Raw genomic sequence first — 111,658 nt, 5'->3', positions numbered from 1 at the left:
TGAGAAAAGTGTTGCGTAACAGTTGCCTTTTGTAGACCTAGTGTGGCCCGCCAAACGGCTGTGATCTTGCTCTGCGGCCCACATGCTGAGTTGAGTTTGAGACCCCTGCACTAGAACTTTAGAGGGCCATAAGATATTTTTCAAGACTCAGGTTTATGTGTGTGCCACTTAACCCACTAAAATGGAATTAAATAGTGAAATTTTCTTATATCCATTTAATCCCTGAAATTTAGCACAGTTCTTAGTACAGAGTAAGCATTAATAGAAGTTGGTAGAAGGAATGAACAAATAAGTGAATTAAGATCAGTTGTTTACGTGGTCTCTCCAAACAATGAGCACAGCAGAAAAACCCCAACAAAACAAAACAAAAAACCCACGAAACTACGAGCACATCAAATATAAGGAATATGTTTTATTCACGTTTTTGTCTCCAGCACCTAGCATAGTATCCAACACAAAATGAATGGTTTCTAAGTAGCTATTTAGTCAGCCAAGAGATAAATACTTGGTTTACTTAGTTAACCCAAGAGATAAATACTTGGTTTACTTTAAAAATTCAAAGAAGTAAAAAACCCACTATTTTTATGTTAACTTGTACCAAAAATTGTTGAATAGATTTAGGAATTGGGATGTAAAACATAGATATTACTACCGTGGGATTGACAAGTCAGATCACCTTAGTCCCCTAGAGTGATCAAAGCTAACTCGACCCAGTGAATGAGAATCTAGCCTACCTGAAGATCTGTACCTTCTAACAATTTGCACCCCCAGGACAACACAGTCGTGGCAGGCTATAGTCACATCTGCAAGCCTGTTTGGGAAATTCTAATGTGGCCACCATGGAACATAAAGTCCTTGGGTGGAGACTTCACTTGAAGCACAAATGGGGATGCTGAATGACCAATCTCTGTATCACTACATCTGCTTCAAGAAAGGCACACCAGACTCCCTTCCAAAGTACATCACTTCATTGCACCATCATGGAAGGAATGGAAGAGCAGGATGGGGTGGGCTGGCTGAAGTCACATCTTGGGGAAGCTGGCCAGGTTGGCAATGCCACAAGCGTTGTTCTTATTCCGAGCCATGAGGATATAGCCTTTGTTTCCCCAATTTTCTCCCCAGCTGTGGGATCAACCAAGAAAAATACTCAGTACACTCAGTCTTTTAAGACACTAAGTATTATGCTAAGAACTAATGGTATACAAAATGAGTAAGACAGTTTTTACCTTTAAAGAGTTTAAAGTCAAGAAATGGATAGAGTAATACTACAGATCTCAAAGGTAGGAGAGATTGTTTCTGATCAAGAGGGTCACAAAAGACATAATGTAAGAGATGGCATTTGAGCTGAGCCTAAATGCTGGCTAGAGCTGGGACCTGAGGAAATGGGATGCCAGTGGAGGAGTGTGAAATAAGTCACAGGGTCAGGGGAGCATGGAACATGTGTTAAGATCTTGTAACTGAGCCTGATCAGGAGGTGGCACAGTGGATAGAGTGTCAGACGGGGAAGCGGAGGACCCAGGTTCAAGACCCCGAGGTCGCCAGCATGAGCACAGACTCATCTGGTTTGAGCAAAGCTCACCAGCTTGGACCCAAGGTCGCTGGCTCGAGCAAGGGGTCACTTGGTCTGCTGAAGGCCCGAGGTCAAGGCACATATGAGAAAGCAGACAATGAACAACTAAGGTGTTGCAATGAAAAACTGATGATTGATGCTTCTCATCTCTCTCCATTTCTGTCTGTCCCTATCTATCCCTTTCTGACTGTCTCTGTAAAAAAAAAAAAAAAAAAAAAAAAAAAAGATCTTGTAACTGAAAAATAGGGTGCCTGACGGTGTAATGAAAGGTATGTCTGGTAAGATAGATAAGAGATCAGGCTAAGTTACTTTTACTGCCAGGCTAAAGACTGGACTCTGTGGCCCATCACTGTGGGGGAGACCTAAAAGTTTCTCACTGGGAGGTCATATGATCTGAATTCTTTTTCTTTTTCTTTTTTTTTTTACAGGGACACAGAGAGAGTCAGAGAGGGATAGATAGGGACAGACAGACAGGAACGGAGAGAGATGAGAAGCATCAATCATCAGTTTTTTGTTGTGACACCTTAGTTGTTCATTAATTGCTTTCTCATATGTGTAACCCCTTACTCAAGCCAGCAACCTTGGGTCTAAGCCGGTGAGCTTTTTTTTTTGCTCAAGCCAGATGAGCCCGCGCTCAAGCTGGCGACCTCGGGGTCTCAAACCTGGGTCCTTCGCATCCCAGTCCAACACTATTCACTGCACCACCGCCTGGTCAGTGATCTGAATATTTTTTAAGAAGAGTGACCTTGAAAACATCAGTTCTTCTGTATGTCTATCCTACGTGGATCTAGAAGGACAAAAAGCTGCACAGGGGGTCTTAAACCTTTACATTTTCCTTACTGCTTACAGACAGACCGATGAGGGGAAACTTCATATGAAATTGTTCACAATGGAGGAAAAATACCTGTCATTCCAAAAGGTCCTGCTGATCTTGGTGCTTTCTATTCTGTTGCTCTTTCTTAGGGGACTGTGAAGTCACTGAAGGCAGACAACCTGCTCACTTGTGACTAAGCACTTTACACATGAGCAGCTGCCCAAACACACACTGAGTACTAGTGTCTGGCCATGAAATGTTCGAATAGCCTCTGATTAGGAAGGTAGAGCCAAAAAGTCCAAGACAACTTTCTCTTGATTTGAGAGAAAGGAGTATTAGGAAGCAGGAGTGTTAAGAGGGTGACTGACTGACACACAGTGCTCCCATCATTACCTGTTTTTAATTATCCAGTGCTTCTTTCCCTTCTGGATCCCATATCCCACTGCCAGAACTGCGTGGTTCAGGTTATCACTATTACAATTTTCATCATAATACACACCTAGGAAACAATCAAGCAATGTGAAGCTTTCTGCAATCCCAGGAGCATCCTGTGGCCTCTCCAACCCTAGACGACCCTCTGTAGAATCCTGTCCCAGATAGCAGGGCTTACATCAGAAATGCTCTGAGCTGTGGCCAGTTAGTTTCTCTCTGGCAGACTGAATATGGAACCTAAATACTGAAAATGCTAAGTGCTCTCTGAGAAGCTGCTACACCCACATCGAAGAAACAGCTGTGCTCTACAGTAACAGCTCCTTACCTTTGCTGTAAAACTGAAAGGAGGTCAGGCTGGCATCAATGGCCACAGCAATGGGTCCCACTCGGGCCACTGCCCTCTTCAGGGCTTTCTCGTTCCCCTCAGGGATCTCTTTGTACCCTCTGCACTTAGCTGCCTTGCCTGTTGGGTTGTACATACAACTTTCATCCTGGAAAAAGACAAGGCTGAACTAGGACTAGGACAAAACAATAGGCAATGAATTGATGGGTGAGAAACTCTACCGGTGTTTATAATGATGTGCCATCAGTGAAGTGACGAGCAGTAACCGTCCCTACCCTAGAGAGGGTCTGTTCTATCCTCACCATTATAGACCACTGTAAAAAAGAGTATGAACATGAATACCTTGTACTGTAAACAAAAATCAGTTTAGGGTGGTTTTGAAACTGTGAAAACAAACACTGTAAAACTTAAAAAGGAGAGAGAAAAAATATTTTTATTACCTCAGTGTAGAGAAAGATTTCTAAAATAAGATTTTGTTGAAAGCACAAATCATCTTCTGGCCCTACAGTGTATGTGAGCCTGGGAGGGCCACATAAACTCATTGATGAAGATGTGAGACTTCCAGTCAAGATGGTGGGATAGGTAAACACTGTGCTCGCCTCCTCTCATGATCACATCAAATTATAACTAAATTACGGAACAATTACCCTTGACAACTACCTGAAGATTAGATGAACAGAACTCCTATAACTAAGGATATAAAAAAGCCACATCAAGATTGAATGTCAACTGTAACTGAAAATCATTTTTTAAAAAAGATGTGAATCAGCCTGACCAGGCAGTGACTCAGTGGAGATAGTGCGTCATACTGGGACGCGGTGGACCCAGGTTCGAAACCCCTAGGTCGCCGGCTTGAGTGTGGGCTCATATGGTTTGAGCAAGGGGTCACTCACTCTGTTGTACCCCCCCCCCCCCAGTCATGGCACATATAAGAAAGCAATCAATGAACTAAGGTGCTGCAATGAAGACTTGATGCTTCTCATCTCTCTCCCTTCCTGTCTGTCCCTATCTGTCCCTCTCTCTGTCTGTCACAATCAATAAATCAATAAAAATAAAAAAGATGTGAATCAATGGGATTTCTTATACACTGAATGTGAGAATATAAGTTTTTCCAAGTACTTTGGTAAAACATTTGACATTACCTATCTAGTAAAGTTGAAGATGCACAAAACCTAAGACTTAAGACAATTCTGTTCCAAGCTATTATATTCTAATAAAGAATTCTTGCACATGTTTGTAGAAGACATGCCTGGCAATGTCTGCAGCAAAAACAGATCTAATAGATAAATGTTGGCTCTGCTACATAACTAGTAGTATGAATAAGAATTTGAGTAAGCTGTTCTACCTTAGTGCCAATTTCCTCACTTACAAAGTGAGGATACATCTACCTCAAGGCTGATAAGAGGATTAAACAAGAAAATGCACTAAGCACATGGCTTAGCACACAATAGTTACTATTTTCATTACTAAAACTTGCTCTCCCTTCTTCAAAGGCTTCTGTTGGGAAGGCCCTATATACAATACTATCTCTCCACCCATGTATATACAGTGTGTCCGTAAAGTCATCGTGTACTTTTGACCAGTCACAGGAAAGCAAAAAAGACAACAGAAATGTGAAATCTGGGACCTGGCCAGTTGGCTCAGCGGTAGAGCGTCGGCCTGGCGTGCGGGGGACCCGGGTTCGATTCCCGGCCAGGGCACATAGGAGAAGCGCCCATTTGCTTCTCCATCCCCCACCCCCTCCTTCCTCTCTGTCTCTCTCTTCCCCTCCTGCAGCCAAGACTCCATTGGAGCAAAGATGGCCCGGGCGCTGGGGATGGCTCCTTGGCCTCTGCCCCAGGCGCTAGAGTGGCTCTGGTCTCGGCAGAGCGACACCCCGGAGGGGCAGAGCATCGCCCCCTGGTGGGCAGAGCATCGCCCCTGGTGGGCATGCCAGGTGGATCCCGGTTGGGCGCATGCGGGAGTCTGTCTGACCGTCTCTCCGTTTCCAGCTTCAGAAAAATACAAAAAAAAAAAAAAAAAGTGAAATCTGCACCAAATAAAAGGAAAACCCTCGCAGTTTCTGTAGGATGATGTGGCAGCATGTGCGCATGTGCAGATGATGACATAACACCGTGTATAGAGCGTAGCAGCCCATGGCCATGCCAGTCGAGATGTGGACGGTACAGAGGAAAGTTCAGTGTGTCCTGTGGCTCGCTAAATTAGAATCCATGACCAAAGTGCAACATGAATATCAGCGCATTTATAACGAAGCGCCACCACACAGGAATAACATTACTCGGTGGGATAAGCAGTTGAAGGAAACCGGCAGTTTGGTGGAGAAACCCCGTTCTGGTAGGCCATCAGTCAGTGACGAGTCTGTAGAGGCTATACGGGATAGCTACCTAAGGAGCCCTAAAAAAATCTGTGCGTGAGCCCACATCGAACTGCACTGAATAGGTATGAAACTGGGAGAGTTTTCCTTTTATTTGGTGCAGATTTTACATTTCTATCATCTTTTGTTGCTTTCCTGTGACCAGTCAAAAGTGCACCATGACTTTATAGACACACTGTAGAAAGCCCTTGGATCTTCCTTTTAGATAAGGTCTCCTTCCTACTGCTAAAAGATCTTATAGGTGGAAGTGACTTGACCTCTAAAATTACAACAAATATATAGCAACTTGTTTCTTTTCTCATTTTATACAAGTTAGCATGTTGCTTAAATCTTTCAAAACCTATACTGAGATCATACAAAACAAAGCCACATGATTCATGAAATTCAATTTGTAATGGGAATAGAGAAGTTGAAGAGGCTTAAAGAGAACTCAGAGATCTTTGGAATAACTCATCTATTATTTTTCTTCAGGGCAGAGAGGCAGATATCATCTATGGTAGCCTAGATTGTGGGAATTTTATGGGCCTTCTGTGGATAATTATCCCATCCAGAAAACAAGAAAAGGCAAAAGAAAACATTTCTGGAACTGTTTCTAGCACAAAATATCATGCTGGGACAGGAGGAGCCATGACAGAGTCTCACCTGTCCCACGTACGGGTAGGCATCCTCAGAGTCAATGCCCCGGTTCTTCTGCACATACTGGAAGGCATTGGTCATGTAGCCCCCTCCACAGCCATCATTCTCAGACACACAATCCACCAGGTTCTGAGGACTCAGATTTAAGAGTTTACCAGTTTTCTTCTTGAGTTGGCCCTCCAGGGCACCCACAGAGCTAAAAGCCCAACAGGAACCACACTGACCCTGAGAGGCATAACAGAAAAACTGTCAGTCATGCTGTTCACACTTTTTGTTTCTTCCCTCTCCCTGCTTGATGAGATTCCATATACTTTATAATTTTCAGCACACATGTCCCCTTTGCTGTGAAGTCTTCCTATTTCTCTTCATTTAACATTTGTTGCATAGTCCTATTGTTACTGTTGCTATTAATAACTTTTGTTACTATTGTTCCATTAGCTGTAGGATAGCAGAGCAGAGTACTGGCTTTGAAACCACTTAAATTTGTGACCTTGAATAAGTTATAATAGATAAATGGCTACTCAGCCACCATCTTTCTTGAGAACAATGCAGGCCTGAAGGAGGAAGGACTTGCCTACTGTGTAATCCAGCTCACATCTCTCCTGTAGCTGGATACTGATAAGAGACAATTGTATTAGGGTGCAGACAATTTTGAAGAATGTGATGCCACTCCCAAATACAAACAGAAGAAGTTATCTTTCAGCAACCTTAACCCAAGGCCCTTTGATGAATCCATATAATGCCTATCCCATCCCTCCCTCCGGGTTTACACCCTTTGCTGGTCTCAGCCACCGGCACCCAGGTGTTTTTTAAAAAATTCCTATTGTCTTGTGATGGTAGCTGTTTATTTTCTTAAGATTTTTATTTATTCATTTTAGAGAGGAGAGACAGACAGAGAAGGGAAAGAGAAGGGGGAGGAGCAGGAAACATCAACTCCCATATGTGCCTTGACCAGGTAAGCCCAGAGTTTCGAACCAGAGACCTCAGTGTTCCATGAGGATGCCTTACCCACTGCGCCACTACAGGTCAGGCCCACCCAGGTGTTTTTAAAATAAACTTTCTTTTTGGAACATACTGGCCTCATGTTTTTGGTTTGCCCACGGTTTCTGCCTTTCAAGTTACTAAACCTCTCTGTGCCTCAGTTTCTTTGTCTGTGAAATATAGATAATAAAAAGTGCTAGTTATTAATAGTGTTTGTTAAGATTGGTTGTAGATTTTTCTTTCTTTTTCTTTTCACTTTTTAAGATTGAGGATTTCTTGGAGACACAGGTTATATCTTAATCATCTTGAAGCTCTATTGCCTAGCACATACCTGGTAGGTTCTAGGGGAAAAAAAAGTTTGTTCAATGAATATTAAATCAATTGTTCACCTGATCAATACAATCAACACTGTTAAGGTTGCTGATATTCTCATGTTGATAAGAATGTAAGGGCCTGACCTGTGGTGGCGCAGTAGATCAAGCACCGACCTGGAATGCTGAGGTAGACGGTTCAAAAACCCTGGGTTTGCCTGGTCAAGGCACATATGGGAGTTGATGCTTCCTGCTCCTCCCCTCTTCTCTCTCTCTCTCTCTCCCCCCTCTAAAATGAATAAAAATAATTTAAAAAAAGAATGTAAGATAGTAAAAACTTTTTTGGAAAGGGCCTAGCAATTTTAATTTTAGGATTTTGCATAAGTATTTGTATGTGGGTACAAAAATATATGCACAGGGTGCTTATAGCATCACTATTTGTAAAAAGGGAAACTCAGAAACAACCTAAATATACAAAAACAGGAGATGAGTTAAATGATAGAATGGGGAGAGGTAACCTTAATTAATCATCCTGCTTCCTATTGCCCTCCTATCTGAAGAACAAAGAAAGAGCAAAAGGAAGAGGTCATGCCAGCTTACACACCCATTCGCAGGAGACAGGAAGGTACCTGATTTTTGACAGAAGTAACATATCCCTTCTTTCGATAATCGATGGAGTCTGGAGCTCTGCCTTCCCAGTCTGGGATATAAAGGGTGTCATTACTGCGGGAATGAGATAGGGGCACTCTGAGTCCAGTCATTTTCTGAACCACCTCTTCACTGGTCTGGGACAAAGAAGAACGAGATCAGACATAAGCAGGGACTAAGGCAAACAGGGAAGGTAGGTCAGGAGCTGAGGCTTAACTCACCATGTCCCCCAAGTGGTTCATGGCCAGTTCATATGTATGGACACCAAGAGAGGCCTCAAGATTGTGGATGGAAATATGCTTCAGGTTTTTTTCCCAAATTAAACGCCGAGATATTTCATCCACCTAAACAAGAGCATAGTCAGTGCTGGCATAGACTGTGTCCTGTAGGCAGTTACATATGTCATCTTGTGGAGGATTTTAGGAGAAATGATAAAACTTACAATAATAAGGGAGTATAAAATCTAGTTGGGAAATGACTATGGGATTATTAAGAGCATGCAAAAAATATATAAACATATTCAAATAATAGAATGCAAAGATCTGAAGATATGTACAGAAAAGTTGCTTGGATTAACAGCATTAATCTGAGAACTTTTCCCAAAAGAAAATTATTAAGACAGCTATAAGGAAAAGGATAGGATTTGATGGAGGGTGACTTGAGGAGTAGGAATAAAAATTGTATGTAAACAGTTACGGAAGCAGGTAGGTTTGCATGGTTGGAGTGGTTAAATTATTTGGATAGAAGGGAGTCTGGAAGCTAGGACTGGAGGTCTCAGGTTTCAGCCTTCCCACAAACTCCTTTCCCTGTCCCCAGGTACCTTGCTGTTATACTGCTTCTTGAAGGTCTTCTTCCACAGCTCCCACTGGGTGTCCAGTATCTCCTCAGGGTACAGAGCAAAGATCACCATGGGCAGCAAAAGCAGAACCTTGAGCCCCCACATCCTGGGCAAGGGGATAAGTAGGGAGGAGTAAATTCCTGGAGCCATATTCCCAGACAGGTGGTTCTTAACCTACGGAGTCATATAGACTCCTTTGAAAAGCAAAAAAAAAATTGTGACCCTTTATATAACCGCTCTTGCCAGAAAAATGCAGGCATACACAATAATTCTGGGGAGTTAATGAACCTGAACTTAAGAACTTCTTCCTCTGGACTATGAGGCAAAAACAAACAAACAAACCCAAAAACCCCCCAAAAAACAAATCTAGGCTTTATGAAGTAGACAGACAAAGAACTGAATGTGAAGTCTGTATGATAAACCAGTGATAGGAAGCCTCTGGGTTTGGATAGGGTGCAGGTACATCTGTATTTTGACCTAGGGAGATTCAAAACACACACACACACACACACACACACACACACACACACACACACACACACACACACTACTTGCATTGACAACCTGAAACAGGATAGAAAAGGCATAATCAATCAGCATGGGTTCAGCAGCTGTCTCCTCCACCATCCCCAGCAGATTTGGAAGAGATAGACAAGGTAAGTAAACCACTCACAAAAATTAGGGAATATTTCATGGCTTCATATTCATTTTGAAATATCCCCTAATTTTTGTGAGCAGTATAGTTAAGTGCAGGGTGGGATGATGGTGGTTGGAGACTATACAAAGGAGAGATTTCCAACTAACTTTTGCATCCTGATCCTTTCCAGGCCTAAATTCTGATATTTTCCCAGACCTTGCCAGGAAAGGACAAGGGAAAAGTTAACTACTTCCTGTTCTCTAACTATGAGAGAATATTTTACTGTCTCCTTGGTCTTATGTACTTCTTCCTCCTTTCTCTTCCTGCTCCCTCCTCAAGCAGGAAACTGTCCTAATCTCAACCAGCTGCTGTGGGCAGGACCATTTTCTTTTTCTAACAACAAAAACCTCTGTGACTGCCTCACAGGACAAAAAACCTCAGACCGAAGTCTGTGAAAAGGTTAGACAGAAAATTAATGTTCTACGATCCTTAAATCCACAGCTTTTCAGAAGTTTGCTTTACCTTTAACCCTTGCAGCGGCTTAATTACATGTCCTCCATTTTAAGAACAATTTAGTCCGTAGCAAATCATACGGCTTGCATGATTTTTGAATTTAAGTCCATTCCTGTGTAATCTGAGCACACTGATGAATACAGCAGGACATTGAATGTGCTGGGTGCTAAGGGCTGTGAGATGTCTAAGTAGGATGTACAGAGCCACCACCTTCCTGCACCGCTCCATCTCCCACTAGAAGTTAACCCTTTGACTCTTTAAAGTGAGGGGTAGGTAAAGGATTCTTATTCATAGTTTCCACTCACAACCATGTATACATACAAATCACAGAAGGAATCCTAAAGATTTCCTGGCAGATTTTATTCAGCTAGGGAATATGCTAAGAAACGCCTCCTTGTTTTCATATGCAGCCTACAAAGTTCAGTTTAACCCCCAAGTCACTACATTCCGAAAACTGTAGAATTGGCAGGAATGAAATGCTTAAAGATCTAGGAAATTGAAAATGTTACCTGATGGTGGGCATCTGTTCTCTGGGCTCGTTTCCGCAGGGAAGTGTGGATAATGTGGGCAGATGACTAGGAGTGCTGGATTTATTCCATCAGAGTTGCGGAAGTCAGCTCCAGCTTTTGGCTGGAAAATTTGAATAGGGGAGGGAAGCGGGAATAGAAAGGCTGAAGAGAGGAATTAGGGAGGAGAGAAGGAGGCAGTGAATTTGCAGTTTCTGTATGCATGTGGAGTATGTGATCCAGAGTAGAAAGTTGCTTTTTATTTTTTTGAGATGGGAAAGGAGAGATAAGCATCAACTCATAGTTGTAGCACTATAGTTGTTTTTCATTAACTGCTCATACGGCAGGGGGGGGGGGGTGTAGGTGAGCCATGACCCCTTGCTCAAGCCAGAGACCTTTGGGCTCAAGCAAGCAACTCTGGAATCACATTGAAGATACCATGCTCAAGCCGGTGACCTCACACTCAAGCTGGCAAGCCTGTTCTCAAGCCCCCCAACCTTGGAGTTTAGAACCTGGGACCTCAGCATCCCAGGTCCACACTCTATCCATTGCGCCACCACCAGTCAGGCAGAGTTGCTTTTATATACATTGTCTTTGAGGGCAAACAAAAATAGACCTCAATACACAATACTCAGCTTAGGGCTAACCTTCTCTTTCGTGGATAGAAGGACAAGTCCTGGTCTATTATTATTATTTATAATATTGGGAGTATTATATGTTTTCCTGTTACTTAGCGCTCCAACTTTTAAACTTGTTTTTGAATTTGTCTGACACATCAGAGATGAGGGAATCAACACTAGAGGCTAGAAGAGTATATAAAGAAAGCCACAGGCTTCAAAATTATTTGTTTTATAAGCTTGTTTGCTAACTGTTGTCATTTCTTCCGTACAGCGGAATAGCTCTCCCAGCCTAACATAGTTTTGCTGAGGAAGGATATGCCCAGAAAGTCCAGATGAAACTGTTCTAAAAGTAACCTAAAACAGTATTCTTGGTAGTTTATGACAGCACATTAACCAATGCCATAGCACTGACAAACTCACATGAGACTTCTTGGTTGCTGAAACTCTGACGGTAGCATGCCTGATGCACAGTATGTCTCAGTTACTAAAATCCCCAACCCAGGTCCAGTCACACGAGCTTCTCCACACACTTCTCCCACTACCCAGGCATGTGATAGATCATGAGTCTAGTTCAGTCCTTACACCACACTCCCAAACTCCACATTCTTCTAGAAACAGATGTGGGGGAAGAGGAAGAGGTTTCTTGGAACAAAAAGGATAAAACAGCCCTAGATTCAGTTTCTGGCTGGCGTATGTAGAGACTCTCAAAAACACAGGTTTATGCCTATATGTTTTAAGATTTGCTAATGAACCTAGAGGGAAACCAGGCCCAGACCTGAATAGTTTAAATGTCCCTATCCCTCACTCCCTCTCTCTCAGAAGAGGGGGATGTAGTGGGGAAAGGAATCCAGACGTGTCCAACTGGTCTTAAGTCCCAATTCTCCCCTGCTCCCAAGGACATGGGCAACCCCCCAACCCCATCCCACCGTCAGATGTCCCTGCTGATTTCACTCAGAATGAGTCAGGATCAGGAGGACAACAAGGAATGCTCAGTGACTAGAGCACTGATTTCTTGTTTTTGAAATTACAGACACATTATGCTTTATGTTTGTATACTTGGAGCTAAGTCTATAGATTCAACTAGTACGAGTGTTTGTTGTTCCTGAGCTACAAAGGAATAATAAAGCCGCAATCAATATGACACAACACAAAGTTTACAAAAGGAAAAATACTTTGTTTTAAAATACTTGCTACATGTCATTTTTGCCACTGTAAGGCTCAGCAGATGCCAGCAGTACAGAAATAGCCAACAAGAAAAAAAAAATTAAAAATAAAACCCTGAAGGAAAAGCAGAAAAAAAACCCCAGAGCATCTTCTCCCTCCCCTCCCCTCCCCTCCCCAAAAGCCCTATAACTATACAATATTATAGTCCTGATCACATTTAAAACAGGCGATTATTAAAAAACAAGGATTTCACTGGAAACTCAACTTTTTGGTTTCTTAAATTGTGATAAATATATATGTGTGTCTGTGTATATATATGTATATATATGTGTGTGTGTGTGTGCATACACACACTCACACACACACACACACTGTATGTGTGCACATAGAATAAAAAAATAAACTGTCTCCTTTTCCACTCCGCTACCTGGCACCAGACTGGAGACAAGAGGGAGGGAAACCCTGTAATGACATTCTCTCAGCCTCTCCACGGCATCTGTGTTCCTCAATCCCCTATGGCTACATTTAAAATTTCATCTTATTAATTCAGTCTTGCACTTAAGAGACTGGCCTGAGCCAATTAAAAAAAAAAAAAAAAGGCTGCTACACATGACTGTTACCTGAGGAAGGCAGAGAGTGATAGTAGTAACCTGTCCCCACATTTATATGGCTATAGTTAATTACTAAGTGACCCTGGGGTGGGAGTCCAGGCCCATCTATCACATGGATTGATTACACTTGCACTATAAAGCAAAACCCAATCTGAAGACTGGAGTGAGAGCAAATTAGAAAAAACTATAGGCCCAGAAGAGACTGAAAACTCACTTTATTGCCAGATTGGATACTGTAAGAATGAGATGAAAGAGGCTACTTTGTAAGAAGCATTGGCATTTGGTTTAAACTCCACCAGTAAGAGTTATTACTGGGACTGCTAACCCAAGAAGTTGAGTTTCCATGCAGAAATAACCTCCACAGAGCACACATAGGGAGTTCTGACAGAAAAATGCAGCATTGCCCTTATGGCCAAGTACGGGGTTTTGGAGAGTGTGTGTCCTGCCAGCCTATTTTTGTCACGCTGCAGATTTTCCTTATAAGGCGAGAGCACCAAAAGCAGGAATGACCCAGCTTTTATCACTAAGTGTGTCTGATGAGAGACCAACCATACCAACAGAAGACTTATGTATTTGCTTTCAGTTGCATATTGGCTGGGCAACGATATAAGCGCAGCAAAGACATTTATTTAAATACCCTTTGGCTGCAATACTAAGTGGAAAATACCTGGAAGATTTAACTCCTTAGGACTCTTTGAAAAACACAGAGAAGACAAAGATAAAATCTGTGACACATTTTGCATAACTCCCTAATAGGAAGAAAGAAACAAATACAGAAAACTTGTACATACACACACACACACACACACACACACACTCTCTCTCTCTCTCTCTCTCTCTCTCTCTTTCTCTCTCACTTCCTCACTCACATTTTTTCCAAAGGAACTGCTCACAGGCAGTAGAAAGAACATATTCTCATTCCAAAAGCCCCATATAAACCTACCATGTTTCATGGTCCTCAAATATGAGGACATTTCTCCTCTCCCCACTTACTCAGAATTTCTTTCCAAAAACAAGCCAAAGTACAAGGCAAATTAGTGGACATCAGGTTCTCTGACTGGCCCTTTGACCCTAGCACAAATCATCTCTGTATAAATTTCTGGTCAGGAAACATAAGGAAAGGCATTTTAAACCTCACCCAGCCTCAATTTTTCAAAGGGTCCCCAAAGCCTTGAGGATTCGCTCCAGCTCGTCTATAAATGATGTCAGAGGCAAGAGGGCAGGGGAGCCAGAAGGGAAAGGAGATATACTGGGGTGAGGGAAGGGAATGGAGAGGAACTTTTTTCTGTTTATAAAAAAGATTTGTTTTCTAAAAACAAATGGTGATTCTTCTCCCCTACCCCTTTATCCTCACTCCAATAGTACTATTCTGAAAAGGAGGGAAACATAGTTAGATCAGGAAACTCTTCATTGTTGTAGTTGTTGCTCTGGTCTCCCAGCATGGACAGCATCTCCTAATAAGAGAAAAGTAAGTTTGGGTCACACACCTTGATCCCTTACATTTATCAAGCTCCCTTCTCAACATTCCCCTGAACCATCAACCCTGGTCCCTAAGAGTCTAGAGACTCTGCTGTGCTGAGTTCTCTGAATTTTCCTTAGTCCCAGCAACTGACTCCTTTAGATGACAACCATTTTTCCTTCTCTATCTATCTTCCCTCTACAGTTCCTATTTCCCTCTTTCCTAGTCCTCAGTATTTTCAAAAGGGGAAAAATCTGCATGCCACATTTCATACAACCTTCTATTGGTATATAATGGAATAGCTCTATCTCTTATCTTCTTTGTTTTCTACCAAAATCTGTTTTGCTTTCTTTCAAACCTTTTTTTCTTGACGGAGAGTCAGAGAGAGGGACAGATAGGGACAGACAGACAGGAACAGAGGGAAATGAGAAGCATAAATTCTTCGTTGAAGCTCCTTTCTCTTATGTGCCTTGACCGGGGGGCTACAGCAGAGAAAGGGACCCTTTGCTCAAGCCAACGACCTTGGGCTTCAAGCCAGCAACCCTCGCTCAAACTGGTGAGTCCACACTCAAGTTGGATGAGCCCGTGCTCTAGCCAGCGACATTGAGGTTTCAAACCTGGGTCCTCTGTCCCAGTCCGATGCTGTATCCAATGTGCCATCACCTGGTCAGGCTTTTTGTTTTGTTTTGTTTTATTTATTTATTTTTTTACAGAGACAGAGAGAGAGTCAGAGAGAGGGATAGATAGAGTCAGACAGGAACGAAGAGAGATGAGAAGCATCAATCATCAGTTTTTCGTTGCGACACCTTAGTTGTTCATTGATTGCTCTCTCATATGTGCCTTGACCGTGGGCCTTCAGCAGACCAAGTAACCCCTTGCTCGAGCCAGCGACATTAGGTTCAAGCTAGTGAGCTTTTGCTCAAACCAGATGAGCCGCACTCAAGCTGGTGACCTCAGGGTCTCGAACCTGGGTCCTCCGCATCCTAGTCCAACGCTCTATCCACTGCGCCACCGCCTGGTCAGACCAGGCTTTTTTTTTTAATGTGAGAGGAGGGGAGATAGTGAGTCAGACTTCCCGCATGTGCCCCAACCAGGATCCACCCAGCAACCCCCATCTAGAGTTAATGCTCATGTACCAAGCTATTTTTAGCACCTGAGGCTAATGCACTCCAATGGAGCTATCCTCAGTGCCCAGACTCAACCAGTCAAGCCACTGGCTGAAGGAGAGGAAGAGGGAGAGAAGGGGAGAGGAAGGGGAAGAGAAGCAGATGGTCACTTCTCATGTGTGCCCTGACTGGGGATCAAACCCAGGATGTCTGCATGCTAGGCTGATGCTCTATCTACTGAGAAAACTGGCCAGGGCTCAACCTGTTCTTTTTTTTTTTTTTGTATTTTTCTGAAGCTGGAAACGGGGAGAGACAGTCAGACAGACTCCCACATGCGCCCAACCGGGATCCACCCGGCACGCCCACCAGGGGCGATGCTCTGCCCACCAGGGGGCGATGCTCTGCCGCTCTGGGGCGTCGCTCTTTTGCGACCAGAGCCACTCTAGCGCCTGGGGCAGAGGCCAAGGAGCCATCCCCAGCGCCCGGGCCATCTCTGCTCCAATGGAGCCTTAGCTGCGGGAGGGGAAAAGAGAGACAGAGAGGAAGGGGGGGGGTGTGGAGAAGCAAATGGGCGCTTCTCCTATGTGCCCTGGCCGGGAATCGAACCTGGGTCCCCCGCACGCCAGGCCGACGCTCTACCGCTGAGCCAACCGGCCAGGGCCTCAATCTGTTCTTTAAATTAGCTTTTCCTTTGTGTACACCATTTAGATTTGCAGTACCCTCAGGATGTACGTAAATAGACCTTTATAACTATAATCAGTATGTTTATACCCAAGCTTCTGTGAAATGCAGATGTATTCTCTTTGAATGGGCTACAATTACTTTCTTTGACAACTTTATATAATGCTACCATCACTATGGTCTGGTTAAAGGCTGTGCATCACACTAACTTCACAATCTTTCCAATTAATGACATGTAATCCCTACTTCTCCCCACTGTGTTCTTCCACACTCTGAATCCACACCTGCTTCCTTCTCTGGCTCTCCTGACACTAACTGTTTCCAGTCTCTGATTTGCTGAAGGCTTTTTGACCCTCTCACCTGGAAGACCTCAGGCTGGCCAGGTTGCTGTGCTGATGGCTGTTGAACATGTTGCTCATTAGAACTTGAACGGTGATGAGGCTGCTGGCCCTGCCACTGTGGCCAGACTCCCACACCCTCTGCTGTCCGTGTCTGGAATTGTCCTGCAGTCTGTCCAGTCTCAGAAGCTAGTGAGGAAGAATAAACTTCAATCTACTAATTTCACTGGAGAGGAAAACCTAGCAAATCTATGTGCAGATCATTAATTTTACCTAGAAACCGTCTGCCCTTCTCTCTGCCAATCAATGTTTCTTCTATTTTAAAACCCAACCCAAATTAATTTTTCTTGTCTAGGAAGCTGTTCTAAGAAGCCTTTGCTTATTTTTTATTAAATTGGATTATTATTAAATTCATAGTACTTTTACATGCTTTTTGTTATATGTGAAAATGTTTTTCATGTGCGTAGGTTTTAAATGTCAAATACTTTTGACATTTGCTTGCACTTCTCCATCATTTGCTCAGTACACAGCAAACCATTTTAACCAAGTCCTTATCTTCAGTGCTGTGACTTTTCTTTTACCCATCTTCTGATATGAACTTACCAAAGTTGGATCCACGACTAGAGAGAGCAGAGTAAGCAGCAGTGCCGGATGATGCAGTGGAAGCACCAGGGAGGGGCATGGAGCTAAAGGAGGACGGAGTCTGAAAGTTGCCCACACCAAATTGGGAAGAACGAGTCTTGGCGGTAGCCTGGGTGGCCACCTGCTGAAAGACAGAAGGAACAGAGAACAATAAATGGGCCCTGGCTGGTTGGCTCAATGGTAGAGCATAAGCCCGGTGTGTAGATGTCCTGGGTTCAATTCCCAGTCAGGACACACAGTAGAAGCGTCCATCTGCTTCTCCACCCCTCCCCTCTCACTTCTCTCTCTCTTCCTGTCTTACAGCCATGGCTGGATTGGAGCAAGCTGGCCCCTGGAGCTGAGGATATCTCCAAGGCCTCTGCCTCAGGCGCTATGAAGAGCTCAGTTGCTAAGCAACAGAGCAACACCCAAGATGGGCAGAGCATCACCCACTAGTGCACTTGCCAGGTAGATCCTGCTCGGGGCGCATGCGGGAGTCTATCTCTCTGACTCCCCTCCTCTCACTAAACAACAAAATAAAGAACAATAAATAGAACATTAATATTATTACACATACCACTCCTATGAGAGCCTCTATCAATCACTGGATTCTTTTGATCTAGTTCAGCACTTATTTCCTACTGTATATTTCTTCCATTAACTCCCAGTCTCACTTGACACTATTTTAGGCAGTTGTGAAAAACTGCAAAAAGTAAAGAACTATAGGATTCATAAAAGTATAGAGTTGTGAGAATAAAATGAAAATGATTTAAATAAAAGCGTTTTATAAATTGCAAGGTTATATAAAAACAGAGGCATTAATAATATAGTATATATAGAAAAAACACTTTGCATTATTTTATTTTTCAATCTGTATCACGTTCATTTGTTCCTAATGTTGTCTTTTTTTTTCTTTTTAGTAACATTTTCCTCACCATAATAGTAATGTATATGCACTGTGGAATATTTGCAAAGTGAATAAAAAGTTTTTTAAACTATTTGTAATTCTACCAACAAAAATCTATGGTGGAGCCCTGGCTGGGTCAGCGGATAGAGCATCATCCCGCACTCTGAGGTCACAGGTATGATCCTAGTCAGGGCATGTATGAGAAGGAATCAATGAGTGCACAACTAAATGGAACAATTAAGTGGAACAATAACTTGATGCTTCTTTCTCTTTCTCCCTCCCTCCATTCCACCCCCTCTCAAAACAATGTAAAAAATTTTTAGAAAGACCCAGGGTTGATCATTTCTTCCAATTTTTATTTTCCTATGCATTTTTTTATACAATTGAGATCATACTGCATATGACAATTCTGGAGCCAACTTTTGGTTTTGGCTTTTTAAGTTTAAAATATTACTGTTTATATTATTAATATGTAATAATACATAATGTATATTACATATTATATGTGTTATATGTAATACATTAATATAAGTATATATTAATATATAAAAGAATATTAGCTTTAGGCTTAACATGTTATATATATATACAAATATAGTATATAAGGTCTTTCCAATACCTGTTTTTGTAAATAGGCATCACTGTGTATAAATTCATAATTAATTTTCTCCTTTGTTCCTGCATTTTGTGGTCCTAACCAAAGTGGAAACCTCTTAGAATATACTCCGAAACAAATCTAAGCCTAACCAGGCGGTGGCGCAGTGGATAGATCGTCAGACGGGGACGCAGAGGACCCAGGTTCGAAACCCTAAGGTCGTCAGCTCGAGCGTGGGCTCGTCTAGTTTGCGCAAGGCTCATCAGCTTGGACCCAAGGTCACTGGCTCGAGCAAGGGGTTACTTTGTCTGCTGTAGCCCCCTGGTCAAGGCACATATGAGAAAGCAATCAATGAACAACTAAGGAGCCACAATGAAGAATTGATGCTTCTCATCTCTCTCCCTTCCTGTCTATATCTCCCTCTCTCTAACTTTGTCACACACACACAAAAAAATCTGAAAATCAAATCTATTCAAGATCTTCTATGTAATTCTGATTTAAACTGAGTATGTAAAAATCATAGACTCTGAGATTTTTGGATTATCCATGGTTTTCAATTATCTAGCTGCTCCCAACAAAGATAAAAATTGGACGCTAAGCCTGACTGGGCGGTGGCACAGTGGATAGAGCGTCGGACTGGGATGTGGAAGACCCAGGTTCGAGACCCTGAGGTCGCCAGCTTGAGTGCGGGCTCATCTGGTTTGAGCAAGGCTCACCAACTTGGACCCAAGGTCGCTGGCTCGAGCAAGGGGTTACTTGGTCTGCTGAAGCCCACGGTCAAGGCACATATGAGAAAGCAATCAATGAACAATTAAAGTGTTGCAACGCGCAATGAAAAACTAATGATTGATGCTTCTCATCTCTCCGTTCCTGTCTGTCTATCCCTCTCTCTGACTCTCTCTCTGACTCTGTTAAAAAAAAAAAAAAAATTGGACGCTAGGTAGTAGGGGTTGAGGAAAATATGCAATAACTTTACATATGGGAAATAGCCCAATAAAACAAACATAAAATGATCCACAGGGGACAGATGTGAAACTTTACCTGGGCAGAAAAGTCTGGCCGGGTACTAGTGGTCCACCTCGGGTTTCCTCCCTGGCTGGGGTTAGAGTGGCGGGAAATCTGGGCCAACATCTGCCCTGCAGAAGCTGATGGCTGGATAATAGTCACAGGAGGGGCTAGACCACTATTTCTAGGAGTGAACAAAGAGTTAAAGTGAAGGATTAAAAGGATGGCTTTATCACAGAATCTAGAACTTGCAGGACAATCTAGTGCTATCTTGATTCCCTTGACTTCCCTACAGTTAAGGAAAACTTGGTAACCGAATTTGGAAAACACCACCAGAAAGACTGACAGTCATATACTAATCAGGACACACAGAGATGGAACCTAGAACATGGCAATAAGACAGGTTCAAAGAAACGAGGAAGAAAAGCAGCTTGCCACACCCTAGGCCTTTTAAGGTTCTACTGCTTTGTCTGAAACAACCAGAGAAAGCTAGGGAAGAATAAAACTTGGACTTAGCAACTGAATCACTCAGTTGCCCTGAAAGCAGCACACATATGGGGCTCACCTGAAATTCTCTGCTGCCGGCCGGGGGGTAGGAGGGAATGTGTTGCCCTGGGAGAATAGCTGTTGGGTGGCAGGGACAGTGCTGGAGATGCCTTTAGTCTGATCTGTGGACCAAAAGGAGTGGGGAGAGGGCCAATCAAGGGGCTATAGTTCAGCAAGTTCCTCCTTACTCATGAGGTATTATGATTCAGTGGAATTATGTCGGAAGACTACTTACTGATGGGCAGCAGCAAGCCCATGAGTAAATGATCAAAATGAAAATTTAAATGGATAACGAGGAAGAAAAGTACCTGTACTGATGTTGGAATAGATTTCTGAAAACCGTGGATCCCTATCCTGGGCAAAAAGACCATCAGACTTATCAAGGGGCTTGCTGTGTTCTGGCCCTGTGTTTGTCACAGACTGAACAGAAACCTAGGAATACAATGATAAAAATAACCACAAAAGGTTTAACACGACAATTCAATAACTCTAAAATTCATGTAAAGATACATATACACTCTAACTGGCACTGACAGAGACTTCTTAAGGAAATGCTTACCATCCTCCTCAAAGAAGAAACACTGACCTGGGAATGATTGTAGCTCGCCAGTCCATCTCTTCCTGATACTACATCCAATTCTGTTTGCTGTTGCTGCTGCCTATATGTTAAGGCCAGTGAGGAGAGAAATAAAAAACATATTTTTTAAAAGAATCTGGGAAAAGGCTTTAGAAAACAAACAAACAATAGAAGTGATAGTGACTAGTCCTGGGCTAGTCACTGCTCAGTAAATGATTCTTCTATCATTCTCACCTGGGTGCCAACTGCCCTGAGCCCATCTCCAGGGGTAAATTAGTTGTGGGACCTAGTTGTGGCCTCTGGATTATGTTGGACAGTGAAGGCCGTGGTTCCTGGCTAGAGTTCCTAGGAAAATGGAGAGAGTAGGTAAAATAAAAAAAAGTATCTCCATTTGTACATAAAGCCGTATATATTCACCTGTAGGTGAGGTGATCAATAATAAATTATTCTTTCAAGTCCAATCCTAAAGGTAATCTATGATCTCAGATTCAACAATTCACACGATAGACAACATGGTACAAAGAGAAACTATATCTTATGGCACAAGGGTTCATCCTGTTTGGGTTCTATCTCTTCTTAGGTATTCAGTACCTAGTTGTATATGTGCGTGTATAGACATATATTGTGTTTTTAAAAGTGTAAGTAGGCCCTGGCCAAGTGGTTCAGTGGATTAAGCATCATCCTGGCACATTGACGTTGTGGGCTAAATCCCCAGTCAGGGCAACACATACAAGAAGCAATCAATAAGTGCACAACTAAACAGAACAGCTAAGTGGAATGAGTTGATCCTTCTCTTTCTTTGTTTCTCCCTCTCCCCTCTCCTTTGGAGCAAAGTTGGCCCAGGCACTGAGGATGGCTCCATGGCCTCCACCTCAAGCGCTAGAATGGATCTGGTTGCAACGAACCAATGCCCCAGATGGGCAAAACATCGCCCCCTAGTGGGATTTCCGGGATATCCCAGTCGGGTGCATGCAGTAGTCTGTCTCTCTGTCTACCTGCTTCTCACTTCAGAAAAATAAACACACACACACACACACACACACACACACACACACACACAAATCCCCACAAAACAATACTTGTTCTATTATATAAAGATGTAAAAACAAAAATCTACAATAACCATGACCATATGTACCTGAATCTTAAGTTAATAAAAATTTCTAACTCAACCGACTCTTTATATTAATTAGCAGAGAATTAAACTTTACAAGTCCTAAAACTTGAATTGGGACAATACAGACTCATGTTATCACAAGGGACTATTCATTCTACTAATTATTTATAAAATCAGACCAAGAGGTAGATTTGCCCCTGGCCAGTTGGCTCAGTGGATAGAGTGTCGGCCCAACATATAGACATCCTGGGTTTGATCCCTGGTCAGAGCACACATGAGAAGCGACCATCTGCTTCTCTTCCCTTCCCTCTCTCCCTTCTCTCTCTCTTCCCTTTTCACAGTCAATGGCTCAACTGGTCCAAGTGCTGACCTCAGGTCTGAGAATAGCTCAGTTAATTCAAGCATCAGCCCCAGATAGGGGTTGCCAAATAGATCCCAGTTGGAGCGTTTGCAGGAGTCTGTCTCACTATTTCCCGTTCTCTCGCTTAAAAAAAAAAAGTGTGTGTCTGACCAGGCAGTGGCGCAGTGTATAGAGCGTCAGACTGGGATGCAGAAGGACCCAGGTTCGAGACCCTGGGGTTGCCAGCTTGAGCATGGGCTCATCTGGTTTGAGCAAAAAGCTCACTAGAATGGACCCAAAGTCACTGGCTTGAGCGGGGGGTTGGTTACTCAGTCTGCTGAAAGCCTGCGGTCATGGCACATGAGAAAGCAATCAATGAACAACTATGGTGTCGCAACGAAAAACTGATTGATGCTTCTCATCTCTCTCCATTCCTGTCTGTCTGTTCCTATCTATTCCTCTGACTCTCTCTCTGTCCCTGTAAAAATATAATAAAAAAAATTTTTTTAAAGTGTAGATTCAAAGCCAATTCTACAGACCCATTAAATGGAAAAGAAGTAACTTGATACCCACTAGGATAAGTACAATAAAAATGACAGCTAAAACTGTAATCATCATACATTGCAGAAATGTAAAATAGTATAGCAGCTTTAGAAAATAGCTGGGCAGTTCCTTAAAAGATTATTCACAAAAAAACTAGTATACAAATGTTTGTAGCACCATTCTTAATAGCCAAAAAGTGGAAACAACTCAATGTCTGTCAACTGATGAATGAATAAAACAAAATATGGTATACCCATACAAAAGAATATTATTTGGCAATAAAGAAATGAAGTACAGATACATGCTATAACATGGATGACCCCTAGAATTTTATACTAGGTGAAAAAAGCCAGTCACAAAGGAACCATATATTGTATGATTCCGTTTATATCAGGGGTCTCAAACTCGTGGCCCGTGAGTTTGAGACCCCTGGTTTATATGAAATGTCTAGCTAAAATAAGCAAATTTACAGAGGCAGAGTAGATTAGTTGTTGTAGAGGGTTTGCGCGGTGGGGGGTGACTTAATGAATATAGGATTTCTTTTTGAGGGAATGAAATTAGGTTGTTTTACAACCCTGTGACATACTTTTAAAAAATGTACACTTTAACTGGTGAACCGTATGGTATGAGAAATCTATCTCAATAAAACTTTTTTTTTTTTTTATTAGTGAGAGAGACAGAGACAGACAGATAGGGACAGAAAGACAGGAAGGGAGAGAGGAGATGAGAAACATGAATTCTTTGTTGCGGCACCTTAGTTGTTCATTGATTGCTTTCTCATATGTGCCTTGACCCGGGGGTTACAGCAGAACGAGTAACCCCTTGCTCAAATCAGTGACCTTGGGCTTCAAGCCAGCAAACATGGGGTCATGTCTATGATCCATGCTCAAGCCAGCGACCCTGTGCTCAAACTGGTGAGTCCTTGCTCAAGCCAGATGAGCCCTCGCTAATGCTGGATGAGCCCACGCTCAATCTGGTGACCTTAGGGTTTTGAACCTAGGTCCTCTGCGTCCCAGTCCGATGCTCTATCCACTGCATCACCACCTTGTCAGGTTCAACAAAATCTCTTTTACAAAGCAGAGAAAGAAAGCTCAAACAGAAAGAAATCACGGAATATAGAGAGGACCAGAAAAAAGAGTAAATGGAACTATGTTCCAACTATGGTCCATTAGCCAAATCCAGTCCTTTGCCTGTTTTCGTAAATAAAAGTTTGTTGGAATATAGATAACTTTGTTCACTTTATTTGTCTAAGACTATTTGTATACTATATAATGGCAGAGCTGATTGTTGCAGTAAAAACCATATGCCCCACAAAGCCTTTAAAATATTTACTATCTGGCCTTTTATACAAGAGTCTACAGACATCACTAGGGAAAAATCCTGCCAGACTAGAGCAATAAACTGGTGTATAAAACAAAATCTATTCTAGAAAGCGTTGAACATAAAATTGAAATACAAACCCTTCACATCTTAGAACCTAGTTTCTAACCTATTGTTGTTAAAATCCTATTCTAGCTGGCTGAACTACCCAAATTGTAAAAAGTTGAGGATACATACTTCACATTGGTGTTGGTACAGATGATGTACTCAATTTCATCTGAGTAAGGATTCTGGAAAGTAAAGGAGCTGGTTCTCATCCAGAGCCATTCTCGGTTCTTAGACCGGAACCGGAACATGACAGACAGCACCTGGCCTTTTAATTTCACCACCTGAAAAAGTTTTCATGCTATCAGTGAGACCCACAAAAAAATTATCTTTAGAAAAATTAAAAAAGAAAATGCCCACTCTACAACCCTAAGATTCTTGTGTAATTGTCCATAAAGTGTAAGTCTCTTTCAATGTTACTAACAAAACATGAAGTGACCAAGCTATCTGACCTCCCTAGCCAAAGTAAAAAAGAAATAGCAGTTATTTCCATGAGAGAAAAGACCATGCTTCCCCACGTCTCTTGAAAAGACTCTTAAAGATAATGCTGATTTAGCTTTACAAGTCTATACTAGGAATTTATGTTTAATGACACTAAATATAGGTTACACGTTACTCCTTAATGCTAGCTCATCTCCAGACCTGAGAATTTCTGTTCTCACAGCACCCATGGATTGAGGGTCCTATAAATAAAACTAAATTGGCTTTAGTCTTATTTTGCTTTAGTTTTCTAAAGAAACTAATTTTAGATTAGCTTAGTTTCTAGTCTTCTGATACAATAGAAAATAATCTTTTGACCTCCCTCTCTAATGATAAAAAAATAATTAGCAGCTAACATTTATTTTATAGTTTCTATATATCAACCACTGAGCTTTGTGCTTTTACTTTTAAGAATATCAACATTTATTTAACATGGTAAGAAAAAGAAATATGATGTGAACTTTTGCATTTAAACAATAGTAAGTATCCTTTAAAAGTTAATGTATTCACTGAATAATATATCTATGTATATATTAAACAATGGACAAAATTACATTTATACACAAAGTAAGTACTGGGTTTGAAAACCTGCTTATTGCCATACATCTCTATTCCAATGAAGTATAAACCCAGTACTGCAAAATAACTACACTTCAAACTGTTTTGTTTTTTTTTAAAAAATAAGTGATAACATTTATGCTTAGGCTGACGAGTGTGGCAGTAATTACTGATATTACAAACACAGAAATAATAATACCAGGCCCTGGCCGGTTGGCACAGCAGTAGAGCGTCAGCCTAGCGTGCGGGGGACCTGGGTTCGATTCCCGGCCAGGGCACATAGGAGAAGCGCCCATTTGCTTTTCCACCCCCCCCCCTTCCTCTCTGTCTTTCTCTTCCCCTCCCGCAGCCAAGGCTCCATTGGAGCAAAGATGGCCCGGGCGCTGGGGATGGCTCCTTGGCCTCTGCCCCAGGGGCTAGAGTGGCTCTGGTTGCGGCAGAGTAACGCCCCGGAGGGGCAGAGCATCGCCCCCTGGTGGGCGTGCCGGGTGGATCCCGGTCGGGCGCATGCGGGAGTCTGTCTGTCTCTCCCTGTTTCCAGCTTCAGAAAAATACAAAAAAAAAAAAAAAAAAAAGAAATAATAATACCAGAAAATAAGACATACTTCACTTAGCAATAATAAAATGGTATGTTTTATATACATGTCTAAAACTTTTACAAATCAGGTGTAAAACAAAGCACTAAAGTAACCAAAATGGGAGAAAAAAACAACAACAAGCTTTATTGGAAATATTAACTAAATTATTGTACTGAAACGAAATATAAATCTATCTAGACTTAAGAAACATGAAAATCTGCCTGACCAGGCGGTGGCACAGTGGATAGAGCGTCAGACTGGGAAGTGGAGGACCCAGGCTCGAGACCCCGAGATCACCAGTTTGAGTGCGGGCTCATCTGGTTTGAGCAAAAGCTCACCAGCTTGGACCCAAGGTCTCTGGCTCAAGCAAGGGGGTTACTTGGTCTGCTGAAGGCCCGCAGTCAAGGCACATATGCAAAAGCAATCAATGAACAACTAAGGCAGGGGTCTCAAACTCAACTCAGCATGTGGGCCGCAGAGCAAGATCACAGCCGTTTGGCGGGGCACACTAGGTCTACAAAAGGCAACTGTTACACAACACTTTTCTCACTGCAGTTGAAAACAAAAAAAAATCAGTACAACAAGCACAATCGTACATGCAGTTTACTCAGTGTCACAAAACGACCAGAAACTGTAGTTCGCATCACAACTGCTGTCAACTAAGCTAATATCTAGCTAGGATGCTAGAGAAATGAAAAATACAAGTAGGCCCCTAGGCTTACTTAATTTTATCCAAAATATTTTGAACTTCATGGATTAGTCTGTGGGCCGCACAAAATTGTTCGGCGGGCCGCGAGTTTGAGACCCCTGAACTATGGTGTCACAACGAAAAACTAATGATTGATGCTTCTCATCTCTCTCTGTTCCTGTCTGTCAGTCCCTATCTGTCCCTCTCATTGACTCTCTGTCTCTGTAAACAAACAAACAAACAAAAAACCCATGAAAATCTGGAAAGCAACAACTAACTAAGCAGCTGTAGATCACACATTAAAAAGCATCTTTACTGCCTGACCAGGCGGTGGTGCAGTGGATGAGCTTTAAACAGGGACCTGGAGGACACAGGTTCAAGACGCCAGGGTCACCAGCCTGAGCGCAGTCTCATCTGGTTTGAGCAAGCTCACCAGCTTGAGTCCAAGGTTGTGGGCTTTAGCAAGGGGTTACTTGGTCTGCTGGAGCCCCCCACCCTGGTCAAGGCACATATGAGAAAGCAATCAATGAACAACTAAGGTGCCGGAACGAAGAATTAATGCTTCTCTCTCTCTCTTCCAGTCTGACTGCCTCTATCTGTCCCTTCTTTGTCTCTGTCTCACACACACACAAAAAAGCATCTTTACTTATGTACTCTAAATTCATAGCAACTGAGGTCAGAATAATAACCTTGAGATTACGGATTGTACATATGGGCCATTAAAGCTGTTTTAAAATAAACATTTTCCGTGATAAAATGGCACTCAACAGCCAAAACCATCAGAATTTTAAATGTCATGGATTTAAAATATACTATATAGTATCTTCCCACACTGCTGAAGGCTCATGGCCTTAGTGCTGAATGGTTTCCACAGAAGTCAGAACAGTTTCTCTGAGACTACACATACATGAAACATGCTGCTCCTGTGAGCTGCACCTGAGCAGGTGGGACTGGAGACACTGAGGACTCAGGAGACAGATTTTTACTGCCATTGTCTTATTTACTCTAGAAATTGGGCTATGTGCTTTATTGTATTATCTTATTTAATCTTCCCAAAAACTCTCTGAATTTAAGTACCATTATTTTACCCATTGTATCAATGAAAATACTATTGAGGCAAAAAGAGGAAACTTAGTCTAACAGAAAGTAAGAGCTGCTACCTAATTTACCAAATATTTTCAGGACATAGGCCCTAAAAATTATAATTAAAGAGTCAGCTTAGCCTGACCAGGCGGCTGCGCAGTGGATTGAGCGTCGGACTGGGATGTGGATGACCAAGGTTCGAGACCCCGAGGTCGCCAGCTTGAGCGTGGGCTCATCTGGTTTGAGCAAAAGCTCACTAGCTTGACCCAAGGTCGCTGGCTTGAACAAGGGGTCACTCGGTCTGCTGAAGGCCTGCGGTCAAGGCACATATGAGAAAGCAATCAATGAACAACTAAGGTGTTGCAGTGAAAAACTAATAATTGATGCTTCTCAACTCTCTCCGTTCCTGTCTGTCTGTCCCTATCTGTCCTCCCTCTCTCTGCTCTCTCTCTGTCTTTGTAAAAAAAAAAAAAAAAAGAGAGAGAGAATCAGCTTAGCTTGGCCTGTGGTGGCGCAGTAGATAGAGCGTCAACCTGGAACCTAAGGTCGGTGGTTTGAAACTCTGGATTTTCCCAGTCAAGGCACATACAATATGCAAGTAATGAATAACTGAAGTGAAGCAACTATGAGTTTATACTTCTCACTCCCCTCTGCCATAAAATCAATAAGTAAAATCTTTAAAAATAAAGGTCAGCTAACAATTAAGATAAACTCTCATTTATCTATATAAGAACTATAAAAATAAATTTTTCTACTACTATCCCCAGTTCAGTAAAGCCTAGAATATTTTAAATACTTTAAAGGCAGTCCCTTGCATGCAGTTACTTAGATTCAAGACAGTGGGTAACCAAAGCCAAACAAAAATATCTTGGACATTATTCAGTTTCAAAGTACTGGTCCTTTTCTGTTCCATAAAAATGCAGAGTAAGTACTAAAAAACGTACAACTTAGTGCCTGCCAGAGTACTCGATTAATTAGTAGTCAATAAGTATATATTTTGGCCCTGTCTGGTTGGCTGAGTGATACAGCATCGGCCCGGTGTTGTGGATGTCCCAGGTGTGATTCCCGGTCAGGGCACACAGGAGAAGCAACCATCTGCTTCTCCACCCTTTCCCCTCTCCCCTATCTCTCTCTCCCTTCTCCTCCTGCTGCCATGGTTTGGTTGGAGCAAGATGGCCCCGGGTGCTAAGGATGGCTCCATGGCCTCGCCTCAAGTGTTAAAATAGCTCGGCTGCCGAGCAATGGTGCCAAATGGGCAGAGCATCACCCCATAGGGGGCTTGCCCAGTAGATCCTGGTCATGACACATATGGGGGTCTGTCTCTCTTCCTCCCCACTTCTCACTTAAGGAAAAAAAGTAAGTATTTGTGGAATGAATTTGATAATAGTAGATAAAAATATTATTTAGACACAAACCAGGAAAAAAAGTTACCTGTTGGAAGCTGTCTCTTAGAAGCTGCTGGTCTTCAGGATGACAGAATTCTATAATATTCTTGCCTAAGAGTTCCTAAAAGGGAAAAGGAAGAATAAGATCAACACTTTTATGAGCATCTAACTTTCCTGGCCCATTTGCAGGAGACTTGGATTTTACTTCTCCTGTATTTATCCTAGCATTATAGGTAAGTGTGGAGAAAAAAAAAAAAAAAACAAAAGATGGAATCTGCTAAGCAACTAGCCTTTTAAAGCATTTTTTTAGAACACTGTGTGTTTATTTTAACTGTATTTTTTATAGATTTGAGGTTATAATTTATATATATAATTCAATCATTCTAAGTGTACAATTTGATGACCTACAGTAAATTTGCACAGCTGTGCAACATTAGCACAATCCAGTTTTAGAATATGTCTACTGCCCCCAAAACTTCCTTGCGGGAGTATATCACTGCTCCCAATGTTCTAGCCAAGAAGGCACTAATCTGCCTTCTGCTTCTTTAGTTTTGCCTCTTTTAAAAATTTCATATAAATGAAATCATACAATATGATGTCTTTTATATCTGGCTTCTTTCATTAACATGCTTTTGAAGTTCATCTATGCCACTGCATGCATCAATAATATATATTCCTTTTTATTGCTCAGCAGTATTCTAACATGGATATACTACACTTTGAATATCCGTTCACTAGTTAATGGATACTTAAACTGTTTCACTTTTTGGCTATTATGAATAATACAACTATGAATATGAGTGTATAAATCTTTGAGTGAACCAATGTTCCCATTTCTCTTAGGTAACTACCTAGGAGTGGAATTGCTAGGTTGTGGGGTGTTTACGTAACTTTTTAAGAAATTGCCAAAATATTTTCCCAAAATGGCTATACCCTGTTATCTGTCTGCTAACACTGTATTATGGTTCCAGTTTCTCCACATTCTTGCCAATATTTTAAAATTCTTTTTAATTAAATTTAAATTTTTAAATTGAGGTAAGATTGAGAATACTTCCTGATTATAGCTATTCTAGTGGGCATATACTGTATCTCATTGTGGTTTTTATTTGTATTTTCCTAATGATTAAGGATGATGAATATCTTTTTATGTGCCATTCATATTTCTTCTTTAATGAGATGTCTATTCAAATCTTGCTTTTACCCTTTCTTTACTGGCTGTCTTAATGAATTTTAACACTTCTTTTCTCAGACATACGATTTGAAATACTTTCTCCTAGTTTGTGGCTGGTCTTCTTACTTTCTTAATTATGTCCTTTCAAGAAGGAAAATTTTAATTTTTATGAAATCAAATTTATTTGTTTCAAAAAAAAAATTTGTTTCTTTTGTGAATCATTATTTTAGTGTCATATAAGAAATCTTAACTCAAGATCCAAAGATTTTCTCCTACTTCTAAAAGTTTTGTAAGTCTATTTTTCTTTCTGCATACATATATCCAATTGTCCCATCACTATTTGCTTCAAAGATTTCCTTTCCCCCACTGAATTCTCCTAGCATTTTTTGTTGAAAATTAGTTGACCAAGTGAGAATGAACTCTATTCTGGTCTATTGATCTATGTACCTATCCTTATACTAATACCACACTGAATCAGGAAGCATAAATCCTCCAACTTTGTTCTTGTTTATCAAGACTGCTTTTTACCTTCTTCACACAGCCACAGCTGGAACTTCCTCCTAGGCACTTTAGCTTTTTTTTGTTTGTTTGTTTGTTTTTTATTTTTTATTTTTTTTATTTTTTTTTTATTTTTATTTTTATTTTTATTTTTTACAGAGGCAGAGATAGACAGGGACAGACAGACAGGAACGGAGAGAGATGAGAAGCATCAATCATCAGTTTCTCGTTGCGCATTGCGACTTCTTAGTTGTTCATTGATTGCTTTCTCACATGTGCCTTGACCGTGGGCCTTCAGCAGACCGAGTAACCCCCTGCTGGAGCCAGCGACCTTGGGTCCAAGCTGGTGAGCTCTTTGCTCAAGCCAGATGAGCCCGCACTCAAGCTGGCGACCTCGGGGTCTCGAACCTGGGTCCTTCCGCATCCCAGTCCGAAGCTCTATCCACTGCGCCACCACCTGGTCAGGCTAGGCACTTTAGTTTTAAATGATTACATAATGACTTATTTCTCAATTCAGGTGTAGTTACTCAGTCTGCTGAATGAGAAATCTAAATAAAATCATAACTTGTGGGTTACTATTCAACTAGGTGATTAGATAAATTATGGAAAGCTGTCCATAACATTATTAACTAATTGAAATTAGCACTTCTGCATCAATAGCTGCATTAATATTATTAACAACAACAAAAAACATATTCATACCTGCTGTTCCCAGCTGGCTTCAGAAGCCATATTTTTTGAAACTGAATGAGAATAACATCAGTAAAAAGCTAAGACTATATTTAGCTACTGACAGTTCTGAGCTAAGGGCTGATATGTTTGGCTATCTCTGGAATCAACAAGATTGAACAATCTCAGTAAAGCCAAGAGAAAACAAGGAGCCGAAGTATCAGTGGTAGAACAGTTCCAGCTCCTCACCTGTGGTTGGTACCCCACTGTAGCCAAACAGCGGTGATCCACAAAAGTAAAGATTCCCTCAATGTTGTGTCGAGAGATAAACTCTGTTGGCTGACAAACATTACTCATGTCTGTACAGTTGGGAGAACTAGTTACCTGAAAATAAAGAGACAAAATGAGATAACATGACGTAATTGTTTACAGATGTATTTCCCACCAACTCATGGTCAATTACATAGACATGAGGCTCCCAGTTTTAGGAGTTTCAAAACTTTCACACTTTATCCAGGAAGAAAAAATGACAATCACAAGCACAGAGAGGGCATAAGGCCTAGCCCCACCTCTATACATGTACTCTTTACCAACTTTGTAAAGAAAAACAAAAACTCATTGAATCAAAATTCACCTACCTTCATTTAGCTAGGCTGTGTCCATTATTCAGATTGGAAAATTATACTCCCAAGTATCTATTTTTGTGAAAAGAACTAAAATAATTCTACTTCTCTCGTTAGTCATATAAAGATAAAATGGGAAAGAAATCTCTCTTCTTTTGTTATAGGCAAAAGAAATTAGTTAAAAATAGAAAATTCAGCACTGTAAAATTGAACATATGAAAATTAAGGGGAAAAGATCTCCCTCCCTCTCTCATCCTCTTTGGCTTCTGTTAAATTCAAGAGGAGCATCATTAACTATGGTTCTCCAAGTATGTTTTACAGAATTGTTCATCTGTATTCAGAGTATAAAAAAAAAAAAGAACAAGTCCTGAAGGAGATTTCTTCTCATTAAAAAGGGAGGATATAGCCTGACTGGTGGTAGCACAATGGATAGAGCATCAACCCAGTCTTGGGTTCAAAACCCCGAGGTCGCCAGCTTGAGCTCAGAATCATCAACATGATTCCAAGGTCATGTCATTGGCTTGAAGCCTAAGGTCGCTGGTTGAGTAAAGGGTCACCAGTTAGGCTGGAGCCCCCCAGTCAAGGCATGTATGAGAAGCAATCAATGAACAACTAAAGTGACACAACTATGAGTTGATGCTTCACAATCTCTCCCTTCCTCTCTATCTATGTAAAATATATATACACACACACACACACACACACACACACACGCACGTGCATATATATATATATATATATATATATATATATATATATCTAAAGGGAGGATACAGACATGGAAAATTCATACTTGCCTGCAGTCTGCCAATGGCCACTAGGCAAAACTTGCTTCCTTGGCCAGCCTCTGGGTCATCATCTGGAAGGGAGACACCTTCAGGAAGGTGGTGTTGAAGATTTAACATTGATCTTAAAACTCAAATGTCTTCAAAGTCTAATAGGTAAAAATTTTAAATGCATGTAGGGCCTGACCTATGGTGGTGCAGTGGATAGAGCGTTGACCTGGTACACTGAGGTCCCAGGTTTGAAACCCTGAGGTCATTGGCTTGAGCATGGGCTCATCCAGCTTGAGTGCGGGGTTGCTGGCTTGAGCGTGGGATTAGAGAAATTATCCAATTGTCATTGGCTTGAGTCCAAAGGTTGCTGGCTTGAAGCCCAAGGTAGCTGACTTGAACAAGGGGTCACTGGCTTGGTTTGTGCCTCCTCACCCCCCATCAAGGCATGTATGAGAAGCAATCAATGAACTAAAGTGAAGCAACTATGAGTTGATGCTTCTCATCTCTCTCCCTTCCTACCTATCTCTATCCCTCATATAAAATAAAGTAAAACAAAATAAAATGCATGTAGGTATGAAGAAGCTAGGCATAAAACAATAAAGAGTGCCAAAAGATAAAATAAAGGTACTCATAGATACATAAAAAAAACTGATGGTCATCAGAGGAAAGGGGCTAAAGGGATGAGCAAAAAGGATGTAGGAGATTAAGCGGTTTGATTCCTAGTTATAAAATAAATAAGTCACCGGGATATAATGTACAGCATAGGGAATATAGTTAATAATGTTATAATAACTATATATAGTGACAAGGTTACTAAACCTATTATGGTGATTACTTCATAAGGTATATAAATGTCCCACCATTGTGTTTTATACCTGAAACTAATATAATATGTCAACTACACTTTTATTTTTTTTCCTGAAGTGAGAAGCAGGGAAGCAGAGAGATAGATTCCCACATGCACCCGACCAGGATCCACCCGGCAAGCCCATTAGGGGGCGATGCTCTGCTCATCTGGGGCCTTGCTCTGTTGCAACCAGAGCCATTCTAGCACCTGAGCGTCCTCAGCGTCCAGGCCAACTTTGCTCCAATGGAGCCTTGGCTGCGGGAGGGGAAGAGAGAGAGAGAGAAGGGAAGGAGAAGGGGTGGAGAAGCAGATGGGTGCTTCTCCTGTGTGCCCTGGCCGGGAATTGAACCCATGACTTCCATGTGCTGGGCTGACGCTCTACAACTAAACCAACTGCCCAAGGCCAACTATACTTCAATTCTTTTTTTTTTTTTTTTTTTGTATTTTTCTGAAGCTGGAAACGGGGAGGCAGTCAGACTCCCGCATGCGCCCAACCGGGATCCACCATGCATGCCCACCAGGGGGCGATGCTCTACCCATCCGGGACGTCGCTCTGTTGTGACCAGAGCCAGTCTAGTGCCTGAGGCAAAGGCCATGGAGCCATCCCCAGCGCCTGGGCCATCCTTGCTCCAATGAAGCCTTGGCTGCAGGAGGGGAAGAGAGAGACAGAAAGGAAGGAGAGGGGAAGGGGTGGAGAAGCAGATGGGCGCTTCTCCTGTGTGCCCTGGCCAGGAATCGAATCCGGGACTTCCGCTAGGCTGACGCTCTACCACTGAGCCAACCAGCCAGGGCCTATACTTCAATTCTTAAAAAAAAGAATTGAAAAAATTTTTTTTAAATATTTAAGGAAACAAAGGTGCTTGATTAAAAAAATGTTTTTAAAGGTGGTTGAAGGCCCCAGAGAGTTAGCTCAGTCCATTAAGAGCATCGTCCTAAAAACAACAAAGTTGAGGGTACAATCCCCAGTCAAGGCACACACAGGAAGCAACCAAAAAATTAACAACTGAGTGGAACAACAAATGAATGCTTCCCTTCCCTCTTCTCTTCTCTCTCCCTTCCTCTGTATCTCTGAAAACCGATAAAAGTTAAGCCCTGGCTGGATAACTCTGGAGCATTGTCCCAGAGTACAGAGGTTGCCAGTTTGATTATCTGGTCAGGGCACATATAGAAGCCACTTGATGTTTCTGTCTCTCCTCCCTGCTTCTCTCTCAAAAAAGTAAAAATAAATAAAGGATACAGATAAACAACTATATAGAATTTACATATGTGCAAAATACTATTTTAAGTATTTATATATATAAATTTGTATATTTTATTCAAATTAATTGTAATAAACTACAGAATGTGGTCCCACCCAAAACATTCTAAAAAACTATGCTGGCCAAACCAAACACATATGCTGACAGCCATTTATTCTGTGACAAAGAATAACCGTCTTACCCAACCTGTGACTTTTTTGTATGTGTGTGACAGAGAGAGGGACAGATAGGGACAGAAAGACAAGAAGGGAGAGAGATGAAAAGCATCAATTCTTTGTTGCAGCATCTTAGTTGTTCACTGATTGCTTTCTCATATGTACTTTGACGGTGTTACAGCAGATCTTGGGCTTCATGCCAGCAACCTTTGGGCTGAAGCCAAAGACCACAGGGGTCATGTCTATGATCCCATGCTGAAGCCAGTGACCCCGCACTCAAGCTGGTGAGCCTGTGCTCAAGCTGGATGAGCCTGTACTTAAGCAGGTGACATCAGGGTTTTGAAACAGGGTCCTGTGTCCCAGTCTGGTGCTCTATCGGCTGTGCTGCTGACTGGTCAGGCCCAACCTGTTACTTTTAAAGTAAGCAAACAACCAAAAATAAAATTGAAACAAACAACAGTTATTTATGTCCTCTGAAAATAAGAGAACCCAATATTTCAATATTTTATGTAAAAAGGAAAGATGCATTTTCTCTCTCCTCTCTGCATAGTTATCTTCTTTTTACCAAGAAAAATAGAATTGCTACCTGGCCTGTGGTGGTGCAGTGATTAAAGCATCAACCTGGAATGCTGAGGTCACTGATTCTAAACCTGGGCTTGCCCTATCACATAGGTCAAGGCACATATGACAAGCAACAAGCAAGCAATGAACAACAAAAGTGAAGCAACTATGAGCTGATAGTTCTCACTCACTCCCTCTCTTCTCTCTGTAAAATCAATAAATAAAATCTTCAAAAAGAGGCCCTGGCCGGTTGGCTCAGCGGTAGAGCGTCGGCCTAGCGTGCGGAGGCCCCGGGTTCGATTCCCAGCCAGGGCACACAGGAGAAGCGCCCATTTGCTTCTCCACCCCTCCGCCGCGCTTTCCTCTCTGTCTCTCTCATCCCCTCCTGCAGCCAAGGCTCCATTGGAGCAAAGATGGCCCGGGCGCTGGGGATGGCTCTGTGGCCTCTGCCTCAGGCGCTAGAGTGGCTCTGGTCGCAACATGGCGACGCCCAGGATGGGCAGAGCATCGCCCCCTGGTGGGCAGAGCTTCGCCCCTGGTGGGCGTGCCGGGTGGATCCCGGTCGGGCGCATGCGGGAGTCTGTCTGACTGTCTCTCCCTGTTTCCAGCTTCAGAAAAATGAAAAAAAAAAAAATCTTCAAAAAGAAAAACAATTGCTTTGAAAGCAATAAAGAAGTATGAAAGACAATGTATACTTCATAAACAACATATAAACTTATACAGCATATAAAGTAAAATGTTCAAATGCCATGACTACTTAGTTAATTGTATTTAGCTACCATTTATTGGGTGCCAACAATATACCAGGAACTGGGCAGGTATTTTCCTTACTTTTAACTAATTGGCACAATAACCCTATACTGGATATATTAGCTCCAAATCACAGATGAGAAAATTGAGGTTCTGTGTTTTGTTTTGTTTTTACGAAGGTCAAGCAATTTACCCAAGGTTTTACTGCTAGTAAATAACAATGCCAGAATCAAACCCAGGTGTTTACAAATCCAAAGTTCGATCTCATACCGAAATATACCACCTTGCCTCCCCTTTTAGTTTCTGTCTCCCTATAACACCTACTTCCAAATCATAGCCATCCAACAGGGAAGTAATAAAGTTGCTAAAATTTGGCAATTCTGAAATGTCAATTTAAAAGGCTAGTCCCTACAACAAACCACCCTTCTCATGCTCCCTGTTTGACTTCAAATTCTAGTAAAGCTCATCTGTTTCACATCCTGATTTAAAGGTATGACAATGAATATATTCCTTTTCATTTTTATTTATTGATTTTAGAGAGAGCGAAAGGGAGAGTGAGAGGGATAGGAACACCAAGCTGTTCCTGTATGTGCCTTGACCAGGGATGGAACAAGCAAACTCTGCTTCGGGGCAATGTTCTAACCAACTGAGCTATCCAGCCAGGGTAAGAATATTCCTTTTGTAAGTTACTTCAATGAAGCCATTTCCTTCTTCTCCTTCAGTCTTCCTCCTACTTTAGAAAGCTTTCCCAAATTAACTGTATTCAAGGCCAACTTTTTTTACACACAAATACTTAGAACATAGGTATTCAGGATAATTATAAATTTGCACATTTAAAAACTACCGTATTTCCCCATGTATATAAGATGTTCCCATGTATAAGACGCACCTTAATTTTGGGGCCCAAAATTTGAAAAAAAAAAAGGTATTACATAAAGTTATTGAACTCAAGTTTTATTCATCATAAAATCCATACAACTCCTCATCACTGTCAAAATTTCCATCCATTAGCTTGTCCTCATCTGTGTCTGATGACGAATCACTATCTTCATATATTGCCTTGTCCATAGTTCCATCTATGGCATTTGAAATGCCACACTTTTTAAATGACTTGATAACAATCTCAATCTTGATATTATCCCAGGATCTTTTCACCCAGGTATAACAAGCACAAAGACAAGCATGAAAATGTGGGAAATGCAAGTTTAAAAAATCTGCAACCACTGTATACAAGACGCACCCAGTGTTTAGACCGGTGTTTCCCAACGTGGGGCCCACAGGGGGGCAATTCGATAGTTAAGGGGGGCAATTTGAAAATGGACTCGACACGACTTTAACTCTTTAGCCCCGGGCCATTTAAATGCAATGCTAGATATTGGTTCCAAATTTAACAAAAAATGCAATTCTTAAATAATTGCGGTAAATAATTATTAAGTATAATTTCGTTTGACGAGACCAAAATATCAACTGGGTGATTGGCGTCATCAAGTAAACTTCGTCCTGGGTTCACCGCGGAGCGGGCCGTCTGCCGCGGGGAACCCCGGACGTTTTAAAAACTCGCTAAACAACGCAGTTATTCTCACCTAATTGGCCCATCGCAACTTCTGTAGTGTTTCACATCATTCAGTTGGTGTTAATTTGAAAGAAGTGTCAGTCAAAACTGTTGTAAAAGCTCGTTGATTTAGTAAAAATACATATATATATTGTATAGATATAATTGGTAAGTATTTGATTTTATTTTTATCAATATTAAACTCTTTATTAAGTACTTCTTGCATCAGGGCTAGAAAGCACTAATATTTTATAAATATTATTGGGGCTATAATAGTGCATGCATGACAATTTTAATTTTAGAAGCATAACTTTCCAGAAAATTTTGTCAAATGGAAAAAATATAGATACCTTTTGATTTGCGGTGGTAGTGTAGTAAACGTGTTATATACATTTAAATAAATATGAATTATTAGTATACGTTTACTCTATGTCACATTGAATATATTTTAACACATATTTTAATATTAGTTTTTAATTGATCTTATTTTTATTTCTTATAGCCCATAGTAAAATGAGTGGTGCAAGCAATAAAAAAACTCATCAATATTCGGAGGAATATTTAAAATTTGGGTTCATACCCGCTGTTCACGATGAGCGGATTCCTTTTTGTCTTTTATGCCAGCAATGCTTGACCAACGAATCAATGAAACGAGGTCGTCTTGAGGCGCATTTGAAGGCAAAACATAGTGCTCATATTAATTCAGATTTGAGTTACTTTAAAACTTTAAAGAAAAATTTTGAAAAAAGAACAACATTAAAGTCTCTATTTACTGCTCATACTTCAACTAATAATTGTGTTCTTGAGGCTAGTTATCAAATTTCTTTATTCATCGCTAAAACTGGAGAAAATCACACTATAGGAGAGAATTTAATAAAACTGTCAGTATCAGCATTTCTTAAAACAGTTCTTGAAAAAGATGACAAAGATGTAAAAGCTATGCCACTCAGTAACAATACTGTTAGCAGAAGAATAGACGAAATAAGTGAGGATATTGAAAAACAACTTATTGAAAAGCTGAAAACAAGAAAATTCTCCTTGCAAATGGATGGATCAACTTTGAGAGACAGTGAGGCAGTATTGATAACTTACGTAAGATATATTGATAAAGGACATTTTGCTGAAGAAATGTTGTTCTGTAAAAGATTAGAAAGCACCACTACCTCCAAAAATATATATAATAAGCTAAAAAACTGCTTAGATGTCAATGATATACCAATGAAAAATATAACATCTTGTGCTGCAGATGGTGCTCCCAATATGATGGGCAAGAAAAATGGCTGCTTAAAATTGATGAAAGATGCAAATCCAGAAATGATTCTTGTGCATTGTGTTATTCATAGGGAAAACTTGGTAGCTAAAAACATCTCGCCTGTTCTGAATGAAGTATTACATACAGTAATAAAGTGTGTTAATGCTATTAAAGCTAGTGCCAAATGTGAGCGTCTTTTCAAGCTATTTTGTGAAGAACAAAATGAAGACCATGTGAGACTTTTACTTCATACTGAAGTAAGATGGCTATCTAAAGGAAACTGTTTGAAAAGATTTATGGAACTGTTTGATACTCTTAGTGATTTTTTAAGCGACAAACCTGAAATGAAGTATCTGTTAACAATAGATGGTAAAGCATTTGTGAGTTATTTAGCCGATATCTTTGAAAAACTAAATATATTAAATAAGCAACTCCAAGGAACAAATAAAACTCTTGTCGATGCAAAAGCAAAGATATTTGGTTTCATTACCAATATTGAGTTATGTCAGAAACATATTAACAACAAAAACTTTAAACAGTTTCATTGGCTCCAAAAATGTGAAGTAACTGATACCGCTTTACTTGTTATTGTCAATCATTTGAATATTCTATCGGCTGATTTAAAAGAAAGATTTTCTGATTTAAAACAAATTGATTTCCCAACATGGATGATGCAGCCAATGTTAGTGGATTTGTCTGATATATCAAATATGCAGTATCAAGAAGAACTCGCAGAATTGCAAAATGATGAGTCAGTTAAAGCTTTATTTAATATCAAAGGAGCGATGGCATGGCTTTGTGAGGAAACAGAAATCAAATACCCAAATTCAACCAAATGTGCAAGAAAACTATTGCTACCGTTTCCATCTTCATTTTTAGCTGAATGTGGATTTAGTGCTGTAAATGATTTACTGGTAAAAAAAAAGAAATTGGCTGGATATAACACAACGTGGAGACTTGAGACTAAAGCTAACCAAATTGGAACCTAATATAAAATCTCTGTGCAGCAAGCATCAAGCGCAAGGATCACACTAAATTAAAATAATAAATTAATATAGAAAAATCTGTATTAAAATTATTTGAATTTAAATTTCTGTTTTTCATTATATGTTTTGAAATTTTACTTACTGTGTTTTGTTAACAATTTCATAGTGATTTCTTCCTAGAACCTATCATTTATGTTTATTAAGTGAACAAATCAATTTTTTAATGTTAAAAATTATGTATGTTACATGGGGGGGACATAAAAATTTTAGAAAGGTTAAGGTGGGGCATGGCACAAAAAAGGTTGGGAAACACTGGTTTAGACCCTAAATTTTCAAACAAAAGGTGCTTCTTATACATGGGAAATATGGTACATTCTGTGACACAGCCAAGACAGTCATTTTCAAGTCTACGTAATCATCTCATCAACTATAATAAAGTCTATACATGAAGGAATGGAGTCTACTTTTCTTTCCTATTTTCTTAGTTTATACCAAAATACATTTCACATAGCAGGTACATGGTAAAAATGTGAGCTAAATTTCTTATACTCTGAGGAACTGCTGCACGAAGAGAGAAAACACTCTCCAACATTCCTACCTGCAGGGGGCCAGGCCTTGATATAGCCTGTGCAGTGGACCACCACGAAGTGAGGCTCCCCGTCCTTCATAGAGCCAAGTCCATTCCTGGAAGAATAACAGGTATGAGGAGAAAGCCCTGCCCAGTAATACTTAAAAAGATAAGACTGGCTTAGAATCTTTAACTTTAGGTTATTGGGTATTTAAAAAATAGGATAACTATATTTGGATCTTTCTCTTTCAAAAGTAACCATCATATTGTTGACCCTTGCCAAAGTAAAGCAATGTAAAGGTACTACAGTGGGAAGAATGTAGAGAAAGTGGTAGGGCAACTTCCTTTAACAGGATAATCAAAAGAAGCTGTAGAAATTCGGGAAAACACTACCAGAAAGAGAGTAACTGGGAAGTGAGGGATGATAAGATAACTGAAGAAGTAATGATCTCTACAGGTACCTGGCCATCAATGCTTAGGATCTCACCTGCATCTGTTTCTCACAAAGCTCAGTCTGTTCATGGAAACTGGGTCCACAGAGCTATTGCCACACCTGTTTCAATAAACAGATTAAAAGCAATTAAGCTGCACTAAAAAAAAATTTTCATCTGTTAAAACAGGCTCTGGATACAACCAGACACAAAAAATTGTTAACAATGCTCCCAACAAGAAAGATAAAGAAGTCAGGTTTGGTATTTCTAAAACTTGTAACTGTCTAGAACAGGGGTCTCAAACTCAACTCAGCATGTGGGCCGCAGAGCAAGATCACAGCCATTCGGCGGGCCACACTAGGTCTACAAAAGGCAACTGTTCCGCAACACTTTTCTCACTGCAGTTGAAAACAACAACAAAAAAATCAGTACAACAAGCACAATCGTACATGCAGTTTACTTAGTGTCACAAAACGACCAGAAACTGTAGTTCGCATCACAACTGCTGTTAACTAAGCTAATATCTAGCTAGGATGCTAGAGAAATGAAAAATACAAGTAGGCCCCTAGGCTTACTTAATTTTATCCAAAATATTTTGAACTTCGTGGACTAGTCTGCGGGCCGCACAAAATTGTTCGGTGGGCCGCGGCCGCGAGTTTGAGACCCCGGTCTAGAATGTTCTTCAAATACAGAGATTCTCTACATCTGGTAGTATACTTTTTCTGTAAAGGACCAGATAGTAAATACTTTCAGCTTTGTGGGCCATACAATCTGTTGTAACTAGTCAACTCTGCTATTATAGCATGAAAGCAACCATATACAATATTAAACAAATGGGCATAGCCTTCTCCCAATAAAGCTTTATTTGCCGACTCTGTACCGCAACCCAATCTATTTGCTTGCTGCACTGTTATTATTTATCGTGTTTCTGTCTTTCTATTAGCCATGTCCACATGTTGGTACACTCTCTCCCATCCTCTCTACTTTCCTTCTCTCTTTTCTATAAAATAATACATAAAACTTAGAATATGTGCAATGTACTATTCTAAGCATCTTTACATATATTTATTCATCTAATCCTCATAACAACTTTATGAGGCTGATATTAATTTAACTCCCAATATTATATGATAAAACACAAAGTAGTCATTTAATCTGCTCAGGATCTTAAAAGATAGTGGCAAACCCAATAGTCTGGCTCTGAAGCTACTTCAAACCAGAGCCACAATTCAATTCTGCAACTTTCCCAGGAAACCTTTCTTAACATCCTACTCATCACTTCTAATAAGCATACTCTCAGTACAAAATAGTCATTTCCATTATACAACCTGAAATTATTTTGTGACTTTTACCTATGTAGGAAGCCACTATCCTTTTCTTAGAGTCCTAAAATGTACAGTATAAAATGTATAAACACAAAATATTGAAAGACATAAGAAACTTCTACCCCAAAATGGTCAGAATACATTGATGTTATCTCATGTTGTACTGCAAAAAAAATACAGGTTTGGAGTCCAATTACTATGTTTTGTTTTGTTTTGTTTTTTTGCATTTTTCTGAAGCTGGAAACAGGGAGAGACAGTCAGACAGACTCCCGCATGCGCCCGACCGGGATCCACCCGGCACGCCCACCAGGGGGCGATGCTCTGCCCATCCTGGGCGTCGCCATGTTGCAACCAGAGCCACTCTAGCGCCCGGGCCATCTCTGCTCCAATGGAGCCTTGGCTGCGGGAGGGGAAGAGAGAGATAGAGAGGAAAGCGCGGCGGAGGGGTGGAGAAGCAAATGGGCACTTCTCCCATGTGCCCTGGCCGGGAATCGAACCCGGGTCCTCCGAACGCTAGGCCGACGCTCTACCGCTGAGCCAACCGGCCAGGGCCCAATTACTATGGATTAAAATAAAATTTTGTATCAGACATTATATAATCCTTGGAAGTTAATTTGAGTCTGTTTTTTTCTCAGCAAAATAGTAACCATGAATTCTACCCCGAAAGACAGTTGTGGAAAATGAGATGACAGACATAATACACCTAATATAATGTCTGGTACAGGAGGAGTTTAGTAAATGTGAGTTCCCTTATCAGACACTTTACTGTATGTTACAACCCATGTGGGTCTTGAGAGTTAAATTTAATCCAACTAGAATTAAGGGTTCAACTCCTCTGACCAGAAATCAAACCCTTAGCTCTTAATTTTTTCTATGTCAAATCACAATCTTCAGTTTGACACTTACCTCATGCGGCAAATAAAGGATCTCCTTGAGCCCATACACATCCTCATGGAAGACTGCTGACCTTCCTTTTTCACTGTTCCAGTCTTTAGATCAAGGATACGCCCTGAAGAAGAATTGAAAACAGCCTGGAATGCATTCTTGTAAATGGGGAAGAGGGGAGACACTGAAGACAATGAAAAATAAGGAACCTATTCATGCCCTGCTTATAACAGAACAGTTCAAGGAGTGGATGGATTTTGTTTCCAAGCCTAAAATACATCAATTCCCATCAATAAATCTTACTCTTAAGTTCAAAGGTAGCACCTTGTGCAAGAGAAGGTCAGAGTGGGAAATAGGGTTGGCAAGTAAGAAAGTTATATTCTTGGGTCTAATTATTTTTATATGTATGAGTGCACACACAGAGTAAATGTCACTGGTTTAAATACAATTTTATGCCCTGGCCAGGTAGATCAGTTGGTTACAGTGTCATCCCAACACCAAGGTTGCACGTTTGATCCCTGGTCAAAGCATAAACAAAAATCAACCAAAGAATGCATAAATACAACAAATCAATGTTTTTCTTTCTTTAAAAATCAATAAATAAACAAAAGACAATTTAATAAGCAATAGAAACATGTATCGGTCTCATGCCAAAATTTTTCCTTCATCATATATAAACCAATGGCAACTTTTGCAAAAAAGAACTAGAAAAATCAGAGGGGAAACTAAATACCAACATTAACATAACTACAATGGTCTTATTTTAATTACTAGTTTTGATCTGCTTTCACTTTAAAATTCTCTCCAGAGTGCTTAGAAGCAGATGTGACTTGTTTCCTTTAGCAAAATGCTGGCAAAGGACTAAATAGCATTAAAATGGGAGTAGAGGCAGGGAACCAAAAAAGACAGAAAAATAGTACAAATACAAAAATAAATACATAAATAAACCTGGCCCTGACTGGCTAGTTCAGTGGATAGAGTATTGGCCTAGTGTGTGGACATCCTGGGTACAATCCCCAGTCAGAGCACATATGAGAAGTGACCACCTACTTTTCTTCCCCTCCCTCTCCCCTTTCTCTCTCTCTTCCTCTATAGCAGCCAGTGGCTCAACTGGTTAGAGCATCAGCCTCAGGTGCTAAGGATAGCTTGTTTGGTCCAAGCGTTGGCTCTAGATGGGAGTTGCTGGGTGGATCCTGGTTGGGTGCACGCAGGAGTCTGTCTCTCTACCTTCCCTCCTCTCACTTAATAAATAAATAAATAAATAAACCTTATACACTGACTGGTAAGTCCCCTCTAAAATAAAAATCTATTATCATAGAACCAACTACAAAGCCAACCATAAGGGATTAGTCTGACCAGGGGGTGGCGCAATGGATAGAGCATCGGACTGGGACATGAAGGACCCAGGTTTGAAACACCAAGGTCACGAGCTTGAGCATGGGCTCATCTGGCTTGAGCATGGGGTTGCTAGATTGAGCGTTGGGTCATAGACATGACCCTGTGGTAACTGGATCGAACCCAAAAGTCGCTGGCATGAACCCAAGGTCACTGGCTTGAGCAAGGGGTCACTCACTCTGTTGAAACCCCTGGTCAAGGCACATATGAGAAAGCAATCAATGAACAACTAAGATGCCACACGAAGAATTGATGCTTCTCATCTCTCTCCCTTCCTGTCTGTCTGTCCATCCCTATCTGTTCCTTTCTCTGTCAAAAATTTAAAAATTTAAAAAAATAATAAAATAAAACAAATCCAAGCATAAGGGATTAGAAAAAGCAGCAGGTAATTACCCATACAAATGAGACAGAAATATAGATGATTTCTTTTAGAATAGAAAAAAAGTTTGTTATAGGTTTGGCTTTTACTGTATTATTTACTCTAATATTAAGATTAAAGTAAACTTTTAATGAGCATTGTAACTAATGAAACAGTTTCTAAGGATGAGCTAGCTACAAAGTATGTGTTCTGCACATGAATATAAAGAAGTGATTATGTTCATTAAAGGAGAAAATTCTAGAAGCCTTGCCAAATTTACATATATATAGTGAAAGAGAGGGAGAAGAAGAGACGGAGAGAGGAAAGAGAGGGAGAGAGAGGAGAGCGAGAGGGAGAAAGACAAACAGGGACAGACAGGGAGGGAGATGAGAAGCACCAATTCTTTTTTGTGGTACCTTAGTTGTTCAGTGATTACTTTCTCATATGTGCCTTGACCAGGGGGACTCCAGCCAAGCCAGTGACCCCTTGCTCAAGCCAGAGACCTTGGGCTCAAGCCAGCGACCATGGATGGGGTCATGTCTGTGATCCCACACTCAGGCCGATGAGCTCACACTCAAGCTGGATGAGCCAGTGCTCAAGCCAGTGACCTCACGGTTTCAAATCTGGGTCCTCTGCATCCCAGACTGATGCTCTCTTCATTGTGCCATCGCCTGGTCAGGTGAAGCCTTGCCAAATTTAATGAACAAATTTAAGAGCAAAAACACTTCTGTCTCAGAAAATAAAGAGAAAGGACTTTCATTCATTTTTCCATCCACATTATCTCATACCTGTCAAGGCGTTTTCTGAAGTGGAAAGCTGCTCACGCACCTTGTCTACATCATCTGGGTGCACCTGATCATAGAGTGTGTTACCAAACCATTCAGATTGTGGCTGATTCAAAACAGGAGTCACTGAATCAGAGACATAGACAACCCGGCCTGTCTCACATGAGACAATAAATAGAAAGCCATCTGCTGCCTCCAAGATCAAATGTTTCAGTTCCTGTCCAAGGAAGAGAAAAAAAAAGTAAATACTGAACTCTGAAAAAAAAAAAGTATTATTATTCATGGAGAGAATTAATACACCTCCACCATAAGTATCTCTCCATAAGCAACTGCAGGCTCCTGTCTGACCCACAGCCACAGCTTTTACCCTAAATGTCATTACCTTCACTGACAAGATGTATTTCTCCAATAGATATTTTCTCAATGTGTCTGTCACTATCCAACCCCATCCTCCTTACCTCAGGACTCAAAACTGGGCATGACTTAACTGCTAACAATAACTGAGTTCTTTATCTGACCCCTCTGGTCTCTTTTTAGGATCTTCCTCTACAAATATGCCTGTTTTCTCTCTCTTGCTCCTCAGATCTATTAACATGATCAACTTTTCTCAAGTCTACACAAATCGTCCCTCAACTTTGCCCAACTCATCTGTTTTTCAGTGCCAAGATTATATACCAAGAATAATATTATTCTTATAATATATTCTCTGGCTCTAGTCTCTTATCTTTCATTTCTCAACCCCACTGCAACCTTCACTCTAAAACACAGCACTCACATTTTTTTCGGAGGTTACTAATTGCTAAGTCAAATCATCCTAACTGCCCATTCAAAACCCCTTTCCTGGGTCTTTATCATTTTACCCATTCTGCAAAATCTGACGTTAACCATTCTATCCTATAAATTTTATTTTCTCCTAGCTTCTATGACATAGCATTCCAACGCTTTCTTCCTTATTAAGTGTCCCTTCTCTGCTTCAGGTTCCCTCTCCTTTGTTCAAGGCTTAAACATAGACTTGAATTTAGAATGTTCTATTGTAAGTTACCATAACCTCTCCTTGAGAAATCACATCCACACCTCCCTGCTATGAAATGATAACCAAATCTATATCTCTAAACTTGCCTTTTTTCTCTTGAGCTTTAAACAGACCTGAAGTTCTAGTATCTAGAACACTTTCAAACAGATACTCTATTTGCAACTCAATTTCAACATCTTAAAACATGTCGTCATTTCCTCTTCCAAAAAAGAGTCTTCTTTGCTCTTCTAGCATTTCTTAACGGTACTGTATCTCCTTTGTCTCTGGCTACATGTCTTAAAATCTATCTAATCTCTCTCATACTCAGTTTTATCTGTTCCATTTTCCAATACTAAGTCACTGTCCTAGTCATCTTATATCAAGACAAATTAAGTGGTCTCCCTGCTTTTACTCTCTCCAATCCATTCTTTTTTTTAAATAATTTTATTTATTTATTTTATTTATTTATTCATTTTAGAAAGGAGAGAGAGGGAGAGAAGAGAGAGAGAAGGGGGAGGAGCAGGAAGCATCAACTCCCATATGTGCCTTGACCAGGCAAGCCCAGGGTTTCGAACCGGCGACCTCAGCATTTCCAGGTCGACGCTTTATCCACTGCGCCACCACAGGTCAGGCTCCAATCCAATCTTAAAATGCTAGCACACCTACTAATACATTTTTGATGGCTTGCCACTGCCTAAAAGTTAAAATCTAAATTCTTTAACATAATACCTAAATATTCCATCATTACCTCTCAGCCTATCTTTCTGTCATCATCTCCCAAGGCATGTTGAAACTACTTGATTTTCTTTGAATATCTCAATCATTCTTACTAGGTTTTGTTTTTGCATTGGTTAAGTTATTCCCAAAATTTACACTATTCCCCTATTCTTTGTTTTCCACATTTGTACTTCTACAGGACTTACTACTGTACCTTGATTATATTATTATGATTTATTTACATGTGTGTTTCCATTAATGACAATCTCTTATTTTTTATGTTTCTCAGAGCACAAAGCACCTGGTTAGGCCACAAAAGGTGCATATCTGGAGTTTGTTGAACGAGTATCTGTATGAGTGCTATTAGAACAAACTGACTACTTTGATGCACATATATATAAAATCTGTACTATCTGTGCTTTCATATAGATCATACTATTTGTAAAATTCTTCTTGCTTTCTCCCAAATCAAATCCTTTGAAATAAGGATTTCAAATCCTTTGAATAAAAGAGTGGCATTAAAGGTTAATTTTTTTCTTCCTCATACTTTCTGGATTTTCCAAAAATTTCTGCAGTAACCCTGTGCTTTTCTTTTTTTATTTTTATTTATTCATTTTAGAGAGGAGAGAGAGAGGAGAGAGAAAAGGGGGAGGAGCTGGAAGCATCAACTCCTATAAGTGCCTTGACCAGGCAAGCCCAGGGTTTTGAACTGGCAACCTCAGCATTTCCAGGTCGACGTTTTATCCACTGCGCCACCACAGGTCAAGCAACTCTGTGCTTTTCTTTTCTTTTCTTTTTCTTGCATTTTTCTGAAGCTGGAAACGGGGAGGCAGTCAGACAGACTCCCGCATGTGCCCGACCGGGATCCACCCGGCACGCCCACCAGGAGGCGATGCTCTGCCCCTCTGGGGCATCACTCTGTTGCATCCACAGCCATTCTAGCACCTGAGGCAGGGGCCACAGAGCCATCCTCAGCACTCGGGCCAACTTTGCTCCAATGGAGCCTCGGCTGCGGGAGGGGAAGAGAGAGACAGAGAGGAAGGAGAGAGGGAGGGGTGGAGAAGCAGATGGACGCTTCTCCTGTGTGCTCTGGCCAGAAATCGAACCCGGGACTTCTGCATGCCAGGCCAACTCTCTACCAACCGGCCAAGGCCCTGTGCTTTTCTTAATCAAAACAGAATATGGCTTCCTTATTCTTAGAAGTCTTTGCTCCCTAGCCAGTTGCTTCAGTGGATAGTGGATAGAGCATTGGCCCAGTGTATGGACATCCTGGGTTTGATTCCCAGTCAGAGCACACAAGAGAAGCAACCATCTTCTTCTCTCCCCTTCTCTCTCCCCCTTCTGTTCCTCTTCTCCTCCCACAGCCAGTGTCTTGACTGGTTCAAACATTGGCCCAGGAACTGAGAATGGCTTGGTTGGTCCAAGTACATCAGCCGTAGGCACTAAAAATAGCTTGGTTGACTGGAGCATCGACCCCAGGCAGGGGTTGCTGGGAGGATCCTGGTGAGGACACAAGCAGGAGTTTGCCTATCTCCCCTCCTCTCACTTAAAAAAATTAAAAAAAAAGAAATGCCCTTAAAAATTTTAACTTACATGGGACTAGGTACAGTAGATATATACTGGAAGGATGGCTAAAGTAAATAGAATGACCAGGCCTAAGGGAGGACGGTCAGCAAAGACCTTTTTTTATGCACTCCCGACCGGGATCCACCCAGCAAATCCCCATCTGGGGCTTATGCTCAAATCAACCAAGCTATTTTTAGTGCCTGAAACTAACACTGGGACCAACTGAGCCATCCTCAGCTCCCAGCAGCCTATGCTTGAACCAATTGTGGCACTGGCTATGGGAGAAGAGGGACAGAAGGGCCTCGGAGGTGGGGGAGAGAAGCAAATGGTTGCTTCTCTTGTGTGCCTTGACCAGGAATCAAACCCAGGATGTCTATATGCTGAGCTGACACTCTATGTATTAAGCCAATAGGCCAGGGCCTTTAAGGCATCATTTGGTATGCATTTTCCTATTGTTTTTCAGTTATGTATATATTCTTCCACTCACACATGCATATTCAGACTGAGTTCACAAAAGTCTGGTAATGTTTTTGCCTCCTCAATTCTTTTCATAATGCATCAAATATAACAGTATTTCACTAAGCATTGACCACCACCTATTAGACTCCTTTTATCACTACAACTGGAAGCTGCCTCAGGAATAACAAATAAATTTCTTTCATCTTCTATAAACCTATGGCCAAGGAAGAGGACTGGTTCCACAGACACAGTCAGCTCTTCACCTGGTGATTCATTTGTTCTTCCTTCTACCTTACAGGCTGTATTTATGAGTAAAGTTCTAAAATACTCACAAGCTTGCTAAATAGTTTTCACATGTCTTCTCTACTTCTCACTTTTCCAATGCTAATAAATGGTATATCCAGGGATTAAAATTCACTTTTCCTATGGTCTGAATTTCTCCTTAAGAGCTGAATTCTTGTCCTTTAAACCAGTGGTTTTTAATCTTTTCATACTTGGAGACTGGTGAAAATAGGAGATTTATTTCAGGGGCCACTAAGTTAGATGTTACCCTGAGCATAAGTGAATTCAACTAAGGTCATTGGGTCTATAATCTTAACACACAGCAGGGTGGTTACTCTTTCGTGGACTGGCATGAAATTTCCGTGACCAGACCACTGACCAGCAGTTGAAAACCCCTGCTCTAAACAATCTACAGATTCAGCTCTACTATGACTCCCAGTATTCAGGATTATGGTCACCTACTCCAAAAAGATCAAAACTTTCAACAGACTCTAGATTCTCTCTGAGCTGTCCACCCCAGAGACCTGGTCAGTGAGGAAAGATGGCTTGTAGGAACCATCAGCGGACGTGTTGCCAGTTCCTCGCAAGGACTTCATGTGAGAAACTGCCATGCGTAAGATGGTTAGCTTGTCTGGTTTTCGAGCCAGGGCACTACAGGTGGGCACCATATCTGACAGTTCTGTGATGTAGGCTGTCATCTTGTTCCGTCGCCGTCGTTCAATTTCACTATGATTTTCCCTGTATAGAGAGAAAGAGAGGAGAAGTCCTATCCAAATGGTTACATCTGAACATTTGGAGGCAAGGAGAGTGATATGGATACCAAGTCAGCTGCTGAAGATATGTGGTATTTAGATTTAGGGATGCTGAAATCCCAAAAGTTAGAGTAAGTTTGGCCAATCTTCTCATGCAGAGCGAGCTAGAAACAGAAACTAACAAGGTGGACAGAGAGTAAGCAGGTATTAGCAATTCTCCTGGAAATTTCACCTTCTATGTAAGTTACCACTACTTCAGAACAAAAAATGTTTTAAGAAATGACAGTCTTAAAAAAAATGTTGCCCTGGCCGGTTGGCTCAGCGGTAGAGCGTCGGCCTAGCGTGCGGAGGACCCGGGTTCGATTCCCGGCCAGGGCACATAGGAGAAGCGCCCATTTGCTTCTCCACTCCTCCGCCGCGCTTTCCTGTCTGTCTCTCTCTTCCCCTCCCGCAGCCAAGGCTCCATTGGAGCAAAGATGGCCCGGGCACTGGGCATGGCTCTGTGGCCTCTGCCTCAGGCGCTAGAGTGGCTCTGGTCGCAACATGGCGACGCCCAGGATGGGCAGAGCATCGCCCCTGGTGGGCGTGCCGGGTGGATCCTGGTTGGGCGCATGCGGGAGTCTGTCTGACTGTCTCTCCCTGTTTCCAGCTTCAGAAAAATGAAAAAAAGAAAAAAAAAAATGTTGATTTTAGTCACTTAAGTTCCTGAAAGACAATAATCTAAGCTTGGCTGACTTCATGTTTACTAATTCAGCCATTTACAGGCTGAAAATTAAAAATGACCAATTTTTCCAACACAAAGATGTTGTTGCTCAATAGCTTCTACAAGAATTGATAGTATCAATACCATTGGTCTATAAAGTGTATGTTTTTAAACAACTGGTGAAAATATAAAATATTGTTTGTTAAGCTTCCCTCTTATTCTCAGTACTGGATGACAGAATTAAAAGATTTTGAAGTTTTATTTGTCCTACTAATGCACAAAGTCCTACCTTCTCTATCTTGGTGTGGTGCCAGTGCACGGAGCTCAAGAGATTGTAAGACATCATCTCCTAGAGTCCCTTATGGGGTCCCCAGTTTGGGACAAAGTGAATTGGAGAGTAGGAAAGGAGTAGGGAGGAGGATGAAAAGGCTGGAAACAGACATTTTGTATTCCATCAGGGTAAGTTGCTCACATCTCCAATACTAACATTCTCAAAATCAAAACAGAATATCATTTTAAAAATAATAATCCAGTACTTTCAAATTGGATTTTTTGAAAGTCCAATAGTTCTTGCTTTCCACACGGATGCCTCAAAGAGAACCAAACAACATGCTACATTTCTGCTACCTGGGCAGCTTCACTTTATCTTTTTATTTATTACTATTACTACAGAAAGATTCTATTTGAACAAAAGTTTTTTGTCAAAACAGAAAAAAATAAAACTAATCTAACATAAATCTCCTTTTTATGAGAAGAGCAAACTAAGGTCAAGCAGTTTAATTAAATGACCTTCACAACCAATGAACGCAATGCCAGTGCTCTTTCTCCCACACCAGGCCAAATCAGTTCTCTGAAGGGGAAAGAGTTAGTGGGAGGCATGAGTTAAAATGGCAGAATAAGCTTGTGACCCAGCTCAAAGAGGTAATGACAGATAAGAGGGGGGGAAAGTAGTAAAAACAGGTTTTGGGATCAATGAGCTATCTCCTACAGAATTGTCCCAAATCACAGAAAACAGAAAAACAGAGAAAAGGTCTTACCACAGAGATCCTTATATATGTAGTTTCTTTGTCTAAGAAACATAAAATTCTACTCTCAAACTTAAAGCACCTATCTTCCTAGTAACTGACAGATAAGTCCAGAAGGCTGATCTTTTAAATAGTCATATTAAAGCTGCTGAAACTTTTCTGGGAAACCACATAAGATTCAATCACCAAAATAACACCAGTATTGCTGAGACATAGTAATTTAGGCTGTGAGTCTACACAGAAAAATAAGGGTGAGCTTTCTAGAGAGGTATGAAGTAAAGGCTAAGGCCTAAAGGCCACAAACTAATTGCAAACACAGGCATATTTATTAATCTTCTGATAAAAGTATTTTCCTGCTAAAGCACCAACTGGCACAGTTGTATTGTCTCTAAAAGCTTTTTTGTTCTGTGCAACTTAGTGCTAAGACAAGGAGGAAAAGAGAAAACTAAAAGTAATTTCTTAAATTTCTATGTAAAGTTCCCTCAACTCACCACTCACTTTCTGATGGGGGAAGCCAAAGTTCCCACCACACATAAACTTCTTAAAAATCTTGTCTTCTCTTGCCACAGATATGGAAAAACACAGAGAAAGGGGAAGAAAAGAGCAGAGTAAGAAAAAGGATAGAAAAAGCAGTGTTATCTATTTCATCATGCTAAAAGATACTGTTCTCCTACCTGGCGAGTCTCTCTTTATCCGCAGAGCTCTGCTCATCATCCGACCTAAAAACAGAATTAATGAACTAAGCTAAAATTTAAATAAAAAGAAAGAAGAAAAGAGGGAACACCAGGAGGGAGAAAGAACAGGAAAGGAAAGGGAAAAGGAAATACATAGAACAAAATAGATTCAGAGAACAGAGTAAAAATGGAATTATGGACAGGAACCATGCCTGTTAACTCTACAAAGCCACCTGTTAGGATAGACAAAATGTACGGTAACTTACAAGACAAAGGTCAACACAAAAGGAAAGCTAATAGTATTACAAATTAATATAATCTGAACACAGAAAAGCATTTTGCCAATCAATCTCTATAGAAACCAAGGATATACAGATTGAACTAGAAACAAACAAGGGAATATCATTCTCACACACTGCTCTCAATCTGGGAAAAAAAGTGATATTCACAAATACAATCTCTCTGTAACACACAGGCATGCACACATGTACTCATAGACAGAATAATCAACCAGGTTTTACTGGAAAATTACGTAAGTCAAACTAAGAGCTAGGTTTCTGGTTTCTCCTATCATTGATTTTATCCTGAAGTAGTAAATTTCTGTTCAGTCACTCTACTGCTTCTCTGCAATAAAGCCACACACTACTGGGTCCCCAGTATCAACTCTCCCTTCTCTTGAGGGGTCTACAAAGGGTTACCACTAAGTTTCTCTGGAAAACTGAAATAGTGAAAGGATTGGTAGCAACTGAGGAAATACCAAGGTTTTGGTAGGCCAATGTATCAGTCATCATTTACATTTTAAATATATACATAAATAGATTAAGAAGCCTAAAATGTCTAAGGAAAATATGACATATTAATAGGCTATTAAAAATGACAAGCACAGCCTGACCTGTGGTGGCGCAGTGGATAAAGTGTCAACCTGGAAACACTGAGGTTCCCGGTTTGAAACCCTGGGCTTGTCCGGTCAAGGCACATATGGGAGTTGATGCTTTCTGCTCCCCCCCCCCTAAAATGAATAAATAAAATTTTTTAAAAAATGACAAGCACAATGACTATCAATATATGACAAACTTTCTATAAAACATCCAGCAGGGAAAAAAAAGACCCAAAATAACATATTAACTATGAGAACTTTTATGTATGTGAAAATTTACATATGCTAACAAGCAAAGAAAAGAGAATGGAGTGATATTATGTTGCTTAATTTCATGTTTGTCAGGTTATTATAGTTCCTTAACAAACTACAAATAATTTTGTAAAGCTAAGAAAATGCATACAATTTCAGCCTTTGAAAACTCTACTGAATTTCCAAGAAAGATATATGAGGTAAACTAGCTTAAAAAATATTATCTTAGAGGAATAAGTTGTATTGTTTAAAATAAAGTTAAAGTATCTAAAATCCCTGGCTTTGTCTAGGTAGCTCAGTTTATTACAGCATTGATCCAATATGCCAAGGTTGTGGATTCAACCTCTGGTCAGGGCACATACACGAATCAACCAATGAATGCATAAATGAGTGAAACAACAAATCAATGTTTCTCTCCCTCTCTTTCTTTCTCTCTCCCTTCTTCTTTCTCTCTAAAAATCACTAAATAAAGTCTGGCCGAGTAGCTTAATTGGTTTGAGTACTGTCCATTATGCCAAGGTTGCGGGTTTGATCCCTGGTCAGGACACATACAACAATCAACCAATGAATGCATTAATGGGTGGAACAACAAATTGATGTTTCTCTTTCCCCGCCTCTCTCTCTAAAAAAAAATTTTTTTTAATTTAGAAAAATCAAAATCAATAAATAAAATTTTTTAAAACCAAAAATATATATATATAAAATTCCTATTACTACTGCGCCATCCTACTACAATTCCATAATCCCTTATCCACTCTAATATCTCTGAATGAAATACATAAATATATAAATGTTCACTGTAAGGGCAAATAAGACTAAAATAGTTCAGATCAAGTTTTCATAGCTTTTTGGAATTTCAGTCCAGAGACTGCAAAACCCATACCACCACTACTATTAGGTGCCTGACTTTCTTTTTTTTATTTTTATTTATTTTTATTTTTTTTATTTTTATTTTTTCATTTTTCTGAAGCTGGAAACAGGGAGAGACAGTCAGACAGACTCCCGCATGCGCCCGACTGGGATCCACCCGGCACGCCCACCAAGGGCAACGCTCTGCCCACCAGGGGGCGATGCTCTGCCCATCCTGGGCGTCGCCATGTTGCGACCAGAGCCACTCTAGCGCCTGAGGCAGAGGCCACAGAGCCATCCCCAGCGCCCGGGCCATCTTTGCTCCAATGGAGCCTTGGCTGCGGGAGGGGAAGAGAGAGACAGAGAGGAAAGCGCGGCGGAGGGGTGGAGAAGCAAATGGGCGCTTCTCCTGTGTGCCCTGGCCGGGAATCGAACCCGGGTCCTCCGCACGCTAGGCCGACGCTCTACCGCTGAGCCAACCGGCCAGGGCGGTGCCTGACTTTCTAATGCAGCTTGAAAAACTGTTTCCCAAATATCTATGATGAACTGCTCATTTTAGAGATGGTTCACATCCTAAAGTATTCATAAGTATCTACTTTGATAAACAAATTATTCAAAAACCTCTTAAATTCACTCCTCTCCTATCGCCACTGTCTACACTCTACCTCTGGCCCTCATGATTTTATAGCTGTCTTATTACTTCAACAGCCTCCTAACTGCCTCCCTGACTTTAGTGCTTCTCTTTTGTCAACCCTATATATTACTATAGAAAATTCCTATATGAATTTTTTTTTCCTGTATTTTTCTGAAGCCGGAAACGGGGAGAGACAGCCAGCCAGACTCCCGCATGCGCCCGACTGGGATCCACCCGGCACGCCCACCAGGGGGCGATGCTCTGCCCCTCCGGGGCATTGCTCCGCTGCGACCAGAGCCACTCCAGCGCCTGGGGCAGAGGCCGAGGAGCCATCCCCAGCGCCCGGGCCATCTTTGCTCCAGTGGAGCCTCAGCTGCGGGAGGGGAAGAGAGAGACAGAGAGGAAGGAGAGGGGGAGGGGTGGAGAAGCAGGCGGGCGCTTCTCCTGTGTGCCCTGGCCGGGAATCGAACCCGGGACTTCTGCACGCCAGGCCAATGCTCTACCACTGAGCCAACTGGCCAGGGCCCCTATATGAATTTTATACAGTAGTATCCCCTCATTCAAAGCCTATCATGGTATCTTACTGCTTCAGAGAAGTTTTAAACTACTTAAACTGATATTTCCTAGCCCTCTATCTACAACAGTGGTCCTCAAAGTATGGTCCCCAGAAACCAGCAGCATTAGTAATAAATAAATACTATGTTCACAGTTAAGCACTAGATTTTGAATTACTCATTTTTCTGAGGTAGCTGTAAACTCAGTTTTTCAAAAAACAATTTACTATTTAATAATATACAGGGTGAACTTTCTAAAAATAAAACCCAATATCTGAGTTGAAAGGGATTTATTGTTGAGCCTGACTAGGTGGTAGCACAGTGAATAGAGTGTCGTCCAAGGATACTGAGGACCCAGGTTTGAAACCCTGAGGTCGCGGCTTAAGCGTGGGCACATTAGGCTTGAGTGCAGGATCACTAGCTTGAGCATGGGAGCACAGACTTGACCCCATGATCGCTGGCTTGAGCCCACAGGTTGCTGGTTTGAGCCCAAGGTCACCTGCTTGAACAAAGGTCCCGGGCTCAGCTGGAGCCTCCAGGTCAAGGCACATATGAAAAAGCTATCAATGAACAACTAAAGTGGCTCAAACATGGAGTTGATGCTTCTCAACTCTCTCTTTCCTGTCTGTCCCTCTCACTTTCACTCTATGTCTAAATAAATAAATAAATAAATAAATAAATAAATAAATAAAGATTTATGGTTTAATAAAAACCAAAGTATTTTTCATCCTGAGAAATAATTTAAACAAATTTATTTCAATCAAAAATCATTTCCACAAAAAACTGTTTCTGTTAACATTTTTAAAAGAATAAAACCATTTTATTTTGTAGATTTACTTAATATTAAATGCAACCAAGAAATACACATTGCTTGTGTTCCTGTGGACACCCAGAAAACACATAGCATAGCTACCTGTCATAAAAGTTTTACAAAACTTTGTATAAAATATACCATTAGTTTGGAGCCATAGTTTGAAACCATGTTACTTGAACATAAATGATCGTTATTATAACACTAAGTTCACCAGCTTTCAGAACAGAAAAGAGGCTGGACAGAGGAATTATTTCTCAATGATATCAAATTAAAACTCAGTATGCTTGAATTGCCTGGTCCTACAACACAGACCAAGATGTTATATTACCTGGCAAACCTTTCCTTATCATTAGACATCTGATCATCATCACACCTGAAGGAGAAAAAAAAAAATTAATCCAAAGCATTACACTTGTTATATCCATTTAACTCTGAAATGAAAACTAGAAAGGGTAAAAATATTCAACAGGAAATTAAAAAAGCCAATGGGAAAGCACCATAAATCCACAAATAAGAGCATCACACAGAACTTTAAAAACCCATTACAAATTTTCAAGTTTCTGATGTCTCCTTTATCTTTACTTATCAGACACTCAAAAAAAAAAAAAAAAAAAAAAAAAAGATGATCTCATGAGGCACAGTAGACTGTCTTGTTAACACAACTCCACGGTTAGGGATAGTTTAGGGTTTTTGTTTTGTTTTGTTTTGAATTATAGCAAAAAACACAACATAAAACTTATCATTCTGCCTGACCAGGCGGTGGCGCAGTGGATAGAATGTCGAACTGGGACGCGGAGGACCCAGGTTCAAGACCCAGAGGTTGCCAGCTTGAGCATGGGCTCATCTGGTTTGAGCAAAAGTTCACCAGCTTGGACCCAAGGTCGCTGGCTTGAGCAAGGGGTCACTCCGTCTGCTGTAGCCCCACGGTCAAGGCACATATGAGAAAGCAATAAATGAACAACTAAGGAGCCGCAATGAAGAACTGATGCTTCTCATCTCTCTCCCTTCCTGTCTGTCTGTCTCTTATCTGTCCCTCTCTCTGTCACAAAAAAACAAAAACAAAAAACTTACCATCTTAATCATTTTTAAGTGTACCATTCAGTAGTGCTAACTATACTCACTCTGTTGTGCAAGAGATCTCTAGAACTTTTACATCTCAAATCTGAAATTAACACTCACTGAACAGTATCTTTCCGTTCCAACTCCCCACACCACCACCAACCAGCTCCTGGCAACTATCATTTTACTTTGTTTTTCTGATTTTGATTCGTTTAGATATCTTGTATAAGTAGAATCATACAGCACAGCTGACCCTTGAACAAAGCAGGTTTGAACTGTGTGGGTCCAAATATAAATGGTTATGTGAATCCATGCAGTTGAAGCCTGAGCTGTTCAAGGGTCAACTGTATTTTCGACCCATGGTGGGAATCCACACATGCAGAGGGTTGACATATACTCAAATTTGATTGTGCCAGCAATCAGTGCCCCTGAGTTGTTCAAGGGTCAAGTGTATTAGTCTCTTTTTGTCTTATCTTGCTTATTTCACTTAGTATAATGTCCTCAATGTTCATACAAATGACAGGGTTTCCTTCTTTTTTAAGGCTGAATAATAGTCCATTGGGTATATACAGTATACCACATTTTCTTAATCTATTAATCTGTCCATGGGTATATGGTTGCTTCCACCTCTTGGCTATTGTGAAAAATGGGGCAAAGAACATGAGCATGCAAATATCTCTCCAAGATCCTGCTTTAAATTCTTCTGGATACATAACCAGCAGTGGGGCTGCTGGGTCATATGGTAATTGTTTTAAATTAAAAAAAAAATTATTGATTTTAGAGAAAGGTGAGAGAAAAAAAGGAGGGGAAGGAACAGGAAGAATCAACTTGTACTAGCTTCTTCTCATATGTACCTTGACTGGGAAAGCCTGGGGTTTCAAAACAGTGACCTCAGCATGTCAGGTAAATGCGTAATTCTCTTTGCCACCACAAGTCAGGCTGTTTTTAATTTTTTGAGGAACCTCTATATTGTTTTCTGTAGTGATTGCTCCATTTCACATTCCCAACAACAGTGCACAAGAGTTCCAGTTCCTCCACATCCTTGCCAACACTTGTCATTACTATTTTTATGGTGGCCATCCTAATGGGTATGTGGCAATATCTCATTGTAGTTTCAATCTGTATTTCTCCAGTGATTAATGGTATTGAACTTCTTTTCATATTCTGGCCATTTGTGTATCTTCTTTCAAGAAATGTCCATTCAAAAAACTTTGCCTGTTTTTTATTTTTAATTAAAAAATTTTTTTTCTGTTGATTTTAGAGAGAGACGAAGGGAGAGAGAAACACAGATTTGGTTCATTCTTATATGTGCCCTCACCAGGGATCAAACCCACAACTTCGGAGTATTGGGATAATGCTCTAAGCAACTGAGCTACCCAGCTAGAGCTCACCCATTTTTTAACCATTTATTTTGTTGTTGTTGTTGTTATTGAGTTATAGGAGTTCTTCATAAACAGGATGGAGCAAAAGTAGGTCTACAGTTGTTCATATAGAAAATATAATAATTAATAAATAAAATAATGCAAGAATAAACTGTTTAATATACTCTTAACCAGGGGTCCCCAAACTTTTTACACAGGGGGCCAGTTCACTGTCCCTCAGACCGTTGGAGGGCTGGACTATAAAAAAAAACTATGAACAAATCCCTATGCATACTGCACATATCTTAAAGTAAAAAAAAAAACCAGGAACAAATACAATATTTAAAATAAAGAACAAGTAAATTTAAATCAACAAACTGACCAGTATTTCAATGGGAACTATGGACCTGCTTTTGGCTAATGAGATGGTCAATGTGCTCCTCTCACTGACCACCAATGAAAGAGGTGCCCCTTCCGGAAGTGCGGCGGGGGCCGGATAAATGGCCTCAGGGGGCCGCATGTGGCCCGCGGGCCGTAGTTTGGGGACCCCTGCTCTTAACTATAAACCTACCTTTGCCCCACCCTGTACTATGGATATTAACTCTTTATTATATATGATTTGCAAATATTTTCTCCCATTTGTTTCATTTGATGTGTATAGATTTTGTTTTTTTTTCCTGTATTTTTCTGAAGCGGGAAACGGGGAGAGACAGACAGACTCCCGCATGCACCAGACCGGGATCCACCCGGCACGCCCACCAGGGGGCGATGCTCTGCCCCTCCGGGGCGTCGCTCTGTTGTGACCAGAGCCACTCTAGCACCTGGGGAAGAGGCCGAGGAGCCATCCCCAGCGTCCGGGCCATCCTTGCTCCAGTGGAGCCTTGGCTGCGGGAGGGGAAGAGAGAGACAGAGAGGAAGGAGAGGGGGAGGGGTGGAGAAGCAGATGGGCGCTTCTCCTGTGTGACCTGGCCGGGAATCGAACCCGGGACTTCTACACGCCAGGTGGACGCTCTACCACTGAGTCAACCGGCCAGGGCCTGATCTGTATAGTTTTTAAGAGATAATTTCAGATTACGATTTAAACAATGCACTTTATTTCTTTGATCAAAGAAACACAACTCATCCATTCATTCCAACAACTTCTACTTAATAAGCTGATAAAACTACTTGCTACTACAGAAACCATAAAAGAAGATAAAAATAATGCCCAAATTGAACACATAATACAGTGTAGAGATGATGTGTTGTAGAACTGTGCATCTGAAAACTTAAGAATTTTTTTTTTTTTTCTTTTTCTGAAGCTGGAAACGGGGAGAGACAGTCAGACAGACTCCCACATGCACCGGACCGGGATCCACCGGCACGCCCACCACGGGCGGTCGCTCTGCCGCGACCAAAGCCACTCTAGCGCCTGGGGCAGAGGCCAAGGAGCCATCCCCAGCGCCCGGGCCATCTTTGCTCCAATGGAGCCTTGGCTGTGAGAGGGGAAGAGAGAGACAGAGAGGAAGGAGGGGGGGGTGGAGAAGCAAATGGGCGCTTCTCCTATGTGCCCTGGCTGGGAATCGAACCTGGGTCCCCCGCACGCCAGACCGATGCTCTACCGCTGAGCCAACCGGCCAGGGCCTTAAGAATTTTGTTAACCAGTGTCACCCCAATAAATTCAATTAAAAAAGGAAAAAAAGATTAAAATGTTATTCTGAATGATTAAAACTTTCCTCCACTCATTGCCACATTATAAGCAAAGATCAACTTTGGGCAGAAAGTGCTTCTGGAAGATAGGGAAGTATCAAAAAATTTGCAGCTAAACTAGTTATAAAATTAAGAGCCAGAATTTTAGTTTCTTCACAGGCTAATAAATGACCTAAGAATTTTCAAACGTTTTGAAAATAACTAGAGAGTGGAAGTGGAATGATGGATATACATGGAGCTATAGTGGAATTATAAGTCAAAGAAAAATGGTCTGTTTCTAGGACACAAAATGTGCTATAAATCCTAATAAATGCTACAAACTCCTAATGAAAACAAGTAACCTACACTGAATCTCAAGAATGCATCTTCAGTATCCTTGCTCTTGAAGTGTGCTCAGTGAACCAGAAGCAGCAGTACTACCTAGAAATCTACTAGAATGCAGAACCTTGGGACCTTCCTCAGACTTCTCATCTGATCAAGAACCACAGGTAGCCTGACCAGGCGGTGGCGCAGTGGATAGAGCATCGGACTGGGATGCTGAGGACCCAGGTTCGAGACCCTGAGGTCACCAGCTTGAGCGTGGGCTCATCTGGTTTGAGCAAAAAGCCTACCAGATTGAACCCAAGGTCGCTGGGTCCAACAAGGGGTTACTCAGTCTGCTGAAGGCCTGCGGTCAAGGCACATATGAGAAAGCAATCAATGAACAGTTAAGGTGTTGCAACACGCAATGAAAAACTGATAATTGATGCTTCTCATCTCTCTCCGTTCCTGTCTGCTGTCTGTCCCTATCTATCCCTCTCTCTGACTTACTCTCTGTCTTTGTAAAGAAAAAAAGAACCACAGGTAATCCTGACTGGTGGTGTCATAGTAGACTGAGCATCAGCCCAGGACGCTGAGGTCCCCAGTTCAACACCCCAAGGTCACTGGATTGAGCACAGGATCACTGGGATGATCCCAAGGACACTGGCTATACCCCAAGGTTGCTGGCTTGAACAAGGGTCACTGATTCGGCTTGAGCCCCTCACTCCCAGTCAAAGCACTCATTCAACAACTAAAGTAAAGCAACTGTGAGTTAATACTTCTCATCTCTCTTTTCCCTCTTTCTTTTGCTAAAAGAAAAAAAGTAGAATGTACCAATGAGATTTAATGTTGATTTCTAGATAAAATGTACATAAGGCTTTCACTAAATGACCAGGAGAAAATTCCAATTGTTAAAAAACAAAAATGTATTAATGACCAAATTAAAAAAAAACTTTATGAGGCCCTGGCTGGTTGGCTCAGTGGTAGAGCGTCGGCCTGGCATGCAGGAGTCCCGGGTTCGATTCTCAGCCAGGGCACACAGGAGAAGCGCTCATTTGCTTCTCCACCCCCCTTTCCTCTCTGTCTCTCTCTTCCCCTCCTGCAGCCAAGGCTCCATTGGAGCAAAGTTGCCCCGGGCGCTGAGGATGGCTCCATGGCTTCTGCCTCAGGTGCTAGAATGGCCCTGGTTGCAATAGAGCAACGCCCCGGATGGGCAGAGCATCGCCCCCTGGTGGGCATGCCGAATGGATCCTGGTCGGGCGCATGCGGGAGTCTGTCTGACTCCCTCCCCGTTTTCAACTTCAGGAAAACAAAACAAAACAAAACAAAACAAAAAAAACTTTATGATAACTCTCTCAAGCATAATGACTTACTTGGTAAGATGAATTGTGAGACTTTTATTATGGCTGAGGAAAGGACAAATGTAACTTTTTAGATTTGCATATATAGCTGACCCTTGAACAAAGGAGTCAGAAGCACCAACCCCTATGAAGTCAAAATTCTGCATGTAACTTTTTTTCTTTTTGTGACAAAGATAGAGAGAGGGACAGATAGGAACACACACACATAGGAAAGGAGAGAGATGAGAAGTATCAATTCTTCTTTGCGGCACCTTAGTTGTTCATTGATAGCTTTCTCATGTGCCTTTTCTGGGGCTACAGCAGAGTGAGTGACTCCTTGCTCAAGTCAGCGACCTTGGGCTCAAGCTGGTGAGCCTTACTCAAACCAACCAGATGAGCCTTCGCTCAAGCGGGCGATCTCAAGGTTTTAAACCTGGGTCCTCCGTATCCCAGTCCAAGGCTCTATCCACTGCGTCACGGTCTGGTCAGGCTCTGCATGTAACTTTTTTTTTTTTTTTGTATTTTTCTGAAGCTGGAAACAAGGAGAGACAGTCAGACAGACTTCCGCATGCGCCCGACCAGGATCCACCCGGCACGCCCACCAGGGGTGTGCTCTGCCCACCAGGGGGCGATGCTCTGCCCATCTGGGGCGTCGCTCTGCCGCGACCAGAGCCACTCTAGCGCCTGGGGCAGAGGCCAAGGAGCCATCCCCAGTGCCCAGGCCATCTTTGCTCCAATGGAGCCTTGGCTGTGGGAGGGGAAGAAAGAGACAGAGAGGAAGGAGGGGGGTGGAGAAGCAAATGGGCGCTTTTCCTATGTGCCCTGGCCGGGAATCGAATCCGGGTCCCCCACACACCAGGCCGATGCTCTACCGCTGAGCCAACCGGCCAGGGTCTGCATGTAACTTTTGATTCCCCAGAAACTTAAGTCATCCCTTGATATCCACGTGAAACTGGTTCCAGGAATCTCCCATGGATACCAAAATCCACACATGCTCAAGTCCCTTACATAAAAGGGCATAGAGCAGGGATCGGGAACCTTTTTGGCTGAGAGAGTCATGAACGCCACATAATTTAAAATGTAATCCCATGAGAGCTATACAACCACCCATGTACGTTAGGCATTATCCAATAAAAATTTGATGCTGTCCCAGAGAACAACTGTGATTGGCTCCAGCCAACCGCAACCATGAACATGAGTGGTAGGAAATGAATGGATTGTAATACATGAGAATGTTTTATATTTTTAACATTATTATTTCTTTTATTAAAGATTTGTTTGCGAGCAAGATGCAACCATCAAAAGAGCCACATCTGGCTTGCGAGTCATAGGTTCCCGACCTCTGGCATAGAGCAATGTACCATCAGCCGTTCACATCCGTGGATTCAACACCATGGATGTAAAATTCTGTTTTGATCTATGGTTAGTTGAATCTGCATATGTGAAACCCAGGGATATGGATGGCCAAATCTGTATTTATTGAAAAACATCCACATATAAGTGGATCCACCCAATTTAGGTTTTTTGTTGTTTTTTTGTTTTGTTTTAGGGTTTTTATTTTTTTATTTTTCTGAAGTTGGAAATGGGGAGGCAGCCAGACTGACTCCCGCATGCGTCCCACTGGGATCCACCCACATGCCCACCAGGGGCCAATGCTCTGCCCATCTGGGGCCTTGCTCTGTTGCAACCAGAGCCATTCTAGCGCCTGAGGCAGAGGCCATAGAGCCACCCTCAGCGCCAGGGGCCAACTTTGCTCCAATAGAGCCCTGGCTGTGGGAGGAGAAGAGAGAGACAGAGAGGAAGGAGAGGGGGAGGGGTGGAGAAGCAGATGGGCTCAAACCATCCTGTGTGCCCTTGCTGGGAATCGAATCAGGGACTCCTGCACACCAGGCCGACACTCTACCACTGAGCCTACCAGCCAGGGCTGTTTTGTTTTTTAAGATTATATTTAATCATTTTAGAAAGGAGAGAGAGAAAGAGACAGGGGAGGAGCAGGAAGCATCAACTGTACCACCACAGGTCAGGCAAAATATATAAACATTTTTTTTTGGTTTTACTTATTCATTTTAGAGAGAAGAGAGAAAGAGAAGGGTGAAGGAGCAGAAGTATCAACTCCCACGTGTGCCTTGACTGGGCAATCACAAGGTTTTAAACCAGTAACCACAACATTACAGGTTGACACTTTATCCACTGTGCCACGAAAGGTCAGGTTAAACCCACACAGTTTCCAGGGGTCTCAAACTCGCGGCCCGCCGAACAATTTTGTGCGGCCCGCAGACTAATTCACGAAGTTCAAAATAGTTCACAATGGAGAAAAGAAGTTCGTGGATTAGTCTGCGGGCTGCACAAAATTGTTCGGCGGGCCGCGAGTTTGAGACCCCTGAATGTCAACTGTACTTTGTGACTACCAGATTTTGTAGAAATAAAGGCAATGACTCAAGGCTCGACAGAGTATACCTAATTGATAGGTATAAATAAATAAAACTAGTGGTTACCTCTAACCCAGTGGTCGGCAAACTCATTAGTCAACAGAGCCAAATATCAACAATACGACAACTGAATTTTCTTTTGAGAGCCAATTTTTTTTCCCCTGTATTTTTCTGAAGCTGGAAACGGGGAGAGACAGTCAGACAGACTCCCGCATGTGCCCGAACGGGATCCACCCGGCACGCCCACCAGGGGACGATGCTCTGCCCCTCCAGGGCGTCGCTCTGTTGCAACCAGAGCCACTCTAGTGCCTGGGGCAGAGGCCGAGGAGCCATCCCCAGCGCCCGGGCCATCTTTGCTCCAGTGGAGCCTCGGCTGCAGGAGGGGAAGAGAGAGACAGAGAGGAAGGAGAAGCAGATGGGCGCTTCTCCTGTGTGCCCTGGCTGGGAATCGAACCCGGGACTTCTGCACGCCAGGCTGATGCTCTACCACTGAGCCAACCAGCCAGGGCGAGAGTCAAATTTTTTAAACTTAAACTATATAGGTAGGTACACTGTTATTAACTTAATTAGGGTACTCCTACGCTGGCTACACTCAAGGGGCCACAGGGCCAAAGAGCTGCATGTGGCTCGCGAGCTGTAGTTTGCCGACCACTGCTCAACCCATTCATTTACAAAATACAATTGTATTAACAGTGTCTATCCCGCCTGGCCAGGCAGTGGCGCAGTGAATAGAGCATCGGACTGGGATGCAGACAACCCAGGTTCGAGACCCCAAGGTTGCCACCTTGAGCGCAGGCTCATCTGGTTTGAGTAAGACTCACCAGCTTGAGCCCAAGGTTGCTGGCTTGAACAAGGGGTTTTCAGCCTGCTGAAGGCCCACGGTGAAGGCACATATGAGAAATCAATCAATGAACAACTAAGGTGTCGCAACAAAAAACTGATGATTGATGCTTCTCATCTCTCTCCGTTCCTGTCTATCTGTCCCTATCTATCCCTCTCTCTCTCTCTCTCTGTTAAAAAAAAAAAAAGTGTCTATCCCAATTGGAGAAATTCCCAGTAGAACAGTTTGAAGAAGTATCTTTCCCAGAAATTAAAGCATCTTATTGACACTCAAGAGCTGCGGAATTATTTTCTCAAATATTTTGCAAAAAAAAGAGGGTTTTTAAAAATTTTTTTTTAAATTCAGTGAGAATTTAAAAAAATTCAGGGGAGGCAAAGACAGACTTTCCCCCATGCACCCTGACCAGGATCCACCCAGCAAGCCCACTAGGGAGCGATGCTCTGCCCATTTGAGGCATTGCTCCATTGCTCAGCAACTGAGCTCTTCCTAGGCCTGAGGTAGAGGCCAAGGAGCCATCCTCAGTGCCTGGGACCAACTCGCTCCAATCGAGCCATGGCTGCAGAAGGGTAAAAGAGTAAGAGAGAAGCAAGAAGGTGGAGAGGTGGAGAAGCAGATGTGCACTTCTCCTGTGTGCCCTAATCAGGAATCAAACCCGGGACATCCAGATGCTGGACTGACACTCTACCACTGAGCCAAACAGAAAGGGGAAAAAAAATTTTTTTTAAGTGAGTGGAGGGGTGATAGTGAGACAGATTCACTAATGCATCCCAACCAGGATCCTCCCAGCAACCCTGTCTGGGGCCAAGTACCAAGCTATTTTTAGCACCAGAGGTTGATGGACTCGGACCAATAAGCTATCCTTAGCACCTGGGGCCAGGCTTGAACCAATCAAGTCACTGACTGCAGGAGGGGAAGAAGGAGAAAAGGGGGAGAGAGTAGAGGACAAAAGCAGAGGGTCGCATATCCTATGTGCCCTGACCAAGAAACGAACCTAGGACATCAATATGCCAGGCCAATGCTCTAACTACTGAGTCACCAACTAGAACTCCAATTTAAAAAAAGATTTTACTTATTGATTTTAGAGAAAGGAGAGAAAGAGAAAGGGAGGGAGGAGTGGGAAACATCAGCTTATAGTACAACGGTTCTCAACCTGTAGGTCGCGACCCCGCCGGGTTTATAGTAGCTGCTTCTGGTATGTGCCTTGACTGGGAAAGCCCAGAGTTTTGAACCAGCGACCTCACCATTCCTGGTTGGTGCATTGTCCATTGTGCTACCATATGTCAGGCTCCAAATATTTCTTTATGGTGGCCAAGTCACAATCATTGTTTTCAAGAATATCTGAAGGGTTCACCAACTAGTCAGTACCTAGCAGTACAAGCCTTAATTTTAAACATTACTTAAAAAGAAAGAAATCTGAACAAGCAGCGGCACAGTGGATATAGCATTGGCCTGGGATGTTGAGGACCCAGGTTTGAAACCCTAAAGTCACTGGCTTGAGCACGGGCTCACCAGCTTGAGCGTGGGATCATAAATATGACCCCACGGTCTCTGGCTTGAGCTCAAAAGGTAGCTGGCTTGAGCTCAAAAGGTCACTGGCTTGAAGCCCAAGGTCGCTGGCTTGAGCAAACGGTCACTCACTCTGCTGCAGCCCCTCAGTCAAGGCACATATGAGAAAGCAAACAATGAACAACTAAGAAGCCGCAACAAAGAATTGATGCTTCTCATCTCTTTCCCTTCCTGTCTATCTCTCTCACAAAAAAAGAAAAAAGACTGACAAAATTTAGTATTATAAAACTAAACAATGGCAAGCAAAGACAAAAACTGAGGAGATTATGAACATATATGTATATTACTTTTTAAAACTCAGTTAATATCCTGACCAGGCGGTGGCGCAGTGGATAGAGCGTTGGACTGGGATGCGGAGGACCGGGGTTCGCGACCCTGAGGTCGCCAGCTTGGGTGCGGGCTCATCTGGTTTGAGCAAAAAGCCCACCAGCTTGAACCCAAGATCGCTGGCTCCAGCAAGGGGTTACATGGTCTGCTGAAGGCCCGCGGTCAAGGCACATATGAGAAAACAATCAATGAACAACTAAGGTGTTGCAATGCGCAATGAAAAACTAATGATTGATGCTTCTCATCTCTCTCCATTCCTGTCTGTCTATCCCTCTCTCTTACTCTCTCTCTCTGTAAAAAAACAAAAAACAAAAAAAAAACCTCAGTTAACTAATAAATCAAATCGGGGCACTGACATAATAAAATAACTTTTTTTTTTTTTGTATTTTTCTGAAGCTGGAAACGCGGAGAGACAGTCAGACAGACTCCCGCATGCGCCCAACCAGGATCCACCCGGCACGCCCACCAGGGGGCGATGCTCTGCCCCTCCGGGGCATCACTCTGCCGCGACCAGAGCCACTCTAGCGCCTGGGGCAGAGGCCAAGGAGCCATCCCCAGTGCCCAGGCCATCTTTGCTCCAATGGAGCCTTGGCTGCAGGAGGGGAAGAGAGAGACAGAGAGAAAGGAGGGGGTGGGGGTGGAGAAGCAAATGGGCGCTTCTCCTATGTGCCCTGGCCGGGAATCAAACCTGGGTCCCCCGCACGCCAGGCTGACGCTCTACCGCTGAGCCAACCGGCCAGGGCCCAATAAAATAACTTTTTAAAGAATATGTCTCCTGCCTGCCAGTGGTGGCGCAGTGGATAGTGTCAAGCTGGGAAGTGGACGTCCCAGGTTCAAAACCCTGAGGTCATCAGCTTAAGCACAGAGGCTTATCTGACTTGAGCACAGGCTGACTAGCTTGAGTGCGGGGACACCAGCTTGAATGTAGCATCATCAACATGATCCCATGATTGCTGGCTTGAGCTCAAAGGTCAGCGGGCTTCAAGCAAGGAGTCAATGGCTTAGCTAGGAAACCCCCAGTCAAAGCACGTTATGAGAAACAATCAATGAACAACTAAAGTGCTGCAACTATGAGTTGATGCTTTTCATCTCTCTCCCTTCCGTCTCTCTCTCGCTCTCAAAAAAAAAGGGGGGCATTAATTATTTCTCAAATGGTTGCTACTCTGTAATGCAGATACTACCTAGATAATACAGGAGTGGGGAAAAGTAGGTTTACAGATATGAGTCTGCAAAACAAAGGATTTATTCTTGTATTATTTATTTATTATTATATTATTTATTACTATTATTAACCTTTTGCCTACCCCTGTATTCTCAACTTTGGAAAGAAAAAAAAGCAGGTTGCAGTCAAGGTTATTTTCATTTCTGTGACTCTTATTGCTTTCCTTACTTAAAAACAAAGCCAAGTAATTGGTCTCTGCAAGAATAAATGTTTCCCATCTCTGAAAGAACTCCACTAATATATTGGAAAGTTATTTCAAGTGCTCCGAAAGAGTCACTACTCAAATATACAAATTCCAATTCCTGTTCTGTAGGAGAAGTCAATGGGTAACAGAGGAAGACTCACCAAAGAACCACACCTCCCCGTATCTACTCCCTAGTGTAGATAGGCCCCCTTCCACATTGACTCAGATTTAGAAATAGGACTTGCTTTGGCCAATGGAACATCAGCAAATCTCAATACAAAGCAGAGGCTTGATAAGCATTTATGGTACTTATCATAAGGTCTAATAAATCCTACAATCCAAAGGATAAGGACTTACCCTCTGGATTGTAGCCATTACCTTGTAAAGAAACCTGACCTGGCCTGGCTTCCTTAAGGATAAAAGACCACAAAGAAAGAGATAGCCAGCCATCTCAGCTGAATCTAGTTCCCAGCTGACCAGCTAGCTGAACACAGTCTTATAATGGAGTCTAAAAAAGATTAACAGAATAACTACCCACCTAGTCCACAGAATTCTAAGAAATAAGAAATTATTTTTAAGCCACTCACACAGCAATAGATAACTGATACAGATGGTCCTATAAATTCTCTGCCATCCTCTCAAAGAGGCCTTTCCTCTGCAGCTATTAACAGAATGCTTAAAAATTTTATGCAGTACAATATAATAGGAAAATTTAGTTTTAGGATGAAGCATTCTCCTTAAAAGCATTCACCTAAAGACAAAAATATCAAAAGTCAGAAAGATCATGAGTTAATTTTTAATATCAGAAATCTAGAGAAATTTTTAAAAAAATCTTACCTCAAAAATTTACTGTTTCCTTCTCCATCATCATCAAAATCCAACCTGAGGAAAGTCAATAACAAGTGTTAAGTGTACTGATAATACAGAACATTAAGACATTAAAGATGCTCAATTCACAAGCTACTTGAACACCCACCCAAACGGAAGGAAAGAGGAAGTAGGCAGAAGCCAAACTGGACAAAGAAGTCAGACAACCAAAAAAAACAGTACCTAGCCTGACCCATAGTTGCCCAGTGGACAGAGCATTAACCTGGAAGGCTGTGTGGTCATTGGGCAGAGCACAAACAAGAAGCAACAATGAGCCTGACCAGGCGGTGATGCAGTGGATAGAGTGTTAGACTAGGATATGGAAGGACCCAGGTTTGAGACCCTGAGGTCACCAGCTTCAGCATGGCCTCATCTGCTTTGAGCAAAAGCTCCCCAGCTTGTACCCAAGGTCACTGGCTTGAGCAAGGGGTCACTCGGTCTGCTGAAGGCCCGCGGTCAAGGCGCATATGAGTAGGTAATCAATGAACATCTAAAGTGCCGCAATGAAAAATTGATGATTGATGCTTCTTATCTCTTTCCATTCCTGTTTGTCCCTATCTATCCCTCTCTCTGTCTCTGTAAAAAAAAAAAAAAGCAACAATGAGTTGATGTTTCCCACACTTCCCCCTCCTTTCTCTCTCCCTTTTTTCTCAAATCAATAAATAAAATCTTTAAAAAATAATAAAATAAAAATAAAGAATTCCTACTGCAACCTTACATTTTGCCAGGGAAGCAGTCAACTTTTGCCAAAGTTTTACATCAGAGTATAACCTCTACAAGAGGAGTAGGGCTCAACTCAAATTTATAATATAATATAATATAATTAATATAATATAATATAATATAATATAATATAATATAATATAATTCAGGTCCATTTTTCATTTGTTTTTAAATTTTTTGTTGTTCTCTTTATTTGTTTCATTTCTATAATCTACCTTATTTATTTATTTATTTATTTATTTTTGTAGAGAGGGTAGGAGGGTAGAGAGAGAAAAAAAGGGGAGGGGAATGAGTGGGAAGTTACCAACTCAGAGTAGTTGCTTCTCAGATGTGCCTTGACTGGGCAAGCCCAGATTTTAACAGGGTTTTGAACCAGCAATCTCAACATTCTAGGTTGATGCTTTAGCTACTACACCACCACAGGTCAGACTCTGCAGTCTATTCTAAGCTGTGTTAGCAGCTTTCTGAAATATCTTTTAACACAGTAATATTGGTCCTGGCCGGTTGGCTCAGTGGTAGAGCGTCGGCCTGGCGTGCAGAAGTCCCGGGTTCGATTCCCAGCCAGGGCACACAGGAGAAGCACCCATTTGCTTCTCCACCCCTGCCCCTCTCCTTCCTCTCTGTTTCTCTCTTCCCCTCCCGCAGCCTGCTCCATTGGAGCAAAGTTGGCCCAGGTGCTGAGGATGGCTCTGTGGCCTCTGCCTCAGGTGCTAGAATGGCTCTGGTCACAACAGAGCAACGCCCCAGATGGGCAAAGCATCGCCCCCTGGTGGGCGTGCAGGGTGGATCCCCGTCGGGTGCATGCGGGAGTCTGACTGCCTCCTGGTTTCCAACTTCAGAAAAATTAAAAAAAATTTTTAAAAACCCAGTAATATTACATAAGAGATAGAAGACCTCAGAAAGTTGTTAAATGCTTTTTTCCTTCCTTTTTCTAATCATGTAACATAAGCCAAATTCAAAACATTGCTAGATGAGGTAAAAACAAGAGGCCTGCCTTCAAGGGACTCTTTGCATACAAAAATACAAATAACATATAAAACAAGAGAGAATGGGAAAGTGCTGTGTGAGGAACATACTCAATATACTTGTTATTCAATGAAAACAGAGGTGACTTTCATATCAGAGAATTGGGGAAGATTATAGGTAACAAGGTAAAGCAATCTCCCATTAATCTCTGTACTCTGTTAAACTTAAACATTACACACATTTACCACCTTAACCCAATGATCTTTCGGCATATATACTACATAGTATGACAACCTGATATTATGGGCCTCCAGATTGGTTACATATGTATACAGCATCAATCCTGAAAGTGTTTGTGCCTCTTCTTCCCTGTAGTCCCAGAATGCCTGTCAAAATCTACCCAATAACTACATTTCTAAAAACCTGTCCTAAAGAAATAACTTCAAATAGAGAAAAAAATTATGCACAAAGATATTTATTGTGCATTACATATAACAGCAAAACCTTTAATACAACTTAAATGTCCCAAAATAGGAATGAAGTACAGCCCTTTACGTAACTACTAAAAATTACATATACATTGCCTGCCTGGTGGTAGCACAGTGGACACTGAGGTCCCAGGTTCAAACTCCTGAGATGCTGGTTTGAGCACAGGTTCACCAGCTTGAATGAGGTCACCTGCTTGAGTGGGAGTCACCAACTTGAGCATGGGATTATTGACATGATCCTGTGGGGTCACTGGCTTGAAGCCCAAGGTCGCTGGCTTGAGCCCAAGGTCACTGGCTTAAACAAGTGGTCAATGGCTTAGCTGCAGCGCCCCCTCCATCAAGGAACATATGAGAAGCAATCAGTGAACACTAAAGTGCCACACTACAAGTTAATACTTCTCATCTCTCTCCCTGTCCGTCTCTCTTTCTATCGGGGAACAAAAAATTTTAAAAAGACCTACATATAAAGAATAAAGAAGCCTGACCAGGCGGTGGCACAGTGGATAGAGCATCAGACTGGGAGGCGGAGGAGCCAGCTTCAAAACTCCAAGGTCACCAACTTGAGCACAGGGTTGCTAGCTTGAGTGTGGGATCATAGAGGTGACTCCAAGGTCACTTGCTTGAGCAAGGAGTCACTTGCTTTGCTATAGCCGCCCCCCACATTCCTGGTCAAGGCACATATGAGAAAGCAATCAGTGAACCACTAAGGTGCCACAATGAAGAATTGATGCTTCTCATCTCTCTCCCTTCCTGCCTGTCTGTCCCTATCTGTCCTTCTCTCTGACTCTCTGTCAAAAAAAATAAAAAATAAAAAATAATTACATGAAAAAATTGATGAGTGACCTTGAGTAGTAGGATTATTACTATTTTATTCTTCTAATCTTTCTTTAAAAGAATGTGTATTGAGTCTTTTAATATATTTTCCTGATTACCAATACACATTCATTTTAGACAAAAAAACAGCCTGACCTGTGGTGGCGCAGTGGATCAAGCATCGACCTGGAATGCTGAGGTCGCTGGTTCAAAACCCTGGGCTTGCCCAGTCAAGGCACATATGGGAGTTGATGCTTCCTGCTCCCCCCCCCCCCATTCTCTCTCTATCTTTCTCTCTCTGTCTTTCTTCTCTAAAATGAATAAATAAATAAAAATAATAAAATAAAATAAAGACAAAAAACCAAAATCTCTCATAACCCAGATATTTGATAAGATTTTTTTCAGTGTTTTTGCTATGCATATGTTATACATATTTCTAATGAGTGGTACATATACTGTAACCTCCTCTCCAAATACACTGTGAACATTTTTCTTCTTAAGTGAGGGAGAAGAGAGAGTGAGACAGACTCCTGCATATACCCCAATCAGGGTACACCCAGCAACCCCCGTCTGGAACTGATGCTCCAATCAATCAGGCTATGCTCAGCACCTGAGACCAACGCTCAGACCAACCAAGCTAGCCTCAGAGCCCCAGCTCATGCTTGAACCAATCGGAGCCACTGGTTGTGGGAGGAGAAGAGGGAGAGAAGGGGAAAAGGGAAGGGGAGGGAAACAGATGGTCACTTCTCTTGTGTGGCCTGTCCAGGAATCGAATGCTGGCTGACGCTCCTTCCACTGAACCACCAACCAGGGCCATGAATATTTTTCTTTACTGATACATATCGTCACTTCTAATAGCTATACAGTATTCCATTTTTAAACATACTATAACTTAACCAAGCCTCTAATTATTTGCTATTATATATAACCATAACACTGTGTTTAAGAGTGGGAACTCTAGCTTGACTAGGCGGTGGCGCAGTGGATAGAGCGTCAGACTGGGATGCGGAGGACTCAGGTTCGAGACCCAGAGGTTGCCAGTTTGAGCACGGGCTCATCTGGCTTGAGCAAAAAGCTCGCCAGCTTGGAACCAAGGTCGCTGGCTCGAGCAAGGGGTTACTCGGTCTGCTGAAGGCCCGCGGTCAAGGAACATATGAGAAAGCAATCAATGAACAACTAAGGTGTTGCAACGAAAAACTAATGATTGATGCTTCTCATCTCTCTCTGTTCCTGTCTGTCCCTATCTATCCCTCTCTCTGACTCTCTCTCTGTCCCTGTAAAAAATACAAAAAACAAACAAACAAACAAACAAGAGTGGGAACTCTAGGCCTGACCTGTGGTGGCGCAGTGGATAAAGCATGGATCTGGAATACTGAGGTTGCCGGTTTGAATCCCTGCACTGGTCAAGGCACATATGGGAGCTGATGCTTCCTGCTCCTCCCCCTTTTTCCTCTCTCTCTCTCACTCTCTCTCTTCTCTAAAATGAATAAAAAATAAAAAGTTGATTAAAAAAAAAAAAAGAGTGGGGACTCTAGCCTGACCAGGCAGTGGCACAGTGGACAGAGCGTCAACCTGGGATGCAGAGGACCCAGGTTTGAAACCCTAAGGTTGCCAGCTTGAGTGTGGACTCACCAGCTTGAGCGTGGGGTTGCCGGCTTTAGTGTGGGACCATAGATATGACCTCATGGTCACAGGCTTGAAACCTAAAGGTCAATGGTTTGAGCTCAAGGTCACTGGCTCAGCTGAGTCCCCTGGTCAAGGTACGTATGAGAAAGCAGTACAAACAACTAAAGTGCCACAACTACGACTTGATGCTTCTCATCTCTCTTTCCCTTCCTGTCTGTCTGTCCCTACCTATTCCTCTTTCTCCCACTTAAAAAAAAAAAAAAGGGTTTATATCATAGATCTTCCACTAACTTTAGAAGCTTGGGTAAGTTACTTATTCACCCTATGCATCAGTAAGTTATAATGTGTGAAGCCCAGCCCTGGCCAGATGCTCAATAGATAGAATGTAGGTCAGGGCACAAAAGAGAAGCAAACATCTGCTTCTCTTCCCCGACTCCTTCTCTCCGTCTTCCCCTCCTGCAGCCAGTGGCTCAATTAGTTCAAGCACAGCCCCAGGCACTGAGGATAGTTTGGTTGGTTCAAGCATATCAGCCTCAGGCACTAAAAATAGCTTGGTTGATTGGAGCATTGGCCCTTAGATGGGAGTTGTCAGGTGGATCCCAGTTGGGGTGCATGCAGGCATCTGTCTACCTCCCTACCTCTCACTTGGAAAAGAAAAAAGAAAAAAAAGGGGGGAAAACCCTAGGAATTAGAGTTACTTAAGAGAAGTGTAAATAACCAGTTTAAGTGAGAGGGTTAAGAATAGCCAAGAGGGTTCAGCAACAAAATCAGGTTGGTTATTAGGGAGACATTTGTGACAATATATACCAAACTCACCCTGGTCGCCGCTTAAAAGGCCTCTGGACAACGGCTCCTCCACCTTGAATCCCAGGCCCAGGGTTTCCAGAGCCAATGGCTGGATCCAGTGATGGTATGTCTGATGTCATTTCTGTTAGTGAAAACCAAAAATACTCATTTTTAAAAGATGGTCTTTATTTATCACCATCGTCAAACTGGCCAGAAGAAAGGCTCAAGCTGTAGATAAAAATCACAGTAGTTTGCTAGAAAACACAAATGCTCATATCCCGATTGCTCTTCTTGAACTCTTAATACTGGTAAAAGATTTCCACATACTTCTGTTCCCCCACTTCAAAGGAGTTTGGCCCTGGCCGGTTAACTCAGTTGGTCAAGAGTGTTGTTCCTCAACAACAGGTTGCGGGTTGCATCCCCAGCCAGGGCACATACAGAATATCACCAAAGAATGCACGACTAAGTGGGGCAACAAATGAATGCTTCCCTTCCCCCACCCCTCTCTCTTTCTTATTCTGTTTCTCTAAAAATCAATAAAAATTAAGTTGTGGCCAGATAACTCGGTTGGAGTGTGAATGTCGCAGGTTCCATTCCCTGGTCGGGGCACATATAGGAGCAACTTAATGTTCCTGTTTCTCTCTCTTTCCCTGCCTCTCTCTCTCAAAAAAAAAAAAAAAAAAAAAGTTTGGAAGAGGCAGTACCATGTATATGCATTTGCAGTCTTCACTTAAAAAGAACTTGTAATAGTTACATAACATTTAATCTAAAACACACATACATACTGGTTTATACGTTGTACTCATGCAACAAATATATATAACTTAGCTCCTTTTACTTATTTAAAAAAATACAAAAATAAAAATCACCTAAACACCAATACTTGGAAAATTATATAGAGTAAAACTGTAAGACCCTTGTTATGGCTCCCTTTCCTGCCCCCTTATCCCTCCCCTCTCCTTCCAATTCAGTTTCATCCCATTTCATTCTTGAAAGAACCACTGTCAAGTTCATCTTACCTTATTTTCCCCTCAGATTATATATACCTAACTCTAATCAAAAACAGACCCATATTTTATTAACAAAAATGGAATCCTGGTCAGGGCACATACAAGAATCAAAATATGAATGCATAAATAACTTGAACAACAAATCAACATTTCTCTCTCCCTTCCTCTAACATCAATAAATGAATGAAAGTTTTTAAAAAACAGAATCCTGATCTGTAACTTGCTTTTGTCATTTAAATATACATCACCGATACCTATACACACAGTCACAAACATATAAACCTCATTCTTTTTTATGATTTCAATTATATAAACATAGTATGCTATTCTATTTGTAATTATAATTTTTTTTTATTTTTTTACTATTACACATAACACTCCAAGGTCATTTATGTACACAACTTTAAATTCTCTTTTGTTATTTTTAGATAGTTTCCTAGAGATGGAGTCATTGTCCAAGTATAAAGAGTTTTAAAATTTTGATGGATACTGCTAAATTACATTCCAAAAAGGCTGCTACAATTTATATTCTCACTAACAGAATAAGAGTATCTATTTCCCTCACCAGCACTAGATAGGTATACTTTTTAATTTTACCAAATCTGGCAGATAAAAATAGTACATTATTATATCTTAAACCCATATAATTTTATTTTATTAACCAATCTCACTCCAATAAATTCAAGTTTAAAAAGTACATTTGCCTGGCCCTGGCTGGTTGGCTCAGCAGTAGAGTGTTGGCCCAGCGTGTGGAAGTTCCAAGTTCAATTCCCGGCAAGGGCACACAGAAGAAGCACCCATCTGCTTCTCCACTTTTCCCTCTCTCCTTTCTATCTCTCTCTTCCCCTCCCGCAGCCAAGGCTCCATTGGAGCAAAGTTGGCCCGAGCACTGAGAATGGCTCCATGGCCTCTGCCTCAGGCGCTAGAATGGCTCCGACTGCAACAGAGCATCACCCTCTTAGTGGGCATGCCAGATGGATCATGGTCTGGCGCATGCAGGAGTCTGTCTGTCTGCTTTCCCCACCCCTTCTCACTTTGGAAAATAAATAAATAAATAAATAAAAGTACATTTGCCTGGCCTATGGTGGTGCAGTGGATTAAAGCGTCAACCTGGAATGTCTAAGTCACTAGTTTGAAACCTGGGCTTGCCCGGCCAAGGCACCTATGACAAGGCAGCAATGAACAACTAAAGTGAAGCAACTATGAGTTGATACTTCTCTCCCCTCCCTCTTCTCTCTATAAGGTCAATAAATAAAATCTTAGAAAAAAAAGAAAGTACATTATTTGGCCTGACCAGTGGTGCAGTGGATCAAGTGTCAACCCCAAAACACTGGGGTTACTGGATTCAAGCCCCGAGTTGGTGCTCTGAGAACAGGATCGTCAGAGCAGAGTCACTGGCTTGAGTGGGAGAATTGTCCACATGATCCCAAAGTTACCCACCTTGAGCCCAAAAGTCGCTAGTGTGAAAAGCCCAAGGTCACTGCCTTCAACAAGGGGCTACTGGTTCAGATCTGGTCAAGGAACATACAAGATGCAATCAATGCACAACTAAAGTGAAAGCAACTATAAGTTGATGCTTTTCACCCTCTTTCTCCCTTCCTATCTCTCACTCTCAAAAAAAAGTACATTGTTTGTTTTCATTTGCATTCTTTTTAAATCCATTAGTCATCTGAAATCAGTAAGTCGATTCTTCATAGCTTTAATGTTTTTATGCTGAATATGGACTTTTTCTAATACACTTATAAGACCTAGCCATATATAAAAGATACTGAATCCTATATCTATAAGTCTACACCCTGGCCAGTTGGCTCAGCGGTAGAGCGTCGGCCCGGCATGTGGAAGTCCCGGGTTCGATTCCCAGTCACAGCACACAGGAGAAGTGCCCATCTGCTTCTCCACCCTTTCCTCTCTCCTTTCTATCTCTCTCTTCCTCTCCTGCAGCCAAGGCTTCATTGGAGCAAAATTGGCCCGGGCGCTGAGGATGGCTCCATGGCCTTTGCCTCAGGTGCTAGAATGGCTCTGATTGCAGCAGAGCAACACCCCAAAGGGGCTGAGCATCGCCCCTGGTGGGCATGCCAGGTGGATCCCAGTCAGGCACATGCGGAGTCTGTCTGCCTGTCTCTCCACTTCTCACTTTGAAAAAAGACACACACACACACAACCCCCCCAAAAAAAATAAGTATACAAATTTTGCATGTTTTCCTAAATAATACCTGGATTTCTGTCTGCTTAGGAAAGCTCCTCAACCTCCAGATTATTTCTATATTTTCTTATACTTTCATTTTCACATTTAGTTTTTTTAATTTTTTTTTCTTCTTTTCCAAGTGAGAGAAGAGATAGAGATAGACTCTTATATGCACCCTGACCGGGATCCACTTGGCAACCCATGCTCTGCCCATTTAGGGCCAATCTCACAACTGAGCTATTTTTAGCACCTGAGGCAGAGGCTCCAGGGTGCCATCCTCAGTGCCTGGGGTTAATGCACTTGAACCAATCAAGCCATGGCTGAGGGAGGGGAACAAAGAGAGAGAAGGGGGAAAGGAAGGAGTGGAGAAGCAGATGGTCCCTTCTCCTGTATGCCCCAACCAGGAATCGAACCCAAGACATCCACATGCTAGGCTGACACTCTATCACTAAGCCAACTGGCCAAATCTGTTTAGATTTTTTAAGATTTTATTTATTGATTTTAGAGAGAGAGGAGGAATAGGAGAATAAGAAGTATCAGCTCATAGTTGCTTTACTTTAGTTGTTCACTGATTGCTTGTCGTATGTGCCTTCACCAGGTATGCCCAGGGCTTCAAATTGGCAACCTCACCATTCCAGGTCAATGCTTTATCCACTGTACCACCGCAAGCCATGCCACATTTAGATTTCTAATCCATCTGGAATTACTTTATGCCTCCCTTGCATAAAATAGGGCTCTATTTTCTTCCAAATGGATAATTAATCTAATATAATTTTCAGTCCATCATTTCCTCACTTACCTGAAGTGACTCCTTGTTAAACTTTAACTGTCTATTAGGTTACTGATATCTTTCTAGACTTTTTAAATTTACTACTTGATTTTAGCAAGAAAGGAAGGGAGTGACACAGAGAGAGATAGGAACAATCTGTTCCTGTATGTGCCCTGGCCAGGGATCAAACCAGCAACCTCTGTGCTTCGGGGCAATACTCTGTGCTTAGGGATGATGCTCCAACCAACCAAGTTATTCGACCAGGGCACTTTTATTCTATCTTAATATATTTTCCTGCTCCTGTGTCAATACTCAGCACTTTTGATTATAACAGCGTTACAGTACCTTTCTAATTTTATCAAATAAGAAAGTCCTGTTCCCCATTAATTTATTTTACAAAATTCTTATTAAATGTCATACACATATTTCTTTTTAAATTTTCTCTCTTTTTGTTATTTATTTATTTATTTATTTATTTTTTTTTTTACAGAGAAAGTGAGTCAGAGAGAGGGATAGACAGGGGCAGACAGACAGGAACGGAGACAGATGAGAAGCATCAATCATTAGTTTTTCATTGTACGTTGCAACACATTAGTTGTTCATTGATTGCTTTCTCATATGTGCCTTGACCGTGGGCCTTCAGCAGACGGAGTAACCCCTTGCTGGAGTCAGCGACCTTGGGTTCAAGCTGGTGGGATTTTGCTCAAACCAGATGAGCCCACACTCAAGCTGGCGACCTCGGGGTCTCGAACCTGGGTCCTCTACATCCCAGTCCGACACTCTATCCACTGCGCCACCGCCTGGTCAGGCCACATATTTCTTTTCCCTTGGTCCCTAGCTCATCTGCCTTCTCTTCACCTTTCTGAGTATTCTTATGTTTGTTTTATATAAAATATAAGTCTGAACATTATTAGAACTTTTGTTACAGTTACACAGGTCCCTGAGACTAATTTCTTTTCCTGTTTCTTTCCCAATTTTCTTTCTTTTCAGATGGGTAATTTCTAATGTCCTGTCCTCCATTTCACTAATTGTTTCCTTTGTCCCTCAATTCTGCTATTGAGCCCATCCACTTACTTCATTATTTTTTAGTTCTAAAATTTTTACTTGATTCCTTTATATATTTCCTATTTCTTTGTTGAGACTATTCCTTTAATGAGGCTTTCTATTTTTTCTTAGTTAAGTGCTTGTTAAAGCATTTTTATCATGGCTGCTTTTAAATTTTTTGTCTGATACTTCTAACATCTGCGTCATATCATTGTTGGTCTCTCTTGGTTAATTTTTATTTAATTTGAAGTCTTCCTGGTTCCTGGTATGAGTGATTTTTTTTAATTGACTAGATATTTTTGTGCTAATGCTATGTGATATTGGATCTTATTTAAAACTGTTTTAGCTGGCTTTAACTAATACACACTGGGGTGAGGACAGAATTCTAGGTTCTAAATTCATATACTCTTCCCTTAGGTTATAACCAGTGTTCTGAACTCTTCTTCTAGTGGATGGCTTCTCTCAATTTTGTTTAGTTCTTTTTCTGGAGTTTTGTTCTGTTCTTTCATTTGGGACATCTGTCTCATTTTGGCAGCCTCACTGTGTTTGTTTCTATGTATTAGGTAGAGCTGCTACGTCTCCCAGGCTTAGTAGAGTGACTAATATAGTAGCTGAACTATAGGATCCAGTGGCACAGCCTCCTTGTTCACTTGAGCAGGGCACTTCAGATGTTATCATCTCCCTATGGGGGCTGTGTGCACTGGATCCTCCTGTTGTAGCTGAGCCTCGATGCTGTTAGCAAACCAATGGAAGGTATTTACCCCCAGTCTGATCAACTGCAAGGACTGGCTGCCAACATTGGGGAGGGTTAACTGTGCAGGGGACCATGGAGCAGGACTTACTTCACCAGGGCTCTGGTGCCCACTAAGTCAATCCCTTGAGTGTGTCACCTGTGGAGGTGGCTGAGTGATGCTTCGACATGGTCTGAAGCTGTCCACCAGTTGCACTGGCTCTGGGGCATCCCAGGAGGTACATGCAACATCAGCTCTCACCTGTGTTCTGCACAGTGCTACCTGTCATGTGCTACAAAGTGATCTTTGGATGGGTGCTACCTTGTGTTGGGGTTGGAAGTGCCCAGGAGAGACCAAGCTGCAAACCAAGACCAACTGCTACCAGAGGCCACTCAGCGAGAAGTACAGGGCTTGCTAAGGCCGGATGCTGCTTGTTTGAGAGATTTTAGAAAGTCAAAGCAGTGGTAAGTCAACCTGGTCCCTACTGCCCACTAGTAGGCATTCCAACTTTCATGGTGGGCGGTAGCAGAGCAACCAAAGTATAAGTAAAAAGATAGACTTAACTATAGTAAGTTGTTTTATAAAAATTTATTCTGCCAAACTTAGCAAAAATCCAACATAAAGTACTTGGTAAGTAATTATTATTATATGCTTTAACTTGCTGTAACTCTGCTTTATAAATTTAATAAAGTAAAGTTACTTCCCTACTTTATAAATCACCATTACTGTGGAACCGGTGGGCGGTTAGAGATACGAAACTACTAACAGAGATACGAAAGTGGGCAGTAGGTAGCCAGACCAGGCGGTGGTGCAGTGGATAGAGCGCCGGACTGGGATGTGGAGGACCCAGGTTCAAGACCCCGAGGTTACCAGCTTGAGCGCAGGCTCATCTGGCTTGAGCAAAGCTCACCAGCTTGGACCCAAGGTCACTGGCTTGAGCAAGGGGTCACTGGGTCTGCTGTAGCCCCATGGTCAAGGCACATATGAGAAAACAATCAATGAACTAAGGTGTTGCAACAAAAAACTAATGATTGATGCTTCTCATCTTTCTCCGTTCCTGTCTGTCTGTCCCTATCTATCCCTCTCTCTGACTCTCACTCTGTCTGTTTAAAAAAAAAAAAAAAAAAGGTGGGCGGTAGGTATAAAAAGGTTGACTGCCCCTGGTCTAAAGCATGAGCCAGGACAGGCCATTCACTTGGAAAAGCCACTGGCAACAGCTTGGGTGGGCCAACAAATTAAAGGGGTGTGGTCTCAGGGAATCACCAGGGTGGGGCCCACAAGGTTAGTAGGGTTGATGGTTGATGGAGACTCAGATAAGGTGCCTGCCTGCAGGCTCTGTGGAGGAAGGGTTCAGAAAAAGAACATTTGGCCTCTGCCAGCACTTCTGTCTCGCAGAGAGCTGCCTATCCAGCTCTCTCACACTGATGCCAAGCAGTTTAGTTCCTCCCTGTATGGCCCTGGTGCCTTTAGAGCTGTGGCCCTAAATGCTGAAGCTCAGAGCAAGTAAGTCCAAGTAAGTCAGTACATGAGCCCTTTAAGAGGAACTGCCTGGGATTCCAGCAGCCCTCTGCCTCACTCAGATACAAACCCTGCTGATTTTTACAGCCAGAATTATGGGGGCTTCTCTTCCTGGCACTGGAACCCTGAGCTGGTAGGCCTGCTATGGGGCTGGACTCCCGACTCCTCAGGGGGGACCTTCACAACTGAGATATCTAAATCGATTTTTATCTGCCACACATGGGTGTGAGACCAGCCCATTCTTCTCAGCCCCTCTGTTGGGCAGATAAAATGTATTATGCTCACTTTGTTAAAGATGACTCTGCCCACGTGGAGGCCTTCACCCAGGTGATATTAATGTGTGTTGGGGGCAGGCTGTGGGCAGGCAGGATCATTATAGCCTGGGGCTTGGTTTTGGGATTAAGCCTTTCCCACCCTTTTTGATGTGGGGTGGTACAATCTAATCATGCCCCAGAGAAGTGACTTTGTATTAGAGACTTCCCTATTTTGTATATTGGATTAAAGGTTTTGAATCTACACTATAAAATGGGGACAGAACGGGTGCTTGCACTCTCGTTCCTGAGATTATTATTAGAAGAGGGAGCAGAGCAGAGAGCAGAGGGAGAGCAGAGGGAGGCCATGTGGAGGAGGCCAGGAGAAGCAGCCAAGATGGCGGAGTGTTGAGTGAGAAGCCAGTTTGTGCAGTTTGTGCAGGGAGAAGGAAGGAGATGGGGAACAGAGGTGAATAAGTCTGGTGAGCTAGAAACCTTTGATTCTAGGAAACTCGGATAAGTCAGTAGCGTTGTGAGCACTGAATGTGACTGGGTTTTGGAGCCCAGTGTGTGTTTTTACTTGCCCGTCGGGTGCAAGCTAGGATTAAAGGTGATGGCCCACCAGTTTGTGGCTCCGTTGTTTCTTTACCGACTGTCTGAATCCAATGCGAACCTGCATGGGCCGGGCAGCCGTGATGGTAGTCCTGGCTTCTGGCTTTACAACCTCCTACCAGTCTCGATGTGATTTCTTATATCCTTAGCTGTAGGACTTCTGTTCCTCTATAGCTAACAGTATACATAGTGGTGAAAGACAATGTTTTCTCTCTAAGATTGGAAACTAGGCAAGAATGTTAATTCCCATTACTCATACAAAATACTATGGTAAGTTCTAGCCAGTACAAAAAAAGTATAAAAAGGAACTAAAAGGCATATAGACCAAAAGAAAAGAAATAAAACTCCCCACTTGCAGACAATATGAGTATTTTTCTAGAAAATCCTAAGGTATCTACCAAAAAAAAAAAATCCTAGAATAATTCAGCCAAGTTGCAAGATACAAGATAAATATACAAAAATCAATTGTGTTATATATATGCAATTACTGCTCTGACATCAAAATTAAAATACAAAACAATTTATAATCATTAAAAATATATATATTTAAGTATATGGACAAAAAAGGGAATGCCTACATAGTGCCCTTATAAACTCAGAAACCTGAATAACCACATAGGATAGTCTGAAATTAAAAGTTTCTAACTAAAAGCAGTTCATGGTGGGTAATCATGTCCTAGGGAAGTATTTTTCTCCAACAAAGGTCAATGCTTACCTTAATCTAGCCTGTCTGTTGTCTTTTGCACCTACAATATTGCACCTGATAACATGAAGGTAATCTTCTTTCCTGCCCCCCCCAAGATAAGTGTCCCACCAAAGCAGGAACCCACAAATCCCCTCATTGTTATTGTTATCATGTTAATTAACTATGAACTAACTTATTCCTGCCTATATAAAAGAAGTTTCAGTATTTTATCCAATCCCAGAGATTCTCCCCCACTTTGCTTTCTCCCACACCTCTCTAATCTAGCACCAATCCAAACAATTTCATGTAACCCCCTTACATCTCTGTATAAAATAATTGGTAAAACCACCATTTTCTGGAGCACTTTCTCAATCCAGTGAAACTTTGCTTGCCAGAGACTGTCAACAGTTTGGCTCAAATAAACTCATAAAAAATTCTTATAGGTTTGGAAATTTCTTATGTTGACAACTATAAATCTAACAAACATGCACAGGATTTGTGTGCTAAAAACTAAACAACACTCTTGAAAGAAATAAAAGAAGATCTAAATAAATAGAGACACACCATGTTCATGGATTGGAAACATTTACTCAGCATAGTAGAGATGTCAATTCCCCTCAAATTGATATAACATGTTTAACACAATTTCTATCAAAATTCTACCATGATGCTTTTGTACATATAAACAAGATTATTCAAAAATTATATATGGAGAGGGACATAAGATAATGGAAAATGATTTGACTTTGAGTGATGGGCACAAAACATAATCAACAGTTCATAGAAATGAACTATAGAAATGTTTACCTTAAACCTATATACGCTTATTGATTAATTTCACCCCATTAAATTTAATTTCTAAATACAAAATAAATAAAAAATATAAACAAAAAATTTATGTGGAAAAGTAAAGGAGCTATAACAGCTAAAATAATTTTGACCAAAAAAGTGAAAGGAATAAGTCTACCCAATTTCAAGACTGTATATATACAGTAATCAAGACTGTGGTCTTGCCTGACCAGGTGGTGGCGCAGTGGATAGAGCGTCGAACTGGGATGTGGAAGGACCCAGGTTTGAGACCCCAAGGTCGCCAGCTTGAGCGCAGGCTCATCTGGTTTGAGCAAAAAGCTCACCAGCTTGGACCCAAGGTTGCTGGCTCGAGCAAGGGGTTACTCGGTCAGCTGAAGGTCCGCGGTCAAGGCATATATGAGAAAGCGATCAATGAAAAACTAAAGTGTTGCAAGGCGCAACGAAAAACTAATGATTGATGCTTCTCATCTCTCCATTCCTGTCTGTCTGTCCGTCCCTGTCTATCCCTCTCTCTGACTCTTTCTCTGCCTTTGTAAAAAAAAAAAAAATCATTAAAAAAAAAGACTGTGGTCTTGGCAGAGGGATTGACACACAGATCACTGAAACTGAGAAATAGACCACCACAAACATATCCAAATGATTTTTGACAAAAGTACAAAAGTAATTCAATGGAGGAATAGCATTCTCAATAAAAGGTACTAGAGCAACTGGAAATCTGTAGGCAAAATAATGAACTCAACCTAAACTTCACCCCTTAAGCATAAAGCAATCAAAATGAATCACGGAATTAAATGTAAATGTAAACCTATGTAACTTTTAGGAAAAAACATAGAAGAAAATTTTCAGGATATAGCACTAGGTAAAGAGTTCTTACACTTGGCACCGAAAACATGATCTATGAAAGAAAAAACTGATAAATTAAACTTCATTAAAATTAAAAACTTTTGTTCTATGAAAGACTGTCAGAGGATGAAAAGACAAGTGACAGAATGGGAGAAAACATTGTGACAAAGGACTTGTACCTAGAATATAAAAAGGAACTAAAACAGTAAAAAAAAAAAAAAAAAAAAGCAATGCCTGCCAGGCAGTGGTACAGTAGACAGAGCGTCAGACTAGGTTGCAGAAGACTCAGGTTCCAGTCCCTGAGGTCATGGGCACAGACTCACCAACTAGAGCACAGACTCACCAGCTTGAGTGCAGGGCCGCTGGTTTGAGCATGGAATCATAGACTTGACTCCATGGTCGCTGGCTTGAGCCTAAAGGTCACTGGTTTCAGCCCAAGGTCGCTGGCTTGAGCAAGGGATCACTCCGCTGGAGCCGCCCCCCACTCTTCGTCAAGGCACATATGAGAAAGAAATCAATGAACAACTAAGGTGTCACAACAAAGAACTGATGCTTTTCATCTCTCCCCCTTCCAGCCTATCTGTTCCTATCTGTCCCTGTCTCTGTCTCTCTCTCTGTCCCTGTCTCTCTCACTCAAAAAAAAAAAAAAAAAAAAAAAAAGGCAGTGTGAAGAGATATGCATCAAAGAATATTTACAAATGATATATAAGCATATGAAAAGATGTGCAACATCAATAGCCATGAGAAAAATGCAAATTAAAATACATGTGATACACTACATACCTATCAAAATGGCTAAAATTAATAAAATAAAAATACCAAATGCTGGGAATGATTCAGAAAAAGTAGATCACTTATATATTGTTGGTGAGAATATAATACAGCCACTCTGGAAAATATATAGTTGAATTTCTTTAAACATGTAACTGACATATGACCCAAACAAATGTTTATACACAAAAATTCAATAATTGTAGTGGGTTGAAATAGTGTAAAAATGCATGTCCAGATAGAATCTCAGAATGTGACCTCAGAAATAGGATCTCTGAAGATATACTTAAGATTAAGATCATAAGGATTAAGGTGGGCTCTAAATAATAAATTGCTATCTTTATAAGAGCAAGGAGAGGGACATCTGGATACAGAGACATGAAGATTAAGTGATGTTTTTACCAGGTAGAAAGAGAGTGCAATTCTCCCTTAGAGCCTCCAAAAGGAAACCTGTCAACATCATCATTTCAGATTTAGAGTCTCCAGAACTGTGAAAGAATAAAGTTCTGTTCTTTTAAGCCTTCCACTTTGTGGTAATTTGTAATAGCAGGCCAGGGAAATGAATACAATCATGATGTAGACTCTTTTAATATCCTCTGGATTTGCCTTACTAATATTAGCTCCTTCTAAATGGAGGAGTAACTTAATGTGATGTAAGGGTAGTATATAGTTAAGGCTATTCCTAGTGTACTGAACTCAAATTTTATTAAAATCACAATTTGACAGAAATTACAGAAAAACATTTTAGTCAGTCAACACAGTCTCCCAGGTTTACAGAAAAGCCACTACTTCTAAATATAACTACCTTTCCTGAAATAGGAGAGAGAATATAAAACTGAGTCATAGAAAACTTACGACTGAGGAAAATAGGAGTGATAATAAAATAATAAATAAAATGTTCAAAAATATATGTTGGTCATAGTAATTCATCATATTGGTAATCTGTCTAAAATATAAACCACTTTGGATATGGTTTTTGTTTTATCTATTATTCCTAAAATCTACCTCTAAATTATACTTACAATGAACTTCACATAACCACAAAACACAAAATCTCTTCTATGCATGTCTTTTATTATAACCCAAACATTTATAATTGCTTTTAATACTGGATAAAGAAGAGTACTCAAAAACCACCATTAAAAGGATCACAAAGCCAAATAATCAAAATAGTATGGTACTGGCATAAAGACAGATATATAGATCAATGGAATAGAGAGCCCAGAAATAAACCCTCACACATATGGTCAAAAGATTTTCAACAAGGGTGCCAAGACTATTAAATGGGAAAGGACAGTCTTTTCAACAAATGGTGCTAGGAAAACTGGATATCCTTATGCAAAAGATCGAAATTGAAGCCTTCCTTACCTTATATCATACACAAAAATTAACTCAAAATAAATCAAAGACCTAAATGTAGAGCTAAAACTATAAAACTCTTAGGAGAAAAATATAAGGGAAAAGCTTTATGACACTGGATTTAGAAATTTTCTGGATATATCAAAAGCACCATAAGTAAAAAAATAGATAAACTGGATGTCATCAAAATTAGAAACTTTGTGCACAAAAAAACACTATTAATAGAGTAAAAAGGCAAGCCAGAAAATGGGAGAAAATATTTGTGAATTATTTATTTCACATAAGGTTAATATCCAAAATATATAAAGAACTTAACAACAAAAACACAACCTCATTTAAAAATGGCTAAATAGTTCCCAGGTTTCCGCACCAAACAAACAACAAACAAACAAAAAGGCAAAGAACTTTAATAAACATTTTTACAAATAAAATAAACAGCCAATAGGCATGTGAAAAGATGCTCAACTTCACTAATGTTTAGGAAATGCAAATCAAAACTACAATCAGTTATCGCCTCATTCCCATCAGGATGGCCACCATTTAAAAAAAAAAAAAAAGTAAAAGAAGAAAAACAGTAAGTGTTCATGAGGACTTGGAGGAACTGGAACTCTTATACACTGTTGGTGGGAAGGTAAAATGGTACGGCCATTATGGAAAACAATATGATGATTCCTCAAAAACTTAAAACAGAATTATTATGTGACCCAGCAATTCTAATTCCAGGTAAATATACTCAAAGGAAGTGAAAGCAGGGTCTCAAAGAGACACTTGTACATTTTCACAGCAGCATTATTCACAAGTTAAGAGGTGGAAGCACCTAAGTCCTCACTGAGATGAATGTATAAAAAAGTGCGGCATACAACCAGTGGAATACTGTTCTATTCAGCCTTTAAGCAGGAAATTCTGCAATATGCTACAATATGAATTAACCTAGAAAATATTATGCTAAGTTAAATAAGCTAGTCGCAAATGGACAAATACCACATAAACAAGGTACCTAAATAGTGAAATCTCTGAGACAGAGTATAGAATGTAGATTGCAAGGGGCTGGAGGAATTAAGGAACACGAGTTGTTTAATGGGTACAGAGTTTTGGTTTTGCAAGACGAAAAAGGTCCTGGAGATGGGTGGTGCACAACAATGTGACTATACTGTCAATCAACTGTATACTTAAAAATGTTTGAAATGCCAAATTTTGTGTTATGTGTATTCTGTCACAAAAAAATGATTTATTTTTTTATTTTTTTAATTTTTGTATTTTTCTGAAGCTGGAAATGGGGAGAGACAGTCAGACAGACTCCCGCATGCGCCCGACCGGGATCCACCTGGCACGCCCACCAGGGGGCGACGTTCTGCCCACCAAGGGGCGATGCTCTGCCCCTCCAGGGCGTCGCTCTGTTGTGACCAGAGCCACTCTAGCGCCTGGGGCAAAGGCCAAGGAGCCATCCCCAGCGCCCGGGCCATCTTTGCTCCAATGGAGCCTCGGCTGCGGGAGGGGAAGAGAGAGACAGAGAGGAAGGAGAGGGGGAGGGGTGGAGAAGCAGATGGGCGCTTCTCCTGTGTGCCCTGGCCGGGAATCGAACCCGGGACTTCCACACACCAGGCCGATGCTCTACCACTGAGCCAACCGGCCAGGGCCAAATGTTTTAATATATTGTTTTTGAAGTGAATCTATATCATTAAATTAGAAATTAATCCACACTGATAGTGAAAAAATAAGCTACTTAAAAGTATACATAGTTAAATCCTTTTTAGAGTTATATGCATAACAAAAGTCTGGAATAATTTATTTACTATTTATTGCATGCCTACTATATGACAGGCACTTGCAGGACATAAAGATAAAGCAATAAATAAAACAGACAACTATCTTAACCCTTATGAGTTTTATACATTACTGGGAGAGAGAGATAAACAAGAGAAATAAAATATAAATTGGGTTGATAATATGAAACTGACATAGGTAAAAATGATTAATAATTGATAATTTCATACAATTAAATCTAATATTTTATTTGATAAAAAATGAACTAGGGGAAATTAAATCAGAAATGTATTAAGGTTTACAGGTAGGAGGGAAGATCTCACTGAAAAGTAACACTAAATACAGGAGGGATCAAAATGAGGTTAAGGAAATAAACCATGAAGGTATTTGAAAGAAATATATTCTAGAAAGAGAGCAAAGGCCAGGATGATAGCATGCCTGTTCAGTTCTGAAAATAGTATAGATAATATCCTGGCTGGAATGAAGTGAGCAAATGCTATACAATAAACCATTAACAGTGGTTATCCCTGGGGTAGCATTTAGAGAATTTTACATTTCATTTTGTTTATAACCAGAAATTGCATGGTCCCAATTTTTAAAAAAGAAAATGTATGTGTTCCTGCATGTGTGGCACACACTGAAAATCTGAGAGAATGGAGATTAAAATCTAAAATTAGATAAATCTGGATTCCCAATCCTAGGGTTATACCACTTAGCACTTGTATGAATTTAGGTAAATTACTTAATCTCTTTGGGCTTATTACAAACAGTACCTACCTTTGCATAAGATTACCATATTTCCCCATGTATAAGATGCTCCCATGTATAAAACACATCTTAATTTTGGGGCCCAAAATTTGAAAAAAAGGTATTACATAAAGATTATTGAACTCAAGTTTTATTCATCATAAAATTCACACAACTCCTCATCACAGTCAAAAACTCCCATCCATTAGCTTGTCCTCATCTGTGTCTGATGACAAATCACTGTCTTCATATATTGCCTCATTCTCGTTCCATCTATGACATGTGAAATGCCACACTTCTTAAATGACTTGATAATAATCTCAATCTTGATATTATCCCAGGATCTTTTCACCCAGGTACAAACTTCTCCTATAGTTGATTTTTTCACTCTTCCTGCCAATGTCAATTTGTCCCCAGAAGACTTCATCCATTGGTTCCATTCATCTCTCATGGCAGCTTTGAAAGGTTTGTTAATGCTGACATCAAGTGGTTGAAGCTGGGATATCAAGCCTTCAGGTATGATGGCAAGTTTTGTTTTCTGCTCTGCAGCAATCTTCTTTGTGTTTTTTGTTATGTGTGCCCTGAACTGATCAAGCATCAATAGGGCAGGTTTGCCTGCATAAGAGCCCACCTGGTCTCCTTCTCCAAATTTCCTCAAACCGGATCTTCATCCATCTTGATCCATCCAACCTTTGTCATGAACATGGACAATTACTCCTCGAGGAATGTCTTCTTTCAGCATTCTTTTGCATTTGAAAATCACCATAGGAGGCAGCTTGGTTGCATCAGCACAAGCTAGAACAACTGTATACAGTGGTTCCTTGAGATACGAACAGACCAACATACGAATTTTTTAAGATATGAGCTGCAACTCGGTCCATATATTTGTTCAAGGTCTGAGTGAAATTCTGAGATATGAGTCGTGATTCAGGAAGCTGCCACTAGTTGGTGTGTTGGCGCACGGGTCTAGTATCAGTTTGATATAGGAATTGACTGACTTACGAGCTCAGTTACAGAATGAATTAAATTCGTATCTCAAGGTACCACTGTAATGGCTTTTTTCATGTCCCCTTATCTTCATAGTTATAGTTCTCACCCCCTTCGTCTCAACAGTTCTGTTACTCGGGACATCAAATTGAAGGGGAACTTAGTCCATATTTGCAATCTGTCCCAATTCAAACTGATGTGTTTCCCAACATTTAATGACAAAACAATGGAATTCAAGGACCTTCTGCTCATACGTTTCAGGCATCTTTTGGACAATTCTGGTGCATGTACACATGCTTAGTCCATTCTGTTTCATGACCTGAAGCACCAGTTGTGTCCTCGTTTGAAATCAGTAACTTCTTTTTCATTAGCAATTCTTCTTGCCTCATGCTGAACCATCTTTGTGGACAGAGGAATTCTAATTGCCCTTTGCTCTTCAATGCGTCTCTTCAATTCCCTCTCTAAATCAGGCCACTTTGCTGACTTGCCTCTCATGGCCTTCTTCTGCCATGGTGTTTTCAGTAGGGTTTCTTCTTCCCGTAGCCAGTCTTGGATTGATTTCTCAGTTGGAGGAGGACCAGACTTACATTTAGCAGAATGATTTTCATTCACTTTTTCAAACTGGATCACTTTTAACTTGAATTCAGCACTGTACAAAAATCTGTTCTGAGCCATTTCTGGACAGAACGTGGCAAAACGTAACCTACTGTAATATACTGGTAACAAGTACAAAACAATGAGCGCAAACACAAGTGCGAAAAAGCAGGAAACACTAGTAAAAAATACTCTACAACCACTGTATAAGACGCACCCAGTTTTTAGACCCCAAAATTCTGGAAAATGGGTGTCTTATACATGGGGAAATACAGTGAATTAGATACTGCATGTGAAAAGTGCTTAGCATATTGCCTGATATACTTACTGTAAGACTCCCTAAATAGTTGTTTTATAAAGACATATCAAACACCACAATGGCTAATCCATGGTCCGCAAACCACGGCTCGCGAGCCACATGTGGCTCTTTGGCCCCTTGAGTGTGGCCAGCTTAGTAGTACTCTAAGTTAATAACAATGTATCTACCTATATAGTTTAAGTTTAAAAAATTTGGCTCTCAAAAGAAATTTCAATCATTGTGCTGTTGATATTTGGCTCTGCTGACTAATGAGTTTGCCGACAACTGGAACTGATTTTGCCATTATTTTTTTAAATTTTTTAAAATTTATTCATTTTCAGAGAGAGAATAAAGAGAAAGAGAGAGAAGAGGGGGAGGAGCAGGAAGCATCAATTTCCATATGTGCCTTGACCAGGGAAGCCCACGGTTTCAAACCAGTGATCTCAGCATTCCAGGTTGACGCTTTATCCACTGTGCCACTGCAGGTCAGGCTCTATCATTAATTTTTTAAAAAATTCTAGTTATTGATATTTCAGAAAGGGAAGAGAGAGAAAGAAAATGGTGGGGAGAGGAAAGGAAAACATCAGCTCATAATTGCTTTTTGCATGTGTCTTAACCGGGCAAGCCTAGGGTTTTGAATGGCAACCACAGCATTCCAGGTTAACACTTTATCCACCATGCCACCACAGGTCAGGTGACACTATTACTTTTTAATTACAAAAGTAAAATATTAAAATATAATATGGATAGACAGAAAATCAAATGTAGAAGTCTCTCAAAATATTCAAGCAATACAGAAGCTAACAACCAAATGTGGTAGTGCAGCGGATAGAACTGACCTAGAATACTGAGGTCACAGGTCCAAAACCCTGGGCTAGCCCAGTCAAGGCACATAAGACAAGCAACCAACGAACAGCTAGAGTGAAACAACTACTTCTCATTCTGCCCCCTTTCTGTAAAATCAATAAATAAAATCTTTAAAAACAAAAGTAAAACCCTTCACATACATACCCCAATCCTACTTCCCCCATGGGTACCTGCTGTAGACATTTTGATATGAATCTTTTCCATCTTTTTTTGTATAATACAGTGTGTCCGTGAAGTCATGGTGCACTTTTGACAGGTCACAGGAAAGCAACAAAAAACGATAGAGATGTGAAATCTGCACCAAATAAAAGGAAAACTCTCCCAGTTTCATACCTATTCAGTGCAGTTTGATGTGGGCTCACGCACAGATTTTTTAGGGCTCCTTAGGTAGCTATCCCGTATAACCTCTACAGACTCGTCACTGACTGATGACCTACCAGAACGGGGTTTCTCCACCAAACTGCCGGTTTCCTTCAACTGCTTATCCCACTGAGTAATGTTATTCCTGTGTAGTGGCGCTTTGTTATAAACGCGCCAATATTCACATTGCACTTTGGTCACGGATTCAAATTTAGAGAGCCACAGAACACACTGAACTTTCCTCTGTACCGTCCACATCTCGACTGGCATGGCCGTGGGCTGCTCCGCTGTATACACGGTGTTATGTCATCATCTGTGCATGCACACATGCTCCACATCATCCTACAGAAACTGGGAGGGTTTTCCTTTTATTTGGTGCAGATTTCACATTTCTATCATCTTTTGTTGCTTTCCTGTGACCCGTCAAAAGTGCACCATGACTTTACGGACACGCTATATTATAGGATTTTTGGTAATTTTTATATAGAAAAAGAATGAAATTGTATTATAGTTATTCTGAACATTTTATTTTTTTTATGTAACAACATTATCTTAGTCAATAACTAGAGTTGGCTCACTCTTTTTAATAGCTATATATACCACTCATAAAAATTATGGGATATTTCAAAATAAATATGAAATGATAAAAAAAGAAGCATTTGATTTGTGTGTGTGTGTGTGTGTGTGTGTGTGTGTGTGTATTTTTCTGAAGCTGGAAACGGGGAGAGACAGACAGACTCCCACATGCGCCCGACCGGGATCCACCCCGATGCTCTGCCCACCAGGGGGCAATGCTCTGCCCCTCCGGGGCGTCACTCTGCCGCGACCAGAGCCACTCTAGCGCCTGGGGCAGAGGCCAAGGAGCCATCCCCAGCGCCCGGGCCATCTTTGCTCCAATGGAGCCTTGGCTGCGGGAGGGGAAGAGAGAGACAGAGAGGAAGGGGGGGGGGGTGTGGAGAAGCAAATGGGCGCTTCTCCTATGTGCCCTGGCCGGGAATCGAACCCGGGTCCCCGCATGCCAGGCCGACGCTCTACCACTGAGCCAACCAGCCAGGGCGCATTTGATATTTTTTAATTAAACAAGAGCATCAGAAAAGCAAACGATAAGTAAAAGAAAGTTGTTTTATTATGCAAATGAGATGCAAAGCCAACTTTTACTTCATTGGTGAAATGCATTATACAAAAGACTGAAAGTACTGGAGTGTCTGCACGTTCCCTGAACCCCTAATTTTTGTGAGCAGTGTAGTACAGCATAGTACAAACACAAATACAGGGGTAGGCAAAAAGTAGGTGTACAGTTGTGGGTACATGAAACAGTTTACTCTTGTGTTATTTTTATATTATTTTTCATATGAATAACTGTAAACCTACTCCCCCCCACTAATGAAAATCAAACTATCATTATCATAAACAATGTTTCAATGAATATCCTTGTGTGTCCTTTATTCATAGGTGCCAGTAGTATTTCCATACTAACAAACTGCTGAATGACTGGCTGAGTCTAAGGGAGCACATTTAAAATTCTGCCCATTACCCTCCAAGAAGGTTATACCAATTAAGAGCCTCACCAATATCAAATTATCCATACCTACACCAGTACTGGGCTTTGACAATCATTTTTGTTATTGCCATTAACTTTTTGCATTTCACCCTATAAATTTTAAATCATTTTATATATAACTTTCCTAAGAAAAAGCAATATTTTCCCATAAAGGAGTTCATTCTTTCAGTAATAGGCTTACATAAAATCTAATAATTTTAGAGAAAGAAATGACTCTGTGTTACAGTAATGTTACAGTAATTAAATATATAGAAATATAGAAAAATATGAAAGATATATAGAAATAAGATATAATATTAAAAGCCATTAAGGCAAGTGAATAAGGCTAACCGTCTGAATAGGAATTAATCTCGTGTATACAGATATGATAGGCAGACTCTGCCTTTCGCTCAGGGTCCAGTTAGTGTGTGTATAAAGTTATATATAGATACAAAGTGGTCTGATGTGATAACTCTGTAGGTTAACATAAACAAGAAGCTTCCCTAGAACACCTTAAAAGTGGCTTGATGTGACATTTTGGTAGATTAACATAAAAAGGGCTCCCAGCTGGCAGAGGCAGATTAAGGTTGGTTGAGGCCCCAGCACAGAAGAAAATATTGGGCCCCTTAAAAAAAAGAGAGACAGGGAAAATAAAAATAAATGTTAATCATATTTTTAAATAAATAAAAAATATTATGTACTATTAATGTTAAAATTGCATATATGAAACCGAACTTGGTGTCATCAGAAAAAAGTGTAGCCTAACTAGGTGGTGGTACAGCAGGGGTCCACAAACTTTTTACACAGGGGGCAAGTTCACTGTCCCTCAGACCGTTGGAGGGCTGCCACATACAGTGCTCCTCTCACTGACCACCAATGAAAGAAGTGCCCCTTCCGAAAGTGCGGCGGGGTGGCCAGATAAATGGCCTCAGGACCGTGTGTGTCCCGCGGCCGTAGTTTGGGGACGCCTGGGATACAGCAGCAGACTAGGACGCAGAGGACCCAGGTTTGAAACCCCAAAGTTGCCAGCTTGAGCACAGGCTCATCTGGTTTGAGCACAGCTCACCAGCTTGAAGCCCAAGATCACTGGCTTGAGCAAGGGGTCACTGAGTCCGCTGCAGCCCCCGGTCAAGGCACATATGAGAAAGCAATTATTGAACAACTAAGATGCCACAACAAAGAATTGATGCCTCTCATCTCTCTCCCTTCCTGCCTATCTGTCCCTCTCTCTGTCTCTGTTACACAAAAAAAAGTTGGGGTTTTGCGGGGCCCTTCACCAGTCAGGGCCCAGGGCACACACCCAGTGCACCCGCCATTAAATCCACCTCTGCCTGCTAGGAACTCCCAAAAAGGTGGTTTGATGTGATAATCTTGTAGGTTGACACCTGTTAGGTATAGGCCAGAAAAGGTACTAAAGCTAAGGGGGCCTCTCTGCTGCAGTAGTCGCCCAGACTCCAATGTTGAACGTGGTCTGTCTCCATGCTGCTCTGACCAAGGACAACCAAGAGGTGCACACCGACAGGGTCCCCTACAAGCTACACCTAGGCACACCAAAAGGATTTGATAGTAATAAACTGCCTGTGTGATTCTTGCAAATAACTTGTGTGTTAGTCGTGTCTTTCCTCCAGTGACAATTGGTCTCAGTACTAAGTAGAATCCTCATAGCTGCCTCAAGAGTAGTCTCGAAGAGGCTGCCAGCCTTGCTGTTAAGTAGGAGTGTCCCACTGCATGGGGAAGTCAAATCGGGACACCTGCTCAACGTAGAGCTTGGGCTCTACAGGAACAACCTGACATGGTTTAAATTAAGGTCTGGCATAGTCCCAAGCACAGAGAAGTTCCTCAACAGGAAGGAAAAACCAAAGGAAGTAAGGCAGGCAGGCAATTAATCAGTCAGGAAATTTCAAAAAAGTAGGTCAAGTGGGGACTCAAAAAAAGAAAAGGAGGTATTCCACATAGACAAAAAGACATCAGCAAATCCTAAAGGGAGGTGTGAAAATAACTGTAAAGAGCTGTAAGGAAACATATAAGTGCATAGAGGCCCTGGCCGGTTGGCTCACTGGTAAAGCATTGGCCCAGCATGAGGAAGTCCCGGGGTTCAATTCTGGGTCAGGGCACACAGGAGAAGCATCTATCTGCTTCTCCATCCCTCCCTCTTCTTACTTCTCTCCCCCCACTCCCCTCCTCCTGCAGCCATGGCTCAATGGAGCGAGTTGGCCCCAAGCACTGAAAATGGCTACCCGGCTTCCACCTCAGGTGCTAAAAAAAAATGGCTCTGGTTGCAAGAGAACAAGAGCCCCAGATGGGAAGAGCATCGCCCCCTAGTGGGCTTGCTGGGTGGATCCCGGTGGGGGTGCATGCAGAAGTCCGTCTCTGCCTCCCAGCTTCTCACTAAATAAAAATAATAATAAATAATAAGAGCATAGAGTCTATGACCTGAGAGAAAAAAGTAAGATGTTAAGTGTTAACCAACTGTGAGAAAGCTCTGAATGCCAAGATATAATTTTAGATCTGATTCAACAACTGAAAAATGAAATATACCATTAAGTCAGAGTGACAAGAAAAAAATGTAAATTAAAAAATTAAAGTTGGAGGTGTGAGAGAGCCTTTGCCTCCACTGCCTCTCCTACCCCTCCCACTCTCCCCTTAAACCCTCTGCCTTTTAAAAGCAAATCGTTTTCACTGAGACATTGGACCCTACAGGTATCTGTCTCGGGTCACAAAAGACCTCTCAAGCCTTCTTTGTGTCCTGGCTTCCTTCTTTCCCCATCCTGTGTTTTTTTTCTAATAGGTATTTAGGACTTTTATAATCTCAATTACCCATATCATAAATTTTAAGAACTTTAATCGAAGATGCTGTTCGTAAACACTTTTTTTTCTCTTTTTGACAGAGAGCGAGTTAGAGAGAGGGACAGACAGGAAGGGAGAGAGAGGAGAAACATCAATTATTCATTTTGGCTCTTTAGTTGTTCATTGATTGCTTTTTCATATGTCCCTTGACCATGGGGCCACAGCAGACCAAGTAACCACTTGCTCAAGCCAGCGACCTTGGGTCAAAACTGGTGAGCTATGATCAAACCAGATGAACCCATGCTCAAGCTGGCGACCTCAGGGTCTCGAACCTGGGTCCTCCGCAACCCAATCTGACGCTCTATCCACTGCGCCACCGCCTGGTCAGGCTCATAGACACTTCAAACCCAATGAAAGCCTGACCTGTGGTGGCACAGTGGATAAAGCATCGACCTAAAACACTGAGGTTGCCAGTTCAAAACCTGGGCTTGCCCAGTCAAGGCACATATGGGAGATGATGCTTCCTGCTCCTCCCCCCTTCTTTCTCTCTGTCCTCTCTCTCTCAAAATAAATTAAAAAGTGTTAAAACAAACAAACAAACAAAAACCACAAAACAAAACCCAGCTATCCCAACAAATGCTTGAGTGTTATCTCAAGAAAACAATGCTGGCAGTCCTGCCGGCTGGCTTAGTGGTTATAGAATGCCAGCCCAGTGTGCAGACATCCCAGGTTTGATCCCCAGTCAGGGGACACATGAGAAGCAACCATCTCTGCTTCTCTTCCCTCCTTCTCACCCTCTCTCTCTTCCCCCTCTCATAGCCACTGGCTTCCACAGTTCTGGCACTGGCCCTGAGAGCTGAGGACAGCTCAGCTGGTACTGAGCATCAGTCCCAGACACGGGTTGCCAGTGGATTCTGGTCCAGTCAATCCTGGTCGGGGCACATGTGGGAGTCTGTCTCACCTTCTCTCATTAAAAAAATATGCTGGTCATCACAACTTCAGCATCTCCTGTTTTTTGACTCCCTGCTGATCTTGAAGTCTCCTGGCTTTTCCCTACTCTCTCTCACTCCCTTGCTGTTCTGTATAGTGAATGATTTAATGAGAAAAATTATTGCTGCCTACACTCCACTCTCCTCCCCTGCATTACATACGACTTTCAAGTTTTATTATTGCAATAAAAGTGCTTTAAAAAATTAATCTGGCAAATTTAAAGTTTGAAGTAATAGAAGCAGTGGGACAAATTAGACTAATAAAAATGAGGTGATAAAGGCCTAAATTAACATGATAGCAGGATGAAAAGATAAGGAACCTCTAAAATTGTAAGCTATGCAATTTCAAAATAAGGATAGTGGGGTAAATGTATATACATCTACTTTTACTTTCTGCCCCCCGCAAAAATACATGAAGGAGAAAAACAATTTTATACAAGATGTAAAACCACATAAATGGCAAAAATGGGAGGAAGAAGAGAATAAATTTTTGGAAATTGGGAACATTGCCTTGGTAGACCCACAAGAACTGAATCCCAAACCAGCAAGGAAAAAAGCATAAAAACCAACCCCAATTTAAATGTTGGAATCCCCCAAAGTCTCAAGAACCGGTGATTGATTGGGGAGGGCAAGCGGATGAATGAAAGCCAAAATTAAAAGGATTGGTACATTTTGTTAAAGCAGCAGGTAGATTCCCAGATCCTCTACCTGGTTCCATTTAACAGAGAAACTGCCCCTCCTCCATCCTGTCAAAAGATTGATCTGGAGAATAGAAACCAGAAGTCTTCTAGCCAGGAGAACACCAGGCAAAGTTGAAAGTGAGAGTCCAAACTGGAAACCTGCAAAGTGTGCAAAATGGATGCTTGAGTTTTCTTCTATGGTGCTGCCTCCCTCTTTTCTGTACTCTGCTTCTTCTTTTATCGTTTATTCTCTCCTACTGGTGAAGCACATCCTCTAGTGAGCTCCTGATATAGTATAAGGGAGACCCTGGATGTATAAGAATATCTTTCTTCACTAATTAGTAGTTTGCCTAGATATGGAATTCTATTTATTATTATTATCTAATGATTTTAGAGAGAGGAAGGAAGACAGACATAAACATCAATCTGTTCCTGTATGTACCCTGACTGGGATCAAATCTGCAGCCTCAGTGCATTGGGACAATGCTCTAACCAACCAAACTATTCAGCCAGGGCTAGATATAGAATTCTAAGTTGGAATTTATTTTCCCTCAGAATTTTAAAGTATTGCTTCATTGTCTTCTACTTTCCTGGGTGCTCACTGAGAAGCAAAATAAAGATGTTCATAATTCTTTCCAATTTTTTCTCTCTGGAGCTTATACGATGCTCTTTGTATCCAATGTTGCAATTTCATGATAATGTGCCTTAATGTGGGTGTATTTTCATTCACTGGTCTGGCCCCTTGCATTTGAAAACATGTATCTTTCACTTCAGGGACATTTTATTTAAACAAAAACCAAGTTTGGTAAAAGATATAAAAATGGTTGTCACTGGAAAGAAGGACCTGAGAGAAGGGAGTAGTCATCCCTCGCCATATCGCGGTTCACTTTTTGCGGTCTCACTGTATTGCAGATTTCTAAATTGTATGTATCTAATTTTGTATTGAGGATTTTTTTTTGCTATATCACAGGATTTTGTGGTACACTGTACAGGTATTTTTATATATTTATTATTTTAATTACTGCGGTAAAATAAGCATTTTATAGCCTAAAATATTGTAATGCTCTTCTTGACTGTGCAGTATTCATCTCATCATCATCACCTTCATTGTCATCACTACTGCACAGCTAATTCATCATCTTCATCATTCAACTTGTAGTATATTCACTAGTGAATACCCATATAGAATTTTATATGTTAAAATTACATAGGTTTATCAATAGATGACTGGATAAAGAAGATGTGGCACATATACACTATGGAATACTACTCAGCCATAAGAAATGATGACATCGGAACATTTACAGCAAAATGGTGGGATCTTGATAACATGATACGAAGCGAAATAAGTAAATCAGAACAAAACAGGAACTGTATTATTCCATACGTAGGTGGGACATAATAGTGAAAGTAAGAGACATTGATAAGAGTGTGGTGGTTACGGGGGGGAGGGGGGAACGGGAGAGGGATAGGGGGTGGGAGGGGCACAAAGAAAACAAGATAGAAGGTGACAGAGGACAATCTGACTTTGGGTGGTGGGTATGCAACATAATTGAACAACAAGATAACCTGCACTTGTTATCTTTGAATATATGTATCCTGATTTATTGATGTCACCCCATTAAAAAAATAAAATAAAATAAAATAAAATAAAAAAAAAATTACATAGGTTTAAGAGTGTAGAAAGTGTTTAAGAGCATAGGAAGTGTTTATAAGTGTGGAAAAGATTAGTAAGTGTGGGAAAGGTTTATAAGAGTCCGGGGAGGGTTTATAAAGCCTTAAAATATATATATAAGTAAAAAAATAAATATAAGGTCACTACTTCGCGGATTTTTGCCTATTGCAGGGGGTTCTGGAACCTAGTCCGCCATAGACAAGGGACCACCAGGACTGCTGTTTTTGTAACAAATACAAAACTAAGTTGTTAAATATATACATAAATAACTATGATTAAAGTAACTTTAAACATATCTATTTTAAATATATACTTTATATGGCTTAAAATGTTTTATGTTTTGGCCCTGGCCGGTTGGCTCAGTGGTAGAGCGTTGGCCTGGCATGCAGGAGTCCTGGGTTCGATTCCTGGCCAGGGAACACAGGAGAAGCGCCCATCTGCTTCTCCACCCCTCCCCCTCTCCTTCCTCTCTGTCTCTCTCTTCCCCTCCTGCAGCCGAGGCTCCACTGGAGCAAAGATGGCCCGGGCACTGAGGATGGCTCTGTGGCCTCTGCCTCAGGTGCTAGAATGGCTCTGGATGCAACAGAGCGACGCCCCAGAGGGGCAGAGCATCGCCCCCTGGTGGGCATGCTGGGTGGATCCCGGTCGGGCACATGTGGGAGTCTGTCTGACTGCCTCCCCATTTCCAGCTTCGGAAAAATGCAAAAAAAAAAAAAAAAAAAGTTTTATGTTTTAATATCTTTATGTTTAAAAAACTTTTCTAGCCTGACCTGTGATGGCACAGTGGATAAAGCCATCAACCTGGAATGCTGAGATAACCCATCAGAAACCTTGAGCTTGCCCAGTCAACGCATTTATGAGAAGCAACTACCACCAAGTAGATGGTTCCTGTTCCTTCCCCATCCTTCCCTTTCTCTCTCTCCTCTTTCTAAAATCAATAAATAAAATCTTATAAAAAAGTTTCTATGCAAAAAAAGATGTGATAACCAGATAAATACATTAAAGAATACAAAACTGTAATCATCACAAAAGATATAGAAAAATTAAAGAGCAAAACAAATCTGAAGGAAATACTGGTGAGCACATATGAAAAATAGTATGTTAAAGATTATTCTACTAGAGACTTCTTTTAAATAGATGAAAATACAAGAAAGTTTAGTTCGAATTTTATTAGTTTTGAAATTAAATACCCCCAAGATGTCATGGCCTAAGTAAAATAATTTTTAAAAGGGTTTCATTTCCTTGATTGAGTGTTGCAATTTAGTTTTTGAAGATCAACTACTATGGAAATTCCTATTGTTACTACCTTAGAAAATAGGCATTCAGCGGTAGAGCGTCGACCTAGCATGCGGAGGACCCGGGTTCGATTCCCGGCCAGGGCACACAGGAGAAGCGCCCATTTGCTTCTCCACCCCTCCGCCGCGCTTTCCTCTCTGTCTCTCTCTTCCCCTCCCGCAGCCAAGGCTCCATTGGAGCAAAGATGGCCCGGGTGCTGGGGATGGCTCTGTGGCCTCTGCCTCAGGCGCTAGAGTGGCTCTGGTCGCAACATGGCGACGCCCAGGATGGGCAGAGCATCGCCCCCTGGTGGGCAGAGCGTGGCCCCTGGTGGGCCTGCCGGGTGGATCCCGGTCGGGCACATGCAGGAGTCTGACTGTCTCTCCCTGTTTCTAGCTTCAGAAAAGGAAAAAAAAAAAAGAAAATAGGCATCCATGTCAAAGAACCTCAAAAACTTTCACAGAAAGACCATAAAACATATTAGTCTCATCATCTGTTCGACTGAGTAGAGGGATTGGGCTGGAATGCAAAAAACTAAGCTGAGAGACCACTATTCCAAAACAAGAAAACTATAGAGTTCCAAGAAAGCAGAAGTACTTACTTCTTAATTTCTAAGAAAACAGAGAAGATTCAGGTTGATGCTACAAAAAGTGGCATAAAAAGTAGCATAAAAATTACGTAGATTAAGGTTCTTTTTCAAAAATGATAAGTATTTCAATTGCTAAATTAGTACAACATAAACACTTTAAAAATAATTGTCCAATAAAATATAATAAAAAGGTATCTTGACATCTTAATTTTACACTGCATAAATTCCCTTTTTCCTATATCTGCAGACAGGTAAGTAAAGGCCCTGGCCAGTTGGCTCAGTGATAGATCGTCGGCCTGGCGTGCAGAAGTCCCGGGTTCGATTCCCAGCCAGGGGACACAGGAGAAGCACCCATCTGCTTCTCCACCCCTCCCCCTCTCCTTCCTCTCTGTCTCTCTCTTCCCCTCCCGCGCTGGGGATGGCTCCTTGGCCTCTGCCCCAGGCGCTGGAGTGGCTCTGGTCGCAACAGAGCGAGGCCCCGGAGGGGCAGAGCATCGCCCCCTGGTGGGCGTGCCGGGTGGATCATGCGGGGAGTCTGTCTGTCTCTCCCCGTTTCCAGCTTCAGAAAAATACAAAAAAAAAAAAAAATCAATTCATGCAGGAAAAAAGCCATCATCAAATTAGAACTATTAGTACAGCATAACTCTTAGAGTAGGGTTTAAATGGTTTCTTACTCTTTCTTTTGATCCAGCACCATGTTAATACAGTGAAAATATAAAGGAATGAGGTCCTCTGCAAGACACTAAAGGGCCACCAACAGCCCTTAAATCATATTCTAAATACAATTAAAATGATCAAGATTGTTATTAACACCAAGGATTAACCTACAATAAATGAAGCTTAGAGAGAATAGTTACATAATTATTACAAAAATCCTTTGCATATATATGTAAAGACAGAACTAACATGAAACTTAACCACTAGCAAAAAAAAAAAGAGTAGAAAAAAACTCAAAAAAACAGGTATGGTGTCGCTAGTTCCTAAAATGGCTCTAAGGAAAAAAGGTTTGACCATGCAACAAAGAATTCTGACCTGAAAAACATTTACTTTTTTTTTTTCATTGAGCACAGTACATTTCCACCGTGTGTCCCTCCATTCATGGTAATTTCCCAAAATGCAACATGCAACTAATAGTACACAATGCATCTATAATATTTTTTATATAAAGAAGCAAAAGATGAAATGAAAAAAAATACATTTTCTAATTTAACTATAATGTGCTGAACATGGGACCACTAACTTGGAAGAGTTGGAAAAATCAAAAAAGAAACCTAAAATTTGCAGAATTGGATTGACAAAGGATAATAAACAAAATCAGCTGTTTTATAGCAAGGTTTCTGCACAAATATATGGTATTTTCTGCTTACAGATTTAAGCTGATACTAATCAGCTAATGAAAACGTGGTCAAGTGATTGTCATTCTGGTTATTGTTTAAAACAAACCAAAACAAAACAAATCAACCCCACCCATACTGCTAGGAAAAAAACTTGACAGATGCTCTAAACTTGTTTACCCAGGCCAACCCTTAGTAACAGAAATGCTCTACAACTTGACTAGGATTATAAAAGTATTTTGCAACAGCCTGACCAGGCGGTGGCGCAGTGGATAGAGTCAGACTGGGATGCAGGGGACCCAGGTTCGAGACCCCCGAGGTCGCCAGCTTGAGCGCGGGCTCATCTGGTTTGAGAAAAAAAGAAAAAAAAAGCCAACCAGCTTGATCCCAAGGTCCCTGGCTCCAGTAAGGGGTTACTTGGTCTGCTGAAGACTCGCGGTCAAGGCACATATGAGAGAGCAATCAATGAACAACTAAGGTGTTGCAATGCGCAATGAAAAAAAAAAACCTAATGATTGATGCTTCTTATCTCTCTCCGTTCCTGTCTGTCTGTCCCTGTCTATCCCTATCTCTGACTCCCTCTCTGTCTCTGTAAAAAATAAAGAAAAGAAAGAAAAAAAAAAGAAAAGAAAAAAAAAAAGTATTTTGCAACATGTTATCAGTTTAAAATTTTGTTTATTTACTCCCCAGTTAAGAGATAGGTTATTTTACTACAAGGCCATAATAAAAGCATTTTTCCAATTTGATTTCCATCACTCAGTACTTCCTGCAATGGAATTTTAGCCATTATTTTTATCTCTTCTTCCTCTAAAAAAAAAAAAAAAGAAACTTAAAAAGACTTGAAAATATGATACTGACATATGACAAATTAACTTCTTTAAATAGTTCTGTTCCTAGAAATGTGGTAGGAAAAACAGTAAATTTCAGTGATTCAACTGTAATAGCAAAATCTGGAATCTATCAATTGAATAAAAAAAAACTAAACCAACAAGCAGAACAGCAGCAAAAAATAACCTGAATGTTACTGACTTTAGAACACGAAAATAAATCCAATTTAAACTGCAACGTGGGAACAGTACTGAGTCCCTTCCACCACTGTATTTTCAAGAAATTCAGCCCCATTTTCTTTTTTAAAAGTCTACTAAAGATAAAGATAAGGATTTTTAACAAGAAATTTTATTTTGCAAGAAAATGGTCAAAGTCAGCAAGACAAACTAGGATTCCTAAAATGAAATACTTCCTCTGGGTAAATATACTGCTCACAAAAATTAGGGGATATTTCAAAACGAACATGTAGTGATACAAAAAAAAGCATTTGGTTTTTTTTATTAAACAAAAACATCAGAAAAGCAAATGACAAAAGTTCAATTATAGAAATGAGATGCAAAACCAACTTTTATTTGACTGGTGAAAATGCATTATACAAAAGGCTGAAAGTACTGTAGTATGTGCACGGTCCCTGATCCCCTAATTTTTGTGAGCAGTGTAACTGTAATAGAGGAAAGAGGACTGGGACTAGCAATTTGAAGGCCTGATCTGTCTAGACCTGCCGCGCTACACCTCTCTCCATCTCTTAGACACGACTGGCTAGATTCTTTTTTTAAATGTCCAAGCCCCCCCCCCCCCTTTTGAAGATTATTGATGGAGAAATGACATGGAACTGAACTTTTCTTTAAAAATGGGAAATGCCTCGACCCACACCTACATTTAACGTGGGATTCTGGATGCTGCTGTCGGCAAGACCTGCCCTGACCTCAATCATTTTACAAACCACCGCCCTCAGCAGCTCAACACACTAAGAGGCACCTCTTAATTCATAAACGCAAATCTCAAAGAATAGCCGGGGGGAGGGTACAGACTAGAGAAACTGTAAGAATATATTCAGAGTGTTTAATTTAAATTAATGTCTAAACGATTCAACTTTTGGGAGTACCGCCTCATAAAAACAGCAACGTGGTCCAGTGTTCATAAGTCCAAATTACTTTTAAAGTAAACCGAACCACCCTGCCCAGAGTTAGTCGGCGTCAAGCACCCCAGTGGCTAGCGGGATGAAACAGGACCATATCGAACACCAGAACGCCACCAGAACTCGGGGCACAGAACCCCCCAACTCCCGCCCGCAGCCTCCCTTTCCACCTCGAGTCTCCCCAGGTCCCCCGGTAGGGCCCCTCTCCCAGGTCAATCCCCTCCGCTGCAACCCCCCTCCTCAGCTCCAGCTACCCTTCAGTCCCGGGTCCACCCCAGGTGCCAACCCCTTCAACTTCTCCCATAGAACCTCAGTCGTCCGTCTCCTCACCGGGGTTAGCAGTGGTTGCCGCCATAGCCGTAGGTGCCACCGCAGTCCCACCTCCCCCCCCCCCCAGTGGGAGGAGCCGCCGCCACCGAACCGGGGGGGAGCAGGAACGCAAAGCCACTGCCCAGACTCGGCGCCCTACCGCCGCCACCACTACCGCAGAATCCAAGATGGCGGCCGCAACAACTTCTCCCGTCCTTAGACCACCACGGCGGGGAAGCCCCGCCCACTAGGGGTGTCACGCCCAAGACCAGCCTCCTCGGGGAAACTAACCAATGGAAACGCCAACCCTCCACTGGGCGGGTCCAGTGGAGGAGGGAGGGCAAGGGAGAAGTCAGCTGTCTCTCTAATCCCACCTCCTGGCGTTAGAGGTCAGGGATGAGCGACGTCAGTGAAAAACAATTTTAGTAAAAAGCTTGGTTTGGTGATGGATGGGTTGCCCCTGTCGACCACTCGGCATACGATTTTTTTTGTGAAATCCTCTTTAGGTGTTCTAATGCTTAAACTTCACATGGTGATTTTTAATACTTTCTGTATAGTTTTTCCTCTTTTAAGACCTTTGTCCGTGGCAAAATAAAGTTCGATAACTAATTTTTTAATGTCTGCTATAGAACTGGTAGTGCCAGAGGATCTAGGGGCGCTTACGGTCTAATAAGAGCGACACTGACGATCAAAACTGGAGGCAAGAATGTATTTTGATTCAATAGGATAACTTCCTTTGGTCAAAAGTAGGGATATAATGACGGGTTTTTAGTAGGGAAGTGTTAAAATGAGGACTGCAGAGATTTATTTTCCAATAATAGGAAGCATGGAGCGCTACAGGACAGACACAGTTTAAAATTGCTTTATATGTATGTACCTATTTAATCTTCACAACAAAACTGTGGAGGTAATATATATATATATATATATATAATTTCCATTTTGCAGATAAGGGAAGGGAAGGAAGCAAAGAGGTTAAGCAAGAGACACTTAGCTAGGAAGTCATCATGTGGGAGTCAAACCAATGGAGTGTGACTCTAGGAATATGTTACCCTATCCCCTTGTTTTAGCAATACAAGGTAGTACCTTCTGTTAAGCCTAATCCAGAGGGACCCGAAACATTGAAGACAGGAACAAAGTCCATCGATTACACATCAAAGCTTTATTGTCTAGCTTGGCCAAGCAGCAGCAACTCCTACAGAGGTCTGAGGGAGAGCGCGCGGGCCCTCTGTTCTACTTAGTTTTTATAGTTTTGTAAGTGGGAAGTACAGAAGCAGAAATTGTAAGTAGGAGCCCCTTACCACTATTGGTTATAGTCATACTAGAAAGCCCGGCGGTCATACGAAATGACCGCTGTTCTAGATATTATAAATTGTAATTAAAATGATTTGTGCAGCCTGACCTGTGGTGGTGCAGTGGATAAAGCGTCGACCTGGAAATGCTGAGGTCGCTGGTTCGAAACCCTGGGCTTGCCTGGTCAAGGCACATATGGGAGTTGATGCTTCCAGCTCCTCCCTCTGTCTCTCTCCTCTCTAAAAATGAATAAATAAAATTTTTTAAAAAATTAAAAAAAAAAGATTTGTGCAAAGGTGTCTGCTAATTCAAACTGAACTGGCGAGGACACCCCTTTGCTTACTGCCCCACAGGGTTTCCCCCTTCTACTTGCTTAATTGCTTAAAGTAGAGTGCAATGAAGGAAACAACTGGCAGTACATTTCTTAAGAGCCACTACTAGCTCAATAAATAAAGGTGATTTAAATAATAAAATGTTAATTCACATGTCAAAGATCTCTTTGTACACAACATTTCTTGTGTAGATCTTTCCATCATTTTTAAGCTCGCCTTGCAGAGGACCATCAATTATTTTTAATTTTACGTCCGTTCTTTCAGGAACTCTTGAACAGGCAACATAAAGTTGACCGTGTCCAAATGCAGGCTCAGGTAAAAAAATGCCAACACGCTTAAGCGTTTGGCCCTGAGACTTATTGATGGTCATAGCAAAGGCAAGTTTTACAGGAAGTTGTCTACATCTCAATTGAAACGGCAACCCTGTTTGAGATGGAGCCAAATCAATTCTTGGAATGACATGTATTTCACCTTTAGAGGAGCCAGTCAAAGACTTAGCTATTATGACATTATTTTTCAATTGGAAAAATTGAAAAATAGTCTTGTACCATTGCAAAGACCCCTTCTGGTGTTAAGATTTCTTAACAGCATAATAATTGCTCCAATCTTTAACCTCAATTTGTGAGGTGGCATGCCAGAAGGCGGGACTATTTGAATGCCGTGGCAACTTCACCCCATTGGCTAGTACAGTTACGCAAGCAACCAATAAGCTATCAGCGACAGACACTTAAGCCGCATATAATAAAGATGTCCTTTAACATGTTAGGACCACGTTCAATTTGCAAGCCATACATTATTCTGGAGAAAACAAAATTTACAAGTCAACACAATGGCAGAAAGATGTCTTTTTACATCTTTATTAAAAGGCATTCCTATATTATCTAGTGTTTATCTGCTATCTCTCTGTCCAGAGTCACACGTGTTAACCACACGCATTTACATAGGAGAGGTAGTTTCTGTGGTGACAAATGCCCGCAAATGGTTCATTGCTATAAGAAAAGGTTTATTTTGGCTTTTCTCTCCCTGTACCTGGCTAGCCATTCACCCCTTTCCCCGCAGACATGGTGTAATGTCTGGGAATCCATGTTTTCCTCCCCTTTGCATTTACAATACAATGCCAAGGGCCATCCTGGTCATGCCAATCACACAGTACAGAAACTATTACTTACAATTTCTCTGCACACCTTAACCCAAATTAATAAAATGTTCTTCAAGCCTCCCAAAATATTAATATTAATTCTGTAGCTTTTGGTACTTTACAACACCTGCAGGTGAGGTGGTGCAGTGGCTCCTCACCTTCTCAAATTGTTTAATGTAAATTTAATTAGAATTTTAACAGAAATCCCATTATACTATTGAGTATCTTTGCATTCTTATAGGTTGTATGTGTATTACAAAGACTACATTGATTCATTTCTCTCATTTGTTAACAGTAAGTACAGTTTATCTCAGCAGAAGTATTTTAACCTAATCTATATATATATTTAATTTTATTGATTGGAGAGAAAGACAGGAAGGTAAAGAAAAAGGGAGGAGGGAGATGAGAAGCATTAACTTGTAGTTGCTTCACTTTAGTTGTTTATTGATTGCTTCTCATACATGCCTTGACCTGGGGTTTCAAGCCAAGCCAGTGACCCCTTGTTCAAGCTAGTGACTGTGGGCTTCAAGCCAATGACATTGGGATAATGTCGGTGATCCCATGCTCAAGCTGATAACAGTCCACTCAAGCCAATGCAAGGATGCTGGGCACTCAAGCTGGACACCTTGATATTTTAAACCAGAGACTTCAGTGTTCTAGGTTCATGCTCTATGCACTGTGCCATCACTGGTCTAGCTATTATTCTTTACATTTGTTAAAAATAAAATTTTTGCCCTGGCCTGTTGGCTCAGTAGTAGAACATCAGCCCAGTGTGTAGAAGTCCTGGGTTCAATTCCCAGTCAGGGCACACAGGAGAAGAGACCATCTGCTTCTCTACCCCTCCCTCTTCTCTCTCACTCTCTGTTTCTTTCCCTCCCACAGCCATGGCTTGAAGGAGCAAGTTGGTCCCAGGTGCTGAAGTTGACTCCATGGCGTTGCCTGAAATGGTTTGGTTCCAAGCAACAGAGCAACAATGAAGCAGGGGCCCTGGATGGGCAGAGCATCCCCCATAGGGGGCTTGCTGGGTGGATCCCAGTGGGGGTGCATGTGGGAGTCTGTTGCTCTGCCTCCTTGCCTCTAGAAAATTAAATAAATAAAAATAAAAGAAATTTTGTTGTGCTATATTTCCAATTCCACAGAAAAACTAAAATCATCTGCTCAGAAGTTCATTGAAGCATAAGAAGTGGGGGGGGGGAGTAACATGTACTTCAATTCAAAGTTATGTAGTAAAGTTAGCTAGCTATTAAGCAAGACTGCAGTGCAAATATAGAATGTGAATTACTGTGTGCCTTTAAGTATGGTATGTTCATCAAAGCAACAAAAAATAAAATGTAAATAGGAAGTACAACTATTTGAAAGTTGAATCTTATTTGGCCAGCAATCCTTTTGTCTCTTAACCTTTACACCTTGACTGTTAGGAAATTTTGTCACATAGTTACTTGGAAAGCCATTCAGCTTTCAAGTCATTTTTGAACCACATAAAATGTATAACATCACTGCCAAGTAAAATGTATTCTTCAAGAATAAATGCAAAATAATATTTTCCAATGTGAAGTGGATGAATCTGTGGGTTTAAAAAAATCCAAAAACAGACCCTGGCCAGTTGGGTCAGTGGTAGGGTGTCAGCCCAGCATGTAGATGTCCCGGGTTCAATTCCCAGTCAGGGCATACAAGAGAAGTGACCATCTGCTTCTCCCCCCACACCTCCATCTCTGTCTCTCTCTTCTCCTCCTCTCCTGCAGCCATGGCTCGATTAGAGTGAGTTGGCCCCAGGCACTGAAGATGATTCCATGGCTTCTGCCTCAGGCACTAAAAATGGCTCCCATTGCAACAGAGCAAGGGCCCCAGATGGGCAAAGCATCGCCCCCTAGTGGGCTTTCTGGGTGGGTGCCAGTCAGGGTGCATGTGAGGGT

At 41.4% G+C, this 111,658-nt stretch overlaps 2 protein-coding genes across 10 annotated transcripts; both read right to left on the bottom strand.

The window, feature by feature from the left end:
• Positions 1-397: 397 nt before the first annotated feature.
• CTSK (cathepsin K) lies at positions 398-12,270 on the bottom strand. Of its 2 annotated transcripts, none has more exons than XM_066268026.1 (8): positions 10,607-12,270; positions 8,930-9,141; positions 8,331-8,453; positions 8,091-8,246; positions 6,176-6,394; positions 3,142-3,307; positions 2,778-2,883; positions 398-1,122 (listed from the first exon to the last, which is right to left on the bottom strand). In XM_066268026.1, the coding sequence occupies exons 2-8, from the start codon at positions 9,095-9,097 to the stop codon at positions 1,023-1,025; spliced, it is 1,038 nt and encodes a 345-aa protein (XP_066124123.1). In that variant the 5' UTR covers positions 9,098-9,141; positions 10,607-12,270; the 3' UTR covers positions 398-1,022. The 2 variants fall into 2 exon arrangements, with proteins under 2 accessions (XP_066124123.1, XP_066124124.1); XM_066268027.1 differs by having other exon boundaries at positions 8,930-9,053.
• Positions 12,271-14,138: 1,868 nt separating this feature from the next.
• Positions 14,139-107,194, bottom strand: ARNT (aryl hydrocarbon receptor nuclear translocator). Of its 8 annotated transcripts, none has more exons than XM_066268020.1 (23): positions 107,004-107,194; positions 99,863-99,993; positions 75,664-75,775; positions 70,202-70,246; positions 57,375-57,419; positions 53,067-53,111; positions 50,437-50,650; positions 45,880-46,093; positions 43,360-43,462; positions 41,185-41,250; positions 40,728-40,813; positions 32,789-32,865; positions 31,618-31,752; positions 29,077-29,151; positions 24,391-24,542; positions 21,068-21,178; positions 20,843-20,915; positions 20,565-20,688; positions 20,276-20,378; positions 19,747-19,894; positions 17,186-17,348; positions 16,605-16,771; positions 14,139-14,452 (listed from the first exon to the last, which is right to left on the bottom strand). In XM_066268020.1, exons 2-23 carry the CDS (start codon positions 99,870-99,872, stop codon positions 14,363-14,365), a joined length of 2,358 nt encoding a protein of 785 aa, XP_066124117.1. In that variant the 5' UTR covers positions 99,873-99,993; positions 107,004-107,194; the 3' UTR covers positions 14,139-14,362. The 8 variants fall into 8 exon arrangements, with proteins under 8 accessions (XP_066124117.1, XP_066124113.1, XP_066124114.1 ...); XM_066268016.1 differs by lacking the exon at positions 99,863-99,993 and adding an exon at positions 86,435-86,577; XM_066268017.1 differs by lacking the exon at positions 99,863-99,993 and adding an exon at positions 86,435-86,577 and having other exon boundaries at positions 17,186-17,345.
• Positions 107,195-111,658: the final 4,464 nt, after the last annotated feature.

Source organism: Saccopteryx bilineata, chromosome 3 (assembly GCF_036850765.1).
Source record: "Saccopteryx bilineata isolate mSacBil1 chromosome 3, mSacBil1_pri_phased_curated, whole genome shotgun sequence".
NCBI classification, from domain to species: domain Eukaryota; kingdom Metazoa; phylum Chordata; class Mammalia; order Chiroptera; family Emballonuridae; genus Saccopteryx; species Saccopteryx bilineata.
The sequence above is the reverse complement of the archived record's forward strand: the minus strand, read 5'-3'. Positions and strand labels throughout refer to the sequence as shown.

Coding starts and splice junctions, on each gene's coding strand:
- CTSK (XM_066268026.1), bottom strand. CDS start 9,097: ATGGCTCCAGGAATTTACTCCTCCCTACTTATCCCCTTGCCCAGGATG. Junction 8,454..8,929: donor AGAAGCAGTATAACAGCAAG/GTACCTGGGGAC, acceptor GCTCTTGTTTAG/GTGGATGAAATATCTCGGCG. Junction 2,884..3,141: donor CTTTCAGTTTTACAGCAAAG/GTAAGGAGCTGT, acceptor ATTGTTTCCTAG/GTGTGTATTATGATGAAAAT.
- ARNT (XM_066268016.1), bottom strand. CDS start 86,474: ATGATTCCATGCTCAAACCAGCGGCCCTGCACTCAAGCTG. Junction 31,753..32,788: donor TGGCCATTGGCAGACTGCAG/GCAAGTATGAAT, acceptor CTTTATTTTCAG/GTAACTAGTTCTCCCAACTG. Junction 16,772..17,185: donor TAGTCGTGGATCCAACTTTG/GTAAGTTCATAT, acceptor CTTCCTCACTAG/CTTCTGAGACTGGACAGACT.